Genomic DNA, 121,548 nt, shown 5'->3' with positions numbered 1-121,548 from the left:
TGAAGTTCTGCATAACTCTGCGAAGCATTTGTTGTGGAATGCGGGCAACTTCAACGCGAATTGCTTCCTTCAAGTCTTGTAGGGTTCTGGGTCGACGTTTAAACACTTCACTCTTGAGGTATCTCCATAAAAAGTAATCACACGGAGTTAAATCCGGCGAGCGCGCAGGCCATGGAATGTCACCATACCGGGAGATTAATCGCCCGGGGAACATTTCCCTCAAAACAGCCATCGAATGTCTAGCAGTATGGGCTGTGGCACCATCCTGCTGAAACCACACTACTCCAAAATTATTCTGTTGCAATTGTGGTGCAAGAAATTGTTGGAGCATGTTTACATACCGCTCGGAATTGATGGTAACACAACGATTGTCCTCCTCGAAGAAATAAGGCCCAATTATGCCTTCACTGCTGATTGCACACCAAACAGTCACTTTTTCACTGTGTAGAGGCCTCTCATGAACTACCCTAGGGTTTGCACCACTCCAATAACGCATATTCTGCTTATTAACAACTCCAGAAATGTGGAAGTGCGCTTCGTCACTAAACAAAACTCGTGCATCATGAGGCAAGTCAGCAATTAAAGTTTCACATGCCTGTACTCGTTGTTGCCAGTCCCGTTGTGTGAGTTCTTGAACGATGACCATCTTGTATGGATGGAAGTGGAGTTCTTCGTGGAGAATACGACGCACAGTGCGATTAGACAATGCAAGGGCGGATGCATGCTTGCGGGCAGAACGCTTAGGAGACTGCAAGATCGATCTTCTGACACGGTCAATGTTTTCTGGAGTTCGGACAGTTCTCCGAGCCCCAACTCTCTTTTTCACTACACTACCACATGCACGGAAGTTTTCCACCCACAACAAAATGGATTTGCGGTCAGGAACAGGGTTGCGAGGGGGAATCCGATAACGAGTTCGCAGCGCACGCTGCACTGCAACAATAGACTTATTCTGAGAAAAATACGTCTCGACAGCAAAAGCGCGTTGCTCATTCGACCAAGCCATGTCTACAACTGACAGCGCTACTATCGGAAAATTCCGTGGCCACCGCGTCATTCGAACCTACCCCCACTCCTCCAACATGTCCCCACTACTCACAATGCCACCTCGAAAGTAGGGATGTTTCCCTGCCCCACCCTGTATATAATTATAATGACAATTTAGGCTCAGATAAATATATATGTGTATGCCACAGTATATTAAATAGGCACATAAATACAGAAGAACTGTAGGGATAAACAATAATTAATCTGGTGGATATGTAACCACATCAGTTGAAAATGCTTTAAAAGATCAAATAGATCAAATTAAAACAACAGGCAATGAAATATTTAACGGAAATGTCAATGAATACCTAAAGAAGCAACGGGCAAAAATGCATAAATGAACTAATTCATGGTTAATACAAACTATTAGCAACATACTAAAAAAACACACAGCGTGCATATATGTTTTTGGAGTCCTATAAAGGAACCACACAAAAACATTTCTCACTCATCCATTTACTACTCATATAACAGTAGTTGTAGTTATTGAAGTGGATGACAGCTCCGTAGTAACTGGAATTCGTTTACCTTCATTCTGTGCAGAAAGTTATAAATTAGATTTATTCTTAGATCATGGTAAATCAATTATTCACTCAATGGTAATTAAGTTTCCCATGTTGTTTTTTTTTTTTTTTTACTGACTCTACACGCATATATGTGTTTGCCGGTTCCAATTGTAACAGACATGTTTACGATTACACCAGGTTCGGAAAAAACGTACGAAAAGCATTAAATTCAATAACTCATAACTAAGCAATTTGAACATACTCCAGTGATCCTAAACGACAATATTCGAATTGGAATCAACATGTAGCGAGGCTTCTCCGTAAATCGATGTTATGTGCAAATAGGGAAAGGGAAGGCCATCTCTGCTGTATCCTCTCTAGTCAAAGCAGGCAGTGACAGCACTCCCCTATGACCAGGCTAGCAATAGCTTTTAACACTAAGGGAGCTGCGTCAACCTCCGCAGTAGGCTAGACCTATTCTACCCTTCCACCCCAATATCTCGACGTTTGTGGTTAGAAATGTTGCACTCCTGGACATTCATATGGTTGCCTAGATATAAGTCACACAACACAGTTTTTGCTGTGCTCAGTGTAGGTTCAACTGGAAGGTATAAACAATCCAGAAGTCAAACCTCCTGGGTATTTCTACAGTCCATAGAATATTCACGGACATGGTGATCTTTTTCCGCAATGTATTACTCCTTAATGCTGCATCAATTCAAAGCTCACTACATGATCTACTGAAAAACTACATCAAGAGCAATGTACTAATCATATGGACTAAACAGCTGAGGAATTCCACCTAAACCTCATACAGAGACCGAACCCTGGATTGTTCAGTGGAAAGGATGGTGCAGCACGGCATACTTCTATGATAGTATCTGACACACTTGGACAGGTTTTCCTGTTGAATCAAAACATTAAGACAAAATAATAGCACTGTTTCTATGAAACATGGATTTCTAGATCTAATGTTGTGCTAAGGGACTATGATTGACCAAGAAAGACTGTTTGCCTCATCTGTCCCAACACCTTGGAAACGCAGTTTCTCAGAATGGCTTTCCAGCCAGTAGCCAATGCTATGTCGAACAGTTTAATATTAGAAATTAAGTTTCATCAGATGTCAGTCAACAGAACACTGGTCCGATGTGCTAAACCAATTTTCTGGGCATACGAGCAGCTTGGCAAGAGCGCCTAGATACAAAAAATGGATCTAGAGTGGACCGCCCCGACCCATAGTGCGACTGCGCCGCTGCATAGTGGTTTAGAATTACAATTTAGCTGATCAAACTAAATACTATTCACTGGAAATTCTACCACCACTAGATGTAAATAAATGGTAATTAATAAACAAAAACGGAACTCAATGAGCCACAAGATACTGTTTATTTGAACATAATCGTCAATTGAGGAGTCCAGTTTCAAAATGGGTCCTGTCCACAAAAAAACTTTTTTGAGTTATGCACAGATTTGGATTCTACAAGTAAAGGACTACATTTTAAGAAAATTGTTTGGTTTCAAAAAAAATCCTTGTCCTATTTAGATTTGCTATTAAAAACTACATGTTGTTCCAAAGTGGGTCTTGTCCTGAACTGTGTTGTTTCAAACAGAATCATGTCCACTGTGTCTAGTTTTGCAGCAATATGAACCTTGTCCTATTTAGCAAAGATGGCTAAATGGTTGTTTTGGATCAAAATTGAACTGGATTGAATTGAAGAGAATAGGTTTATATAGTTTAGAAATATTTTAGTTTAGAAGACTGTTTGGTTGGCAAACATAACTGTTTACTTCACAGGTGATATTGCTTGTTTGTCCATTACACACCATCATCAACCCAAGTGGACACTGGTGATTATTTATTTACAAATCAACTAAGTTAAAGTTTGTTTACTATCGAAGCAATGGATAATCAAACTAATACTGTGAAACCTGTTCAACCTGGATCGGGGAGAAAGAGGAAGAGAAGCCCTGAGAAATGGAAGCGATCTATTGAGAAAAGAAAAAGGTATGTTTGTGCTTGTATTTTAGGTTAGGCCTTAGTAGTTTGGGTAGAAACATATTACATGTTGAGTACTGTTTTGATATTCTGGTATTTTGAAAACTTCACCTGTCTTAACATAACATTAAATACTCTAAAGAACCTATTCCAATTAAACTTTACCTAACTATACCCTTCATATTCTAGTACGCTTTTGGTAGACATTCTACATCATGTGAATTCAATCTATTGTTTCAGATACTCTTCAAAAGGACTTCCAAAAAAACCTGTCTGTATCCACAGAGGGACACATAAATTCGAATGCAACCAACTGAACATGCAAGACGTTAGAAAGTTTCATGATAAGCATTATGAAATTGTCAAAAATGAAATCAAGGAAAAACAAGACTGTTATATTTTACGATACATAACAATCAAAACTCCAAAGAGGTCAAGACCTAGGACTCAGCATGGATCTAGGAAAAATTTGACAGCTAAGTACTATGTTCCACGATATCGCCAACAAGCAGGAACAGGCCTAGTTCAGATATGTCTACAAACATTTCGTTTTATATTAAATGTATCAAAACCACGAATCCAGAGACTGCCAAAATATCAAATGAATGACATGAGATCCACCCCTAAAGAAAAAAGAGGTGGTGACAGAAAAACTGTTTTGTTTTTTCCTAAAAGACAAAGTGTTAAGAGCTTTATTGAAAAACTTGCAGCATGCGAGTCACATTACACAAGGGCGAAGTCTAAGCGCCAGTACCTTCAAAGTGACTTGTCAGAACGCAAACATTGGAGAATGTATAATAATCATGATAACTTAGATGTAGCTCTGAAGGTAAAGTATGGCTATTTTAGAGATATTTTTGTATATGACTACAATGTCAGCTGTGGTACTCCATCTACTGATAAGTGCTCACGTTGTATTCAGTAAAAAAAATCCTAAAAGTGGCTGAAACTGCAGAGGAAAAAAATTAACTTATGATTTCCTTGAGAGTGCACAAACTGAGAGCAAAAGGTTTTTTTAATGCTCTTAAAACCGAGGTTAGCACCCATGTAACTTACTCGTTTGACTGCCAAAAAATATGGTGCTACCAAAAATACCAGACCAACAATGTTACTTTAGTAGACAGTTTTATGTCTACAATTTCACCATGTATGAGGGTTCTTCAAAATCCAAACAAAAGATAGAAAACACATTCACATATACTTGGCATGAGATCCAAAGTGGAAAGGGGTCTAATGAGATTGTATCTTGTGTCTATGATCGTCTTAAAAATACAAATTTTGAACCAGGACAGTCAGGTGTTAGACTGTTTGCGGATGGCTGTGGAGGCCAAAACAAGAACTCCATAGGGATGTTAAGCAAGTGGCTCCTTCAAGAAGCGCCAAGACAGGTCAAAAGTGTTTCCATATTTTTTCCAACACCAGCTTACTCTTACCTGCCCCAGATAGGGTGTTTGGCCGCATTGAAAAACGTGTTAACAAAATAGAAACTATTATTAAACCTGAAGAATATCATAAAGTATTTTCTGAATTTGCTACAGTCAAAAAACCAGAGGATGGTTTACAGTTTTTTGACTGGAAAACACTGACGCATAAGTTTTGAAAAAACCAGGAAAATGGCATTTTAAATTTGCTCCAACAAAACGATTTATTTTAAATCGAAGTAAAAGTGGAAACAATCTACTAAGAGAGGAATTATCTTACAACGTCGACACAGGCACGTCAAAAACTGTAACACAGCCAAATAAAAATTCTGGTTAAATTTGTCCAGAAAAATTGTTTTAGGTCTTCTCCCCAAGCCTGCAAAAGCTAATGATGTAAAGAAACTCCTGGAAAAACATTTTAGGCCAAATTGGAATGATAGGCAAGATTTGGAATTTTATAAACTTGCCCTAAACACCGAAGGATAAAGAGAGGAGACTGAAGAAGAAAAGGATGTACCCAATGATGACGTGGAAATGGTTGTATAAAAATGTTGTTTTTCATGTATATAATTATTTTAGTGTGTGTTAATAAATAAAATTAATTTAAAATAGAACAAGTACTTTAATGAAGCCCCTGTTTTTAGAACATTATCTACTATTTTTTTCTTCAAAATGGGTCTTGTCCCCCTACTGTTTGCAGCATAATGGGTCTTGTACCTGGCGTTGTTTCAAAATGGGTCTTGTCCTTTCGTTTTGTTTACTTTTTTCATACATTTGGCATGTTTTAATGATTTTTGTTTAGAAAAAGAATGTATATGACACTAAACTAAATACCTAGTACATAACCTATGCTATCACATCATTGTTACATGGCGAAACAGTTTTTGATCAATAACGCAAAATCAAGTTGACTGGACAAGACCCATTTTGAAAATGGACTCCAGAATTGTAAATTTGTTGTTTATTTGTTACAAAAGGTGTGTTTAAGCGTGCGTGATTTCAGAGCAATTGAAGTCTTCGTCCTCAAGTTTAGGGGTTGTATCCTCCTTCGACCTCAAGTACTCCTGCACCTAATAGAATGGGCGCTCCATCAGCCAGTTCATAAGTCCTCTTAGGAAGGTTTTGGTGTCCAGTTAGACGACATGTGCTAGCAGCATAGCTCCTTGCTCTTATTTTCAGCGTTATCTACTTTATTTGCTGTTCCTTTCTGAGTTATTTTATCTTTGAATTGTAATATTTTCTCAACCATTCGTTGTTTGTGCATTTCTTCGCCTGATGTAAGATATTTTTACTGTTCTGTTATGAAATTTCTTTTGAAGGCATTTACTTAATCGTCGCACTTGTACTTACTTATGCTTCTTCATTCCGCTATTGTTTCTTTTAATTGTGACATGCAGTGTTCATGTTTGTGGTGAGATTGTTAAGAAAGGTATTTTAGGATGTGTTTATATTGCTAACCAAGTATTTCTCATACCACCTTTGTTCCTTAAGTAGCCATTTATGTCTTCCAGTTTTCCGTTTGTAAAAAGTCTTTTGTACACTATAGTTGACTTTGGTTTTTCAAGAGCGGTGGTGGCAACTCATAGTTGGGCTTTGTGGTCGGATATTCCTGTACTTAGGATATTAACCTGGTTGTCTTTTTGGACAATATTTGTGCAAACACAGTCGATAGAGATTTCAGATGTTGAGGTTTTCTTGTGGTTCATATATTTAGTCTTCGTATGTTGTCCTTTGATAGGTATTCGTTTAGCTTAATTTTATTTAAGTTTAATGCTTTTTCAAATTTACCAACGTTGATGTCTCCAACAATAATTATCCCGCTGTTCCAGAGAGTAATCTCGTCTAGGCCTTGAAAGAATAATTTAAGAGAGTTTTCAAGGTTGTCTTTAGAGAGGGTCTGTAGACTCCCAAGATATAAACAGCTTTGTGTTTGGTCCTTATCTTGACCCTTGAGAGCTTACTTGTTCTGTGCTGAGTAAATGTGTACTTGTACTCTCATTATGGAGTTCAGCATCGTTTTGGGCATAGATTGTGACTCCACCAGGTGGTTTGGCTCCAGGTGGTTGTGTGACTCCAAGTGGTTTCTTATGAAGAAGTTGGTTACCAGTCTGTATCCATCTAATACTGTGATTTTCAGTTCATTTTCTTTCAGTCCATGCTCTGTTAAATCGACTCCATCTGGAATCTCTTCACTTAACAGATGGTTTACTTTATAAATTTTGTTAGCTAATTTATCCACATTTTGGTTCAGTATTTGTACACGGCTGGTCCTTTGAGTTTAGATAAATTAGCATCTTTTTAATTTCCTCTCCATTTTCTGGTGAAACTAAAAAATGTTCTCGAGTTTTAAGGTGTCCATGCTCAACAGGGCCTACTGTTTCTGACATTGCCTTTGGGTTTGAGGTTGTGTCGTCAATCTCTATAGCTTGCAGTGGAGCTGATTTCCCTTTTCTTTTCGTTGAGAACTCTATGCAGGAGCAACAGGGTATTCTCTAGTCACATTCAAGTTCTGATACACTCTGTATGCTATCTATAAGCATGATCTCTGTATTATTGCTTCTATTTGAATTTATTAGTTAAAAGTTGTTGCTAGATTTGTTTATATCAGTGGGTCTTATTTGTGCGTAATAAGCAGTTTTAGTCCTTTTAAGAGACGTGTTCATCACCTAAATAATTTATGGTTCAGTTTAAGAAATAATTATATTTATTAAAATTCAAGTAAAATGTAATTTTTAAGAAGTTGTTACTGTAAAGGAATGAGCAAGAATGCCATACTTTTGGTACAGCCATGTTTAACAATAGGAAAGGCCATACGCAGAGGTGAGGTGGTTTTATTTCGTTTTTAATAGATAATTAAAGTAAAATATCCTGGCCTATAAAAGAATAATCGAGTCCATATATGTGCCTTATTCTTGATTACTCTAAAATCATATTCCACAAACAATGGTTTTAATTATCCGCACTTCCAAAAAAAAGCAGGAAGAATAGCTCTTCATATCAGTTGACAAAATTTTAATTTTAATTGATTCACAAAAGTGGTAAGCAAAGATCAAAATATACTCCTCATACCATAACAGTCTTCAAGCCAAAAGTCAGGTTATCCCCCGGACATTAAAATGTATGCTGTTTCTGATGATATTAGATTCCAAAGGAGCGATAATTTCATAATACAATATTGGTTATGATTGGAAACAAAGAACTATTCTCCTTGTAATCTAAAAAGAGTGTAAATGAACTTTCAAGCAAATGTGATAATGTAGTATCCACAGTAGATATGACCAGAACCTAAAAAAAGCAGAGGAATATGTTAGAAAATAAAGGAAAAGATAATTTAATCATACCATTTATCATTTCTTAAAGACAGTTCACATTTTACAAGCACCTTAATAATTTAAAAAAAAAGAGGAGATTGAATAAACTTCACCAAATAAAATTTGAGTTGATGAGTTCAGTCTACTCCCTCGAAATCAAATCCTGCATCTCTCACTGAGAGGGGAGGTAAACACAAGCAAAAAGACTAATCGATTTTTTATTGCTGTTTTTGCCTTTATACATGATCGATTTTCACTGAACAAATCCGGTTTTCTTTAATCCTCCACAGACTGTTGATTTGTAATAAGGTAGGCTGCATACGGTCTCTTACTCAGCACTGTCGATATTTTTAATTTCACAGTATTTTAGCGTTGATATATACATAAGTACACAATAAACACTACATACTGTTATACAGATTATTTATTTTGTTAACTTGTAAATGATATTTTTTATATTCAAATTTTAAAATCGCTATATGTTCTATTAAAGCAGTAAATGTGATGTTTGAAAATAACAAGAACAATTTAAAAAGTAAAGTACCAAAGAACCAAATTTATTTTATAATAAAAACAACAGTATAATATACTTTAACGACATGCCACGCCTTTTTTGTTGAATCTAATCCCTTTAAGCTTTTTTGTGGTTGTGATCCACTTTTCCATTCACTTGTAATATGTAATATTCTAAAAAGTCTGTAAAACCTCCTCCAGTAAAATAGGAAATGATACAAAAAATACATTGATGGGGAAATGAAGGCCGTTTATTCAACCACTTAGAAAACATGAAATTAACTCAAACATTCCATGCAGTTAAAAAGTGTTTTGCAGACTTGTGTAACTAGAACAACACACTTATCCTAGCTGCTACACGACACTACTCGGGTATTGTGTTTTATACACAAGGGGAATAAAAAACTAACCCCAAATGTGCAACAACAAGCAAGGTTTATTATATTTCTGTGTTCGCTACAAGACACATTTTAAATACATTAGGAAATAACATAAATGAGTGCAAACATACGTGGCTTATTGTATCTAAATAATATTTCTACAAAAAGTTATAACTAAATACACTCCATTTATAGATTTCAATTGAGATCCAAATCTAAAATTCATTATCTGAGTATTTTACATATTTACACTATTTACAAATAATTACATGAGAAAGTCTATTACGAACGTGAACGTTTCCATCTTCACTGTACATTCAACACTAGACATTAAATATTAAAATTACACTTCTTATAAATCAATTCTTTATTCATACCACAATATATCAATCATGACATAAATTATTTCACCTTAAGTACGTAACGATACAAAATTTTACAAGAGTATTACTTCAAGTACAGGTTGAATGATTTGATCTGAATTTCTGTTAAATACACATTCAAACCGGTTTATCTGATTGGTTCTGTTCTACAAAGTAACAAAACTAACTGGAACTTGCAAAAGATAAATAACACAAAAGAAATAAAAGCGTAATTACTTTAATGAATCATAGTTGAAGAGTCTCCAAGTTTTGTAAAAGATAGTTTAGTTCAAGATGTTGTACAGTATAGTACAGTACGTGTTAGAAAGTAAATGATTGCATTTTTGTATAACTTTCTAAGGGCAGTTATATGGGTGATATTATCAACACTAACTATGCACTAACAGTATACAAAGGAAATTACAATTTCCATTATCTTACAAAATTTCTAATCATCAGTGAATAATCACAATAGATAATAAAAGGTTTATTCAAAGGCAGTGCTAATAAGTTTTCTTTCTTCTAAATTAAATATATATACCAAACAAAACATTTTGCTTTAAACGAGAAATTTACAAATGTATTTTGTTTCACAATAGAAACAAAACTTCTTTAAACTTATCATAACCTATCCGACGAGAGAAAGAAATCATGTAGTACTTATTTATCTTATTTTAATAATCCGTAAAAATTGCATAAAAAATGATTACAATTTTTGAATGAAGAACGGATATTTTTATAGTAGAATAGAAAGTTAGACAACTTCTGTTATGTGACAGAAAGTTACAAAAACACAAATAAATTAACTTTGCTACACTTCAATGTTAATAATAACTATTTAAAAGTTGTTTTTTGTTTCTGATAGAAGTTTAGAGAAACCTCCCAATTGTCTAAAAGCCTCTGTCTGCCAATGAGCCTCCAACTTCCAAGGAGACTTCAGATTAGCAAGAAACCTCCAAGTGCGGTAAACTCTAACTCTGTTGAACTGGAAGATAAATTAGTACGTTAATAAATTAACTTCTGTTTCTAATTATGAAAAGTAAGTTTTTAGTCAAGAACAGGTTTCTATTAATTTACTTCACATGAAAAAAAAAGTTTCAGATTTTTTCTTCTTAGGAAAAAAATCAAGGAATGCAACACTTATGATATAAATCTTTTTGCTGATTGCACAAACTGAGTCTAATCAATACAATATGAACAGTAGGTAAGGCATCTGGAGAGTTGAAGGCTTTTTGTCAAACTGATAACGCTTTTGTTGTTCATAGAAGATATAATATGTTCAAACCACTTGTGAGTATATATTTTACATTTGATTATATAAAATTGTGAGAAAGTTGATAAGGACACGTAATCACTAATTCTCACAATAAACCCCACTGTGTGATTTTTAACAGTGCCACCATTCATGTCTCACAAGTGACTAAATTTACAAGAACCCCCTTTCAGCGCCAGTGGCATTTCCTCAAGTGATATGGATAAATTGACAGACTATTTCTCACAGTTTTGCAAGGGTCTGGGGAAAAAATGTATGTAAAAAAACTAACCCCCAATTTTAATCAACTTTTATCTATTTGTGTGTAATGAAATCTGGATTGTAACGGTTTTGTTTTTTCTATTTCACGTAAAAAAAATGTCAAGTCTGAAGTACATTTTTTAACATACAGTATTTTTATACATATTTTTTTAGTCACATCATGTAAAAGAGCATGTTAAAGTAAATAAAAGATCATATATAATACATTATTTTATCTTATAATTTAACATGGTATCACAAAAAAAACTAATACAACAAAAAGTAAAATATGACTTAGTAGTAAAATACAGATCGTCTACTATGTAGTCTCTACAGCACTGAAAGAGTTAAATTGAGGACTTCACCTACTTTTTAGTGACAATAAAAAATATGAATTTAGAAATATAACAGCCACATCCAAAAATGGCGACCAACTTTAAAATTTCTTATAAAAACATTTTTAACCTTGGCAATTTTCTTTTAACTTCCTCGTTAAGAAGTTACAGCCCACTAAAGTTTTTTAAAAAGATACGTTTTGGCATGTTTAAGGATTGTGTGAAAATTTCAAATGTAATTAAAAAGCGAATCAATAATAAAGCCACTTATCTACTTACGGATTTAATACAATAGCCAAATTTGGCAGTACCAGAGTCAGTATTTTGTATTTTTTTTGTCAACCAAAGCAAATTTTAAACTGCTGATTACAAAGTCTATATGGAACCTCTAAACAACCCACAGATAGTAAAAGCAACTAGAAAAAAAATAACACTAGTTTGTCAGTGGTCTCCGTGATGTCCACACACAGTTTCTTCCAGCATAAAAAACAAATATATTGACATTATGATCTTTTAAACTAATATTGTTTAAATTCAATAAACTAAAAAATTTACTAAGAGCAGTAATAGAAGGTCTTAGCCGAAATATGGTTTACAAGACACTGTAGACACAAAAAAATCATTATATAATATAGCATGTTAGAGGTAGAATGGAATAAGTAAAATAAAGGAAACCTTAAAAGAAAATAAACAAATCACTTCTACAAGGGTTGTATATTTTCAACCTCTGATCTTACGCCATGACGGCCAGACAGGTCCATATTAATCGATAGTGCATCTTTCCCGCTACATTTGTCACTGTCAAGTTCAAGCAGCCAGTTCGCACTGAGCTCTAGTCGCATAAACATGGCCGCGTTTATCGATTCTCCTGCCAAATGTAAATTTAGGAGTGTTATTCGTTTCCTGCAAGCAGAAGGGAATAATGCAGCAGAAATCCATCGCAGAATGTGCCGTGTTTATGGAGAAAACATTATTAGTGATGGTGTTGTGCTTAAATCGTGTCAACAGTAAAGATGACCGAATGTCAAATCAACGTCAAGGATCAATTCGAGAAATGTCAAAAATTCGGCGATTTTTATGGGTGTCAGTCAACATCTTTGGTTTTCTAAACCAATCATGTAAACACCATCACTCGTAATGTTTTCTCCATAAACACGGCACATTCTGCGATGGATTTCTGCAGCACTATTCCCTTCAGCTTGCAGGAAACGAATAAAACCCCTGAATTCAAATTTGACATGAGAATCAATAGAGACGGCGGGTTTATGTGAGTGCAGGTCAGCCCAAACTAGCTACTTGAACTCAACAGTGACAGACGTTATAGCAGGGAATGTGCATGGTTGACTACTGCGCACACCGCGGACCTGCTACGTGTCTAGCCCGTCATGGTGTGAGATTGGTGGTTCAAAAATGAGCATTTTATTAAGAGCATTTTACTCATATTAGCTTTCCTAATCACAATTAAAATGTTACAGGAGCATTACCATAAAAAATAATTGCAAGAAAGAGTAACAAGATAAGGACATTTCTTCCAAACTTACAGAACTCAGGTGTCGTGTATAATGTTCTGATGAAAACACAGATAACACTAGTAATGTGATTATGGTTACATATTTATTTTTACAAAACTAACGAATACCGTACAATGGACAGAATAATAACACTTGTAGTTTTAAACGTTAAACAATCTTTAAATTTCTGTGGTATTTGAAATAATATGTACTAAATCAAAGGTGGGGCTTGTGTTTTCGAGTCCAAAACATTATTTTATTTGTGTAAATTGTTTCACTAAGCGTTTCTGTAAAGCAGATTTATTTCCATTCATCATGTACGTTGAAATAGAACATCAACTAATGACAGCCGTTGAAATAGAACATCAACTAATGACAGCCGTTGCACAGTCATTTGAAAACATGTGCCTTCTATATTTTGATTTAGGGTTCAATAGAAACTCTTAAATTTTGTGTTATACTGCAAGGCCTTAGCCACCAGGAATTTGTGTGGTGACTTGAGACAATATATTAATTATTCCATTTTTATGTTTCCACTCTTTTTAGATTTGAGAGTTCAATAGAATGTCTTTGTACATTTGATGGATTCTAGGAAGGCAATAGAAATGGTATATAACCTTTAATAATATTCAGAGATGAACGCGCTTTTATGTTTTGTTGAAAATGGTTGGCTAAGTAACGTTCTACTTGACAACTAGATTTCATAGGAGTATAATTGAGCGTGCGTAGAGTTAAAAATATAGAAAGAGAATACAGTGAACCATAACCCAGCACTGTGACAGTCCTGATTCTCTAGTAATCCAGTGTATTTTAGCAGATATGGAAGTAGATAAACGTACTGAAAACTACTGCGATAAGCAGATTACTTAACTTTTTAAGTGGCAACTACCAAGTATTTGGCAGAAAGCAATGTTAGGAAAATAGGATTTACACACACCTTTCAAAATTAAATAACTGCAAGCAGCTAACCGGCTTCTTGTCATACAACCATACATGTAACCATAACTGTACAAATAAGGGTAAAATTATTTATATTGTTTCGTGGATTATCCAAATAATATCATACAGTTATTTATAATAATGTGTCTCAATTATGTAGTGTCTTTAACTAGTACCTGTTAATTTGAATAGAAACCATATTTATCAACACAAACTCAAGAAATATATTTTGTATTGACATATTTAATTCCAAGCAGTATATTTTAAAAAATGATGGATTTAGCTTCTAGATAATATTTTAACTCTTTCCAAACTTTAAATAAAAGTATTGAATTTATTTTCAGTTTGAGTAAAAACTTTGCATGTAATGTTTCTTTATTTTTTATCACTTAAGAAAGTGTTGATTATTATCACTTACATATAAAAACCCATTTTTTTTAAGTTTCAAGATAATAAACAACTAGAAGACATATTAGTCAAATGGTCATCTTGTAAATAGTATTTGTGGAGAGTAGTGATGTAGCTATGGTGGGAAAGGTAGTTCCATGCAAATGTTAAATTCAGCTCCAGTTCACCTTCCTCTTAGTTCAGTTTCTGAAATCTGAAGCTGTGCAGACGTGACTCCTGGGATCTGGAGTCATTTTCGTCTGAAGGAATCCAAAAATAGTCGACGATGAAGAACGAAGAAGCGCAAAATTGAACAGTGCTGAGACAATGAGAATATGTCTTCATCTAGAGTGCACTGCAGTTTGTAGTCTAGGTGTCTCTGATGTTGAAACAATGCAGAGTTTGTCTTGAGCTTCATCATCGTCGACTATTTTTGGATTCCTTGAGATGAAAGTGACTCCAGATTTTAGGAGTCAAGTCTCTGACAGCATCAGATTTCAGATGCTACATGTAAGAGGAAGGTGAACTGGAGCTGAACTCAACATTCGCATTTGTGATGTGTCGAAGCCTAAATTCAAATCCACTGAATTAACAGAGAAATTTTGAATTTGAGAATCAATCTTGAATCTGTAGAGATTTGCCACATCACTAATTACTGGACAGAAGTCATGTTCCATCACTTCTGCCCCAGCAATATAGTGATTGGTGAAATCTTCCTTATGCCAAACTAGTGAACAATGAATCATGACTAGATTCAACAAAGACTGGAAAATAATCTTGCGTATTGAATTTTCTGTCAGTTGTGATAACCGATTAATTTTAGTAGTCACAAAAAAAGGTCTTTTAGATGAGGCGAGCTCTTAGTTGTATGAGTACTATTCTCGTCTGGTTAGTGGGGGATGGAAATATTGGAGCTAGTTAACCAAAGTAAGGAAATATCGTGATTTTTATGCACAATATTTTACTTGAAATTCATGTATTCTATGTTTATGTTCGTGCATTGAAGCACGCCTATTCCTGGATGACAGCAGATCATCCGTAAGCAAGTTAGCGATCAATGTCAACAATGTGTTTTTGACCTGCTTTGTGTTTGAAAAACCGTAGACAGAAAACCTAATTAATCAATTATTTATATATTTATAAATGAATATTTTGCTACAGTTAGTACTTTCATTATTTATATTAGAGCATCACCATGTATCAGCTATGTCTATTCGTGGTCTTGCTTATCGTTAAAACATGTTTTTGTTGTAATTTTTACAGCCACCTCACTGTTACTTAATTAGAACTACATATATATCTTAGATATAACTTTACGAACAATTTAAATTTGTGAGTTTTAATGGATATAACCATCTAACGTGTATTAGTTTCAAATTGAGTAGCGAATATTAGGCAAATCGAATTGAATTGCCACTTGTTGAAGAGATATTGCTTGCGGTTACATTAGTCCAATGCTCAGGAAGTGTTACAATGTAGATAAAAATACAATATGTATAAAACACGCTAGTACAAAATTGTAAAACAATTTCCAGAAAAAGGTCTAAGCAGTTTAACCAGTACATTAGTATTCTTTGACATTACTACAGACATGTACATTTCAGTGGAACATGACAATTTTACTACAAACTTAGAAATAACTAAAACTGAAAGCAAATAAAGAGTACATGACTACCATAGGGTTTAAGTACAAAACAATTAATTATTTGTTCACCCTATTCAAGTCAGATTTCATCCACACTCATGCCAATTTAAACTATCTAAGATTTTGAAATTACACTATTTTCAAGATAATTGTTCAGAATATGTTTTCAAATAAACATTTCTATTTATTCTTTTAATAAACAGTTATGAGTTATTACATTTTATCCAACTTATTTCACCATCCAACAAAATGTAGATAAATTTACTAGTAACTTTAGAAAAGTAATTTCTTTCACTTAATTTTTGGTGCTGCTCAGAGCATCAGAGAGACTAGTTTTCCTACATTTGTTGATCAATACCACAATAGAATAACCTCAATGTAGATACTGTAATTTCAATGTTTCACTCCAGTCAAATGTGTCAATAAATGGGTATTTCACCCGTGAAGTTCCCGCCCAATAGGGTAATATCTTCTTTTAGAACTATTAAAATTTATTACAAATATTAATTGAGCAATGAATACATTTTTACTTCCACAAATCTTCAAAAATGATATAAAATGTATATACAGCTATTTACAGACTACAAATACTTGCTTAGTAAAAAAAGAGAAGAAAAATGAAGTATGTTGTTTAGTTGGAAATAAGGGTGGAAAATGTTAGCAAAGGAGGTTTGGGTGCTGACATCTATTTGACAGCAAGTATTATTTCAAGGATGAAAGGCAAACCCACTAGAGCTAGTAAAGGTTGTTTCACGAAAGAAATGATTTTTAAGCACCGGTTTGGTTGTATTTTGGTCACCAATTCACTTTCGGTACTCGTATGTATCTACAGCAAAATGTGCAATTATGAAATCTTTCGTCTGTGTGAATTTTAAATTTCTCAAAAAATTGGAAATCCCACCAAACTGTTAAGTTTGTACCATGATATGTTTTATGAGTAGAAAGTACAGTGCAACCTCATTAAGTCGGACTAACCAAAACGTGGCAATCCGACATAACGAAAATCAGAATTAAACAGAGAATGTTGAAAGAGTAAAGACCATATACAAACATACAATATTTTTTATTATGGAAAAACACTCAAAATGCACATAACGATAAAGAATAATACAGATATACAGCTTAATTTTTATTAAAGAATTTTGTTTATTTGAGTTGCGTCAGCTTTGGATGTCGTTTCCATGCCATGTGATCAGGCATCCTTTTCAACATGAGAAGCTCGTTCGAAGTTGTCTCTTCTTGTTGCTCTAATAAACCATTAACTAGGTCAAATGAGATGATGCTTCTGCATGGCTTATAAATGTGATATTTTCAGTTTTTTCTTTGTCAGTATCCTTCCTGTTACCGGCATTTTTATTGTAACAACTTGCAATAATTTGGTCATCAGTACTAAGAGTACCATAACCTCCGCTGTTGTCAGCTTCAAACAAACTTTCAATAATGGATAAATAAACGTTTAATGTCAAGTCCGAGTATTCATCAACGTTTTTAAAAATCCCTAATAACTCCTGAGGTTGAACTTCGTTGTCAGTTTCTCTCCCCACGGCTTCAATATGGTTCTCTGGCAAGTCACACACATTACCCAGTAGGGATCACTTCTGGCTGGTTTATACCTACCAGTTGAACCTACCACTGGGCACAGCAAAAACCGATGTGTCACTTCAATCTGGGCAACTTTATGGATGTCCAGGAGTGGCACATCACTAACCGCAAATGTCGAGATTCTGGGGTTCAAGGGCAGTTCGATAGGTCTAGTCTACTGTGGGAGATGACTGTTGGAGTTGGTGAGAGATTTTAACAAAATTGTTTTGAGCAATTCAAAATGAGGTTCGTTCCCTAACCTCAGAGGTTCTTCAGACTATTCTTGAATTTATCAGCTGCTTCAGCATTGCCAGACAAGCTTTCGCCAGTTACATTAAGTTGAATCTATCGATCATCTGGCAAATGCTTCTTCAGACTAAGAGCCTGGCAATGATAAACCCCATTCCCTTTCTGCACAGAACCAAACCAACAATGTTTCATCCAGCGGTTTAATTTTAGCTTCTTTACTTTGCATCGATTTTCTAAACTGTCTTTAGACATCATTTAAATACAAACCTCTTCTATATTTTTCCTATTTTTCTTCCAGTCTGAAGACCGTAGAAGTTCCAACTCAATAATCAGTTGCAATTAATTGTAATGGCTAACTTTTATCAATTCATCCCGATGCTCGGGAAGAATCGGGAAACATATACCGTAGCAAGTGGTGGCCTGAACTGAGCAGGTAGGCTATTCCTCCCCTCCTCCCACGTTGTCAAGCGTCTGGCTGAATCATCGGGTTCTACGAACAGTCTACCAAGCTCGGCAGCTTGGGCGGACAACAAACAGCTAATTTAAAATTTTCCTCAACTGATCCGGGTGATCCGGAGATCCGACATAAGGGGTCCGACTAAACGAGATTGCACTGTAGATCAAAGCGATCAACATTTCTACAATGATAAGACCGCTTTTATATGGAAAAAACACTGGAGAAATGGTAAGAAGATGGGTTGGAGCATTTGAAGATGATTAAACGATCTAGGAAAATACTTTAAACTTGATTCATATCAGATGAGTTTAATCAAGTTTTAAAAAATGTTCTAATTGCAATTGTTGTAGAACATGAACTATTGGAAAATTTGATAAAACTCGCTAACAAAAATGCTAATCGAGTTGCATTTTCCCAATGTGTTTTAGGAAAGGCATTTATTTACTTCAGGTTATACTATTAACTCTCACACAATATTATGGGATTTAAAAAAAATTGTTTTGAGCAATTAAAAATTAATGGTGTTAAATACAACTCGCTTATTCTTTTGGTTTTTCGACAATGCCCATCGAGATGTGGTTTATCAAATCCAAGATTTAATTACATATTTAGGCTGGGACCAATTTCACGCTTCCACAAAGCCCTGATTTGAAGCCCAGCGATCAGTAACAATTACAAAAGCACTCAGGGAGTTGGCACACATCTATGACTTCAAAGTACCTACATACCTTCTGTTCTACTATATTAGACTGATGGCAGATTTCTATGATAGTAGAAATTACAAGGTATGATAAACACCTTAAAATTGGTGGAATTTACATTGAAAAGTAGATTCAGGCTTTGAATTAATTGTGATTTTTTATTTTAATCAACGCACAGGGCGTACCATAAATCAGATTTCAGATTTATAAATGTGATTTTTTGATAATGAGTTTCCATTCAATGATGTGGATGATTGGTTTACATGGAGATTCATATACACAATCCAAACTGGTTTGGAAATTTGAGTTAAATTAAAATGCGCACCAGTACAAATTGCTGAAATTCGCACTATATTACCTACCTTGGTTCGCTTTGATCTTTTTAGTCTTTTAATTTAATTTTGTTATTTAAGATCTGTTGTATACAAATTATTGCCACATAACTGTGTTTGTGTTTTGCAAGATGGCTTGAAGTTTATTAACAATTATCTACTACTAAAACTGTTAAAAAATTATTTTTTCAATATTTTACTGGAGTTTTCAACAAAAGTACATCTAAATGTGATATACTTGTTTCACTAAAATTCTTCCCATTAATGTGCTGTTTAGTGCACTTTTCATGTTGAGCTAATTGATAGATATTTTTTTGTTGACCTGAACCTTTTGAGGCTAAGCTAATTCGCTACAGTCACCTTTTGATTTGCTCTGCACACTCGGTTCAAATTTAAATAAGCTTAGTCGGTTTGAAAACCGAGTCTGACAGAGGTTAATGTTCAGATTTTGTCCATCTTTATTCGACCCATTACTAATTTTAACCACTAACTTAATTGTTTATACAGAGATTTGTGAATAAAAACATTATCTAATGACTCGCTTTATAGCAATAAACAGAACACATAGTTTATCATTGTTACTTATATCAATAAGTGGGAAACTTAAACTCTATAGTCTAGAGTATAACGAGTTTACAAAACAAATAAAAACTGCTCATCATTAAAATGCCACAGGTCCATGTTACATGTGAATGGTTATAATGTACCTAGCACTCAGAGGGAGTAATATAGTTCTACGATACATAACATAAAATATAATCAACCCTTTACCACAGCTCAATTTCTATCTATTTGAAATTTAGAAATGCGTTAAGTGACACATTGTTAGCTATTATTAATGACTTAAATCAGCTGTCTTTTAAATTTTCATAAAGACTTTTGGTTGTGGTTGCCTTGTTTTTATTAAGGAATATTTTTCAGTTAAATCTTGAAATTTAGAAATGCGTTAAGTGACACATTGTTAGCTATTATTAATGACTTAAATCAGCTTTCTTTTAAATTTTCATAAAGACTTTTGGTTGTGGTTGCCTTGTTTTTATTAAGGAATATTTTTCAGTTAAATCATACAAATCCTAATAATATGTATGAATTGAAGCCTGAAACACTCAGTGGAACGTGTTCTAGTTAATCTTTCCTACAGTGCGATCACAATAAAGGGTGACAATGATCTCTACTCTGCTCAGGGAAGGGTTTCATTCAATAACAAGTGAGTGGATGTCTTTAATTCAGTTTATATCAATTAATTAATTAATTTAAATTAAAGATTAGACTATAATGAAAAATATTACATTATTGTCCTGTAATACTGGTTTGTACAGTTCAAATCTATGAATGAATAACATTTACTTATCAACTAAACGAAACAAAAATGTACAAATAGGATATTGTCGTAAAACGATATAGTACTAAAAATAACAATGTGATCATTTAAATAAAAACAATGTAACTGATACAATAATAAATTATAGATACAATGTACAATACAAAAGTATATAAAAAGTAAAATACAAACAGAATGATTCAACCGGTATTATTTTGATATTTCACCAAATGCTCAGATATGTAAGTTTCATTAATGTTTTATCAATTGTATTATTATTAATCTGTAAGTAAATTGAGTTTGTTACATTGTGTTAAAAAAACAATTCACAGTATACAATTACTGAAAAATCAACAAAATATTTAAATTATAAAATAATAAATTAACTAACAATACCCTGAAATACAAAAATATAATTAGTTATTTAATAGAAGATTCCATAAAATATCAGTTTTGATCAATAAATAAAGAACGACAAAACAAAGACAAAGCATCATAATAACACAAATTTTAAAATAATTACTTTTATAAAAAATAACGTAATGTTTAAGTGTTGCTTTAAAAAGTACACCTGTACAATTAGAGGGTAATACAAGTGGTGCCTGCCAGAAAGTCAATGCAGAGTTTACCTTATTTAAAAAGTTATTTAAAAGATTTCACTAGGAAATTTTCTTTAAAATTAACAATTAAATTGAATGTGATAAATTAGACGAGTATGTGTAACTTTTAACCATAAAGTGCTGACTATACTCACTCGTAGTGCTACAAGTTTTTTTAGGAGTTTTGCAAACATATGTTGAAAGAAATAATAAGTACATAAAAATTAACAAGTTTAACATATTATATATAGTACTTTTTTCTTCAAAAGCTACTGAAAATAATAATTACAATTATTTACGTTCTACGTGAAAAAGTTAGTACTGTAACTGTTTTTGGAAAAAAATTTTCATTCAATCTTTCCACATTTAGCACAGCATAGCACTTTACTAAATACACTAAAATAACAATAAAAAATAGACAAAATAAATACAAATTTATTAGAAATACAAAAATACATACAAACTGTACATTTACTTTTTAGAAAAAAAAGCACATGAACAAAACATGTGTTGCTTGTCTGCTGAAAAGCCCAAAAAATTCGCTTAGCGCGATATTAGGATTTTTAGAGTTAAGCAATATCAAAATTATACAACTGTACATTTATTTGTTTAAAATTTAATATTGACAAGGGGTGATTTGAAAGGATAATAGGGCATTTACCGTCGTTATATGTTACAAAAGAAAATAGAACATTAAATTTAATGCTGAATTAAATTTAAGAGCAATGCAACACAAAATAACTAGAATATTACTATACCCGTGGCTTCCCCCGGAATTAATATGCAACATTCTGTGAATTTGTTTGAATAGCTCCCACGATTTTAGTATCACTTGAACTTATTTAACATTAAGGAAATATTCAAAGTTGTGAAGTTCATATTTTTCTTTTTTTTTGTTCTCTTAGGACAAGAAGCTTACAAATTGCACTTAGTCCTGTAAGAACCTATGCGCTGCTTCCGGAATGATAGGATATTCAGGATGGGTAAGGTTAGGAAGTAGGGGCCGCCTCCTATCGAGATCCATGAGGAAGACTTAGGGCACTACATCTCAAAGTCATCCCGGAAGAAGGGGAGGCCAGCTCTGAACCAGCCTCTCCAGTCAAAGTAGGCAGGGGGTGGCACACCCTTGTTGAGGTTAACAAGAACCTCTGAGCTAAGGGAACAAACCCCACCAACTCCAACAGTCATCTCCCGCAGTAGACTAGACCTATCGAATTGCCCATGAACCCCAGAATCTCGACATTTGCGGTTAGTGATGTGCTGCTACTGGACATCCATAAGGTTGCCCAGATTGAAGTGACACATCGGTTTTTGCTGTGCCCAGTGGTGGGTTCAACTGGTAGGTATAAACCAGCCAGAAGTGATCCCTGCTGCGTGTAATAGTTTTCTTAGTGAAAGCGCTTGTAATGTAATATGTTAGGGTCCAGTGATATTGTTAAAGTGGAATTAGTCGCCCAGAATAAATAAATTGGTTTGCCTTGTTGAAATTGAAAATATTGGTTAAAATAATTAAACGTATGGTCGTACTGTTATAATACAACAAGTATGTCTGATTGTAAAAGATTTGTAATCTTATCTTTGAATTTGTTTTTTGAACCTTCTATTACATCTGATATAAAAGAAGAGGGAAGCAGTGTTGCCAATTAACTTTATATACACTGTTATTACTTTATAACTCTTGTCAATATATTATATTAAATACAGTGTGAGTTAAAAGTATGGATATAATCTGTTTAGTTTTTGATGGATAAAGATGGAGGGATGGAACTCGGGACACATTTCTAGGAAATAGAAGTGAACTTTTTAGTCACTGTTACAACTTTGCCTATTTCCCCAAAATGGGATTTCGGGGGAGACTCAACATTTTTAAATTTAAAGACCCATTAAGTGACAGCTCATTTGAAAGGTATTGACAAAAGAAGAGGAACAGTGAAACCAGAGCTTTTCATCTCAACCCAGTACAAAATGGCGGCTCATTGAAATTATTTAAGTTAAGAGCACAGATGAGTCCTCAACCTTCAATAGACGAACATAGAAAAATGAAACTCACACGACATCCCTCTATGAAACAAAAGCGAACCATCCTCCCAAAATAGGCTTTTTGGAGGGCAGTTTAAAATTAGTTCTGGAGGATTTCTTGAGTTTGTTATCCATTGGTTTGCATGTTTAGGTCCTAAACACTACTAACTTAAACCTGAGATGAGTCCCTCCCTCCACTCCCTTTAGCATGATTACTTTTTTCAAAATCTTACAATGGATCATGGCTCCCATGAATCTGCCAAGGATACAGGTAAGTAGGTTGAGATAGATCATAGCATCCCCTTAGAGGATAAAGTCCACTGTACCTACAGAGTCTTCAAGAGAAAAAAGAAATAATTTATAAGATCCAATATGAATTCAGTGTTTATTGTACCTGTAGTATGTAAATTGTCAGTTCTCTATTTGGGTAGTCGTAAGTTATCTATCAGCTGTTTTGACCTTAGGATGTAATCACTTCTTGTTAAACAACATGAAATGTATTTCAAAGAAAAAATTGGCAATATTACCTTTTTAAAATAAATAAAAAATAAATCCAAATTTGAATTAGATTAAAATGTTTAACATCAAATTCCTGGAGGTCTTTGTGGACATTCAGTGTGTATAGTAAAAAGGCACAAGTTTATCAATGTCATTTTAATCTGATTCTCTACCAGACTTTGGAAAAGCAATAACAGTTGTATCAATTACGTTTGTTTAATTGAAAAAGTAAAAATAACTAATTAATTTGAGGACAATCATCTTAAAATAATTTAATCCTAAGTAATTTGCACTAACAATCAAGAAATCAATATATTATTAGTTTTTAATTCATGAGTCAAGACTTATGCTCAAACGTAGTTTTTAAGCCGTAATGGACAAAATTTATGCAAGTTTTGCAGCTTACCCTGAAGCTATGAGATAAACTCTGCATAAGCCACGGATTTCACCTTTCCTTGTGAAGGTGGTTTAAGCACTGTGGGTGGCATCATGTTCTAACTTTCTTTATTTTATAAATGACCCTCATAATTAATTACATGTTAAAGTATATGACTTCATATTGAATTTTAATACTTAACGTTACTTATACTTGTAAGGATGGTCAGTTCCTTATTTTCAGTAACGCTTGGTTCTGGCACCAGTACAAAAATCTGATCCTTTTTAAACATCAACCGTATCAGTGTATATTAGACTTCTGACTTACTTTCATTTTATAAATCCCTAACGGCTCACATGTTCCACACAATTCTACTTCAGTTCAGTGTGTAGTAAATTATCCTGATTTTAATTTCAAATAAACAAAATTAAATATAAAAATTAAAATTACAAACAATAAAAATTAAATTAATATTAAAAAATAAATAATAATAATAATAATAAATAATAATATAATAATTATAACATATGATAATATGATATAAGTACAAATAACAAACCATTTGGGATTCAATCAGAGCATTAAGCTTTTGAATTTGTATCATAACAAATTTCTTTCCAATTTCAGGCAGGTCTGTTAGAGTAACCTCTTATGGCACTCTTACACTACCCTGTATGTTTTATATTTGATTATGGTATGAATTTAACTTTTAAAATCAGTGACAATTGTCAAACTGCATATGATTCAGTTAAATATTAAGTTCTAAAACGAGCAGTTGCTTCAATTTCAGATCAATCACAAAGTTTCCTCTTGAACAGTTGTTTCCAGATTGAGTCTCCTTTAGTGCACGAAACTCCACAAACAATTCCGATTTTAACCCTTTGTTTGCCGACACTAGTCTTGATCGAAATTTAATGCTGAAACAATCTTTCGTCATTGATAACAATCGTACCATATCAGACAGCTGGTAAGCAATATAATATACATTTTAAAAAATCCTATACACGATACTGCATTGATATCTTGATCTCAGTTTGACTTAAGTCGTGATATGTCATACAGAAACTGAATTTTGTTGTAACGGATTTTAACTGCTTGGTACTACCAAGAACCTGGAGTATTAAGAATCGGAACTGATCCATCCCTATTATTTGCTAAGCTACTATGTAAAACATACAAAAAAGTTATTTAAAAATAAAAAATGAGTATAATTCTGTTCTGAGTATTAACTTAAATCTGTAACACGTGAATTGTATAATGAATTACTAACACTGACAAAAAGAATTCAGAAACTTGAATTCAAGCAATGATTCACTTATCCCTGACTGAATAATCTTGCATTTATTTAAAACTCTTCTGTTATTGAAAAACTCGATGCCAAGGTGATAGTAAAACAATGTGTTGTCTTAAATTAAACGTATAACAACTAACAATAATTAGCTATGTAAAAAAATCATAATAAATAAACACTACAAACGATAGTGATAACTTCATAACACTCTTATGAATACAGTGAAACTGTGATAGCGTATACAAACTGAAAGTTATAGACAGCTAAGGGCAGAGTTCCTGCCCCTACACTAAGACCCAAACAGCTCTAAGACACCAACATTTTACATTTCGCTATTAGAAAATAATCTCTTTTTTAACATCCGTGAATCCTGCATCGGTATCAGTGGTTTGTTGAGGGGTGCTCAAACCGTAATCTTCGGTTTCCTTAGAAGTCATCTCTTCGTCCTGAGCCTGCTGGGCATTACTCTGGTCCTGATCCTTTTCCACGTTGTCCTCCTCGGAAAGTTCTCTTTTTATGAAGACTACCGGTTTGATGGAGTGATGTGAACGTTTCCTGTCCTTGCGCCTGTGTTCCACGGTTCCCGGCAACGTTTTCTCCTTGTACAACTGTTGCGTGGTCAGTCCAGTCACCACCCTCGAGTGTTTCACTCCCTCGGACGATGAGTCATAGTATTGCTTCAGGCGGACGTGCCAAGCTAAAAAATAGAATCAATTATAGAATCAAAAATAGAATTTAGTCCTCGGTGGCAGCTTATCCTCTGAGTAATGTGTCCTCACTGTACTCTTTTCCACATTTCCTCAGTTATCGATATCAAACTATTGTGAATCACTATTGGTTAATGAATATTTTCTGATATTTTGCCACATGGTATGGAATATTATTAGTAAACAAAGCTGGTTTTAAAATTATTTTAGTTTAGTTCGTAGTATTGAGAAACAAGATAAACATAAAACAAGTTTGTAACATGTGTAGTACAAAAGTATTCTGGAACACTACACTAGATTTATATTTGAATAAAGATAGTTTCAAATTGGTGAAATCATTATCATTTCTCTTTTTTCTTTATCCAGTTATTAAAAACAAGTTAAATCACATTTGGTATGTATATGCTAAAGGTCATAGCATTTTAGATGCTTAAATTTGTTATACTTAACCTTTTACGAATGCCTGTTATTCCAAATAAAATCTGACTAACATAACCTTAAAAATCTCCAGTACTGTTACACATATCAAGTCGAACCTCCTGAAGGTTTCATAATCAAGAGTACGACATTCGTTTTCGTTCATTAGGGAGTCAGCCATGGTGCACCAGCGCTGCTGTCAAAGCAACAACAAAGCAAGTGCGTACATTGGACACTACTCTCGCATCGTGTGTGACCCTCTCGCGTCATTGACTGCAACCGTAATAAATTAAATATTGTTTTAATATATTTAACCATTTCCCATCATCTGTTCTCGTATGGTCTTTGAACCTCCAATAGCAGGTTTAACGATAAATAATTAATTTTCAAAATTGTAGTTTAGTAGTAAAGCGTTAAAAATCGGCACTTTTTTATTCTTATAGACACAAAAGTTGTTTATTGTTTGTAAATAATTTTATTTATATGTCTAGACGTACATATAAACAAGCAACATTTTAATGTAACTGCTGTAATTTTAGATCTGTTAGTCAGTTAGTGGTTAACGTTCAAACTCGGGTATCTATACTTTTTGATCTGAGAGTAGACAGGCATAGCAGTGCATCGTGGTATCTAATATTTTATCTTATAGAATCATTTAAAACATTAATTTTAGCGCTGTCAACTGATTTTCCAAATGCGATATACTGTTTAGTTATTCTTTCCCACTTTCGTCACAATCTAGCAAGAGCTTTTCTAAATAGCATCGCATTTTCTCAGGTCCTCTCGCAAAATGCGACAAATGCGATCACAGCTTAAACCCTGCTAGAAGAGAAACTGTTGAAGTTTATTGTGCAGAAATAGTGTCAAAAACGCTAAAGGAAGGGAGGTGCAAAGCGTCTTTCAAGACTAAGTGTGGAGAATCCGACTCTTTCCCTCTGTCAAAAGTGTCAATATGTTTGAAGAGGACAAAGCTGACCAATAATGCAGCTACTACAGTGTGGGTAGAACATACACAAGTGGTGGAAAATACATTTTCTTTTTTTTTTAAACAAGTAGTGGAAAGTAAATTTTCTTTTGTTTAAGAAAGTAAATTGGTTAATTTTGCGAAAACTTCCAAACCAGTTAGAAAGAAACAGAACATGGCTACACCCAGGCATCTTCCTTGTGGTATGGAATCACAAAACCCAAAATCGTAAACACTGAACTCAGAAGAATCTCTAAACCTGTGTATCAACAACGAAAAAGACAACTACAGGTTTGGCCATTAAAATGTCATGAAAGTGCTTAAAATTCAATATTTATTTGTGTAAAGTATATTATTTCATGGAAAACCATCAAGAAAAGGGAGCTGAAATTTTACATAAATCAAACCTCAAATCTTTTTACTGTAATGGTAGGTCTCATTTATTAAATGATTGAATGAATTGATTTTTATTTCCCAAAAATATATACAATATTATAATACAATCTGTACAGTTAATTTCTAGATTGTTACAATACCGAACAATTTTGAAATGTGATGAAAGAATAAGAAATAATCATCATAGAATAAACAACATAAAATAAACATCATAAAAATAGCATCATGTATAAAAACATTGTCCTCGGGAAATAGAGCCTGCATGGGCTATGATGCCTGTGCGCAAGTCTCGAGTTGTTCACGCCTGAAGAAATAACGGACTGGATTAATAAAAAAAAAATGAATATAAATATAGTACAAAATAATACACCATTACACACCACACACATACATACACACACACACATACATATATACACATATTACATATGCATGCACATACACATGCGAATATGCAATGAATATATTAAAAGGAAAAAACCGCGTAATTTTTGCTTTGTACCTGTTTTAAAGCATTAAATATTATTAATTTTAAAACATATACATATTAGCAACAATGGTAATTAAGCAGGGGTCACCGCAGATTATAATAGGTTATTGATAATGAATGATGATGGGATAGGAGTGGTGGCTGTTTTACATGTCAAAAACTGTCCGTCTGTAGTCCGAAGACAGCACTGCCTCGGCCTCCTCAATAGACAATAATAATAACCACTGGTTAACCTTCCTTTTAAAAATAATTGTAGAAATATCACTGAAAAAACTAAAATTTGGAAACTGTTTACTCATATTTATAAAAAGCACGTGAGCAAGATAGTATGAGTTGGTGTTAGAATAAGATTTAGTTAATTGCAATGGTAGAATTCCTGTTGATCTAGAATAACGTGTGGTTATGGGTGTGTTGAGTTCTTACAAATAAATCATCTAGATTTTTTATACATGTGTATTAAAAGAGATTTTATAAAAAGTTGTCTTATTGTAAACATTTTAGTTTCTTGAAATAAAATGGATGTTGAAAACCTATGACATTTTTTAAAAGCTACTTTCAAAATTGTTTCTGAAACCGTAAAAAGAGGATCAAGATTTGATTTATAAGCTGCCCCCCAAGAAATTATCCCAAATGCAAAAAGAGATTGCACGTATGCATAATATACCATTTTCATTTCTTGAACAGTAAGAATATCCCTAAGGTTCTTAAAGGCAAAAGATATACTTTCGGGTCTTTTGTTTGAGATATTCAATATGGTCTGACCATTTCAACGGAAATCTAAAATAACGCCAAGATATTTATACGAGTTTATTTTTTTCGATTGCTTCACAAATACAGGTACTGTTACTGTGATTTTCCACAATTATGTATGATCAGATTTCCCTAAGACATAATCCGACTGAGGATTCAAAGAAATTGGCATAAATTTTGTTTTAGTTATATTTTAAGGAAAGGACATTCTGATCAAACCACTTTTTTCAATAACATTAAATCACTTAATGCTTCTCGTCTCACATCCGCCCATGTATTTCCTTTCAGAAAAATAAGTGTGTCGTCGCAAATAATGTTAATTTTTTCCGTTTAAATTTAGCTTGGCCAATATTATTTATATATAATAAGAACAGAATTGGCCCAAGTGTACTCCCTTGAACTACACCGTAGTCTACATAATTGCATCGCTACTAACATTAACAAATTGAGACATATTGTTTTCTATTGGTAAAATAACTTTGAAACCAGGTAAGGGCATTGCCCCTAAACACCTAATTGTTCTAATTTATTCATTAACTTATTTCTATCAACAGAGTCAAAGGCTTTTTTGAGGTCTAAAAAGATTTAGCATTGATTTTTTTGTTTTCTGAGATTGCACTATTTAATTCTTTATTTAAATCAAACAATGCATCCGAAATACTCCTGTCGTCCCTAAACCCATACTGACACTGAGAAAGTACATTATTTACCTGGAGAAAATGTACGAGCTGTTCCTTAAACTACCTTCTCCAGTACCTTAGCAAAGACACTCAAGAGGGATATCGGACGGAAGTTGTTTTTGTCAGTAAAGCTGTTTTGACTTGTGCAAAGGGTACACTTTAGCCAACTTAAAATTGTCAGGGAATATTCCCTGGGTTATACTTAAATTGATCAAGTATAGCAGTGGTTTCATAAAAGTGCTTAAATTGTCCTTGAGGACCCGTGCAGAAACGCCATCATGACCCGGGGCAGAGCCTCCACGTAAATTGTGTCACGTGCCGTATTATGTCCAGTTCTGTCACCGTACGTAACGTAAATGTCGCATCCAGTCTATAGTCGCCATCGCTCAACACTGGGTCCCCTACCGGGTTAATTGTATCGGCTAACGTTTTCCCAACAGACGCAAAATAATTATTGAAATCATTTGCTACTTGAGTAATTTTATCGTTTAGTAATGTTTGAATTTGTCGGCAGAAACTTTCGTATTGGAAATGTATCCCTGGTTTGCACCCTACCCGCCAATTCGTTAACTATTCCCCAAAACATTTTAGGGTCTTTTCTGTTTTCAGTAATTTTAGAACGATAATATTTCTCTCTTAGCGTGTTTTAAATGATGTGCTTAGAGTTTGTATATAGTTGTGGTAATAATTGTTTTAATGACACATTAAAAGGTTGTTTTTTAATTATTTTACTTAACTTATCCCTCGCTCTTATTGAACAAATCAATCCCGCAGATATCCAGGGCTTAAGTTTCTTAGATCTAGTAGATATTTTTATTACTTAACTTTGTGGCATTCTCGATTGATTTCTGTACTATATCGTTAAAATAGTTGGAACAAGTATTGGCCCTCCAAGGACTCAAGTACGGGTTCCCAGTGGGGCGCGTGTCAGGTTGTCAGCAAGTAATCATTCGGTCTACGTACGTAGCTGTATCAGTCTGTGTCTTGTTAGTGGCCGTAGGTCCGGTTATTGTCAAAACAGTGCTGTAATGATCTGTGAGGCTTGTCTCGACCACAGCCGCTCTAACTCTACTCATATCTCTATATCGTACAAAAATGTGATCGAGACAAGACTGAGTGTTTTTCAGTTACTCTAGTAGGTTGTCTACACATTTCACAAGTCCCGTTCCAAGTAAAACAATTCATGTATTTATCCGTCAGCACTTCGTTCTTAAGCAAGTCTATGTTTATGTCTCCTATCAATACACACATTTTGTTTCTAAAACGTTCTCGAAATAATAATTTTCAATACCTGTTAATTTATAACTAAAACAGCATTGAGATATCTAATTCTAATGTAGACTATTAGCTGAATAAAATAATTGTTTTCAGGGATGCAAAGATGTGGACCAATGATGACTTTAATGTTTAGAAAAGATGTCTAATTATGGGACCAAAATGACTTAATTTATCTGTCTAATAAGAGAACATTTGAACAAGTTATTTTTACCAATCTATAAACATTCTAATTTGTTTGTCAAAATAAAATAAATGTCTATAATAAAACAAATGTGTATATATATATGCCTGTACTAAAGCCTGATTTATAAGCTTTACAACGATGTATAAAACATAATTTTAGATAAAACGATGCCTATAATATAAACACAGAAAATGTATATATATATATATTTTAGATTACGTTTAGATCACTTAATTTAGTTCAATCACAGACTTCAAGCAATTAGGATGTGTGACAGAATTTAAATTCCCGACTGGAGCACAGATGGATGGAGTGGCATCAGGTCAGTTCCATTCTGAATTCTAATTAACAGTCTAACCAATGTGTTCCGTAAAACAACCGATAAAAACCACAAATTGACTGGACTCCAAAATCTTTTGAACTCATCTAAAGTTGAATCACAATCTTACAAAAATACCCTAAATACAACTGTGCCATTCCTTCCGTAAGATGAAATTTGTACGGAGAGACTTAAGCATAGTTTTAATCATCACTTCTAACGTATCAAAACACAAATAAAGTGCACTAAACCAGTGTTCTGGACAAGCCTGGGGTACAACTCACCAATGCTGGTCACCGCAGACACAGTACGGAACTGATGGATGATGTTTCTGGGCAGAAAGTAGATGTCATTGTCACAAAGCTGAATACGAGCGTAACGAATGCCTTCCCTGCGCAACTGGTTCAGCTTGGCGTCTTCAATCCACTGCACACACTGCAAAAACCAGTAATATTTGTCAGAAACTTAATATAAATCTATTCATTTAACTCATTTTCTCTCATTTGTTTCATTTAAATCTCCTACTAAATACAAATAAATCAAATTTTATTTCATTCTGTACAAAACAAACTAGATCAAAATTAAAGCCAAATATTTATCTAGAAAATTCAAAACTGAATCAAGTAGAAAACTCAAATCAAAGGATATCTTGAGTGTTCAGCTATTCAGTATTTGAGTGTATCGGTTATTATAAAGAGTGTTAACAAGATCAGTTCAAGTTTAAATTTCGTATTGAACTGGATGTATCAACTGAAATGCATTATTTTTACAATGAATGCTTTCTTTCTTTTCATTGGCTTTCTTATAGGAACATTTTTATTTTTAATTTGTTATATATGAGTGTTAACTTGCTGAAATTCTTATTAAATTCAAATCACAAAATATTATATTTGTTTAAATTTGTATTATTGATTGTGTTATAATATATAAAACAAAGAAGTACAAATGCATTAAAAATTCACCGAATTATATTTTTGTAATGACCACAAAGATTTAGATATACTACCAAAACAGAGGGGGTCTAGTCTGGATCAGCTTAAGTCCTTTAGGCCAATATATCTGTCCTCCTTTCTCCTCAAAATCATGGATTTGTTTGGGAGGGATCTTTTTTGGAGCACCCTCTACATCCAAATCAGCATAATTACACTCCAGGAAGATCATGCGACTCAGCCCTGCATCAACTGGTATGCAGGATTTAGAAGATGCTAGCAGCAAAAGAAGTAACCATAGATGTCTTTCTGGACTTCAAAGGAGCTTTTGACAGTACAGGTATCAAGAATCAAGAATCAAGAATTTTATTGCCATTGACAATTTACATTGAATAGGCAAAGTCAACCTAGTTTGTAGTTATATAAATATTGCAAGAATAATAACGAGAAAGTACAGAATGAGAATCATTATAAATATAACTATTACGAAACAGTTAACCTAGACATCCCTTTGATAGTTTATAGATATATATAAAAAAGAGAGAAAAAAGAAAAAAAAATTATTATAATAGTAACAATAAAATATAAAATTCAATCTTAGGCACAGTAAATTAAGTTATTTAGTTAAAATTGAACATCTATGTTACAATTTAAAAATTCATTTATACTATAAAATGGGTTTTGAAGAAGCCAATTGTATATTTTATGTTTAAAAGGTCCAAAACTAACAGACTTTGCACCATCAGGCAGCCTATTGAAAAAATTAATACAATTTAGCTTGAAAGAGGTGCCAGTTTTAGCCAGTCTATGAGGAAGTATATTGAGTTTATTCCCCCCTCTAGTGTTATAATGATGAATATTATTCCTAATTGGAAAATTCTGTAGGTTTGATTTAGTGTATAATAGTACTTGAAAAATATACAAATTGACAACTGTGGGAATCTTAAGTTCAATGAAAAGTGGCTTACAGTGATCTAGTGAACCAACTCCTGCAATATTACGAACTACCTTTTTCTGTAATAAAAGAATATTATTTATATGGGGAGAATGGCCCCAAGCTAGTATACCATATAGTATATGTGATTGAAACAGACCGAAATATGACATTCTTAAATATTCTAAGCTTACAAAGTTTTTCAATTTCCATAGTAGATAATTAACTCTTGATATTTTTTTACAAACTGTTTCGATATGCAGGGACCATTGTAACTTAGAATCTATATAAAATCCCAGAAGCTTAACAGATTCCAGATTAATTTCTTGTTTAAGGCTTAAAGTTAGGTATTGTGTTTTTTCAGGATTAGAAGATAATTTATTAGAAGAAAACCAGGAAAGAGCCTGCTCTTCTGCTAGTTCAGTAATCTGTTTTAAGTAATTAAGATCGTTGTGACGGGCCACTAAAGTGGTGTCATCAGCATAAATAATGGAATGAACATTTAAATTTTGAGGTAGATCATTTATATATACTAGAAAAAAGAAAGGTCCGAGAACTGAGCCTTGAGGCACGCCTTTCTCGACAGGCTTTACAGTTGAACATTTATTTTTTATTGAAACAAATTGACTCCTACTGAATAGATAAGATTGAATTATTTTTAATGAGTTATCCTCGATGCCATAAAATTTGAGTTTATTTAGCAGAATATTAAATGGAACGCTATCAAACGCTTTAGTAAGGTCACATAAAACTATAGAAACTGACTCTTTTTTTTCAAAAGCGTCCAAAGATAAATCAATTAAATTAAGTACTGCAGAGGTGGTAGATTTACCCTGCCGAAAACCATGTTGATTTGTGGAAAGTAAATTATTTGATTAAAAAAAATAACTAAGTTGGTTGTACATTAGTGATTCAAATATTTTTGAAAATATAGGAATAATTGAAATAGGTCTGTAATTTTGGGGCAAGTTTTTATCTCCTTTTTTGTAAACTGGGGTTATTTTTGAAATTTTGAGCGAGGGTGCAAAATATCCCTCACACAGGCATTTGTTGAAAACAAAAGCAAGTGGTTCACTAATCAGATGAATTGTTTGTTTAATGATAGAATTAGAAAGCCAATAATAATCTGTTGATTTTGAATTTGAGAATTTTGAAACCACTTTTATTACATCAGATGAAGATATTTCTGACCAAGTGAACGACAGTTGATTTCCTGCCGTATTTCCCAATAGTTGTTCTGGATTGTTGGGGCTTTGATCTATTCTGTTAGATAACTGATTAATAGAGTCCAGAAAAAAAGTAGTTAATTCATCTGGATCAAGATTGACCTCACTACTATGGGTTGGAGAATATTCATTGCTGATCACCTTCCACGCTGCCTTGCAGGGGTTAGTGGAATTTCCAATATACTCCTCAACTGCTAATCTTTTTGCTTGCTCCAATTCTTTATGGTAAATTCTTTTTTGCTGTAAGTAAATGTTATAGGCAGTCTGATAGTGCTCAGACCCCCGCTTAAGTGAATTTTTGTAAATTGTATAGAGAGTTAACATTTTAGTTTTTGTTTCTCTCAAGGCAGGAGTATACCAATCTACCAGTTTAGACCCTTTAGAGCTAGTTTTGTTAGAAATTTTAATTAAAGGAGAGCAAAAGTGCCATAGATTTACATAGGTCTTAAAAAAATTGTCAAATAGAGTTTGTACATTAATTTTGTTCAGTTGAAAATCATTTATCATCTGCCAATTTTCTCTTTCTAAACTAGATTTAAACAAATCAACATGTTCTTTTTTTTGTAATCTAACATATTTGAATCCAGATTGGTTTTGAGTTCCTGAAGGGCTCACAACCAAATACATGTAAAATAAAAGTGGTACATGATCTGAAAAACAGTGGTCTCCAAGAGTGATGTCATATAAGTTCCTATTAAAATTAACAATAATATTATCGATACAAGAGTTTAAGCGAGTCGGTTGATTATTACAAGGGAAAAGGTTTAATGCTCTGAGAAGGTTTAAAAATCTTAAGGAAACAGCATTAATTTTACTTTTGTTACCCATTTCTATATTAAAATCACCAGCTACGATGAGTTTTTGATTATGCTTTTGTAACTTTTTTACAGAATTTTCAAAACTATTGAGAAAACTGTCGACATCACCACTCGGAGACCTATATATGCTAAATATAACGACATTTGCTTCCAATAATTTAATACAACAGCATTCAAAGTGTGTCTCAGAGTAAAATGTTGATACATCTACAATATTGTATTTAATAGAATTTAAAATGTAAATACCTACACCTCCATTTTTTCTTACTTTTCTGCACACAACATGAGCAGGTATAAAATTTTTTGGAACAAACAGATTTATTTGATTATCTTCCAACCAATGCTCTGATATGCACATTAAATTTAATTTCTTTTCTTGACATAAATCTTCTATTTCTAAAATTTTGTTCCTTATACAACAAACATTTATTTGCATAAGCCTATAAAACAGTCCTTTTGATTACTTTGTTGTTGTACATGGGAAGAGATAGTTGTGGTTGGTGGAGGAGTGTTTGAGGGAGTGATAGTTGTAGGAGCAGAGATTTGTGGAGTGTTGGCTGTTGTAGTGGAAATTTGAGGAGTGTTATCTGATACAGTAGTGGGTGGTGGAGTGGTGTTAAGTAAACAAATTGAACGTGAGTTGATATTTTTTGATTTCAACACTTTATCCACTGCTCTGCTTTAGCACTTTCACTGAACCTGACTTGACAGCTGCACTGTATGTTTGATGGCCAGGAGTAACCCTAGGGCTGACAGGGCTCTGCTGCAGATCTATTGCTGAGCTGGAATCCTCTTCTTTTGAATTTTGATAGATTAGGTCTTCTAGTTCTTTCACAAAATCTGGATGAGACATTCCATTTCTCAAAGTACGAAATGATTTCTGGTAATATGAGACAATGGTGACTGTGGCTTTTGTGACTTGCTGAAATTTACGGACATTTCTAATGAAGTGATCTGTATTATTAACTTTGTCTCTAACACAGCCTATGGGAGAGCATATCAAGTGCTTTAGATTTTTCTTCTTGAACTCTGTAGTTAGATCTGAAAAGGCTGCATCATAATCGTGTAGGATGGGTTTTCCAAAATAATTTTGATTTGTAATGAGACTAAATACTGTAACACCTTCATTACATTCTTGAACTGCCAGATGTTTACTACGACGATGCCAGGGTGTAGGTTTTCCAAAGATTTTCTTAAAGACCACAGCAACCCCAGCTGTCATGTGACGAGGATGGTGGAAATCCGCCGAGATGCTGTGAGCTATTCCTGTGCTTTTGTTGTTCTTAGCATGCCAGATGACTTTCGCCATGTGGGTCTCAGTAACCCTTATAGGCGATGTGGGCAAGTCTTCCCATTCGGATGTCGATTCCTCTTGAAAACTTGAAGGTGAAGAGTTAATTAGAGTTACTTTGTTGGTCACATTAGTGCTTGATTTTTGTAGACAATCTATTATCATATATGCTAATTTCTTTTTTCCTTTAAAGTTAAGGTGCAGACCATGAGTGGTGAAATTGTCTCTTTCAAATAAGCCTAGGTCAAGAAGAGTGACATTTTTCATTCTGGTTACAAGCTCTTTTATATAACTATTAACCTGAGCTATGTCATAGTGCAGCGAATCATCAGGATGCACATCAAAGCGAGGAGGTATTGTTGTAACGTATACAGGTCTGGATTCACTGAGAGATTTGAGCATATGTTCCATTTTTTTGTAAATGGGTTCTGGGCATTTACTTTTCATATCATTTGTTCCTGCCAGCAGAATCAAAGGTCGGTTGAGTGATATAGAAGCTTGATTGTAGATTTGTTCAAAATTGGCTCCAGATTTAACAAGTCCGTCCATATAGATCAGACCCTTACTGCACCTCCCTACAATCTCTGGCAACCCTTTACCCTGGCTATCAGCAAAGAGGTCAACTTTAATTTGCACCTTTTTACTACCATCAGGTAAGCTACAATCTCTTCTTTTTTTAGGATTGCGTTTAACACCTGGAAAGCAATCTTCGAATTGAGTGAATTTCTTTAATTGATGGTTCTCAAAACAACCCTTATGCATCATGTCAGCAACCATTTGCGAATCAGCCAACATATCTTTGGAGTTGTAAAGCATGTAGGCTAATTGGGCTCGTTTTGTTTTTATGTCACAGGGTTTTATGCCAGCAAGCTGTTGTGATAACTGTTCCGTGTTAATATCAAAAGAACTGATTTTTATTTTATTTATCAGAACATCTGTATATAATAATAAGTGGACTCCACAGTCATTTGGGGTTGTTTGCATCGGTACTTCCACAATTTCCACAGACAAAGGTTCCTTAGAATTAAGGTGATTCCTGATTTTAGCAGCAACCTTTTTTGCATGTGACAAGTTGTAAGTCTTACTCATACTAGAGTCAAAATAGAAAAATTTGTGGTAGCTGCTAACATAAAGCAGTAAGCTCCAATGTGACCCTAAATCAGCATTGGTGAGATTCATACAGTCATTTATGGGGATAAAAACATAATCAGTATTTTGCTCAGTAAGTGGTACTAGGAATTCTCCAAAATCTTCTGAACACTTAATAGCCTGTGCCACAGCAGGACTCATCAAATAGACACGTTTGTCTGTATCTGTATTTAAAACTGTAGACAGTAGTATGTTAAAATATTTGTGAATTATATCATCAGTCAACCAAGCATTATCCAACACCGCTAAGGCGAGGGAAAAATTGTCATTTGTATTTGTATTTGTAGTTGTGCTGTCAAAGGATTGGGGCGATGACTCAGGAGGACTTTTACCTTGTACATAATTTATTTGTTGGAATTCTGGAACTCCATGGCGATATTTATCTTGCATTAAGCTTAATTCAAGTTGAGTACACCTATCTGTAAGAGCATTTACTTGAAAATTGAGGTCTAAATCCAATGTTGTGTTTACTGCCACATCTTTGGTGGTGTTGTGATTATCCAGTTTCTTTTCATTACAAGGGGTGGAAGTAGACGGGTAGGCTGTATTATTTGTATTCTTTATAGGTGAAAAGGTTGAATTCTTGCTTAAATTCCGCGAGTTTTTGTTGAAGTTCTTATTTTTGCAAGCTTCTTCAATTTCTTTAATGGCTTTAAGAAGATGATCATTTTTATTTCTTTTATTTACTTGAAGGGTATTTTTGTTTTCTTCGTATAAAGTTAACTCACTAGGCCTACAAACACCTACTCAGGTGATTGTCAATATGGTCTTGAGACGTGGTACTGTTGGACAAATTTGTCACTCACGGATAGGGTGGTTACCACTACTCTCAAGAATCAAGAATCAAGAATCTTTATTGTCGGCCCACAATAGCTGCATTGACAATGTCATCAGATGGTTTATACATATACACAGTATAACACCAACATTAAAGAATAAAATAATACATACTACATACTTATGGTAAATAGTACAAGTCACAAAGCATAAAAACTAAAAGAATAAATTGTCTACATTACAAGAAAGCATTTCGTCTACTGTATAAAAAGCTTTTTGTCTTAACCATTTGAGCAAAGCATTTTTAAATTTTGTGCAAGGAACATCTTTGGCCGTTAAAGGTAGCTTATTAAATAATTTTACACCAACATAAAAGTATGTGTGCTGGGTCTTAGTTAGCCTAGCGTATTCTAAGTCAATAAGGTCTCGATATCTGGTGGAATAATCATGACTAGAGTTTCTAAGACTAAGTGTTTCAAGATTTTCTTTAACAAACATTAAACTTTGAAATATAAACATACAAGGTACAGTAAGAATATTATGTTCTTTAAAAAAAGGTTTACATGAGTCACTAAAGGCTATATTGAAAATTGTGCGTAAAGCTCTCTTTTGGCATAGAAAAACCTCCTTAGCACCAGTTGAATTACCCCAGAGGAGAGTTCCATATAGAAGATGTGAGTGGAAAAGTGCAAAGTACGCTTTTAATAGCAATGTGAAGCTAGTACAAGTTTTGAGTTTTTTTAACAGAAAAATTACTCTGGATAAACGGGTACAAAGAATATCTGTGTGATTTTTCCAGGTAAGCTTAGTGTCCAGGTTGATTCCAAGTAGCTTAACAGAGTTATGTATAGAGTTATTTCTTAAACTAAAATTAATATGTTCAGTCTTATCTTCGTTAATTTTTAAGCCATTAGCGGAAAACCAGAGGTCAGACCTTTCCTTCATGTAGCCAATCATAGCCGAGTTAATTTCAGAGAGCAAGTTAGAGCACATCAAGGTAGTGTCGTCAGCATAGAGTACACTTTTATTAGGCACAAATTTGGGAAGATCGTTGATGAAGACCGTGAATAAGAAGGGACCCAGAACAGAGCCCTGGGGGACCCCGCTTATAACCTGCTTAAGGTCCGACCTCTGATCACCCATTTTAACAAACTGGTACCTATTACTAATATATGACATAAATAGTGAAAGCTCATTGCCCTCAATTCCATAGTAATTTAGTTTTCTGATAAGCTCTTGGTGGGGCACAGTGTCAAAGGCCTTGGTTAGATCTAAGAGTAAGGCACTAACTTCTTCTTTTTTTTCAAAACTATGAATAATGTAAGACACCACACTTTCAACAGCCTTAATAGTGGATAAATTATGTCTAAAACCGAATTGTGCTGACAGAAGTAATTGATTTTGTTCAAAGTAATGTTCAATCTGACATTTAATAATACTTTCAAATAATTTAGATATAACTGGTACCAAGGCGATAGGTCGATAATTATTTACATTAGTTCTGTCTCCCTTTTTATATATAGGCACAGTTACTGTTACTTTTAAGCACTGCGGAAAGACTCCGGTGTAAAACATCCAGTTTATAAGATAAGTTAAAGGATAAAATATTTCCCTAATTATTTCTTTAAGTATAAAATTAGATAGTCCAAATACATCCTCAGCCCTGGAGTTACTTAGCCTAATAACAGTTTTTAAAATATCAACAGGATTTACAGTATGCCATTTAAAAGGCAGAGCCTTTGGATTGTTTACACCGGATGACTCCAGCATGTCACTTGCACTAGCTAAATTTAGACTAACATTATCATTAGGCCTATTGACATAATTACAAATATTGATAAAATAATTATTAAAATCACTGACAGATATGGGGGGTTCGGTCTGGCATTTCTTAGGGGTACGCCTTGTTTCATTATTAATCACAGTCCAAGCTGCTTTGCACATGTTTTTTGACCCTAATATAAATTCATCATTAGCATTCTTTTTTGCTATGTCTATTTGGGCACGATAAAACTTTTTAATCCTTTTGTGGACCTCCAATAAATCAGGATTAAGTTTACACTTATCATGACTTACATCTAGTAGTAACTTGATTTTAGTTAAAAAAGGTGTGTACCAATTTTTGGACTTCAAGATCTTATTGCTAGGATTCTTATTTTTAACTTTTTTCAAAGGACAGCACTCATTAAAATAGTGAGACACAATCTCCATAAAATTATTAAAGGCTACCTCAAAGTTTTCAGCAGCTACAATTACTTTATTCCAATCAATATTACTTAGCCTACATTTAAAATTCTCAACATTAAAATCGTTTAAAACTCTAACACTAATGTTTGACTGTACAGATTCACTGGCAGGTAGAGAAGAGTTACGCAAAGAAGTACAAGAAAGTTTAAGTCTCAAAAGCAAGCCTAAATGATCAGATATATGACATGTCCTTAACAGGCGCAGACTGCAGTATTTGAATTATCTACACGGCCTTAAGTCAAAATAACCAAGTTAACCCTTTACTGCTGTGTTCTTGGATTTGCGGTGACACAGAGTGCCAGGCTTAGTTACGTACTAAAACCTCCAGCACTGAGTATTTTTGCTCAAAACAAACCTTTACATCGTTTTAACATCAGAAACACTTTTATAAATAGGTGAAGTGGCAGTCTCATTGCCTCATCAGGTGCACAAACTTAACATTACTGGTTCTAGGTACTGTGAGTACTTCAAGAGTAAGGATAGTTACTTGTAAATAACAGTTCATCATTATGAAAAGGCAAAAAAAAGGTAACTTATAAGAAAAACTATGTTTTATAAAAGATTATCTTTGCTCCCGCGATGACCTTACTGAAGACCAGTTTAATAAAATATATTATAACAATTTTGCACATTTAAAATCGCAAATGAAGCAAAAAAAATGTAAGGAAGCAAAAACAATGAGGTTTTATAAAAATCTTTGGCTTGATGGTACATTTGGAATTCCCATTCGTCCAGGTTGACCTCGTAAATCGTTTTGTGAATCCTGCAACGGAGCCAAAGAACAGATGAGCACTGCTCTAGTGCAGAAGAGGGTGTCTTACTTCAAGCAGCAGGAGTTTAATTAAGTAAAATGCGAAAAATAGATGCTTCAAACATTCTCAAAGATATAAAGAGCTCTCTGATCCGCGCAATGAATCATAAATGGAATGCGATAAAAAAAACAAACTATCTATAATTGAGAATTAAAATTAAATTTTATAAACATGTCTTTTACAGGTTTTTCTCACAATCATAAATATATACAAATAATTTCCATCAGACACCTAATAGTCTAATTATTATACATGTTTAGATAGAGTTCACTAAATTAATTTAAAACAAAGCTTAAAATGGTCCGATTAATAAGATTTTTTCTGTTCTAATTTTTAGCAACATATCGTACTATTACTAACAAAATAATAAGATGTTATCTATGGAATAACTGTGGGGGAGGGTGAAGAGGTGTGACAGGAGCGTGGTGGGGAGACATTTCGGGGCCCACCAAAGCTAAGTACAGCTCTGAATGCCGACAGATCATTTCGGATGCAATGTTTAAAGTTACCACTTGATAATAGCACATGCAGAGTGTTGATAAAGCAGGAAGGTCTCTCTTGATTGGGAAAGAGTTAATAAGAAGAACTGCCGCTCTATAACGTTCTCATCCCCAATATTTGTAATTTTAGATGTATCTTACAGTAACCAGTGTTCAGTTATACATACCTGTGATATGGGAGGCTCGTGTAGGTCCAACTGTAATTTTTCCACGAGTTCATGAAAATCTCCAGCATAGAATGCAACCACGTCCTTGGTTATTCTGTTGTAATCATATTCTTCTCCACCATTGACTGCTTTTAAGATACCTAAGAGAAAAAATAATTTATAGCAACTGATATTATCTCTGTTATTTAGCAGTTACAATATAATATACCTGATGTAATAGTAGTGTAGGGGTGGGCTAGTTCCTCAATGGACAAGGAAAGTACCTATCTCGTGTCACTCAAGACTGATGGGGACTAGTTGGGTCAAACTTTGGCTTTCTAGACTAGTACCCTGATATGACAATTTGTGGTATGGTTAGTCCTGGGCTCATTCACAGAAGTGGTACTATAGTGTAAACGATTCATACTCAAGAGATGCATAGCGCAGGAGTTGTGCGTTGTGCGCTGAGTGTTGAGTGCCTTTCAAGCGCAAATAGCCGTATCTGGTCAGGTGGGGCTATCACCAAGTGGACCTGTTTTTCACCAGTACTTGTAGGGCTTAACCCATTGCGGATCACTGACGAGCTGGGCTCGTCACGCAGCGGCCGGGCCTAACGGCACGGTGACGAGCTCAGGTCGCAAAAGCGGTCTGCTTTTAAATTTCCCTCCAAATAGTTCTGTTAATGTCTGATAGATCGGGCGATCGTCTTCACTTGTCTACTAAGAGTGTTTAACAACGGTCTACGTTTAGAGTTTTCAAAAGTTTTATAAATATCCTACAGATTGCAGTTGTATGTCGAAGTTGAAAAATCATTCAAATGAGTTTACTCTCTGCTTTTTAGCGCTTCTGATTGGGTGTTTTCCTCAGTTGTTATTATAATACTTTTGAGGTTAGTGACACAACTAAACGTCGCAGACGTACATGTTGGTGGGTTTAGTCTAGACAATGGCCCGGATGTTGCAATCGATTCACCCGAGCCGCTTTATTTAGACTATGATTCAGACATCATCCCTGCCACGCCGTAACCTTGCTCGCGTGTTATCATTCCTACATCACGGATACCCCAGCAGGCCCATGTTCCATCTGAATGAATACCTTCGCAGCTGAATTTTCTAGTATACAACAGCGAACGATACGATGTGGCGCACCATTGCTGTTCGTGCGGCCGCTGCCCGTGAATTAATTTGCGCCCGCTAGTGCCCGCGCGCCAAAACAATACGATCCGCAATGCGTTAAATGGAGTATGAAAACCAAAACCAACACAATATATCTAAATCTGGAATTGTTACAGCAGGCAGTTGCAATCCGTTATCTGGCATTGGACCCTTCTGCCTGTTCACCGCAATCAACCACCACCGACGGAGGAATGGCAGTTGGTGGTGCTAATGTAAATGGCCAGTCTATGGACACAGTTTGAGGTATATGAACTGGACTACAACCTTAAACAGGCAGTAAGCACCCTGATGCTTTGATCATACCACGCTTCAAAAAGCTGGCTGCTTCAATACACCATGCTGGGAGGAGAAGATTCGAACTAGCCATTGGTTGTAATACCAACTCACACAGTGAGGTGTGGGCCGTGGAATACTACCAACACAAATTACAAGGACGTTACTTCTGAAATTTATTATCCCTCGTATTTTATTGGTTGTGAATGTGGGTAACACTCCAATATTCTGTACCAGGGCAAGAAGAAAGATAATTGACATAACCTTGATAATGGAGGGCAAGGATAGTAGGATAAATTGTCGGAATGTGCTGATGGCCATCCTTGTCTGATCACGCTCATATCTGATCGAATGTTGGATAACTGTAGTTAGAAATTGTTATGCTAAATTCTCTCAGAACAAGAAAATGAGGAATGTCTTTGCACTTAGTCCTGAAAGGATCTACTGGATAAAGGATTTGTACTGCTTCCTGAGTGACAGGATATTCAAGATGAGTAAGGTCGAGGGTAGAGCCTGCCATTGTTAAGATCCCATGAAAAGGGATAAAGGGACTATCTAGTATCATCACCATGAAAGAAGGGGATGAAAGCTCTGTTTCAGTCTGTTCCAGAGAAAGAGGGTTGGGAAAGTGGATTACCTCAAGTTTAGCCTGCAAAATCATGGGAGCCCCACCCACTCCAGAGTCATGCTCCGCAGTAAACCAGAGCTATCAACCAGCCCTTTTTACCCAAATACCTTAAAATTTGCATTTAGTGATGTGCACCACCTTGACAACATCGGGTTGATCAGATATTAAGTGTCACATCGGTTTTTGTTACACTTAGTATAGGTTCTACTGGCAGGTATAAACAAGTAAATCCACCTGAGGAACACAGATTAAGTGTGATATAAGCAGAACCTAAAGGTAAGACTCGAATCTGGTAATAACAGAGATAGGATTTACAGTACAGTCCATCTGGACACATCTGCCGGCAACTTTATTTCTGCTGTTCTCAGTTCTCTTAAGGATATCTGACCAGTCATTGATAAGAGGAGAATCAACTCAATTCAAAATGCTTCTCAGGGCATGACTAAACTACACAATAACACAAGTCTACTACTAAAACTACATTAAAACTAAACAGATGTATAAATCTGTCATGAACAAAATATCATCTGGACTAAATGCTCTCAAACAAATGTCAAAAATATGCAACCTAGACACTTTGAAACAAATTTACTTTGCATTAATACATTCCAATAGTTATGGAATTAGTGTCTATGGTGCAACTTCAAAAAAATCTTGACATGATCCTAAAAATTAAAAAAGCAATTAGGACAATACTAAATTTAAAGTGGAAAGAAACCGTAAAAAACCTGTTTTATGAGCTAAACATATTAACAGTTTTCAAGCAGTATATATACACAAAATATAACAAGGCCAATCCCGTAACTCATGAGTATAATACCAGGAATAGGTTAGTCCTTGAGAACCATAACTTGGAATTATATAAAAAGAAAACAACCAACATGGGCTAACAATTTTTGTATGGTGAATTGTACCCTATTCAATCTGCATTTTTCCATGCAGTGATGAATAAAGATATTTTAATTTGAATACTTAACATTTAGCACTTAAATATAATACAATTAGTTTACAGCACTATAAATATAACTTTGAACTGGCAATGTCAGATGTTTCTTTAAAGGTAATTTGAAAGCGTGAAAGACGAACGTTTTATGTCCCAGGGATTGTACAGTTTTGGACTAAAGTAAGAGAATCCTTTTCTTCTTAATTCCAGCCGCACTTTTGGAAGATGCCGTTACTTGTTCTGCCGAGTACTGCGACACACTGCGCAGTTCCCTAAGCGACATACTGCGCAGTTCCCTAAGCGACACACTGTACAGTTTCCTAAGCGACACACTGTGCAGTTCCCTAAGCGACACACTGTGCAGTTCCCTAAGCGACACACTGTACAGTTCCCTAAGCGACACACTGTGCAGTTCCCTAAGCGACACACTGTGCAGTTCCCTAAGCGACACACTGTACAGTTCCCTAAGCGACATACTGCGCAGTTCCCTAAGCGACACACTGTACAGTTCCCTAAGCGACACACTGTGCAGTTCCCTAAGCGACACACTGTGCAGTTCCCTAAGCGACACACTGTACAGTTCCCTAAGCGACACACTGTGCAGTTCCCTAAGCGACACACTGTGCAGTTCCCTAAGCGACACACTGCCCAGTTCCCAAAGTGACAACACTCAGTGGACGAGAACAAGCCTGCACCCTGTATATGGCAGCCACTGGCAAAAGTCTGGCAGCATCCCAAAATGCAGATATGCAATCCCATTGTCTACAAAGACCATAGACGAAACGCACTGCCGAATTTTTGGATTCGGCTCATTTATTCCTTAGTTATGGCATTGCAATATGCAGCTTTTATGACAGTAAGATAGATTGTTTCTGGCATCGTTGAGGAAGAGAGTAACTGCTCTCTATTAAAGGGAGCATACCTTGAGTACTTGGGTGAGCTCAAGACGCATATAACCGTAAGGTTCGCACGGTCACAAGACTGGCCGGGAAAAAATACTGCACTGATATTGACAGTGTGCGGGATTTTGCAACGCTGCAGAAATTACAACCAAAAGACTCTACCTCAAGTAATACCACGGACAACCACGGTACATACATTACAGAGCTAGAGAGAGTACTGAATATAATGGTAAGTACTCCTTTTCTGGACTGCAACATCGATGATGAGAATCAACCACTCGCTGTGGGTGGAGATCTATAGGGTGTGCCAATCACTCACTATGGATTCTGACACACTGTATGACCTTCAGAAGGATGAGTGGAAGGTCAATTCATTTAGAACCTAAAAGACTAAATACTAATAAGCAATTTAACAATAATGAAGAGATATTAATTAATTGAAACTGAATATCTTAAAACTATAGAACAAAAGTTAAAACTTAATGGTGATCCAAACACAACAATTTCTCCAGGAAGAATTGATTTCGGTTGTTTTCAGTGTTTTGTGGGACTGCTAAAATTGTAAACTGGTAAGCTTCACAGTACATTTCCGAGGTTTGCAATAGTCCCCTTGAGGTTTCAGTGCTTGGCAGTATGCCGTTCTACAATGGAGTATTTTAGGCAAACACCAGGCCAAAATGTTTTAATGCATAATTAAATGATTATTTGCTAAGAGTAGAAACTGTTGTAACTAATGAATTATGCAAGTTAAATTACAAAAATGTAGAATAGTTTTTAATAGTGCTGACCACGAATTACATGCCTGTTTAAAGATTCTGGGCGTTTTCAGTGATTTTCAAACATCGTAAAGCAATAAGTATTATACATATAAAAAAATGCTTACCTACCTGCATTCCTTCTCTTTTTAATTTGAAAATTATAAGTTCTGTTCAAAGTTAAATTACCCAAAAAAAAAAATGTTTAGCGCATGTTTTAAAGAAAAGAAATGTGTTTACAAGTATTATTACAAACAATCTAAACTAATCATACTTACAATCACTACACAAAGTCTTATTGGAACTGTGTCCATAGATGCACTATTTTGTACAAATGTGCAACACTTTGTAGTTTTGTTTTAGTCAAAACAAAACAAAACTACAAAGATACTGTTGCGATTTTTATGTCACTTTAAAACATACTTTTAAAAGTTGACTACTTTGATAACAAGTAAAACAAGTCAACAACTTATGTTTTGTTATTGAGCTGATTGACATTGCAAATGTTCTAGCAGCAAATTGTGTAACTTCATCCCGATAAATTTCATAGAGTAAGCAGAACCCATAAAAATTCCGATTACACAACATAATTCAGTTGAAAACATCAATCTAGTAGAACTACAGAAGGAAGGAAGCTCTCGAAAGTTTTAAATGTCAAAGTCAAAATCACTTTATTGTCATAAAATGAAGGATCATTGACAAAGTCATTTTAAAACTCACATTGACAGCTAGTCCTAGGTCAACTAAAATGTAAGTCAAAGTATGAGTAAATGTCATTATTGAAAAATACAGTGGATGAAATTACAAACAAAACTACAATATCAAAATGAAATATGCTCCATGTGGAAAAATCCCTACGCAACACTCTGCTTATGACGTCTCTGTTACACATTTTACAATTCTCAAATTCTCTTCAGTATTTTTATCTATGCAGTCTGAAGTGTAAATGCAGAACTTCAGATGATGCTTCTTCAAACAGTTAAAAATACACATTACACCATGAACAGCTGGTGACCCATGACTTGATACCTTGTGTACCGAGGATGTCATGGGATACCAAGCATAAAATTCATCATATAATTTATAGTTTCATCAGCATATTTATGAAAAAAGACACAGTCCTACATAATGTTCGTGTAGGTGTTTACCCACATCATGTTGAACTTTTGATTAGATTTATATCTATACCTGTTATTCTTTTTTGTTTTAGCATAATGACATCAAAAATTAATTGGGATATAAGATATAATCAAACTATATGTAAAATGACTTTAGCTAGAGGCAATGTTAGAAATATAAAATTCTCTCTTTAACTTAAGATAATATTATAGAATATTTAGAAGTGATTTAGGTGGAAATACAAACTGACGATATGTTAGTTACTCCTAAAATGGTTGAATAAGAATTTATTTTTAAACATTTTAGAATAAAGTATCTAAACACATGTTTTTTTAAACACTTCACTTATTTAGTGTTAAATATACAGAAATTTCTTTTACTCTGACATTCAAATAATAAATTCTGTCATAAAATAACTTAGTAGATAGTTTTGATTCTTTGTGTAGATCAAAATCTTTATTCATTTTCATCAAAAAAACAGAACAGGTGTCAGTGAATAAAATTACAATACGGTAATGATATAAAGTTTACATTATATACAATGAAATCAAAACTAAAATAGATTAAAATACATGTTGTTTTTTTTATTTAAAAGTTGGTTGTAGTTTTAAACTTTTCAATGGTGTAAAAAAGTAACAGGGCTAATAAATAACGATTAAATTCAATTTTCTTATTTGGTTCTTATCTGAAATGAATTCTTGAATCTTCTAGAGCAGTGGTTCTCAACCTTTTCAACGCTGCGACCCCCTTTTTAGGTTGAGAATTTTGGCGACCCCCTTCTTGTAACATCGTAAAGTAAGCCTTTGTATGCAAAAACACAGCAATAATTAGTTTTAAAAAAACATAAAAAACACTATTCAAAACTATATAAAAACGTTAGTGAGCACTAATTTCTTAATAATTAATAAACGATCCGGTAATAAATGTAACGAAAGTAATTTTAATCATTTTCAATTCTTCAATATCAAAGCAGGCAAAGACTGTGCGCAGTGTATTTACAGAACTGACGCGTGGTGTATTTAAAGCCGCGGAGACAGCCTGACATGGAGCTGCGTGCGCAGCTATCGCACGGCGCAATTCGTCCTCCGACAAGCCAGTCGACTGCCTGACGTCTTGAGAAATAGTGCGTACTTTGATCTTCAAATTGAACACTCAAGTTTTAGTATTAATAATGGATAAGTTTTTAAAAAGAGAAGCTTCATGTAGCAAAAGTAGTTCCGAAGTCTCAAAACCAAAATGCCGAAAGTATGATAATGCATATCTACAGTTTGGTTTTACTGAACTTGAAAACAAACCTCAGTGTGTTATTTGTAGTGATGTTTTATCAGTTGAAAGCATGAAACCTTCAAAAATGAAGCGTCATCTTGAAACTAAGCATTCTGCGCTGAAAAACAAACCAGTCGAGTTTTTCCAGAGAAAACTGCTGTCCCTTCGCAGTCAACAGGTAAATATTAAAAGTCGTACTGATGTTAGCAAAAATGCCCTTAAAAGCTTCGTACGAGGTAGCGTTAAAGTGGGGAAGCCACATACCATTGCTGAGGAATTAATTCTTCCTGCCGCAATCGATATGGTTTCAAATGATTAATCCTCAAAAAGCTGACAAGCTAAAAAAGATCCCACTATCAAATGACACTGTGTCACGATGAATATCAGACATGGTGAAAGATGTTCAGAACCAGCTAAAGATGCAAATAAAAGAAAGCACGTTTTTTCGATTCAATGCGACGAATCAACTGACATTGCTAACTGTGCTCAGTTTTTGTGTTTTATTAGGTATGATTGCGGTCACTCTATTAAGGAAAATGTATTATTTTGCAAATCTTTGCCAGACCATGCCACAGGTGAAAGTCTTTTTAAAGTTTTCATTGAGGCAACTGAACCATTTGAAATTGATTAGAACAAATGTGTTTCAATTTGTAGTGATGGTGCAAGAGCCCTTTCGGGTAAAAACAGCGGATTGATTGCCAGGTTGAAAACGTTAATGCCAAATGCAAACTGGGTGCATTGTTTTTTACATAGACAAGCTTTGGCAGCTAAAGGAATGCCGGATGACTTGCGTCAAGTTTTGGCTGAGGCTATCAAAGTTGTTAACTACGTCAAGAGTCGACCATTGCAGAGTAAATTACTTGAAAACTTGTGTGAAGAGGTAGGAGCCCTGCACAAACATTTGCTATTCCACACCGAAGTGAGATGGCTGTCCCGGGGTAACGTGTTGAGTAGGCTGTTTTCATTGAGATCAGAAATGTTGCTTTTTTAATGGACAGTAAACATGAACTTTCCCATTTTTTCAGCGATGAAAAATGGTTAATAAAGCTTGCTTACTTAGCTGATATTTTTTCTCATCTCAACATTTTGAACTTATCCCTACAAGGACCAGAAACAACTATTTTGTATGCTCAAGACCGAGTAAATGCATTTGTAAGAAAACTTACTCTTTGGAATACAAAAATAAAAGATGAAGACTTTGAACATTTCCAACTTACACAAGAATTCAAGGAGTATGTCTCAAGTATTGGTGACACATCCATTGACTCATCATCTCTCTCATTACTCATATCATCACACCTTGAAGCCTTGACAAAGCAGTTGAATGATTATATTCCTGTTAAAGATACAAGTGGATCTGTGTGGATAACAAAACCATTTTCCGAAAAAGCTGAATTGAATGCTGGCCTCCACGATGAACTGATAGATATATCAAGTGATCAGTCATTGAAACTAACTTTTGACAATGTTTGTCCCGACAAGTTTTGGCTAAGTATAAAGAAGGAACACCCAGAATTGACCAAAGTAGCATTGAAGATTTTGATACCTGTTTCTACTTCTTACAATTGTGAAAAAAGATTTTCCACAATGGTGAATTTAAAAACCAAATCAAGAAATCGTTTGGCACTGGAAAATGATATTATTTTGTGTTTGACAAAAATCAACCAAGACATTCTACAGTTAGTTAATTCAAAGCAAGCTCAAGTTTCTCATTAAGTCATTCTGCTGGACTTTTAAAAAAATGTATTTTTTGCAATGTATTTTGTGTAGTGTGCCTTTTTTAGAATAAACAAATTTTGTCTCACAACAAGGCCTACGTTACGATACAAGCGGCGCGGCAGGCACCATCATTTTTAGCAGCGATGTTGAGTCATTTAGAGCTCCATTTGTTCCTTTTTGTTAATTATAGTTGTATTTTAAAATAGTATTGATTAATTGTAAATTGATTAAATATACTTATTGTATTTAACAAGCGGACTCAACTCAGTTTCTAAATAAGTACATCGTCGCTTCATTTGATATTCGCCGCTCATATGGTATATATGGCCTGAGTTTTTTTAGTTTTTTTTTCATTTATCACCTATCTCGCGACCCCCCCAGACCCGTCCCGCGACCCCCCTGGGGGTCGCGACCCACCGGTTGAGAACCCCTGTTCTAGAGCAACAGGACATACTTTTGGTGTGAGGTTTTTTAAGGTCTAAATCCCCAATCCAATAACTCACCAACCACCACTGATCTAGGCTGAAACATTAGCAGCAATACACTCACCAACAGCAGCTGTGGTCATACGGTCAAGGCCATGGCCGACATGATCGGCGTGGGCCTTGGTGCGATCCTCGAACATGTACTCACGGGCCTCGGACAGACGTGGCAGGTACTGCAAGTTCCGCAACTCGTTGATACCAGTCCTACATCAATGACAACCCATGAGGAAAATCTCATAAAATAAATATCCAGGTATAGCAGGTCAATTTTAGTAAAGATAAAATAAACAAGTAATAGCGTAAGTATTACTAAATGTTAATAAAAACAGTACTTTTCCAAATGGTTTATTTTTGGATGAGGCCTTTCGAAACCAAAACTCCCAAATTGTAGGAAACCCTAAGGACAAAATTTCAAGTGATAATAAACCAGGAATTTATGAAATTGGATGTGACGACTGTGACAAAATTTATATAGGACAAAGAAAAAGAATGATAAAAACATGATTTAAAGAGCATTTATCACACACAAAATATGGAAGAGTTGACAAATTTACTACTACAAAACCAATCCAATCAAAAGTAGTAAGCCTGCAATACAGGGACTGCCATCGGCAAATACGACTGAGGACATGACACTATATTTTTTATTTTTAAACATCCAAGGGCTTAACAACAAAAATTTAGTCTTAGAATCTTTTTTAACAACTAACAATATAAACGTAATTGGTTTATCTGAGCACTGGCTTAAAGAAGAAGAAATTTTCTCAGTTCTGCCTGATGGTTATCTTTGTAAAAGGGCATACTGTAGAACTGACCATATTAGAGGCGGTTCTCTAATTTTTACACATGCAAATTTTAATGTAAGAAAATGTGACGTAAAGCAATTTTGTTCTGAGTTGGATTTGGAGGTGGCTGCTATCTTTATCGATAATCTGAAATTGATTGTTGTAAATGTTTATCACTCTCCATCAGCTAACCCACATATCTTTCTTGATTCTTTTGAGGAATTACTGCAATTCTTTATAAAATGGTCTAATTACACAACTGTGATTGGGGGTGATTTTAATTGTAATTTTGATGTAACTAAGGGTAGTAATTTTTCTAAGCAATTTCTTAATCTTTTGCGACAGTATAACTTTTATCACCTAAATAGTCAGCCTACCCGAGGAAATAACTGTTTAGACAATATTCTTGTAAATTCCCATAAAAATAATAATCTTAGTTGTAGTATTTTTAATTTTCCGTTTTCAGACCACTGTGGTCTTACACTTAAAATGAATATCAATCCTAATCAATCTAACGTATCGTGTAGTATGCCTCTTTTTAAAATTATCTTGCCAAAACAAAAAATATGCGAGTTAGCAGACAGATTGGGGTGCTATGATTGGAATAATATTATGAGCCCTAATGTTTTTGACGCTCAGAATGTCTGTTCCATAATTTTAAATATATTAACAAATAACATTAACTATCTCTCTAAACCAGTAAAAGTAAATACCAATAATTATAAAAAAAGTAATAACCTTTGGTTCAATAATGAGTTAGCTGTCATGAAAAATAGATTAATTTTCTTAGACAGTTTAGTAAAAAATAACATCAGGAATTCCCATGCAATCAAACAGACATACAATGACTTAAAGCACCATTACAGAAAAAGCATTAAAGAAGCCAAAATTAAATATAACACAAGTGTCATAGAAGGGAGTAGTAACAAGTGTAGAACAGCATGGAATATTATTAAAAGCAATAATAGTGATAGCAATGTAAGTCTTAAAAATTCATTAATATGCCCCGATACTTTTAATAATTGTTTCCTTAATTCGGTTGAGACCATTAAAAACAGCATAGGCTTTCCTCCTACTAGCTCTGAGCAGTTGCTTGCATCCACTGGTATACCTGTCCCGAATGTACAATTCACATGGAATACTATAACACCACTCGATGTAATTGAAGCAACTAAGCGTTTAAAAAAACTCTGATTGTAATGATGTATACCTAATGTCTAATAATTTGTTAAAGAAAATCATTTATAACCTATCTATACCGTTATCCTGCTGCTTTAACCTTTGTCTCTCAGAAGGAATATTTCCTAATGAATTAAAAATTTCAAGGATTAGTCCAGTGTTTAAAAAAGGATCAAAGGAAAAACCTGAGAGCTACAGGCCAATTTCAGTTATTCCTGTAATATCCAAAGTATTTGAACTTTTAGTTTTTTATCAGTTAAGTAGTTATTTTGAAAAAAAACAATCTTTTAAGTCTTTCTCAGTTTGGTTTTAGAAAAGGTAAGTCCACAGTAGATGCCATAGATAAGCTGGTGCATGAAGTGCTACTAGCGTTTGAAAGTAAGGGTTTTGCTCGGGCTACTCTTTGTGACTTGAGCAAAGCCTTTGACTGTGTGAATCACTCAGAATTATTGTTCAAATTGAAATACTATGGAGTTCTTAATTTGCAGATGGAATTTTTTAGATCATACCTTTTTGAGCGTAAGCAGAAGGTTTTAGTAAATGGCGATTGGTCAAAGGAGGTTTCAGTTAAATATGGTGTCCCTCAGGGATCAGTTTTAGGTCCTTTGCTCTTTTTAATTTCTATTAATGACCTACCAGCTTTTATAAATTGTAAAACAATCCTGTATGCAGACGATACAACATTTGTTAACATCAATTCAAATATCGATACTCTTAATGTCTTGGCACAAAGTGCTTTAGATAGGGCATCGGGTTGGTTTAAGGCAAACGGTTTTCTTTTGAATGAAGAAAAAACCCAAAACATAATTTTTACTTTAAGACCTTTTGATATTAATATTAATACCAATTTTGATCAATTTTCTAATCAAGTAAAGTTTTTGGGAGTACAAATTGATAAAAATCTATCTTGGGGACCTCACATTGATTATATTAGCTCAAAATTGTCTAGGGTTATCTTCTTAATGAAAAGGCTTACTAGCCGTATTGAACAAAATTATATTAGATCCGCGTATTTTTCTTACTTTCAGTCAATTCTTAGGTACGGTTTAATATTTTACGGAAACTGCAGCAGGATAAATGAAATATTAATTTTGCAAAAAAAAGTTATCAGAATCATTTGTGGTGCTAATTTTTTAGAACATTGTAGACCATTATTTATTAAGTCAAAAATTCAAACTATTATTAATTTGTTTGTGTATGACTTGGTTTTGTATACCTTTCGCAACCCTAGTACTATAAAGTATGCCAGTCACAATTATAATACGAGGAGTAAGGCAAGTAGGTTACTACAATTAATTTCTGTAGGCTAGATAAATCAGTTAATAGTCACCAGGTTTTATCATTGAAAATTTATAATAAGTTGTCTCAGTTAGTAAATAAATATTCAAGAAATGTTTTTTGTAATAGGCTCTATAGTTGGCTTCTAGCCAATCCTTTTTATTCAATTGAAGAATTTTTTGCTGTACCTTGTATTGGTTTTTAACCAAAAATACTTTATGTAATTTTTTATTTTGTAATAGTTTATGATAATAGTTTATGGTAAATTAGTTTATATACACTAACATTTTGATTAGTAAACTAAGTTTGACTTGGCTACTGGCTGTACTTTGACTTTGTCGATGAATGTAAAAATTTTGTATGGCAATAAAATATTATTATTATTATTAATGAACTTAAATGCTTAGGAAACACTACACATACACAGAAATAAAAAAAAACTCATAAACAATGAAAAGGGCCCTATTGAAAATTCCAGTCTTCTTTCTTCTCAATTTATTCAAAAACTACACTGTAGTTATATCTAATTTTTCATACTAGCTGAAATATTTCCAAAATGTTTGTATTTGCATATTTACACCATACGATATTTTAATATTAATTGTAATAAAAATAATGTAAATATTTATTGGTGGAGTACCCTGATGATGAAACCTTTGGTTTTGAAAGGCTTCATCCAAAAAATAAACCATTTGGAAAAGTATCGTTTTTATTAACATTTACTAATATTAAAATTTGTTTCCAATTGCTCCAAGAGTCTTCGATTAATAGCATAAGTGCAATTATGCAGGTGCATAATAATTGACATACTGGACTTGTCTAGTGAGTATGGTGATTGTTGCTAAGCTGAGTTATCTCTTAACCAAGTTAAGTAACAACGAGAATAGTTTTCTGCTCGGATGGGTGCTTGCCGAGTGATCGTGTCCATGGTGGTGGTTCGGACGTCACCTTTAAGCCGTTGGTTTCGAAGTTAAGAGTCAAAGAGTGCTTCTAGGCCCTTAATTCTGCCTGGTGAAATACAAACTTATTTAACTCTTCTTAAAAATATATTTTACCAGAAAAGAGTACATCTGTACAATACCTACTTACAACAAAGTGTGATTCTGCTTTAGATTTTGCTCCTTTCCTCAAAAAGCGAAGAAGAGGTAGAGTGCAACTTAATATGTTTACAAATGGCAGTGCTCATCATTTGAAAATGGAGTTATTTTAACCTTTTATAATGGCAATTTCCTTTTTGTGACTGACAAAATTAAAAACCTAATCAATGCTGTTTAAAAAGATCTTTTATTTAGTCCCTAGAGGCTATACAAGGTAGAAAGACGTCACACCATGTGTCGTAACAAGCTTTGTTGAGGTAGGATGAAAAATGTTACATGTATGGCTCATTTCACTCTCAATATGTCCTGCAGACAGGTAGATAACAATTAACCCTTTGACGCCAGCGCTATTTGACGTGCGCTGTACCTGAGTGGCGGTGCGCGCGAGACCTGCCCAGCGAGGGCAGGCAGGATTTCACTCAAATCTCACGTCCCATGCATCGTTCTAGTTATTTGCCTCTAACTTTCTTATTTTTTATTCAATTGGTTCCAAGTAAAGTTTTTATTTTGTAAAACTAAATTCCTTTTATTTTGAGTTAATTTTACCAATTTTCCGTTAGTTAATATATGTGTTTTACATTAATTTAGTTTGAAAAACTTGTGTTTCATTACATTTTAAGCGTGTTTTGTGGTAAAAAAACATAGAATGAAGCTGTTTTTAAATAGTTATCACTGAAATTAGTTTTAATGTCCGTATACAGCTTATGTTAGATTTTCATTAGAAAAGAAACATTTTCTTGGAGATAAGAGTACACCAATACGTTTTTATAGTTACAAATTGTATTGAGTAGAGTTCAGGAAATTAAAGTTATTTACACAGATTGAAATAGATTCGAGTATGATTTTCAAGTCCTTTTAATGATGTAGGATGGTGTGATACCTTTGAAAGCAAGGATCCAAACACAATCCTACGTCACAACCACTGCAGTAGATAGTGGATCTCTTCTCTCTTCCTGCTTTGCGGCACACTACACAGCGTCGTCGAGTGTTGGATTGTTTTGGCCAGTGATTACTATTTCTAGCAGAAAGCCTGGTGGTTTCTCGTATGGTAGGACTCTGAACAATTCGCTCAGTGGGGCCAAAACGAAGAAAAAGTCCTTGGAGAAGCTTTAGTCGAAAGTCACTAAGAGACTTCTTTGTTCCATTTTCAGGTTTATAGAGAATATAGCAGTTCAATACAGTGGTATCCAGAAAATGAAAGAATAGTTTCTTTGCAAGTAAATATTTCAAAACAAAGTCAACAATTTCGATTAGTTTTTTGTGAAAAATACAACCTTTTAAGAAAAAAAAAAAAATTTGGCATGAAAATGTTAGTTCGTTTAGGAGATACAAAATAAAGAACAAAACACTACAGCGCATGACAGCAGGTGTCCCGCTCGCTACTCAGCCAGCCAAGTATGCCGGGACACATACTGTCCCGTGCGCTACTCGGCCACTCATCACGAGTGGGACAGACGCTGTCCCGGCCGACCTCAAAGGGTTAAACTTAACATGTGTTAATATGTCACATGTTTGAATGTGTAATACCCATATAAGAGTATGGAGTTTGTTTTTAGATTTATTTATTCTGCTATTTTCTCATTGCCATCTTGGTTAAAAACAAGACCGATGTAAAAATATTTGCAAATGCTTAGCCAAATCCTATGGATTAACATGCATCATCATCGAACTCAGTGTTCCTCATATAGAAATGAGGCTACATGCACAATTAAAATTCTATGGGTTGTTCGTTTTCGAGGTACCGTGCAGACAGACAGACAGGTCGTCGCGTTTCACACATAATGTTATTGTGTTTTTTGAAAAACGCATATTTACTCAGATATAGGGTTGCAAAATACTATATCGCTCATACAACCTCAAATAACCTAAACTGTTTATAAATCAACAAAATGTAATGTTGCTATGTGTGAATAACTATAGCTAATAATTTAAGTAATCACATTTTATAATTAAAAGGTATATAAATTGGTTTTAGAGTAACTTGTAATTAATTTCTTTAGGTAAAATAGCTGAGGTGGGTAAAATTTTATAAATAATTGGATGTTAGTATTTTTTTAGATAAAACACATCATTTGAAACATTAATTGCTCTTAGGTGTTTTTAAGATAAATAAATATTACCTGAGGTATAGCGTGTTCGGATAACCTCAAACAATCTAAATTGTATTTAAATCAATATGTTATGTTATGTGTGTTAGTAACTACGGTTTCTGGTTTAAATAATCAAATATAATACTAAAAAAATATAAATTGGTTTTACAAAGATTAATAATGATTTGAACTATCAATTTTATATTAACCATTAACTGCATTAACTGACATCATGTCAGAAAGTTACACAACAAGCATCATACATCTGACGGAAACCATTATGTATTTTAGGTACAAAACAAAACAATGATCATTCATAAATTTTAACCATCTAAAATGGACACATAACTTTGAAACATTTAAAAAAACATGCACATTATGAGTAGTAGACTGAATTTGATTGACCAAAAAACTGTTTACGAGGTAAAAACCAATTTAGGTAAAACTGAGAAATATATGGTATCTAAAGCTACATGTATGGTAATAAATCACGTTATTGAACGTTATAAAGTAGATATTAACAAAAAGATAACCATTATACTGCAATAATCAGTAACCTATAAGGTTATAAGGTTTTTCAAGGCATGAATTCATTTATTTCTCTTTATTGGAACACTTTTTTCAGCACATTCCACGAAAAATGGCTGTTCCAGAATGCTGCCAAGTATATTTTATCCTTCTTTTTGCTGTGGGGGACAAACTGAACAAATATTTTGAGTTTCAAAGAACCCAGGTTAATCTATTGGCTGATCTTCATACAGAAGATATAGTCACGCTACAAAAATCATATGTCTCCGAGATGGAACTAGGCAAAAAATATTCACTGCAAAGGGCAACAAACATCCGGTTACAACACAATGTGAACCAAACAAAGTATTCCACTTGATTGAAAAGTAGAGGGATAAACAGTATCCAGGTACAAGGAGGTGAATTTGGGAGGGGTATTAGTTTTTGCATCTATCTCCAAGTATCTGTTTCTGCATCTGTTCCTATCTGCCATCTTGTTTTTTGTCTGCCTTGACGATTACCATTGACTAGTGCCCTCTGGTCAGTCGTAGGTGGATAGTAGACGAATGAAGACGTATTGTCACCTGTATTCCGTAGATCAGTTTTAATGATTAGTGTTGTGTATAGTTTTTTATTAAGTGCATGTTTTAGAGTTAGTGAAGTTGACACACAACATGGTGGTTGTGATTCCTGACTCAGGCGTGCCACAACGCTTTGGTAAGATTTGTTTATTTTAACTTAGTTTATAATTATGTGTTAGGTTAGTTCTTTACCTGAAGAAGAGATCAGATTGCAGATCTCGAAACGTAGTGTTACTGATTTATTGTTTCACTGAACGATGGTAAATGTCCGGAAAAATCCTGTTTCCTTCATATCTCCAAGACATATGATACCCATTAAAAGTTAATTTCTCTACGTTAAACTATTGAGGTCAATAAAACTCTGCATAAGGACACTGTATATCGGTGAACGCAATACAGAAAAATCAGTTGATATGAATACTGATAAAAACTTTACATCATCTATGGTGTAAGTAGTTTTTAGATAAACGGATATTTAATTCAAAGCAGTAAAAGTTGCTCAGCACTAACAAGACAACTACCAACGGTAGGCAGGTGTCCTATGGCGGTATTGCTGATCCTTGTGTTCAACTAGTGTACACATTTTTTACTAAATCACCTTAGTGCAAGAAGACGGCAGTTGTTACTCTGCTTCGAGAAACCAATCCTTTGTTACTTTGGTGACCTTTGTGTCCCATTGTCACATTATTAGTTCGTTAGTGTGATCTTAGTGATATCTGGAGAGCGTAGCGTGGATGTACACAATGTGTGTAAATAGATTTCAGTTTTAATATATACGTAAGTTCTAGTATGTACATCAAAACATGCTGAGTTTCAAATTAAACATTAAGCAGTACATGCGGGACATTAGTTTCCCAGTATTTGGCAGCACTGATGGATGCCCCACATCCTACAAATTATTGATGTACAGCTGGGTGACATGACAACTCTACACCAATTATTTGAACTGTATAAGGATATCCCACTAATATAAGTGAAGAAAAAGCATCACTTAAGGTGTTATTATTAATATTTAGCAGTGAAAGGTTAAAGAACACATAACGCTGCCAAAATAGAGTATTCAAGTCGCTAATGGGATATAAATAATAATAACAGACGTCACGAAGAGGCAAAAATGGTGTGAACTCAAAAACTTATAAACCCATACCTAAATTTCTTACCACATTGTTTATCACTATCACAAAAGGAATATAGGACAATTAATTTTGTAATTAAATTTACCTTTTACGTTTCATTGGCGATTTGCCAATCTCCGCAGTGGGAACAAGCTGTTCTCCGGGTCTGATCCACAATATAGGTCCGTCATTGGACTCTTGTGGGGTTTCCATCTGCACAACGGATAGAGGGCCCCAGGGCATTGTCTGTAAAATTTGTTTTGTTACACATTAACAAGTTTCTACATTAATTTATTTTTGCATTAACCTTTGAAAACCACAGTGACAATCTGCTGTCACCACATATTATTGGGATATATATAACATTTGGCATATGATCATATCCGTATGCCACACTTTAAGGGTTAAAAAATGACATGTTTTCTTTAAGGAAATGACACATTTATTCATATAGCAAAAAAATCTGTCATTCTCACCAGTCACTTTCATGTGGATACTGTAAAAAGTTCATATACTTATCTCAAACGTTTTTCTTTCAGCCTGGCTATAAGATGTCCTAAAAGACTCCTTTAAATTCCTCCCACTCATTGTGGAATAATCAAACTTACATTATTCCTCTCTTTAGAAATAGTATATTTAGGGGCTGTAGCCAAAATTTTCTTCAAAAATTAAAAACAAATTATTAAGACCAAAATTTAACTGTGCCGCCTTAGGAGTTTAGTGTGCATCCACAACAAATGTGATTGTGCAAAAGTTGGACAGGAATAACTTTTGTTGTTCACTTTCTACACCCTTACCCATTCTGAGGAAGCCAGTAGCAATGATGTTTACTCTAACACATAAGAGTTACTGTTATTTATTATGTATAACTTTAGCAAGGTTAGGAACAACAAAAGGAAGTCAATCTGGGATGATGAATGCACTTGACTCAAGAATACTTATATACAAGCCCTTGAAAAAGAACTATGCTATGGATGACCACAGGATAAAGCTGAAACTGCAGCATAGAAAAAAGATTATGACCAAGGAATCAAAGCTATGAGGAAAAAACAAATCTCAGACCTAATTGGTGACTCCGACAATAAGTCAAAGACATTATGGAATATTATAAACAACAAAAGGAAAGAAGACCCAAGGCTGAAATCCAATGGAAGCTCCATGTGGAACAGGAAACATTAGAAGGCACCCAAGAAATAGCCAACCACTTCAATAATTTTTTTGCTGCTGCAGCTGAAAAAATGCTAGAGGCCAATAATGTTAGAACCAATATGAACAACACCACATTTCACAGACCAGGAGCTGCACTTTCAAGAAACAACAGGAGCTGAAATACAGAAAGCTATAGATTCTTTAAAACCAAAAACGTCATCCGGAATTGATGAAATATCAGGAAAACTAGCAAAATTATGTAAAAACGAACTTACCCACCCACTGACAGACCTCGTAAACAAGTCACTCCAACAAGGTATTTTCCCATCACAGCTAAAAACAGCAAAAGTATACCCAAAATACAAGCAAAGTCCTACTACAGACACAGACAGCTACATACCAATTTCCCTAATACCCACATTTTCAAAAAGTTTTGAAAAATTGTCCTTCAAAGACTCATTTGTGATCTGGAACAAAATGAACTGATAACAAGCCAACAACATGGCTTTCTCAAAGGCAGATCTACTACAACAGCCCTAATCCAGCTAACTGAACACATTATCGACCAACTAGTAGAAGGCTGCCTAGTCACCAGTTTATTTCTTGACCAGCAAGGCATTTGACTGCCTTTAGTTTCTCCGAAAGCTACAAGCTCTAGGCATTAAGGAGAAAACAGCACAATGGTTCTGTAGCTACTTAAACAATAAACAACAGCTTGTAGAAATAATAGATAATCAAAATGGCACAAAATACAGAGTACAATCTAAGAAGAGGAGTGCAGCAAGGTTCAGTTCTTGGCCCAGTATTCTTCCTTCTGCTCACAAAAGACCTCCCAGACCAACTAGGAACTTTTGCAAGACTACCATGTACGCATACGATACAGTTATTACAATATCTGACAAATTAATAGACACACTAAAACTACATGCTGACACAGCCTTCACTAGAACCAAAATATACTGCAACAACAATGAGCTAACACTTAATAAAAAAAAACCGTGCAAATAAACTACACCACCAGGAACAAAAATGTAAACCTAAATCTGTCAGGCATACAAGATGAACCCAGCACCAAATACCTTGGCGTCACTGTAGATGGAAAGTTCTCATGGCAGCAACACATTAAAACCCTATGTAAGAAACTCTGCTCTGAAATTTATGTCATTAGAAGAATAATGCATGTAAGTGACCTGCATGTAGCAAAAACTGCTTACTACTCCATCTTTGAAAGCCACCTTATGTACGGTATAGTGGTATGGGGAGGAACCTCCAATGCTAACTTTGAGAAAGCCCTCATACATCAAAAAAGAGCAAACAGATGCCTGGCAGGGATCAGGGTGCAAGAAAGCTGTCGAGAAGCTTATAAACAGTTGAAAATTCTCACTGTGACATCACTCTACATACATGACGCAATCCTCCATGTGGTCTCCAACCCTCAAACAAGAAATGAAGATCTACATCAACATCACATAAGACACGCCTCCAATTTTGCCCTCCCGATACATCGGCTCACCCTGTATGAAAAGAAGCTATCCTACAAGGGTGCACTCTTTTTCAACAAACTCCCGGACAATATAAGAAACGCACCAGCCAGGAATCTGAAGAAAACCCCTGACTACTAGGCTACAGGACAGACCCTATTATACAGAAAAAGAATTTATGTCACAAGAATTTTAGTCACAACCTCTGTATTTCACATTGTACTATTCTCCACAAATATTTCAGTAAAGATTATTGTCTATTGTCAAGGCTCCATTTACGAAAATCTTGCTGGGTCCCTACCAATTCTCTTAATCTTTGCGGCCCTGAAATCTTCTTAAACCTGTCAATAAATACCAACAGTAGTAAAATTCCTAAGCTTACCTCTTTGAGGAAGGGATTGGCTTCCAGTCGGGCCAGTAAGTCTGGGAAGAATCCACCCACTTCCTCATGGACAGTCCCGACAAGACTGATCTGATGAAGTGGACCGTGACGCACAGTACCATTGGCATAGTGCCGGAACACCTAGTATCAAACATATGTTTTAAAAAATGTAAAAAAATTATACCTGTTTTAAATATTCTAGAAATACATTTTTCACTACTACTTGACTTTTTCATGCTGTATTTTTTTATATTTGCCCATGAAAGGTATGACATTTTTCATTTGGCAATGTTTTTTTTTCTGCCCGTTGTTCTGGTGGGCCACACTGTCCTGTACGATGATCTTATCAAACAGAATGAGGGGGAGAGTTGGTACAGTACAACGGTCACAGCGCTACTCTAACTCAGATCCATAGTCCAACGCCTTAGACCAAATGGCTACCGGTTCTCCCAAACAATTAAGTTATAATGCCAATTATTCATTCCCCTATATCTTCTAAGTTTATACTGCCACAAGAAACATAAACTTAGACTGAGTTATTTAAAAAATAAGTCTACTTAACGGAAAACAAGGCTCAACGAGAAAGGTAGTTTGTAACAATTAGAAGTATGCAACAACAGGCATCAGAGTGACTTGGCCATTGCCTTATACCACCTCGAAATTCACCACAATAAAATTATGTACAATCTTCTGCAGTAATTGACTTGTAAGGAAAAATCACAGGGTATCTAATCAGTTGAAGGTAACACTGAAATATTTCTGTTGGTCAATAAAGCTGTTTACAGTTTTATATAAGTATATATATGTATATATATATATATATTTTATAAGAAAGTTGAATCGGATTTTAGACGCAATGGGTACCCTCAATCAGTAATAAATAAGTACAAACGAACCAGAAGTGTAATCCATGAGTCAGTAAATCAGAATAGTGATAAATTTGTGTTTATGTGTCAATCCCTTATGTGCTGGGATTATCGGATAAAATTAGAAGAGTAGATAGAAAGTACAACATTAGAACCGCATTTAAAACACAATACTCTTATACATCGTATAAATTGGGATGAAGCCAACATAATACAATAAAACCTCATTTCTTTAAAAGGAAATTGAGGAATCATACATTAAATTCGCAGACCAACCAATCAGTCAATCATCAGTTGAGATTAGGCCGCTCTGGTTGCCAATTCTGAAAAATTAATTTAAAAGAAAACCAAAAGTATTAAACAGATTAGATATTATAATAAACCAGTGCGAAGTCACAGTATGGTTTTAAGAACTTCATCTTGTATGAACCAATAATAAAAAAGCCCACTCCTGTTCCCTCCTTTTTTTGCCACAATCTTGTTTCTGCCGTGATGATTGCCATTTACTGTTGACGCTGGTCAGTCGTAGGTGGTTGGTCGGCTGATGTAGACCTATTGTGACCTGTATTCTGTAGTTCAGTTTTAACAATTAGTGTTGTGTTTATTTTTTATCAAGTGCATGTTTTAGAGTTAGTGAAGTTGACACACAACACGGTGGTTGTGATTCCTGACTTGCACGTGTCACAACGCTCTGGTATCAATTGTTTATTTTAATCTAGTTTGTAATTGTGTGTTAGGTATATTCTCAAAACTGGAGAAGAGATCAGATTTCAGATCTCGGAACATAGTGTTACTGATTTTTTGTATCACTGAACCATGGCAAATGTCCGGAAAAATCCTGCTTCCTTCACAATACTTCCATCGTCAAAAACAACCTTCAAAGAGTTTACAGTTTACTTCAGGTTTAGCAAGCCAGTTGACAGTTTGTTTTAAATTGTTACGAAACTGACTCTCTTGACGAGTGCGTATGGCATTTACTGTTTAGTTACACAAATACTATCGGTGTACAATTCTAGTTCTGTTTTAAGGTAGTATCTAGCGGCAATGTGTAAACTATCTTACATGTAACTGTTTGATCTATACTCCCAGTGGACTGTTACTAGCCAAATATGCATTAGGGTGTGGCTGTTATATTCAGTTCAATTCATTTATTGCCGTTGAATAACATATGTTACAATAGGCTTTGTTACATAAGTCAATTAAATGGTAGCACATTTACATAAATAAAATAGTAGATGTTTAACTTCAGTATAAATTTGATGTTGTAAGACAATTTGTTGTTTATCAAATGTGTTTTAATTTAAATATAACAATGAACGAAATATAACAATTAACAAACACAATAATTCATAGAATTAACAAATGTATAAGAATAATGTATATATAAATATTACACCTAAAACATTATGTCATCTAATGAAACATTGTAGAATTTGTCTAAACTATAAAAAGCTTTTTCTAAAAACCATTTCTTAGAATCTAATTTAAAACTAATTACAGACAAAGACTTTACATTTAGAGGTAATTTGTTAAAAAGCTTTATGCCAATATGTATGTAACTTCTTTTCGTCTTACTTAGACGTACAAATTGTTCATCAATAAGGTTTTTATTCCCGGTGTTGTATACACGTTTACTACTTCTTAAATTAAATTCTACACAATGGTCTTTAACATACATAATTGACTGAAACATGAACACACAGGGTAACGTTAGAATACTTAGATCAATAAAATAAGGTCTACATGATTCAATGTCCCTAATTCCCACAATACATCTAATTGCCTTCTATTGCCAGATAAAAACCTGTTGAGCCCCAGAGGAGTTCCCCCAAAGAGTTGTATCGTATAATATGTGACAGTGAAAAAAAGAGTAGTAAGCATTTAATACATATACAAGGTGTTTGAAAAGTCTGGGTACGGCTTAATATTTTACAAACCATAGCAGATAACATCTATAAACTTTGCACAGTGTCATATGGCTATGTAAACTATTTTTCCTTGCTATTACTATGACATGTCATCCATGAGGGGACGACCCTTCAGAGGAAAACATGGAAATCTTAAATTAAAGCATGGGTCGAGTGATACCTCATTTGAAAGAGCTCACTTAGTAGAGTTGAATGCCGCAAACCGCATCTCAAAAGGTTTATCCAATCAGAAATGGCGGGTTGTTTTAGGTACACATTGGGAAGTACATTATGCGCTGCCAATTCTGACTGGATCGTCGTATTCTAATGCGGTAGACGGCGTTTCACTCTACTAACCAATGGTTTTCTGATTAGCATTTATAAAAAATAACAACAAAATTTAATTCAAAAATTAAGTGGTAAGTTAACTGTTTCACCAACAAAGAACAATGGTAGAACTTAGTTAATTCATAAACATAAAGACGACGAATTCATTTTAGTTTTATTTATTATGTTATAAGTTTATGACATAATTTGCTAATTAAAAAGATTCTGTGAAAAGACATCGGTTAGTAGAGTGAAACGCCGCCTACCGCATTAGAATACGACGATCCAGTCAGAATTGGCAGCGCATAATGTACTTCCCAATGTGTACCTAAAACAACCCGCCATTTCTGATTGGATAAACCTTTTGAGATGCGGTTTGCGGCATTCAACTCTACTAAGTGAGCTCTTTCAAATGAGGTATCACTCGACCCATGCTTTAATTTAAGATTTCCATGTTTTCCTCTGTGGGCCATCCCCCCATGGATGACATGTCATGGTAATAGCAAGGAAAAATAGTTTACATAGCCATATGACACTGTGCAAAGTTTATAGATGTTATCTGCTATGGTTTGTAAAATATTAAGCCGTACCCAGACTTTTCAAACACCTTGTATATAAAATATATGTATGAATTATGTGGCATATGCTATGTGCACTCGCAAAAAAGTTAATACGGTTTTTTATATGAGATACCATTAATATGACACATTTCGGTGCAAAAATTAGGACTAACGGAATAAAGATAATTTTTTGAATTTCACTTGACACACCTGATCTTTGTATTGAGCCATGGTGGTTGTCTCGATGTCCGAGCCACGGCCAAGCACTCCGTTCTTGACAGTTAGGTTGGGATAGTGCTCGGCCATGTAGTCCAGTAGATCTGGGAGATATCGCGCAGCATCATGCACTATACCCATCACATGGTGGGCATTCCCGTTATGGTCCTCTCCGAACACAATCTGGATGTACATATAAAATCAGGTCCATTATTTCATATAAACCAATTAAAACGAGAACTATCAAACCTATCAACCGCTGATTGGCAACCTACACAAACAGCTGATTGGCAACCTACACAAACAGCTGATTGCCAACCTACACAAACAGCTGATTGGCAACCTACACAAACAGCTGTTTTCATTTGATACATAGATTTTATTACAAATGTATGACCCAATACTACAATAACATAAAAATTACTTTATTCTACGGGCATCACTTTTATTTATGGGTTACTTGTACAATGTAAATGAAGCTATTATACAATCTGGCCGTCACCGAACAATGTTATTTAATAGGTTACAAAATTTTCAGATGTATTATCACAATTCTAAACCCATTATGCTCTTGAGTCCACTGAACATCTCGGTTGAAGGGCTCGAATTGAGCCTTCGTCACCAAGAGCGGTTTTGAGGGAAGCAGCAAAACCGTCCTTGTCCTTGGATTTTCCCAGTTAGAGGAGAACATACCCGTTCTGGGTTCGTTGGATGGACTTGATTGTGGTCTCCGTCTCTTCCAGTTTCGCCTGGGTTTTAATCTGTTGTAGGACATTGGTGAAAGATCGCCCCTTAAAGGTTTGATCAAAATCGCCTCATCCCTAATTTCCTACCTCTCCCTCAAAAAAAATTATGCTTTAGAGTATATTTCCCTACCCAAATTTCCCTTCCTTTCCATTCTAGCTGTTTTAAACTTTAACATTTTCCTAGTTTCAGTGTAAATGCTTTCTTTTCTTTTTAGAAGATATTTTTTAGAAGTGGGTGTGGAAGAGGGTGGTATGAAAAAAGGCAAGAATGATAACATATAATGAGAAATGTCCTGGCTAAACTCACATGTATAAGATAAAAAATTATTAAAAAATATCTTAATAAATAAAAGAACTGCCAAGTCAAAATTTCACATTTTAATTTCTTAGTTTCATTTCATTTTATGTATAACCTAAAAACCAATAATCTAATTGTGCTCAATGAATTATCTACTTCACTAAATGTCACTTAAATTGAGCAACAAAATGCGTACAAACTACATAAAAAATTTGGAGTCTTCTTATGATAATATATCCGAAAAAATGAAAGTTTATTTTAATTCATAAAACATAGTACTAAAACAAATCATATTTTGCAACGAAAATCATAAAATCACAGTCCCTTTTTGGGGAAGTTATAATAATTATCATGCTGGCGGTAGGCCCTTGCCTCTTTTATAATTTTGACTATTGCACTCTGGAACCTACTATTGCTCAGGTCCGAGCCGGTCCATAGTCTCTAAGTACGTTATCAGTCGTTATCAGTCAGCCGAGCTGGAAGGTCGTAGAGATAAGCGCTCCGTACAGCTAGAGTAGACCGTGTTTCTGCCTGCCTGCCCGCCCGTTCCGACCTGCGAGCGTCTGCCTTGATATCTGTACTTCCGAACATTTGGGTGTAATATATTTCTATTATTTATATTCTGAATTACTTGTTCTGCGATTTTAGGAGTGTGAGTGGATTTCATTCTATTTATAATGGTGTGTTCAAAGTGTAACGAGGCATTTTCGAAGCCTTCGGAAATGGCAAAGTGCGCAGAGTGCAAAGCCGAATTTCACCCCGGGTGTTGCCGAATTCGCACGGTTGCTAAACTTAAAGGATTGATCGCGAGTGGCGCTGTGTGGCAGTGTGAAGACTGTAGCAAAGACACGGCATCCGTGGGAAGTAAATCGGACTCTGAGGACACCTCTATGCTCAGTCTACTGAGGAGTATACAGAATCAGATCGCAGAAGACAATAAGATGTTTAAGGCGAGCTTCAGTGGTCTTGAGCGGAGCATGTCCGTGATCCAAGACTCTCTTGCCGCGGTGACCGCTAGAATGTCTGTGGTCGAAGAAGAGAATAAAATTCTTAAAGAACAGTGTATAGAGTTAAGGAGTGAAAACTCTAAACTTTCGAAGAGGGTGAGGGACGCCGAGTGGAGTATCATCGAGCAAGATCAATACTCTAGAATGGGGAATCTTGAAATCCGCGGTGTTCCACAGACGGGAGGAGAGGACGTCTACGCCATCCTGGAGGCAATATCTGGAGCGCTCGGAGTTCCCTTTGAGAGACAAGACATCTCTATTGCTCACCGTCTTCCGGGACCTAGAGATCGTCGCTTCCACCCATCAATCGTGGTCCAGTTTGCACGTCGAACTACAAGAGCTGACTGGTTGGCCTCGGCCAAGAAGAAGAGGATCCAGACGACAGACCTGTACACTTCGTTTACCCCGGGACCTGTGTTCATCAACGAACACTTGACTCAGCACAACAAGGCCCTGCTGCAGCACTGCAAGGCTGGAGTCAGAGCCAAATCCCTGGCCTACGCCTGGAGTAAGGACGGCAAGGTGTTCGTCCGGGTGACGCAGGACTCACGTGCCATCCGGATCTACCGCAGCATCCAGGAGCTGGATGGACTCGACCACCACCCGCAGGCTCAGCCTGCTCCGCACAGCGACACCAAGTAAAAATATATCTTTCCTGTAAGCTACATTTTTGTTCTCTTAAAAATTTAGATACATTTATGAATACCAGAGTTAAATAGTTTAACAATTTCCAAATAAAGGTGTTTATTAATGTCATTAAAAACAAGTTGGAAATAGTATAGGCTAAGTTTGTTTCATTTTAATATAAGTAATATTTCATTTTATCTATAATGAGATGAGTTAAAAACTTATTTTCTTGTTATACATTTTAAAGGATCATTATACCAAAATTAAATAGAAACAAAACTGTCCTGACATCATTTAGAATTACTTCTTGTTATTTATACATAATAAAATAATATATAAGCTAGTAAAATGTCAATGCAATAATTTATAAAACTAAAGCATCTTTGTCTATACCTATTTAACATGATAGGTTCATATCAATTAGAAGTTTATTTCAGTTTAAATAGAAGAAGTGTTTTTAAGTTAGTTTTTTTAACAATACTTATTATAATTTATTACAATCACAATCGTTATTTATTTTTAAATGTTGTTTGTAGTCAAGATTAGACCTTGTTTTAAGTTAAGTTAAGTTTAAAAGATTAATGAGATCTTCTGATTAAAATAATTGTAGAGTTTTATTCGTAATAAAAGTTAAAATTTTACTTTTCCTTATTATACCAGGTAAATTATGAGTTTATAATTATAATTATAATTTTTATAGAGTTTATAATTATATATGAGTATATAATTAAATTTGTTTTGAAAATATTAACAAACCATGTATACTTATAAGTGTGTCTATAGGTGTATGTATGGCTGTGTGTGTGTGTGTGTGTGTGTGTGTGTGTGTGTGTGTGTGCGTGCGTGCGTGCGTGCGTGCGTGTATGTATACAGCTATAGATTGTATGCTTGTCACTGTTACAAAGATACAACATTTATTTAAGTAATTTTTCTTCATTTTAGCTATGTATTCCGTTTAAATAAAATAACTTAAATTTTGCAGTTATAAAACCGTTATTTCACAATTTTATTTGTATAGATTACTTGCTGTAGTTAGAACATTTGAACTGTAAGTTAAAATATTAGTCTTCATTTTCATACTGTTTGAAGGAGTTGTTACAATATCTTAAAAACAAATCAATATTATTTTGACAATATGTACATGTATGTGCATATGTATGTACGTTTGTGTATGTGTGAGTGTGCTCGTGAGTGTAGATGTGTGTATATATTTGTTTTATTGTGTATATAGCAATAATTTGGATGATTATTACAGTTGTAAACCAACAGCGTTTATTTTAAATTTTCTTCAATGTCTTATCCTATATTATTTTATATGATATAATATAATATAATATGATAATATTGCTATCTTAAACTTATAATCATATTAGGGCGGGCAGGCAGCCTGTGATAATAATGATTGATGACAGTGGTGATAATGATTTACCAAAGGAATGTTTAGAGATTGATAGCCCACTTAAATTTAAAGATTTCTACAGTTTTATGGAGAGTAACAGGGTTATCAGTAGTAACATTAACCTTTTCCATTCTAATATTAGAAGTTTTTCTAAAAACTTTGATGAGTTAAAGGTATATTTGAGTTTGATAGTTAGCAATGTAGATGTAATTGTTCTAACGGAGTGTTGGCTGAAGGAGGGGGAGGAGGGAGTGAACATTGAGGGGTTTGACCTTGTACTGAGTGATAAATTACGGAACCAGAATGACGGCGTCGTTGTTTATGTAAATAAGCGACTTTCTGCAGTTACATCACAAGCTACTTTGGGTGACGTTTACGGCATTTCACTTAACTTCACTTACCTAAATACTCATTACAACATTTTGGCACTATACAGAACATTTGACAGTGACGTTGGTAGTTTTATAGATGGTCTCGACAGCTATTATAACAATGTAGAACGTAATAAAAAATGCATTTTACTAGGAGACATGAATATTAACCTTTTTGCACCTGACGATATTACTAACAGATATTTAAACTGCCTTATTGGTCATGGACTTGTACAATGTGTGGACAAAGCGACTCGGGTGACGGAGCACAGCACGACCTGCCTGGACCACGTGTTTGTGAGATACAACGACATGCAGAGTGTGCAGGCCGCCGTGCTGCACACCGCCGTCACTGACCACTACAGCACCGGCCTCAGGATCACGGTCCACGCGACTGCCACTGACACACCACTAGCACCGATTACGTATACTGACGAAAAACTGTTTACCGAGTGTCTTATCACCTCAAACTGGGATCCCGTCCTGAATTGTTATGATGTCAACGAATGTTCAGCCAATTTTTCGGGCGTGATTACTGAATCTTTATCTATCGCTAAAAAAGAAATAAAACATCCCACAACACGGAAGAAAAAACTTAAGCCATGGATTTCCAATGACTTAGTAAACTTGATTCGTAAAAGGGATAAAATTAGTAAAATCTTAAAAAAACAACCTTTTAATCGTGATCTTAGAACTTATTATAATATGTTAAGACGTGATTTAAGCAACTCAATAAAATCTACAAAGCGGGATTACTATAGAATGAAATTAAATGACTGTAGAAAAAATGCTAAATTGTTTTGGGGAATTATTAACGAATTAATTGGGAGGAATAAATGTAGGGATAACTTTCCTATTCAAAGATTTCTACCAGGTGCACCTATATTGAGCAAGGAGGTTTTAAAACAGGTTGCCAATGATTTCAATGATTTTTTTTCGGCTGTTGGCAAAACCCTAGCCGACGAGATTGATTCAGGGGGGGATCCGGTGGTACGTGACTCTGATTACTGGCTGAACACTGAATTCTCACTACAGACTGTGACTGAACATGACGTAATACGCCAGGTCAATGGCCTGAGGGGTGGTTCCGCACCGGGGATGGACGGGGTCTCGGCTAACCTCTTCAAGGCTAATATCCATGTTATTTCTCAACAGTTAACACATTTAATTAACTTAAGTATCTCAACTGGTGTATTTCCCGATAATTTTAAGCTAGCAAAAATCTTTCCTCTTTTCAAATCTAATGAATTTACAAACAAAAACAACTTCCGTCCCATCTCATTGTTTCTGAGTTTGGTTTAGAATGATGGATAACTCAGTGTAGTTGAAATCATCTACAAAGCGTTTTCTCTAAGGTTTTAGAACGAATAGTTAAGGATCAACTCGTCTCATTTTTACAAAACCATAACATTTTAAGTGAGTGTCAGTATGGATTTAGGCCGGACAAAAGTATCAATGACGCATTATTTGATATCAACAGAGATTTAAACAAAAGTATTTCAAAAAATAATAGGTGCATGCTTGTTTTTTTGGATTTAAAAAAAGCATTCGACTCTGTGGATCGCACTATTTTGTTAACAAAATTAGAAATGATAGGAGTCCGCGGCATTGCGCTAGCGTGGTTCCGCAGCTACCTGAGCGAGAGGCGACAGGTTGTGTCCATCTGCGGAGAGAAACAGTGATCCTCAAAATGTGGATTATGGTGTGATTCAAGGTAGTACATTGGGACCTATTTTGTTTTTAATATATATAAACAATATTTCTAAACTAAATCTGTATGGAAAACTCTTTTTGTTTGCGGATGACAGCTTAATTTTTATTTCTGGTAACAACTGGATGGAAGTACAGGAAAAGGCTACAAACGACTTAATGATTTTGAAAAAATGGTTAGATCAAAATTTTCTCTCACTAAATATATCTAAGACAAAATTTCTACCTATTTCTTTGAACAATAATTCAGATTACAATTTAAATAGTTTGAGAATTCATCAATGCGGCAATTCTGCAAATTTAACATGTGGATGTAAAAGTATTGAACGTGTTACAAGTTACAAATATCTAGGTGTAATTTTCGATCATCGCCTTAAATGGTCTGATCATATAGCCTATATTCAAGCAAAAGTAAGAAAATATATTTTCGCTTTCAGAAGATTAAGTGATGTTTTAAATGAAAAGGAAATTAAAATAACGTACTGCGCTTATGTCCAATCTCTTCTTACATTTGGTAACATTGCTTGGGGCGGTGCATTAAAATCAGTTTTGGAGCCCCTTTACATAACACAAAAATGTATCTTAAAAGCAGGATTAAGGAAAAATAAGCGTTATCCTACTGACACTCTTTTTCACGAATCTTCACTCCTTTCCTTGCGACAGTTGTACATAAAGCATCTTTTAATTCATATTTATAAATATTACAACATAATTTTCCCAGAAACATCACATTCTTATAATACCAGGCATGCAGTTAATGTCGGTATACCTGTTACAAGGTTAGTTAAATCATTTTCAATAACAAATTCCTTTTATATTTCCCATGTATTATTCAGAAACATTTGCAAAAACTTCAGTCACTTCAAATTATTCGAATCAACTTCAATTTCAATTTTTAAGAAAAACGTTAATTTTTTCCTTCTACAGATTGGCCTCGAGGGAGCCGAGGCCCTAATCTTATCAGAATATGGGCGGGCTTGACCTTGGTCCTTTCTCTCACCCCTCCCCCCTCCGATATCATCTGTCATTCATCTACATTTCAAAGTGATAACTATTTCAAATAAATTATATATAAATTTTTTGGTCGGTTTGTTTAATTTAATTTATTATTGTTATTGTTGCTCTTTCGTTTGCGTCTGAACCATACCCGGCAAAACAAACTAACATTAATTTCTGTAAAAGATAGCGTCTCTAGCCTACGCACAGGCTGCTTGCCCATGTAGGCTAATTTCCTACAAATATATATTAAGAAATTACAATATTTAAAATTTCATTGTTAAAAAAAAATTTGCAAACGCATTTGTAATCTCTGTACCTATAAGAAGATTGTGGAAATAAATTTATATTTCATTTCATTTGAGAATGAGAATGAGAATGAGAATGAGAATGAGAATGAGAATGAGAATATCTTTATTTACAATCTTTTGAGATTATAAACAGTGTCATTAAATAAATTAACATCAGGAAAAGGTTTTTGAAGATACTCTTCCAGCGTGTAGAATGGTCGGTCTAGAAGCCATTGATGTAGTGCTATCTTGAGTTCCTTTCCTCTTTTGGACAGCAGGTGAGGTGGTAGGAGATTGTGGAGCTTCATTCCCATATATGATGGTTTTCGCTCATAAAGCCTCAGACGATGTACAGGAAGGCTGTAGAGGTGTACATTTCTGGTGTTGTAGTGGTGTACATCATTGGTCCTTGGAAGATTCTCCCCATCAGCGTACATTATTACTTCTTGAATGTAAAGCGAAATAACAGTGAGAATCCTCAGAGACTTGAATGCCTCTCTTACAGCTCTCCAGAGGTTGTAGTCCTGCCAGTGTTCTAATACATTTCTTTTGTATGATAAGTATCCGTTGGAGATTTGAAGCAGTAGTTCCACCCCAGGCAGCAAGGACCATAGCGCAGGTGAGACTCAAAAAGGGAAAAGTAAGTTATTTTTGCTGTTTCAAGGCTACTGAGAGAAAGAATTTGCTTGATGACAAAGTGACCAGTGTTGAGTTTTTTACTAAGATAGTCGACGTGATTTAATCCAATTTAGTTCGGTATCCACTGTTACTCCAAGGAATTTTAAATGATCTTCAATAGTGACATCTGGAATGGTTGGGACTTCTGATGCTCTCCTTCCAAAAGCGATCTGGTTAGTCTTTGATGGATTTACTACAAGGTCATTTCCATAGCAATATTGGATGGCCATGTTGAGAGCTGTATAAGATGAGACCGCAAGGCCATCTGCTGAACGTTGGGTCAGAAATAAAGGTAGTGTCGTCCGCATACATTAGAGGTGTGCAGTAGTTTCCTAGGTGTTGGGGTAGATCATTGGTAAAGAGAATGAAAATCACTGGTCCTAATACGGAACCTTGTGGCACACCTCTCAGCACTGGAAGGACTTTTGATCTGACTGCCTTTGTGATACCATTTGATGAGTGGTAGAGCTCTACTAGTTGGGTACGACCCTTTAAGTAGCTCTCAAACCAATTATTTGCTGTCCCTTTGATTCCAAGCAATTCCAAATTTCTTCAGAATGATGTCGTGGCTGAGGCAATCAAACGCCTTACTTAAATCAAGAAACAAAGCTGTGGTCAATTTTCCCTCTTTCAATGCTGTCTGTCACTGATTCAATTTAGTTTGATCAATGCCGTTGTAGTTGACTTCCCTTTTGTAAATCCATGTTGGTTTTCATTTAAGAGATTGTGCTGAGCGCAATGGTCCAGGAGTCTTTGAAGAACAATTTCTTTCACATAATTTTGAAAATGTTGAAATCAGTGAAATTGGTCTGTAGTTGTTTGCATCATGTTTGCACCCACTTTTAAATTTAGGGAATACTTTCGAAATTTTAATTTTGAGGGGAATTGACCCTCTTTAAAAGATTTGTTGAATATGGCAACCAATGGGGGGCTAGTTCGTCAGCACAAAATTTTAATACTTTGGAAGAAATTTCATCAATACCGGCTGAATTTTTGAATTTGAGGTTTTTTTAATTGTATCTTTAACCTCTCCGATGCGTTTTTGGTCATTGTTTCCATTAATGCTGTTTCATGTGGTTCCACAGATTCCAATTCCTTCTTCTCATCCGCTGGGATTTTTTGTAGTGTTGTTTCTGCCATATTAACAAAAAATAAATTCAGATGATTGGCGACTTCTTGAGGGTTATGTGAAAGTTGTCCATTTATTTTCAGTTTTATGTCATCTGTAGAGCTCTCCTGTTTTGGTGACGGGGCATTATTAACTATTTTCCACATGGCTTTGGGCTTGTCCTCAGCTCTTTCTATGAAGTTGGCGGAGGGCCTCTTGTCTCAGTTGTTTTAAAGCGTTGGTCATAGGATTTCTTTGCATTTGCTGCGTCTTGTTTGATGTCGAGTTTTCCCCTGTTGTTTCAAAACTGATGTTGTAGTCTTAGAAAGTTTTTCTTTAAGCCTGCTGGCTTCTTCATCTGCAAAGAATTTAGGTTTTAATTTCTTTCTAGGTTTCTTTAATTTTTCTGGGGCAGGCAGCATCCAGGGCCATTGTCACTGTCCTTATGAAGCTGTTGTAGGCTTCTTCAACGGTGTCAAATTGTTCAATGTCATGCCAGTTTTCATGTTGAAGTAGACATTTTAGTTCAAGGAGGTTTTCTGTCTTGAAGGTTCGATATGTACTACTGAAATTCTCAATTACGTACTCTGTTTTAATAGTACAGACTTGAGCAGTGTGGTCTGATAGACCAGAATCGTACACGGTTGCAGTTAGTTCTTCACTTCTTAAGTTAGTACATATCCAGTCAATTGATGAAATGGTGTTGGAGGTTACTCTGGTAGGTGGTAGCTCCAGCCTCTGAATGCTGTGAGAAGCCAACATCTCCTGTAATTTACCTGATCTTCTGTCAGGTTTTAAAATGTCTACATTTATATCTCCCATGATTAGAAAGGTTTGAACTTTCCAGTTTACTGATTTTCAATAGTTTTTGAAAAGAATATTAAGTGATTCGTCTAAGTTGGATGATGGTGATCTGTAGGTACCCATTTATGTATAAGCAGGTTGGTATTGAGCATAACCTTTACCAAAGCCTCATTTCACATACAAGTTCTTCACAGTACTGACTGATTGGTACATTAAAGGTACTCCTTTCTAAGGTATCTTTCTACATATATTGCAACCCCACCCATTATATGCTTTTCCCTTCAGAAATGTGCTCTGAGGATATATCCAGGTATTGGAGCAACATTTTCAATTTCCTGCGATTTGAGGCTGTGTTCACTTAGTATTATTATATTAGGTGTTGGTTTCAGGTTTTCTATAAAGTGTATCAGTCTATTTGATCTGTTAGATAAGTCCTGTATATTCTGATGGAGAACTGTTAAGTTAAATATTTTGTTTCTTGAAGATTTGTTTTGCTCTAAGGAGATGGCATTACTTTTTATATTGGAGGTCTGACGTTGCTGCCTGGTTCTAAAAAAGGTGAGATGTTCATTTTTATAGGAGCAAGTTGATTTCTATGATAATTGGCTTTGACATGTTCTATATATTCTTTTCATAAAACTCAAGGAAGGTTTCTGAGGGCTCAAGTCTTGTAGCAGTTATGGGTGGCCTTCTCATCGATGAAGGGGGTGCAAGGGCAGGGGCTTCAAGAGTGGATGCTGTATTTATTTCAGTTGAGTGTGGTAGGTTGTTACTTTCTATACTAAGTCTATAGTTCCTCATTGGTGTAAGTTTTTGTCAAATCCACTGCATTAGACTTTTGATTGCATAAACTATTATCCTTTTTATTCTCTGCTTGGGGTTGTTCCTTTGGAAGAGGGTAGTTTTTATTCTGGAAAGCCTTAAACTTTGCAGACTGAAGAGAGACACTGATTTGGTCTCTATGTTTACCCCAATTGGACTTCACATCTTTAGGTCTTCGTATGTTGACATGTGTGTTTGTGGTAGACAGGTTAAACATCTTGTGGTGTTTTGTAGGGGGATATTTTCAGTCTGGGTGCTTTGCTCATATACAACTAGCTTTTGCTGACTTGATGAACAGTGGCACTGAGGCTTAACACTCAAGTCTTTAAGGGTAGTCTCCATGCTGTTTCTGCCTGGATTTAATTTGGGATATTTCTAGCAAGATAGCCGTCAAGTTTTGTGGCTTGTCTTGCGTAAAAAGTTCACATTTTTCAGTTTGAGTTTACAGTGTCAGTTTTGCTTGAGGTTTTCAGCTGTTGTTTGGCTACTCCTGCGTTCAAAACTAAAAAGTTGTTTCTCGAGATCCCTGTTTTTTGTAAACATATTTTTCAATTATCTGTTCCTGTTTCCTGTCATGGTCTTCAGATAAGTTTTTGAATTTCCGTTACATTTTTCTTTTTCTTTTTCAATCTGAGCTTCAGCTTCAGCTAACTTTTGGGATAAGGTTTCAATTTTCCCAAGAAATTTTTCCTCTTCTTCGGCCATTTCTTCTTCAATCTTTGCCTCATTACTGGCTAATTTTACATTGTAAACATGATAACTTGTTTTCTACAATAGTCAGTTGTTCTTTTAAAAACTTGTTTTCCTCCAGCAGTGCCGATCCTATTGTAGCAGCCATAGCAAGCTTATCATCTTCATTTTCTAATAATACTGCTCTCTAGAGTTTTTATGGAGTTGTTTAGAATGTCTTTTGGTTATGAGTATTTGATGTTAAGTCAGAGGAGGAAGGGTTGTCTATGGTATTTATAACTAGATCTTTGTCATAATCTGAGCCTCCTTGCCTTACATGTGAAACATGTCCATGTTTTTTATATCTTGAGAACTTAGTTTTTTTCAAAGTTTTTTCTTTTACATTTTGGCAGCCTGCATGATACCACATTTTGCAAGGACCAGTGCACTTTAGACCTGAGTATTTCACTCCTATTTCACATGAGCCACCACAGGATACTTAGTAGGCATTTTTTACCTTGAGTAACAATAGTTGTCAATATAAAAAGTGTGATGCAGTTTTTGAGTTAAAGTTTGGAAATGTAGGCTTTGGCTGGTTGCTCCTGTTAAAAAATGGTAAAAATAACAGTTTTTAGGTGAGCTTTGGCTGATTGCTCCTGTTAAATATATGGTAAAAAAATAAAACAGTTTTTTAGGTGAGCTTTGGCTGATTGCTCCTGTTAAATATGGTAAAAAAATTAAACAGTTTCTTTAGGTAAAGCTTTGGCTGATTGCTCCTGTTATTGTTTCTTAAGTTCTAGAGGTCAAGTTTAATAGTCAACCAATGTTGGAAATAAATGTGCTTGGTTAAATGGTAGCCAAGTGCCATGTCAACTGAGATATGCAGTACAGCAGCAGCTGTATTGCTGTAGGTCAGCGCTGACAGTGCTGACTAGGTGTCCGGTCAGTGCTCCAGTATCAGGTGGCCAAGTGCCGTGTGCCAGCACTGAGTGATGTGGAGGTTGAATGTCTGTTTGAAACAGGTGACGTGTATTAAGCCAGTTGTGTTGGCAGTTCTTATGACGTCACAGTAAGTATTTTATTTTCTTGAAAGAGAGTTAAGCTTGAATGAGTCTAACTTAAGTTATTAGTTTCATGCATACAAATTTTCTTCTTAATGAGATTTTTCTTAAAGCTCGTAGTTAATTATTGTCTTTAAAAAGTCTTGATGTTAAAATAGAGCTTGCTTAGTCATTTTCAGTTTTTGTCAAATAATTAAAAAATGGTTCGATTAGATATTGTATTTTGTAAGTGAATGGGACTTACTGTTAATCCAGGAAGGTTTATACACAAGTATAGTAAAATTTGTTGGTTATTTACCACCTTTAATGCACTTTTTCCTGGAGCCACTTTACTATAGAACTATAGGCAGTCGGCCATGTTTGTAGTCCCCATTTCATTTCACGTAATCCCCAGAGGTCTCAGGAACAGGTTTTGTGTTCCAGCCAGTTTTGATTATTTAAATTAAATTTCTAAACTAATGACGAATCAATTAATGAACTACGCTAATTATATATGTCAATGATTAATAAACAATGGTATTCAACTATCCCATCACCGCTTGCCTACATCAATTCTACCTAGCCGTCTGCTAATCTCCAAGACCCCAAATTCTCCTACATAAAATACAATTTAGTTCATTTCAACAATTGTTGGCTCTACGAGAAAATAGTGCATCTATAATTTTATATCTAAAATACTCAGTTATTTAGAATAGCACCGGGTTCGTCTCCAACCAATATATCCCACTTGACTGCCATACGTCCGAACTCAGTAGTCTGCAGGAAAACAGGCATATTTGCAGGACGGACTGCTGACTTATCACGCTCCTATGCAGAGAGCACTGGTTTGCGGTGGCAGGAATTTTCAGTCAGTCCTGACTGCCACAATTTTGAAATAAATTTCAACTGTACCTATCAGAACACTATGAGGAACAAAACTAATCACATTTCAAGCAACTGATTCAGCCCACCAAATAGAGCCATAGTGATATAGTGCAACATTCCATCAGCAGCCTAGACTATGTACAGCGCAGTGAATAAGAAAATGGCGTAGGAGCACAGCAGTTAAATTTATACCGTCTTAACAATTAATGCCCACCAATACGGCACCATCATCGATCCAGTACTGACTACTTACCACCTGGTATGTCACAGCATCTAATGTGTTAAAAAGTGCCAGCCAAATCAGAAAATAGCCATCATTATTTTTTAACTACCCTAAATCTACAAATGAGTACTGTTTGAATTGGGCACACATCTTCCAAGAATTGACCAGTTTACACTAAAGTGCACGAAACACTTGTAATCTACAATCCACCTAATCCATTGCCGATTATGAAAACAGGTGTAAAATCGACTATCACTCCTCCACAAATTTATCTAAAATAGCATCAATTTTACAGCATTAATAATGTATTTACATATTAGTGTTTTAATTCTCATTACATACCACATTTTAAATTAAAACCTAAACAAAAGCAAGTATGAAACATAAAAATACGTTTTCAAGCACTTTTTGTCATAAACTGATTTAAATGTTGATTGACTGATTGATAGTTACAGTATATTATGCTTGTTGGCACAACGGAAACTGCTATGTAATAAATACATGAATTCATGCACATAGATGGAAAAGCTTCCAGGTCTGGACAAATATTCCATGTCCTCATTCTGTGAATTTTTAAATAATTTTTTTTTTTTCTCTCTTAGGACAAGAAGCTTATAAATTGCACTTAGTCCTGTAAGAACCTTTGCGCTGCTTCCGGAGTGACAGGATATTCAGGATGGGTAAGGTTAGGGAGTAGGTGCCACCTCCTATCGAGATCCATGAGGAAGAATTAGGGCACTACATCTCAAAGTCATCCCGGAAGAAGGGGAGGCCAGCTCTGAACCAGCCTCTCCAGTCAAAGTAGGCAGGGGGTGGCACACCCTTGTTGAGGTTAACAAGAACCTCTGAGGTAAGGGAACAAACTCCACCAACTCCAACAGTCATCTTCCACAGTAGACTAAATTTATCGAATTGCCCATGAACCCCAGAATTTCAACATTTGCGGTTAGTGATGTGCCGCTACTGGACATCCATAAGGTTGCCCAGATTGATGTGGCACATCGGTTTTTTCTGTGCCCAGTGGTGGGTTCAACTGGTAGGTATAAACCAGCCAGAAGTGATCCCTGCTGGGTATTTTTAAATAATTATGACAGACACAAAATGGTTATCTAGAATAAAATCACTGTACGTCGCAAAAATCATTGTGCATTTACCTCTCATGTACAAGGGGAGAAAACTATAATCTCTCTTACAATAACATGCTATTCACAAGTATAATTTCAAACGCTTTCTCTATGTTGTACATGTAGAGATTTTGATCCCGCTGTCTTGAAATATTAAAACAAAAACGTTTTATACGTACCACTTTCCAATTCATACTGTGTCAGGTTAATTTATATTTTGTTATATTCATGTATGTATAATATTTACAACTAAAATTATTAAGATAGAATTCTTAGAAATAAAAACATAATTTAATCCACAGTGCTCAAGATCATTTTACTGTGGAAAATAAAAGTAAGTTTACTCTAAAATTCTAAAGTATTTAAAAAAGGAACAGAATAAATTATCGTAAAACATCTAAAACCATATAAGAAATATTCAATTTACTACATCAGTAGTCTGCGCTAAAGTGAAACAGTTAGACTCGTTTAATTGTATTGTAAAATCGGTTTTTAAGTATATTGTAACTCATAACATACATAACTTAAATGGAATTGCATCTAGTAAATAACATCTAGTTAGAAAATTTAATAAATAAGACATAATGGACAACCTTTATCAAAATAATGGAAATAATATCCAACAAAACTTATAAAAATAACAAAAAATCTCCCATGACAAAATAAGTTTTCATGTGTATAAAATATATCTCCCTCCCTCCTTTCTTTTGTTTGGGAGCTGAGACAACAGTCGTAAGAATTAACAAGTAAAATAAAATTACACAAAATAAATATTTTCGTAAACTTCTGATGTCCCACAATAACTGACAATTCATGTCAACGCTAAACATGCCTGTCATTGTGTTAATTTATATTATAAAAAGAATTTCTTTTTCTCTGAACATCGATATTATTTACCTAAAACTATTATTTTATATACATATATGGTATCAATCAAAAGCTCTTACACTCTAGACGTATCTTTAGTGAATTATAAATACATCCGACTATAGGGTTCTTTGCCCCACATGCTTACAAAGTTCCAATAAGTTAACCTCAGGAGAGTATTTTTGTTTAGTTAAAAACATCTGATTACTAAAACATATGTGATGCTCAAGCAATTATTCTCAATCCACTAATCAAAATTAAATCAGCTGATTGGCTATAACATAGCAAAATACACACAAAGCAATAGTTTTATCACTAATCCTCCAACTTTCAAATATCTCAGAAAGTTTAAATTTGGCAAACAAATGCCTCATAACTTTAATAGTAAAACAAATACATTTTCATGGACTAGACATCTATAGGGGTTGAAATGGGGTTGCACCACCTAGAGAAACTATATTTTTGTTTTTCAACTTATAAATGCCCTAGAAAGGGAATTTATAATTAAACTTGATGTAATTATTATTATTAATGTTGTAACTATTCCTTGTTGTTCAGCAATCAACTTATGTTGAAATGGAGTGCACCACCTAGAGAAACTATATTTTTGTTTTTCAACTTATAAATTCCATAGAAAGGAAATTTGAAACTTGATGTAATTATTATTATTAATGTTATAATTATTCACTTTTGTTCAGGAATCAACTTATGTTGAAATGGAGTACACCACCTAGAGAAACTATATTTTTGTTTTTCAACTTATAAATTCCATAGAAAGGAAATTTGAAACTTGATGTAATTATTATTATTAATGTTATAATTATTCATTGTTGTTCAGGAATCAACTTATGTATATTCAACATAAAATTTATAAAACATTACATAACGTCTCTATGTTTTTTCCTTTTTTACCTCCATTGCAATGTTCTTCGATTGTGGCTTATATCAAACAATTATCTATAACCCATTATATGAACTCTTAAAACAATACAATATTTTAACAAATAAATAATGCTTAGTATGATCAAATTGTACTAAATGATTTAAAAACAAAATACTTACTTTAAAGTATTCAGTGACAAGTTCATCCATTTCAGTTGAGGAAAGATTCTGTATTTCATCTTGGTACAAATGGACAACAGAAGCACCTCCATTCGGATAAGTTTCCACACGGATCAAATGTCCATATTTCAAAGATTCCTCAGAGAGAGGAACCGGCCTCGGCATCGGCATATTCTTGTCTGATTTCCCGTTTTTAGAAACAAACTTTTCAAACGTTTTATCTCTGCGGCACTGAACACCTATGCTCGCCCTTTTGATTTTACTACGCTTGTGACAACGGGAGCAGGAATGCTTGTAAGACCGGTCACGATGATGGTCTCTGTCCCGCTCACGGTCACGTTCACGCTCACGATGCCTCTCACGGTCACGGTGGCTCGATTCACTTTTGCTGCGGCTGCTGCTACTGCTGTGATGCTTAGAACTCTCGCTTCGTCTGGGTTCTGCTCTGACTGTCTCTGAAGCTTTTTCTTCCCTCACAGTGTTCGCCACAGGCCTCCCTGCCTCCTTCAATGCCCTAACGGAGGAGTACATCTGCATTAAATTCGACTCGAAAGCACTCGGTATCACAGGTTGAACAATTTCGGTTTTTGATTCTTTCTCTGTTGATACAGATTCATTCGAAGACTTCGACACCATTACGATGTTTGGCTTACTAGACGTCAACTTTATCACCGATGTTTTAGAAGTGGCAGAATCGACTTTAAGGTTAAACTGTTGTTTTTCTGATGTACTATGAGATTGCTTTTGTACCATTCTTATGACAATCTTATCCAATTTAGCACTGTCCCTTGGACTTTCGGAAGGAGCAATATCGCCAGAAATATTTTGGTTTCCAGTTTTAATGTTGACAGATAAACATTCTTTGGGTTTATCTTTTATCTGTTTTAACTTTTGTTCAGTTTGCTTATTTTTATTAGTACCATTTTCTTTATCTCTGGATTCACTACATTTTTCACTACTCAAATGTGCTCTACTTTCATTTGCTTTCTCATGATTTTCATCTGGTTTACTCTTCTTTTCATCTAGCTTACCTCTGCTATCATCTGACTTGCCTCTGCTATCATCTGGCTTGCTCCTGCTATCATCTGACTTGCCTCTGCTATCATCTGGCTTGCTCCTGCTCTCATCTGACTTGCTCCTGCTCTCATCTGGCTTGCCTCTGCTCTCATCTGGCTTGCCTCTGCTCTCATCTGGCTTGCTCCTGCTCTCATCTGGCTTACCCCTGCTCTCATCTGGCTTGCTCCTGCTTTCATCTAGCTTGCCTCTGATATCATCTGTCTTGCCTCTGCTATCATCTGGCTTGCTCCTGCTATCATCTGACTTGCCTCTGCTATCATCTGGCTTGCTCCTGCTCTCATCTGACTTGCTCCTGCTCTCATCTGGCTTGCCTCTGCTCTCATCTGGCTTACCCTTGCTCTCATCTGGCTTGCTCCTGCTTTCATCTAGCTTGCCTCTGATATCATCTGTCTTGCCCCTGTGGTCATCTGGTTTGCCTTTGATTTCATCTAAATCTCCCCTACTTTTATCTGATTTATTCTTTCTTCCATCTGATTTTTCTCTACTTTCTGATTTACTCTTGAATTCATCCTGCTTTCCTCTATGTTCAAACCGTTTATCCCTGTATTCGACTGTTTTAATCTTACTTTCAATTAACTTATCACTAATTTCACTTGGTTTTTCTCTCCCTTCAATGAACTTTTCATTTTCACTACATTTGACTTCATCTGGATTTTCTATACCTCCATTTGGTTTATCCTTGCTTTCTACATGTTTAACTTCAACTGACAGCGGCACATGTTCATTACTTTTTTCCTTTTGCTCAAACTTTTCTCTGTTATCGTTTAATTTAATCTTGGTATGGCTCGAAGCAGCGACGCTGTCGAGAGATCTTATGCACTCCCCACCGTCAGAGCTCACCCAAAATGGTCTTACAAGAGCACTTAAATTTGGTTTTGGTTTTTCATCTTCTGAGTTGAGAGATGTAACTGAACTCTCCTTCATCTGAAAAAAGCATTCTTTAATAAATAACATGAGAATTAATGTAGAATACATAAAATATATTGATCAGATACAGAATACGAGTAACTAAAGGTAAAAGATTAGGTAACATCTTCTGGTGAAAATTGATTATTCAATTACGAATTCTTCTTTCAAAGTTCATTCTTCATGAAGGAAGGACTGTGAAGGTAACCTGACTTTTTTTACATCTGTCATTGTTCAATGATACAAGAAATCAGTGATACTATGTTTAGACATCTACAATCAATCTCTTCCTCAGGTGAACAAATAACTTAATACGACTAGGTTTAATAACGTAGTACAGTACACTCTCACTAATCCGGAAGATATCAGACCATGGTATTGCCGGATTAGTGAAAACGCCGGATTATTGGAAGGACATCAATAAAAATGCTTAAAATGTACAAAATATGTGTTTTATTACACTGAACACTATTCACAATTACTATTACGGTACTCGTGTACTAAATTTAAATGAACAGCATTGAAACATTTTCTTTAAACGTTCTTTTCAGCATTTTTTCAGTATTGTTTTATCTAAAAATGAACATTTTTGTAAATAACACTTTTTAAAATTCAATTTACTGTGGAATCACTGTGACATCAATGTTAAAACAGTCAGACCTGCAGCACAACACTGGTGTTTAAGTATGCCACTGCATGCCTGGCAACTCGGTGTTGAAGACAGTTACAGTGATTTATTGCTAATGATCCCCGAGTTTAGACCGTGGTTCAGTGGGCTATGACCTGTGATAAGTGGATATTGATTTCCAAGTAACATGTACCGGTCCTCATGACGTTGAAGACAGTTACAGTGTTTTTATCACTAGTGATCTCTGAGATAGGCAGTGGTTCTATAGGCTTTATAATCTGTGATGTGGCTAAGTGGATATTGATTTCCTAGTAACATGTACCGGTCCTCTGGACGTTGAATAGTCCATATTTATAGGAAATCTAATAAAACTGCCATTTTACTATGCCATCAAACGTTTCTATGGTAAGAAGTATGTTTCAAAATCTCTAGTTCTGTAATAATGAGTAAAACATGTTTTATGTATTACCCGAACCTCAAGTCACTTACAATAAAACCAACTATAATACTTTGAGGGCTAATTTTTTTGAAAATGATTTGGACATAACCTGATTTTGTCAATAAGCTCATACATATTAATGAAGGCTTTTTCCAATTTTTATGCGTTATTATTGACTATACTGATGAAATTACAATTTCACTACAGCACCAAAACTGAATACAGTGACCATATAGTATTAACATTTGTCAAGTTGGCTTGGATGTGTGTAAACACATTCAGTAATCTGTCTTATCATATAGTAGTTTAATTTATTGTCATGTAAAATTTTAACATATAACCAGTATATTTTATTATCTATTTCAGTCTCTTTACTGTAAACTTGTTTTAGCATATATTTATTGACAATGCACTTGTTCTGTATTTTAATGTGCAATAAAGATGACTTGTTAAAACAAACTTGACACACACTAAGCCACAAAAACACTGTATCTTAAGGAAATAATCTTGACACCTCCATCACCTATGTACAAGTGCAAAGTGCCAGTGACGTGATTTAAGTGCTGTTTGTGTCATTCACATATATATCTATATTCAATTACCACAGTTATTTCCTATCTGCAGGTAAAAAAAGATAAAAACACAAGTTCAGCACTTAGAGAAAAGAAGTGACCAAAGCCAAAAGGATTATGTTTTCATCAACCTTAAAGAAATAAATCTTTAATAGAATACTATACAATATTTTAGAATTGATTGAAAGACTATTAGAATAAACATATCACACCAAACCCCACTTGGTGGGGTTTGTACTAGGTACATGTAATAAGTGCAATGAAAAATATACAAAGTTCCTTCCTTTAGTAAATTTGAGGAGTTGGTAGAAAATTGTAAAAAGCATAAGCATGATACATGCATTTGATTCAAAAGTGTTGATGAAGCAAAAGACAGTGATATGAAATGAGGTGTAGACAGTCTTAGACAAATTAGAAGCCATTTAAGTTTTTGCACTGATTATTATATACCACAGGAAATACCAACATTGATTTTTTATTAATTTCCCACTTTCACCTGTGCAGGTGCGACGTGTTTCTGCTCTAGACTTCTGTGCAGTGACAACGCCTGGGTTCATTCTCTCGGGTCTGGACTTCAAGCAGTTTTTGGGTATTGTTTGATAGAATAACAACTCTTCATAAGAGACATAATGCATTCTGAACTTGAAACAAAGTACAGAAGTAATATTTTACCACAAGGATTATTTTCTTTATGGTACCTTTATGTGGTGGAACATTAAAAACGAGCTTGTTTGTTTCAACATTCCAGCCAGCTGATAGTATTTATTTTCCGGTCATTACTTACGATAATGTATTTGTTAAATGTATATTTTATTGAGATTTGTTTATTGTCATTGTAACTTTATACAAATAAAAGATTATGAATGAGTAGAATCATGAACTGAACAAAGAGTTGCATTGCATAGTATTATGGTTTTAGAATAATCTTTATAGAGTGTAATTTTTACAACTTTAAAAGTAATTTATGCAACTGTAAAAATAATTTTTACTTTTTTAAAGAAGGTTACCTAATGTATTTCGTTGTCTAAGTTAATTAATTATAGGCTAGTGTTAATTAATATTTAACCAACCAATTATTGTGACACTAACATTTTTAGATATTTTCATAGCATATATTTGAGTGATGACTCCTAAAAAACAACATGAATGTCTCAGAGGAGGCTTCACTATCGGACCACTGCCCTATTAGTTTCGACATAAAGGAGATAAGGGAAATAACGTGACCCACAGGGTTCCTAAATCTACCAACTGGAAGGGATACCGAGTGTCCCTAGCCGAAGAGTTGGAAGAAATAGAACCCTTCCAGAAAATTGAATTTGACTTAGAAAGGTCTGCACAATTAGTAGAACAAGCTATAATATAGGCCTACGAGAAAAACTGCCCTCTCAGGCAAAACAGGCTGAAGAAAGACGTGCCGTGGTGGACTGGGAGGTTAGAGACACTAAGAAATAAAACTAGGAAACTACTAAAATGGGTAAAAAGGACAGATGATTGATTCCCTTATCTACACGCCCAAAACGAACATAAAAAAAGAACTTAAAATGAATAAAAGAAGAACCTCGGGAAATTTTTTCAAAAACATTAACAGCCTAACTGAGGCTACCAGGCTTCAAAAAACTCTCCAAACTGATTACACTAACCCTATGGGGACCTTAGTAAAGGCCAATGGTGACCTAACAGTGAACAGGAAGGAGACCTTAGAATTGCTTCTGGAGACCCACTTCCCGGGGGTCACTTGACTCGAAATGAGGATATTTATTCTCTAATCGAGGGGAGATCCAGCCGAGAGGTTACTAAAGCCAGACAGCGGTCTAACAGACTATTTACACATGAAAGAATTAAATGAGCAATAAGATTGTTCAAGCTATTTAAATCTCTTGGGGCAGATGGAGTTTTCCCAGCCCTTCTTCATACTATTAAATAATCTTCATTCTGTTTAGAAGCAGTTTCGCCTTAGGATACATACAAAAAAACTGGAGGACAGCACTGGTGGTGTGTGTACGGAAAAAAGACAGGGATCCAACTAAACCCAACTTGTACAGACCCATAAGCCTAACCTACTACATGGTGAAAACTATGGAAAAAATAATAAACAGACTCATAAGGGACGTAATATTACCAGATCACCCACTTAGTACCACACAACACACTTACATAGAAGGTAAATCAACTACCACCGCTCTCCACAGCTTAGTGGGAGAGGTGGAGAACACATTCGAAGAAAAGGAAGCCCTAGTCAGCATCTTTATGGACATTTGAAGGAGCTTTCGACCAAGTAGCATATCAATCCATGGAGACTGCTATTGAACGTTTTGGAGTTCCCCCAGATGTAGTCAAATGGATAGTAGCCCTCCTAAAAAGCAGACAAGTAAAAGCAAAGTACGAAGACGAATCTGCCGCAATCACGGCCCAGAAAGGCTGCCCCCAGGGGTGAGTTTTGTCTCCTCTCCTGTGGGCGATGGTGGTGGATGATCTACTTAGTAAAGCAGAGAAGAGGGGAACAAGGCTACTATGTTATGCGGACGACCTAGTGCTTATGGTTATAGGAAAAAACAAAGGCACGCTGGAAAGCCTAATTCAAAAAGAACTAAACCTCATAAGCAACTGGTTTCATGGGGAAGGTCTACGGATCAACCCATCTAAAACAAATATGATTACCTTTACCAGGAAGAGAAAATTCCAGCTTACACAACCTGTTCTGGAGGGAATCAGCATAAACCAAACAAAAGAAGTGAAATACCTGGGTTTAATCCTGGATGAGAAGCTCACTTGGAACTCCCATATTGAAAATAGAATATCCAAAGCGACAATGGCCCTTGGGGCCTGTAAGAAACTTTTTGGATTTAAATGGGGACTGAAACCCAGAATGATATATTGGATTTACAAAACCATAATAAAACCAATGGTCACATATGCTGCCTTAGTGTGGTGGCCGAAAGTAGAACAACAGCTGCCAAAAGGCTACAGAGTCTTCAAAGGCTAGCTTGCCTAAGCATCAGCGATGAGCTCCTGCCCAACGCTAGCAATTGAAGCGGTCCTGGGATACACTCCTCTGGGGCAGGAGGTGGTGAGAACAGCCGCTCTAAGTACAATGAAGCTTCTAGAAACAAAGGTAATAAATGCTACCTCCTTAGAAGGTCACATGAAGATATTGCAAGTATTTCCTGAGGCTGAAATGCTAACCAAAGTGTCAGACGCAATGGTTAAGAAATACTCCTTTGACAACCCATATATGGTCTCTATCGGAAGTAGGGAGAAATGGATTAAAAAGGAGGCCTACCCTACAAAAGGAGTCCTGAAGTTTTACACAGATGGTTCACGCCTTGACTCTTGGGCAGGATACGGAATACATAGACCAGGAACCAACATGGCTGTGCTCCTAGGAAGACATGCCACGGTTCTTCAGGTGGAGGTCATGGCAATAGACTCATGTTCCAGAAGACTCATACAAATGAGGACAAAAGGATTTAAATACTTAATACTTTCTGATAGTCAGGATGCACTGAAGGCACTTGATACCTGATACCTGTTCGTTTGATTCGAAAGCAGTCTAGGAATGTAAGAATGCTCTAGCAGAGCTGGCAATGAATAACAGAGTAATACTCGGTTGGGTACCGGGTCATGGAACTCCCGGTATTAGGCATTCATGGAAATGAAAAAGCAGACATCCTCGCCAAAAAGGGAGCGGAATTCACAATTGCGGGGCCTGACCCAGGTAGCGGGATAGCCTTCTCCAACATTAAAGCTTTGGTCAAAGATTGGGAAAAGAGGATAAGAAACATTAATTGAAGTAGAGCCTCAGGATTAAGACTATGCAAAGTTTTAATCTCTCCTTACGTAAGGGTGGACAGCTCTCTTAGATCAGAATAAGGAGGATATAAGACTAATATTAGGAATGTTGACAGGACATTACCCCCTGAGGAAACATCTTATGAAGGTAGGCCTTAGCCAGACTAACGAATGTAGACTCTGTGGAGAAGAGGAGGAATCAGCAGAGCATATTTGGTTAGATTGTCCTGCCATCTTAGAAACTCGGAAAAGATACCTGGGAGCATATCTCCTCAGCCCCAAGGATATCAGAGAATAGGAGCCCTCAAATCTGATTGCTGATTGGTTTTTGCAAAAGCCTCGAACTTTGAGGACACAAAATTAGAGTAAGGGAGGCGCAAAGGTCCTTTTAGGACTAAGCACAGGGACAAACTGTCCTTTTCCCTCAGGAAAGAAAAAAAACAAAAATTATTGTGACACATCCACGTTTTTAGATATTTTCATTGCATATATTTGAGTGATGACTCCTAAAAAACAAAATGCTTTGCAAGACGAATGTACTCAATTTATGGGTCAACATATCTGCAAAAAAACCTTTTAAAAAATGACTTATGTGAACCAGTATATGTATAAAGAAAACTTTCTGACGAACATATAAATCTATTTTATTGATAAAGGTATCGAAGTCAGAGCCAAGATGAACCTACATTACTGGTAAAAAACAAATCTGAGACCATACAAATGAAAGATGGCTTAATAGACAAGTTTTATCAACAACCGTAAAAAATCTTAAATGGAATATATAAATCAATATTTTTTTGTAAATAAACGTTTGATAGTTTTCATCACTTTTAAGGTAATGGACTGCTTTCCTTTTCCACTAAAATTTGTGAGTCATTATCTCGCTTGTTGCTAACTCAGCTGATTTTCCCTGTCTAAACTGATTACTTTCTTTTGCAAACAATTCCTTCCCTACTAAACATCTCTTTTCCTGTGTATATAATTCAAATTCCAGTGTGATTCCGTTATATGTTTTGACAGTCCTATGTTCAAACAGCTGATTTTAATACCAAAATGAATTGTAAAATAGTGTTATGTTTCCTTATGGAAGAATAATTACTAGAATATGAAATGTCAGATAATTAAAAAACAAAAAGTCATGTGCTTTTTTGCATCATGATAAAAATATTGTTCAATACTCGTCGAAAGTTATATTGCGGTACCTAATAGCATTTTCCAATCTGGCCCCACAATAGGTCACTTTTGATACTATTAGGCCTAATGAAATATACTATTTCTTAATAAACCTACTGCATTAGCTTAGTTACTATAGAACTTTCAATTCTTTGTAGTTGGAATACAATCTAACCAAAAAAAATACATTTGAAAGTACTTCTCCATTAGTCTGCCCTTTAAAATTCTTCATTTTGGCCCACAAATTAAAAAGTTTAGAGATCCGTGTAATAAAGCATCAATAATGAGGGGATCCAAAAATCCGGGCCACAAACAATCCCGATTTGATTTCAGTAAAAAAAAATGAATTAAGTAAATGCAGTAAAATAGTTACTGAGCACTATGGATGTGAGTTACATGAACTGTGTGTCCAATAATGTTGGGAGGGACACTACCGCGATGACAGAATCATCAAGGGCTCTCTGTACTCTGCCCTGTCAGCCATGTTCGGCCTAAAGCATTGGTCTCTATAAATGCGCAAAGTATTTTGTTGAAATGAAATGAAATTAAACATTTCTTTACATGAGGCGAAATTAGGGCCTCATGGCCCTTTCTTACATTAAACCTCATATAGAAACTAGAATGAAATATTCTTATTTTGAAATAATAATAAAACTAAATATTTTATTCTTAACATTTTCAATATTAACAACAAAAAGTACAACTTTATTGAGGAATATAAACTACAATTTTTTTATAATGATAAAAGGTATATAAACATATTTATAAACATGCACTCACACACAAATGTACTTGTATATCATGTATATTATAAACACACAACCGTCACACACTCTACTCATGCCAGTGCAACCGCAGCGAAGAAACCTATGCCGACCCGCCCAAACCATCCACCTCAGATAGTGCTCCGTCAGCGACGCCACGAACCGAGGACAACTCTCTAAGGATGTTATGCAACGAGGAAGGGAATTCCACTGACGACATGCCGTTACTACAAAAGACTTGTCATATACAGCAGTTCTGTGCAACGGCATGCGGAGCACAGAAGAACCAGAGCGAGTTCCATCCACACCACTTTTAGGGACAAATTGAAAATCGTTTAAGAAATCATTTAGAAAGCCAGAATTTAAAATTGAATGGATTAATGTTAAGATTTTTATTGATCTGAGGTCATTCAACTTAAAAATCTTTGAATTTTTATAATAGGGCATTTGTTATATGCTCATCTCTCCTGAGATCAAATGCATATCTCATACAATAATTTTGGGTTCTCTAGAGTTTTTAATCCAAAACCACAGTTATGTTGTTCATCACACTGTTACAGTAAGAAAAATGAGGCAATGTGAGTACTTTGACCAACAACAGTTTTATGTGAAACGGCAAAAACCTCTGAAATTTTTTCAGTGAATGTATTGGTGCAAATACTTTCTTACAAGTCTCTGTCACTGCATAATTTAGTGCAATACTGTGCCAAAGAATATTGTATTTCCACATTCAAACGTATTAATATTAGACTACAGTAATGATTTGCGTATTAATATTAGACTACAGTAATGATTTGATTCATATGCTCCAATGCCCATTAACCACTTTGGTGAATCACAGCTGTATTTCAGAAAGATTTTTATACTGAAGACGTCTACCAACCTTTTCATAAATCCAATTAATTAAAAAAGCAAGAGGGGTCTGCACCCGATTAACCCTGATTACTGATGCTCTATTATAATGATGTATATAAATTCTGCTTTAATATAAAGCAAAATCATGATTTGTTTATACTACAACGTAAAATACCCTATTAGTGATATGTAAGCATATGGCTGTATTGATCCAAGAAATGTTTTTAAGGACCATAAGAATGCTAACAAATCACACACAAAACACTAACTACTAGACACAGTAAATAAATAGTTCAAAATTCATATTCAAGTTAGTAACCAATGTTAGTAACCAATTGGTGGCTTGTCCAACCAAAGTTCACACGAAGAAACAGTAAAAAATTACCAGGCTTTAAACTCTATTCTTGGTATTTGCAAAACTTGAAGAAATTCAATTGTTTGCAATGGGTTCGTTTACTTTTGTGCTAACAATAAAATAAAGTAACAACCATTAACTTTACCTTTTTGTGAGGTGAATCTGAAGTAACTTCATCTTTATCTCTTTCCCTGTGACCTCTCTTTACTTTCGTTATCTTTATGATCTTGTGTTCTGTAAAAGAAAATACAGAAAGGTTAGCATTGAAAATGTAAAAAAATCGGTTTAAAAATAAAATGAAATAAATAAAAACTACAAGAAGAGTACAAAAAGCCAAGTTTTGCAACTTTAATTAGCAAACAGATCAGAACAAGAACATTCCTGTAGTGATCTAAATTTAATGTCATTCAGTTGTTGAAATTGAATGAAAATTAAATATTCCTGACTTTGTAGACTCTTTAATGCTAGATATTATATTATTTTCAAACAGTGCACGTTGTACTTGTCTTTTTGTACTCACTAAAAACAAGAAAACTTGAAGCATATTTCCTTAACGTAGGTACGAAGTGTGATAGAAAAATAATGAGACAGATTTTTAAATTTCAACAATCCTACTACAAATTGGTACATTCTACTGACATTTTATTTAGGAATATCAGTTACAAACTACGTTTTGTCAAGAAATCACATGACTAAAATATTTTGGTCATTTTCGATTTGTTTGATAACGTTAATGTAACACCCTGGTACAAATAATTTTCATCCTATGATATGATGAAAGATAAAAGGAAATAATTTTAACGAACATTGATCTTAACGAAAAAGGATAAGTGTGACATCAGAAGAGCTCTGAATAGTTCCATATAGCCACTAGTTTTAAATATCAAGGGCATCTCAAAGTGAGAATTGCTTTTTACTGTTTATCTACACTCCAAAGATTGTCTCATGTCACTAAAACATCAGAGCTCTTAAGGATAAGGAATATCCCCTAAAAAAAGCTTGTTTCATTTTAAAAAGTCACTGTTCACCACCAATTATACAAAATTTAAAGATACACAGTTGTTGAATATTTTGCTGCTCAATATTCGTGATACACGCATAACTTCACTTTCCATGCTATTAGGATTTGTAGATGCTAAACAATGTTTATATTCTCTACCAAGGACACAAAAACCTAGCCAGGAAAAAATGTTGGGGGGGTCCAGACAACTGATATTTTCACGTAGTGGACAGAGAGTAAGGCCCCATTTTGTTCCTTAAAAAGTTCTTGACCCGTTTCTTTGTTGAGAACGATCTTTCAGCAGTACATGTCAGTAACACATGAACACAACTTAAAACTAAAATTAAGATAGATGCATGGCATACTTTCTATATATCACATTTATTACACATCCTATTCTCTGTCCACAAAAAAACCAATGAAACAACACTTTGCTGGATTCAATTCATAAATTAAATACAGTTATGAGAATTGAAACTGTAACCACAGGTGGAGAGACCTAACACTTCCTTAGTTCATGATAAAAGAAGACAATTTACATGAGATCCAAACATTGATCAATCTTAATCAATTGTGATCTTACAGTACATTCACCTATTTATTTTACAGAAAAAAAGCACCTACTTATCTTTGGACAAAATATTTTACAATAAAATAAAAACTATAGTTTATAGAAATATATAGAAATTACATTTAAAGTTTTGTAATTATAAAAATACATTAGGCCAATTTTGTATATTAATAACGCTGTAAATAATTTTGTAAGATATACATTTTGTCAACTTGTTTTACGAAGTGATCATTACATACACACAATTAAGCCTAGGACTCATAGTCACTTTTTTCCAGAGCAACAGGACAACTTTGAGGCTTCTTACTGAGGCTTGTTGAACTTATCAATACACATAAGTAACAAATATACCCTATAGTTTTTTTTACGTATGGGAATGCGTTAATGAGTGTGTGATAACACAGGGAATACCCACTAAACACCCTATGGGCTGCGGGGATTCAGGCCGGGAACTTTTTTCAGGATTAGTTCATGCCTAGCCGCAGGTCTTGCGTCCTAACCCTCTTCTTGTTTCACGTGAATGACAACATGGACATACACAGAAATGGCCTTCCACGTGGTCTTGCTTCCCAGCATTATCCCCACCATAGTTTCTGCCGAGACATTACCGATAGTGGAGACAAGCGTTCTTCTGTGCTCAGTGAAACGCCTGCACTCGAAGAACGAGTGATGAGCGTCATCATCATTCTCCAGGCAGTACGCACAATGAGGTGGCCCCAAGTAAAGGTACTGATATACCCTATAGTACTAGACATAGTTGTGTCGTAATCGGATTTTCACATAATATGATTTTGGCACCAAAAATCCAGTTACTTAAAATAATAAACTAATAACTAACAATATTTATTCGAAACAGAATTGTACATTTCCATGTTATTAATTTCTACAGAACATACATCAGTAACAAATAGAAAAACATTTTTATAAAAATTCACATCATGAAAAGTTTTAGAATTTATTTACACTTACAAATTAATGTTTTGTTATTGGAATTTTTCAGTTTTTATACTATCAAGGTTGCATGAAACAAAACCTTTTAGTATTAAATTTTCTAAAAGAAATCGCACTTCTATTTCAGACATATAAAAAACCAAATGGAAAGTGAAATGTTAACAAAATGCTTCTTTATTTGCAGAAAACAAAACAGTGAGTTTTTAACTAGGTTTTTAGCTACTTAACTGACAAACATGTTAAAACAATTGTGGAGTTCATGATATAACACATTTCTTGCCAATTTCATTTAATTTCATAATAAAAGCTTCATAGAAACAAAGACAATTCAATTAGAAGTGTGTTGTGGCGAGGGTACGGGGATTATTAACCCCCTGACCAAATATCTAGTAGCATTCCAGAATTATTGTTGGTTTTTTAATTTACGTACTAAATTCTTAGAATTTTTATAATAAATATATGCTACATGATAAAAATAATTTGTTTGCAACAATTTTTGTTATAAGCTGTAAAAGACGTCTAGAGTAAAAAAAGCCACTTACTCAGGTCCAATATAGTTTTATTCTCAATAAAATGGAAAATTTAAATCCTTGAACACTTTTTTCAAGTTTCACTTGTTGCTTTTATACCACTTGAACTGTCAATACACTTCATACACACTGAAAATAAAGTGAATTATCTCACTCTTTCCCTAAAAGCAACTTTAAAACTGATCTTTGAGAGAGTTTTAAAACAAACAAAGAATTGTTCTGTAAGCATGAGGAAGCAGCTCCAAAGCAAGAGGATGCATTGCCCCACCCCAGGATATTAAAGGTCAGTAAAGACTCTTAAACAAAGATCCCCACAAACCAAGGGATACGAATGAGTAGAACACCAAACACGTAAGAATCTATATACTGCCAGTTCACAAAACAACCATGTTTGAAAGAAAACCACTGTAACTTATTTACTTATAGTCACAAAGCATGGTCTCATCCAGGAAAATCTAGAAAACATTAGGATAGTAAACTATTCCATAGTTAGGAGTTTCTGTAGACACCAACACGTAAAGGGAGAGGTAGTAGCTGTTACTAGAAAAAATTGTGGAGAATTATATCCGGTTAGTAAAATAAGCAGTTCAGACTCTGAACTTATATGTGAGTCTGCACTATATGAAATAAAAGGAGAAAAAGAAGCACTCCTTGTACTATGAGTCTACCGACCGATTAGCCCAAAACTTGATGCTGGAATGAACTATCTTGAAATATGCTCAATGATGAACTAAGTATGTAGAAACTGATAGTGATAATGGGGGATGTAAATATAGACATCCTACAAGAAAATAATGTAAACAAAAAAATTACACGATTTACTAGCATGCTATAAAAGCAACAAGAAATACTTCAACCATATCAACATTAATTAACTGGTGTTCTAATCTATAACCAAATAAAAATTAGCACAAAAGTAATCCAAAGAGGCCTTTCAGACCATACATCACATATAATCATAATACCCAAAACATCCCCGAACTAAAACCCAAAAAGAAAAAAGGAATTTTCAATGAGCGCTCAGTACAACTTAAACAACTTCTTAGGAGTGGAGACTGGGTAGAATCAGACAATTCAAGATTCAAGATGTTGACAACATATAACATATTCCACAATATTTTTAAATACTTTTTTAGATATTGCCTGCCCCTACACCACTTAAAAACAAAATGTAAAGCACCGCATACAACTGAGATGAGGGGAAAAAGAGCTACTAAGGAGGAAATTCATACAAGCTAATGAGAGCTATCTGTGCACTGGATTACTGGAATGCAAAGTAGAAGCAGGAAATGATAAAACGGATTATGACCTAAAACTTAAACGTTGTTTTATTTATCAGGCTGACAATAAATTAAAAGGATTAGAGCAGGTCATAAATCAAGAAAGGAAGGTAACACGTTAAAACTAAATGAAATAATACTTCAAGTGAATAGATGAACTTTAAAAGAACAAACAAATACAGCAGATAGCTTCAACAACTTCTTTGTCAGTGATGTGTGAATAGATGAACTTTAAAAGAACAAACAAATACAGCAGATAGCTTCAACAACTTCTTTGTCAGTGATGTGGAAAGCATTAAATTCTAATAAACAACTAAATAACACTAGCCAAAATATTTATGTCCAACAACCAGAGGAAATAGATTGACTCTCCCTGTATCCTGCTACTATTGAAGAATTCCTAAAAGCTATAGATTCTCTTGAACCTAAAACATCCTGGCATTAATGAAATTTCAGCAAAATTAGCAAAGAGCTACATAAAAGAAATAGCCATACCATTAATATTCATAATGAACAAATAATTTCAACAAGGTAGTTTCCATAAAAACTAAAGAATGCTCAAGTCTACCCTAAGTTTAATGGATCTACTACAGTAACAATGAACTACCACCCAATTTCTCTCTTATCTACATTTTCATAAATTATAAAAAGGATAGCTTTAAATAGATTGCTATTAAACCTGGATAAAACAATCTGTTAACTAAAAATCAACATGGCTTTTTGAAAACCAGGTAAACAGCGACAACTCTTATACAACTACCTGAAAATATAATATACAAGTTGAAAGAAAGCTACGTGGTGACAAGCTTATACCTAGATTTTAGTTAGGCTTTCGACTGCATAAATCATGACAGCCTACTTGGAACACTCTAGGAATCATTGGAACAGCACTAGCCTGGTTCAACAGCAGTTATGGAAGTTCAATGTCTCTCCCATAACTCTCTGAGGAAAGCACATTCAACTCTAACACCAGTATTGAGAGGTAAGCCCCATTTTCTCAATATTGAGTGCAAGTTTACAGGAATGGTGCATTTATTTTAATACAGTATGGTGAAACTATCTCCTGAACGGTAGCATAAAGTGATTGTCAGCAGTGTTAATACATATGACGCCACAAAAGTGTCACAGTACTTTTTATATAAGTAGACCTAAATAAATAGTATTCTCAAAACGTTTATTAAATTCAGTAAAAATATTTTTGGAAGCAGAGGTGTGATATTCCAATCTATCTATATTAAAGCTAGGCTTCGTTGTGTTAAAAAAGGTTATGAGCAAGGTAAAAATTCTTTTGATGCAGAACCTTTAAATATTACTGGGAAAGTTAAAATTAAGTATGATTTAGAAATTGCTGATTTCTCCCAAAGACAGTAGAATGTGTAAACCTAGCTTCGATTTTTCAACAGCTCTGCACTCAACACACATCGGTAGTTTTCTACGAGTAAATCTGAAAGATAATAGTTTGCTGAACTATGGTTACAAAATGATTGAAGCTTCAGAAATTGGATTCAATATAACCGGATGTAATAAAGCAGTGGGAACCAGTCAATATATATTCAAATTACCTGGCTTCTAATATGGTGTGGACAAATAATATATTAATAAGAGCAGCTGTCATATCTTTTCAGAGCACTGAGGTTAAAACTTTCGGTATTTATTTACATTAGCGTGACCATGGAAAATGGACTTTTTTTCATGGGTTGGGCTTTTAAAGCCAAGTATTATTATCACAGGTGCATATGAACTAGGGGGAAAGTATATTATTGTATTATATTGATGCCTTTCGGACATTATTGCGTTAAATTAAATTATATGAAAAAAAGCTATATAAATCACAAAATTCAAATTTTAATATAGTAACGCAAAACCGTTTTGAAGTTCTTTTTATCTCAAGAAGAGGATGAAAAAGAAGGTGAACTAAAAGAAAACACTTCTGATGATGAGAGACCTGGCAAAAATAAGATTCTCCTCTGCGCTGATAGTCATGGTCGAAATTTATAGCCTGGCATCTGAAACAACATACACTCCCTAACTGAATATGAAGCGGTGGGTTTTATAAACCCCGGGGGGAGATCAAAGCAAATTTTGAAGAAAAAGAATATTGAAGGGGAAAATTTAAACAAAAAAAAGACATTTTGGTACTCATGTGTGGGTCAAATGACATTGCTGGAAATGAGGCTGAAGAGGCTCTGTCAAACATATCTGACACATTGGACAACACAAAAAACACTAATGTCGTTCTGGTTGATCTGCCGATGCGATACGACTTGGTAAAACTGGTCTTGTGTGAATCGAGCTGTATCGAGGACTAATCTGCGCTTGAAGGAGTTAGGCCAGAAATACTCACACGCTACAGTGGTTGATGTGAGTAAAGCAGAGAGACACTTCCATACTCGTCACGGCCAACATCTCAACACCCGAGGGGAAACAGTGGTTAGCAAAGCTGATAGCTGAAAAAAATTCAACAAATCACAAAAAGTGAGGCAGAGACAGTTCCAGCAACTCAGCAGTCAGGACAGCAAGTAGAAGAAGATCTTTCCTCTTCAAGAAGTACTGCGTCGGAAAACTGCCAACCTTGCAGCTGGGCAAGCAACCCAGATCGGACTACAGCGACAATAAATCCTTAAATATTTTTCATTTAAACATTCGATCCATTAGAAATAAGTTAGATTTGTTAGATTTATTTTTAAGTAGTTTGAATTGTCATATTGTAACACTAAGTGAGCACTGGCTTTATACTGAGGAAGCCTCCATGTATGTTCCATATGGTTTTAAGGTAGGAAATATTAGTTGTAGGAAAATGTCACTAGGAGGAGGAAGTGTTATAATTTGTCAAGCAGGATGTTGATTTCAAGATTATTGATGTGGATAGTTTTTGTATCGAAAGAACCTTTGAAGCGACAGCAGTGATTCTGTCTAGGGAAAACCTTGCCATAGTTACAGCTTACAGACCACCAGATTCTAATATAGACATTTTTCTTAATTCTTTGGACACACTTTTAACTTTTCTGTACAAAAAATATAAAAATTCAAAAATTGTTTTTAACAGCAGATTTTAACATAAATATTGTAAAGGAATCATATGAAACAAATTCATTTTTAAATGTTTTAAGATCTCGTAACCTGTACTGTCTGAATCAAAGAAGCAACTAGAGTAAAGCATGTATAGACAATTATTGCCACAAATGTATCTAGAGAACATGTTGACTGTAATAGTTGTAGAACCTCACTTATCGGATCACGCAGGATTTTTGGCAAAGTTTGGTTGTTTTAACCCAAAATTAAATGGTAATAAGGAAGTAAAATATGTTAGAAACCTTTCATATAATGCCACTTTAAATCTTAGGGAAAATTTAAAAGCTGTAGACCTGGTCACATATTGGCAATTTTTCAGAGGTTGATCAAGCCTGTGATTACTTTATTGCTAATGTGACAAACTCTCTCAATGAGTTTTGTAAAGTGAAGCAGATTAAAACTAACGCTTTGAAAACCCCACACCATAAATGGTTTACATCAGAGTTAAGAAAATTTAGAGAGTTTGTGGTTGGCCTTTATGATAGGTTCAAAAGTAGCAAGGGTACACTTAATGAAAAATTACCATAAGAAGGAATATTTAGGAGCTTTAAAAGAGTACAGGTCCAAAATTAAGCAAGAAAAAATAAAGTCAAATGAAAACTATATACAAAATGCCACAAATAAATGTAAAGCAGCCTGGAATGTAATAAAAGCAGAAACTAACTCTGGCAATAACAATAAGTATGATCAGGCAGCAGGCATTCAATGTGATACATTTAATGACTATTTTGTTAATTTAGTAAGTAACCTAGACATAGAGTAGTGGTTTAAACACACTGGTGTATTGGAAAACAATGCAATAGAACTTACAAATAATTACGTCTTGAATTCTAATAGGGCAATAGAGATCTTTAGTTGGAAAAAAAATTGTAGATAGTGACATTTTAAAATTGGTATCAAACTTGAGCTCATCAAGGAGCGAGGACTATTACGGGATATCTAACAAAGTGGTAAAGGACATCATAGACATAATTTTAAGACCTCTCACCTTTATTTTTAATATGATTCTGGAACAAGGTAAAATATCCAAAAGCTTTTAAGATAAGTAAAGTTACACCCATTTATAAAAAAAGGAGATAAACTTAATCCATCAAGTTATCGCCCAATTTCCTTGATACCAATATTTAGTAAAATTTTAGAAGTGTGTATAAAAATGCAACTAAATCTTTTCTTTGTACAAAATAATTTGTTCTGCGATCAACAATTTGGATTCATCTCTGGACGTAGTACTGTAAAAGCTGTAGAAAGAGTAGTGGAAAAAATTCTTTTAAATTTTGAAAGTAAGTTTCTGACGTCTGCAACACTGATAGATTTATCAAAGGCCTTTGACTGTATTTCTCATGAATTAATAGTGAAAAAATTGTTTTGTTATGGTATTAAGAATAATGAACTAAATCTTTTTCAAATCATTCCTCAGTTATAGAGAGCAGATGGTTGTACAAGGGCAAGACAAATCTAATTTTTAGAGAAATAAAAGTGGGTGTCCCGCAAGGTTTCAGTGTTAGGACCTTTACTCTTCGTTATTGCCATCAATGACTTAGCTTTTAAAACACACCGTGTACAACAATATTGTACGCTGACGATACCACTCTCTTAAATTTTGATCAAAGTCTTGATGAACTTGTTAAGTTAGAAAACCAGGCAGTTAAAAGGGCATTAGATTGGTTTGAGGCTAATAAACTTATGGTAAACAACAGCAAAACTGAAAAAATCATTTTCTCTTTGAATCACACAATATATAAAGACATTAAGCCTGTTAAAGCTTTTGGGAATGTATCTAGATAGTAGGTTAAGCTGGGATTATCACATTGAAGAACTGTGTAAAAAACTGGCAAGGGTAACCTATCTTTTGAGAAGGTTTAAAAAACTGTATATCAAGAAATATGCAAATTATGGCCTACTATGCATTTTTTTCAATCTCATTTGTGTTATGGCATAACCCTATGGGGTAACTCTTGTAATTCCGAAAAAGTTTTTGTATGGCAAAAAAAAAGCCCTTAGGATAATAAAAAAATGTACAACCTAGGGCGTCGTGTGTAGAAATTTTTAAAGAACTAGAAGTAATGACCCTTTATAATTTATATATATATTGCTGTTTAATTAGTGTTAAAGAGAGTCTTGAGTTGTTTAAAGTACGGCAGGAAGTACATAGATATCCAACTAGATCAAATTATTTTTTAGAATTGCCTCAAATAAAATTAGAGAAAACCAATAGAAGTCACATTAAAATGAAACTTAAATTTTTTAACAAATTACCTGAAAAGGCATGGACTGTACCCCTGCAAAGTTTTAAAAAAATAACAGAAAGGTGGTTTAAACAAAATGTTTTTTTATTCAGTGAATGATTTTTTTGAACTGTGATATTAGTAGCCTAAGATTTTAAATTATTTATTCATTTATTTATGATATTTTTAACTGTGTGTAGATTCAACTTTTAAACCTTACATTAAACTTTAGTAAATATTTATGTACTTAGTTTAGATTATTTTATTGACTGTCATATTTATTTCAATTGACTTACATGAAAAATATGTGCCTAATATGTATTTTTTTAAGATTTATATGCTATGATCATTGTAGATAATTAGCTATGACTTTGTCAATTGCATTTCTATGGATTGCCTAACGACAATAAAAACCTTGAATCTTGAATCTTGAATCTTAAGGAGCAGGGGCATCACGTGATCTGGGATTCAACTTTTGCAAGCTCGAGTTAATTTTTTTTTTCTAAAAGAGCAAGCAGTGCGCAGCGGGCAGGCATCGCTGACAGGATTAACGTATTAGTCAGCATCATTTCTGATTTTATGCGCCGGTAAGATACACGATGGGTAGTTATTATCGTACCATGAAAGATTTTTGACAAATTTATACAAGTAACAAACCAAAAGTTAATTATAACATAATTTATTATACGAACATAATATACTTTTCCATTAAATGTGTTTGGTACGATTATTTTATATGAAAGTACGATAATTTCTCGTTTTTGGTATGATAATCGGTTTTTAAAATCTGGCTATACTGAGTTTGAGCAGACGCGGAGTTATACGAAACTGTCATAAACGGAGTTTTCAGAGGATTTTAAAAAATCGTAGCTCCTTTAATTCTCGTTGCCGACGAATTTTTTCTTCAATATTGTTTTCAGGAAAAATTGCAGTTTTCAGGAAAAAAAAATGAACATACCTTTCCATGGTCACGTTAATGTAAATTGATACCAAACTTTCAGCTCATGTATACAGACAAATGCATATTTTTAGCACTTTTGGTTAACATCTGTTGAAAGAAGATAGCTCTCCGCAGCTATTTCAAGAATTTATGGGTAAGCAATATTTTGATGTGATGAGAATTGGAAAACTTAGATGTTAGCCATGACATTGCCTGTATAAACCTAAGAACAATTAGTAACATATTTATGATAATCTATTTATATCGCGTACGTTAATAACAAGAAGTCGATAGGGACAGAGTGGCGTCCTTTTGGGAGGCAGAAAACAAGAACCGAGTCATGACATGTAACTTTCACAATAAGTCAAATAAGGTCTGCTCATTCTAATAATGTATTTCTTTTATCACCCTAGTAAAAAAACTGCTTCAAAGATAGTGTTCTTTGGATAATACCAAAGTACCTAAGAAATGTTACATTTTTGGGAAGCCTTTTCGTTGCTCATAGATCCTGACGAGCATATATTCCAACAATTTTTAAATATCCAGATAATTGTATTTCTTAGTTCTTAGGTTTATACAGGCAATGTCATGGCTAACATCTAAGTTTTCCAATTCTCATCACATCAAAATATTGCTTACCCATAAATTCTTGAAATAGCTGCGGAGAGCTATCTTCTTTCAACAGATGTTAACCAAAAGTGCTAAAAATGTGCATTTGTCTGTATACATGAGCTGAAAGTTTGGTATCAATTTACATTAACGTGACCATGGAAAGGTATGTTCATTTTTTTTCCTGAAAACTGCAATTTTTCCTGAAAACAATATTGAAGAAAAAATTCATCGGCAACAAGAATTAAAGGAGCTACGATTTTTTTAAATCCTCTGAAAACTCCGTTTATGACAGTTTCGTATAACTCCGCGTCTGCTCAAACTCAGTATAGCCAGATTTTAAAAACCGATTATCATACCAAAAACGAGAAATTATCGTACTTTCATATAAAATAATCGTACCAAACACATTTAATGAAAAAGTATATTATGTTCGTATAATAAATTATGTTATAATTAACTTTTGGTTTGTTACTTACTCTTACTCCCATGACCATGGATACCCTAGGTGGTATTTGGCCTCGCCAACCAGCTGCCTCCATCTCTCCCTGTCTTCACAATCCCCCTGACCCGCTCTCAATTTCCGCAAGTCCTTCTCCACCTGGTCCTTCCAGCGATTTTTGGGTCTACCTCGAGGTCTTCTTCCAACTGGATTGTGTTTCCAAACCTCTTTAATCAATTTATCATCCTCCCTCCTCATCACATGGCCTGCCCACTGAAGTCTCCTGCTCTTTGCTTCTCCTACAACGTCTGGAGATTGAAACATCTCTCTGATTTCTTGGTTGTGCCTGATTCTCCATCCATCTCCATCTCTAATAGGTCCGAAAATTTTCCTCAAAATTTTATTCTCGAATGTAACCAATTTCTTTTCTGCCTGTTTATCTATAATCCATGTCTCTGCTCCATAGAGAAGAACTGGTCTTATAACAGTCTTATATATTCTTAATTTTGTTTTGTAAGACAGTAATTTTGATTTTAAAATATTATTTAATACGTACATGCTTCTATTTGCCAAACTTATTCTATTTTGGATTTCTATTAGTTAATTACTCTTTGAATTAACTATTGCTCCGAGGTATTTGAATCTTTCAACCTGTTCGAATTTATGGTTCAGTATTTCCAAATCTTCTCTACCATTATTTCCTCGCCTAAAATAAATCAACTTTGTCTTAGCGTCGTTAATTTCTAGTCCTATTGACCGGGTTTTGTCTATTAATATTCCTGTCATCTCCATCAGTTCATCTCTGTCATTGGAAACTAATACCACGTCATCCGCAAATGCCAGTGCTCCTATCTTAGTTCCAATGCTTATACCTAGTTTCCTATTTCTTATTTCTTTCAACGCTTCTTCCAGGGCTAAATTGAACAGTAATGGAGAGAGGCTGTCTCCCTGTCTCACCCCTGTTTTTACTTCAAACTCGGGTGAATATTCATTTTCCACTTTAACTTTGCATTTGGAATTTTCTAAGCTAAGTTTTGCCATATTCGTTAGTTTTGTAGGTATTCCATACTGCTCCATTTTTTCCCATAGTTTATTTCGATTGATACTGTCATAAGCTTTCTGAAAGTCTATGAATAATCCATACAATGCTCTATCAAATTCCCAGTGCTTGGCTATTGATTCTTTTAGAACAAATACTTGATCGATGGTCGACCTTCCTTTTTGAAATCCTGCCTGGTGATCTTCAATTATTTCTTCTGTGTACACTTCTAATCTTTTCTGTATTATTTTTGACAGTATCTTGTATGAAGTATTCAACAATGAAATTCCCCTGTAATTATTTGGCTCTTGTTTGTCCCCCTTTTTGTGTAAAGGCACAATTATGGCTTCCTCCCAGTCCGAAGGCATCTCTTCTTTTTCCCATATGTCTTCTATAAGCTTGTGCAGTTGAGACGCAAGTTCGATACCTCCAGCCTTTAACATTTCGGAAGTTATTCCATCGCTTCCTGGTGCCTTGTGGTTCTTAAGTCCTCTAATTACTTCCCGGATCTCTTCTAATGTGGGTTTTTTATTTCAGGTTGTACATTCTGATACACTGGTACGTCCATATTAATATTATTCTTAACTTCCCCATTAAGTAAAGCTTCAAAATAATCCTTCCACACATTGAGAACTTCATTTCTTTCTGTCGTGATCCTTCCATTTATTTTGACGCCATATGAGCTTGGTGTGTATCCCTTCTTGAAAGTTTTAATTGATTTGTAAAAGTCTCTTGGGTTGGTGACATAATTTGTCTCAACTCTTTCTAATAAATTGTTAATATAGTTCCTCTTCTTTTTTCTTAATATTTTGGTGGTTTCTTTCCTTATCTTATCAAACAACCTTCTATTTTCCTCGGTTTGTCTTTCCAACCATATCCTTTTACTGGTGCATCTTTCTTCAACTTTAACGCTACATTCTTCATCAAACCAAGGTTTTTTCCTTACTTTCTTTTTCTTTCCACACACTTCTTTAGCTGTTTCCTGTACTGCCTGTTTTAGAGTCTCCCATCTTTGATTTAAATTGGTTTCTAATTCGTTACCCTGTGTACTTTCCTCCAACACTTTGAATCTGTTTGTAAGTTTCAATTTGAATTCTTCCGCTCCTTTTTTAGTTTTCAATATTTCCACCGCTTGTCTTTCACAAGCTCTTTCCACTTTACTTTTTACCACCGCTATTCGTTGTCTAACTTTTACTAAAACTAAATAGTGATCTGTGCCGCACTCTGCTGCTCTTAGACTATGAACATGTAAAATACTACTCTTCTGTCTTTGGTCTATCATTACATGATCTATTTGGTTTTTGACTATTCCATTTGGAGAAACCCAGGTTTGTTTATGAATATTTTTATGTGGAAAAGCTGTGCTCATTACTTTAGAATTTGTAGCTTCACAGAAACTAAGGAGTCTTACTCCATTATCATTGGTTTTCTCATGTAAGCTATGCTTACTAGCCACTTCCTTCCATGTATCTTCTTTTCCTATTTTTGAGTTTGCATCTCCTAAAATTATTTTTAAATCATAATTTGGTAACTTTGTATTAGCTTTTCCGGAGTATCATAAAATATATCTTTAACTTCTTCTTCTGCTTCTTCTGTTGGTGCGTATATACTACATAATGACATGTTCCTAAATCTACCCTTAATCCTAATATTGCACATCCTTTCGTCAAATGAACTAAACTCCATTATTGCTGGACTCCACTTCTTCTTAACATCAAAACCAACTCCACCATAGTATCTTCCTTCATTATTGCCGCTATAATATATGACATATCATTTGTGTTTATTTTACCAGCTAAGGGCCATCATGTTTCTTGAAGGGCTACTATGTCCATTTGATTTTTCTCTAGCTCATCTGACAAAATGTCTACTGCTCCTGGCACTGCCAGGCTTCTAACATTTCATGTACCTATTCTCAAATCCTTCTGACAAATCCGGGTCGAAATCCTTTTGTTCCTGTCCTGGTCCGAGGCTGCTTGTTGGCGATACGTGACACGATGTTTTTGCGGAGCAGGTTGTCAGCCTAACGTCCAACCCCCAACCTGGAGGACCAGGGTATCCCTTCTCGTCTGGCTCCTACCTCACGAAGACCTGTCCGGCAAGGGAGACCCTACCAGTAGCTAAGCTACCGCCGGCATAGCTCTCGAGGTTGTCAGAGCACACAAGCCCCACCGCCACATCAAGGCAAGGATACCTTCGGGGGGTTACGCAAGGATACCTTGCCTTTGGTTTGTTACTTGTATAAATTTGTCAAAAATCTTTCATGGTACGATAATAACTACCCATCGTGTATCTTACCGGCGCATAAAATCAGAATTTATGCTGACTAATACGTTAATCCTGTCAGCGATGCCTGGCCGCTGCACACTGCTTGCTCTTTTAGAAAAAAAAAATTAACTCGAGCTTGCAAAAGTCGAATCCCAGATCACGTGATGCCCCTGCTCCTTAACGCAATAATGTCCGAAAGGCATCAATATAATACAATAATATACAGTACTTTCCCCCCAGTTCATATGCACCTGTGATAATAATACTTGGCTTTAAAAGCCCAACCCATGAAAAAAAAGTCCATTTTCCATGGTCACGCTAATACCAAAAAAATACGCTGAGTTAAATACCGAAAGTTTTAACCTCAGTGCTCTGAAAAGATATAACAGCTGCTCTTATTCGAATGCTTTATAAATAAGGAACCTGAGAAGACCTAAACTTCTGTAAAATATCCATTTCTATACGCTTCAAAAAGTTCATATAATTAATTGCCAACCCTATATTTTTGTATAAAACATGCACCTAATTACTTCTTCATGTATTATTTTTCATCCTGTATTGCAAGACTTGAATTTTACACAACTTGTTAATAATTATTATATTCATAATTTTATATCATTCCGATACAAACATAATGTAGAAATACATAAATTGTATTACTGATTATGTCTTAAAAATATATATTTGTACATACTATTAAAAATTAAATTATTATTTATTCTTCCTACTGTTTATGACTTAAATTCTTTTTACTTATTTAAATAAAAAATAAAAAAGGTGTAAATTTGACATAACATTTCTTAGGATCTAGGATATTTTTTAAGCTTACAGCTATTGGGAGTTTTTGTTATATTGGTTTCAGTACAAAATATGGCATTTGGAGTACAAAATATGTGAGCACGTAAATATGTTTACTATTTAGCAAACACAATAAAAAATGAATGTTGAAATAAATTATAAACTGTTAAGGTATGAGCTTGGTTGTTTTTACTACCCTTTACCTCTGTTTATAATAGAACTACAAACCATATATATTTAAACAGCCTGTGTTCCTATTTTTAATTTTGTGAAATCTTTACTTGAGACAAAAAAGTCTTTTCATCATTTGTCATGTAGAGTTGAATAAATGATTTCTTAAATAGGTTGAGTGGGCTTTTCAGTACAAAACTATTATGATGAGATGAACGTTACGTCATTCAAAGAATCATTCACATAGACTTTCTAAATTTGCTTGAAGAAGGATAAATAATGTTTAACAAAAATGTATTGATGTTAATTTATTTGTTAAGTTATTGCCATTGCTTGATTTATGATAATTGTTATATTTATAGTTTTCTTTTTGATGGCTTTGTTGTTTTTATATTGCGTTTACTCATGCCTGATGTATGATTATAATTATTACTTGTCTCAATTGAACTTTTTCCTTAAAGTTTATAAGATTTCTTTATGTATTGCCATCTTGTACATTATTAGCTTTGTTTATTTTAACCTAGTTTGTGTTATGTATTAGGTTAGTTATATACCTGAAGAAGAGATCAGATTGCAGATCTCGAAACGTAGTGTTACTGATTCTTTGTTTCACTGAGCAATGGCAAATGTCCGGAAAAATCCTGTTTCCTTCACAATCCTTCCATCGTCAAAATTAAACTTCAAACAAAGAATTATTAGCTGTTGTAAAATGGTGTTTACGTGAATAAATAAAATTAAAATAATTGTTATCGATAGCCTGTCGTACTATTCCGTCCGAGTCAAGTATATTGATTTCAGACACAGAATGGTGGGAAGTGGACATAACGAGTGGGTTAGAAGAAACAATTAACTCTTTCTTAGCTTGGAACAGCACTGAAATTTTAATTAAGACAAAGATAAAATATTTACGAACCAAAATTAATGCAGGCTTAATGGGCTATACAATTAATGGACTATAATCGACATACTACCATATCTAACATTAATATGAGCCAAAGTGGTGAGGGCAAGAGGGTACAGTTAGGAACAAAGTTTTCAAGTTGGTCTATGTAGAACAGCTGGCATGGGGCATTCAATTATGTGGTCACTCAAGAGGATTTGGTAGTACCAATACAGTACGAAGAAGCGTACAAATATTCTACAATGGTAACCTTAAATAAAAATAATACATTTGTAATTATGTATTAAATAAGCTACAGTTTATCTTAAGCGTATCACATGGATTGTTTGTAATTCAAATAAAATAACTTATGAAGTAGACTAATATTTAATATACTATTAATTATTTTCTTCATCAAATGTAATAAATAATTTAAGGATATTCTGTGTTTATATATTTACTAGAATGCCTATCTAAGAATGTGATAACAAGTTTGATTCAACTAAATTTACCATCAAATTTCAATAAGTACTTTTTATAAATACGGTCATACCAATTCGTTACTAATGACTGTTAAAACATTTTTTCAAAATAAATATCGTGAAGTCATCATTGCTGATCGATGGAGGGTTAAGAGCTTAGACATTATCACAGGCATATAAGACAGCCAAATTGGTCAATGCATGTTATGGCGAGTAAATAACACATAAAAGTCTAGATGGATAAAAGTGTAACTTTATTTCATTAATCAATATACAAGAAAAAAGTTGAGCACTAAAACGTCCTGACTTTGAATTTAGGTAGGCCTATTATCCTAAGTCATCTTTATTTTTTGCCTTGTACGGGTTCATGCCTGTGGTGCTAATGAAGATGGCAAGGGCATTTGTGATTGATACTCATTCCAAATCAATCAATGTGATTTGATAATGGAAAAGTACTAGACCGCAATCGCAGCAGAAAAAAAAAACCATCCATCAAAGTAGTATCTAAAAATTAAGTGCAGATCCTGTGAGCGCCTAAACTCCTCATAAGTTAGGCCAAGATTAGAAACGATAAGGCACTTAAACAATGATCATCTCACTGACAGTGGCTTCCTGACCCTTAATTTTCATGTTTCTTATTTTCTTATTACTGCTTGATTGTCATAATTAATAAAGAAATAAATTGAAGTTGATCCAATAAATGCGCCGAATAATCGTAGCTTAATTTGCAATTTTTGGTAATGATGCATACACCTTCTGTTGTTGATTTCGTCATGTTACCATTGCTTATATTCATAGGCCTACTACGTTCTTATGTTTTCTCCACACCTGAGTTTTGTTTCTCCTTATATAAAAATGTTTGCATTATATTACAGTATTAGTTATAGTTACAGTTAGGCCTATGATTGTTATTAATTATTAAATTGTACCTTCCATTGTTATTAACATTGTTCAACATACCAAAATTATGACTATTGGTTATTCATTGATTGATATATTAAATCTTTTATATGTGTTTAGGCGAGCCTAGTTAAATTAATTTAACCAAGGTTACTAGGTCTTTATTTGTTATTACTAATGTTATGGCTCAAACAATTTTTTTATACTACTACATCATTAAGTTATTTTTGTCATTATTTTGCTAACCATGCATGTCCTTTAGCTATTTAAGCCATATTTTACCAATCTAAAATTTAGTTTCTTATTGTAATAGTGGTGTAATCCGTTGAAAGCAAGAAAATATATCAATGGTTTAAATTAAAATGGTCTGTTAATATTGTTATATAAACCAGGCCTCCTCATTGAAATAGCCTACTCCATCGTGACAAAATTCTAAACAGCAAGCAGTAGTGCTTCAATGAAAAACATCATCAACATAGATGTACAATTTAATAATTCCAAACTTCAAGAATAGGCTAAAGTTTGGCCTAAGGCTCGTTTAAACTTATACTAAGTTACTCGGGCCTAGGTTTACTGAACCTAGCCTAGATCTAATGTTTCAGCCTCACTCAAAGGGTCTACAAACTTAAACATACAGGTCAGCAAACTGGCCTGTATTGATAATATAGGCTAGTTTAAGTGTTGTGCATCATTTGATTTTGATGCTTTACTTACCTTGAGAATCACATTTGTTTTCCTGATCAGAAGTTTTGTAATCAATTACTGAGAATGTCTTGGATGGCCTGTGAGTTACAGAACCATCTGATTGTTTTGATGAAGAATGTGTATACCACTTCTTATCTTCAACATAACCAGATTTTGATAGTTTCTTATAATCATGATGCATCCTCTTGCGTTTGGAGGGATCTACACAACTCTGATCACCTTTAGAGGTATCAGGATGTTGTACACTAGCACTTTTATTTGGAAAATTAACACTGATTGCAGATTCTGGGTTGTTGGTTTTTGAATTAGATGTTTGAGATTGGATAACCACTCCACTTGATGATAGATCAGAATAACCAATAATGTCGTCCTCGTACACTGTGATTGTTGAATGAAGCGAGAGAGGATTATCATTCTTGCATGTATTTTTACACTGAACTGACATTTCGTTCACATTAAGAACACTATCACTATGATCCACGGATACTGACACGGTTTTGGTGTTCACTTCAGTTTCCATGTTACTTCATAGGAGATAAGAAAACTAAACTAAACAAGAACACGAGCATTGCAGTTTTAAAGACATCTCAAAGCAAATCTACTATTGGCTCGCGAAAGACCGGGATGTACATTTATTGGTTGGAAAGAAGGAACTTAGAAATAAAACCACCAATCAAAACCACAATGAAATAGAAGCTGTCAAATGCTTTGGTATTTTCTATCTGACGTTACCCACACAAAATGTGCTATTTTCCACTTTTTGACCTTAATGTTGGCAGGCAGACACCCAAAAAAACCATGAAATCTTGTAATTGACTAAACAACGAGTTTTCCCTTCATATGTAAATTCAACTTAAGGTATTTTTAATGTATCTTTTCTACAAATATCTATATTTTAAAGGAATATAAAAGTTAGTAGATCATACAATTAATAAGAATAAAAATTAAAATGTCTGTAATGTAATCATTACGCACAGTTGCTAAGTTATACTATTAAAAAAGGGCTGTGTAAAATTTCGAACTAAAGCTATGTATATGACTTCCTTCGACAGTGGGAGGATCAAGATCTTTGAGTTGGCAGGTTCAACAGCGTTCATCAGTTCTTTGGGGCCAGTCATTTTAAACAGTGCAATCTATTGATCACCTAGTACATAAACAATTAATTACAAGTTTTTAATGCGTCGATCGTAATAGGAAGTTCTGAAAGACACAGTTTTTTTATTGTAAATTGTAGCCTGGTAAGTTTTTATATTTATTATTTGTATGTTTAAGTTATTTAGATTAAGATGTTGAAATTGTATAATGGATTTGCCGTTGGAAGTGAAAAATAAAAATAAAACACCAGTAGCATACAAAGAAAGTGAAGAAAAAGGCAAAACAAGTGCTAATATGTTAGCTCAAGAAACGAAACCTTAACTAAATCACGCTCAAACATTACCAAAAAAGTTTAAATCTTGAAATATTTCGGCCTCAATGTCAAGAGAGAACATATGTAACTACGAAAGGAATCAATTATTGAGGACTCAGAAAGAGTATAGGAGTGGTCTATTAATGACACGCAAAGCGTACCGGTATAGCTGTACCTGCTACGAGTGGGTGCGGGTGCAGTATACTTGTGGAACGAGTACAATCCTAGAAAGGTGGTGGATTGGTGTGAATAAAGAGAAGTAAATAATTGTATGAATCTATTTTTGTAAAAACCACGAAACTGTAATTCTATACAAACGTATAGTACTTTACCTTGTCAAACAGCTCCAAAATTCACTTTTGTAGAATCTCACTACATGTTTCAATACGAACGTCCCATCATCAGGTGTTCAGAAATCATAAATAATAAAAATAATAAACCGTTAAAAACACATAATAAAATATACAATTCAATAAATAAAACATACACACTATGTGTAATTTAAGAAATATATAAATGGTTGGCCTTATATGCCAACCACAAGAAGCCAACCAGTCGGCAGCGCAGACACTTAGGTGGCTGAAGGTATTGTAAATCATTTTGCCCTACCTCCTAGTCCGTTCTTTGAAATGAAATGAAATGAAAGAAAGTTTATTTCCTGTATAATTACAATACTATTACAATTAGTATTAATATATACATTGATAATAAATATATGTACAATAAATAACTAAAAGTATTAAACATAGTGTTTGGAAATTAGCCTACATGGGCAAGCAGCCTGTGCGCAGGCTAGAGTCGTATTATTTATACCTAATATGTATTTACAAACTTATCTCCCAGGAATGTAGCACTGATATATCTCTACCCAAAGGTATCTCCATTAATACAACGTTCATCGCCATCAGTGCATTCCAGTAACTGTCAACAGGTTATTTTTCAAGTCCACAGCCGAAGATGGGAATGAGGGGGGGGGGACAATGTAGTATTCAGTAATGTCTACTGTAGCAGTTAGTCGTAGGTAAACCATAATCATGAGCAAACAGTTGGTACGAGAATGGTCATGAATGGTCATGACCGCTCACACCCGGACAGTAACAAGGTCTCGGCCTCCTCAAGTCCAATATGCAGTAGAAAACTTGTAACTTTATGTTTGAATATTTCAATAGACAAGGTTTCGAATAAAGAAAAATTACTAAATTTGTTACATATATTTCTAAATAAGGTCTGAGATATATAAAATGAGTTAGTATTTGAATATGACTTAATTAATGGTATAACAGAGATCCCCACTCTATTAGAGTGCCTGGTCTTATAAGAATGTGACGTTAAAGAGAAAATTGTAGAAAAATGTTTATATATGTTTATTAGTATACTTTTTATATACAACTGGCGTAAGGAAAGAATTGATGTTTCATGAAAAAGATTGTAAGTTGGATATCTCTTACTTTTCCTAAACCCTGCTTTTAAAATACTTTTTTGAATAACAAAAAGAGGTTCAAGGACCGATTTTCGAGCTCCTCCCCATGCAATGTTTCCAAATGATAATACAGACTGTACGTAAGCAAAATACGCAGTTTTAATTTCATTGTCACTTAAAATATCACTTAATCTTCTGAATGCATAGATGTATTTTCTGACTTTTTTTGTAAATAAGCTACATGTTCCGTCCACTTTAAACGATGATCGAAAACCACACCTAAATACTTATAGGACACTACACTCTCTATACTCTTACAATCACATACTACATTTGTGTAAGTTCCACAATTATGAATTTTCAATTCATTGAATGGGCATTCTGAGTTAATGCTTAAAGAAATAGGCATAAATTTTGTTTTTAAGATGTTTAATGACAGAATATTTTGATCCAACCACTGTTTTATACTCATCAAATCGCTCAATGCCATGGCCTGTGCTGCTAGCCAACTTCTTCCTGAAATAAATATTAAACTGTCATCTGCGAACAGAAAAAGTTTGCCTTGTAACTGAATTTTTGCAATATTGTTGATATATATTAGAAACAAAATTGGACCTAATGTGCTGCCTTGTATTACCCCGTAGTCTACACTTTGTGGATCGCTAGTTGCGCCGCATATAGACACAACCTGCTTCCTGTCATTCAAGTAGCTAGTGAACCATGCTAGAGCAGTACCGCGGATTCCTATCATTTCCATTTTTTGTAGCAAGATTGTGCGATCAACTGAGTCAAACGCTTTTTTCAAATCTAAAAATATGAGTAAACACCTATTATTTTTTGAGATATTGTCGTTCAATTCCTTATTTACGTCAAACAATACATCATTAAGTCTGATCTAAATCCATATTGGCACACACTCAATATATTGTTGTTTTGTAAATATGAGACTAGCTGATTCTTCACTATACGTTCTAAAACTTTGGAAAACACGCTTAACAATGAAATAGGGCGGTAGTTGCTTTTGTCGGTAAAACAATTTGATTTATAAAGGGGGTAAATTTTAGCCAATTTGAATTTTTGGGGAAATACGCCAGTTGATATGCTTAAATTAATTATGTGTGTTAAAGGCTGCAAAATAATATGCATATTAGACTTTATCAGGTCCGCCGAAACCCCATCCCATCCAGGTGCGGATCCTCCTCTCAGTCCAGTGATTTGCCGTGCAACCTCTTGTTCAGTCACAGTGTGTATTGTGAAGTCCGTGTTCAATCTAAAGTCAGAGTCTCTCACCACTGGGTTCCCACTTACAATGATATCGTCTGCTAACTTTTTACCAACAGATGAAAAAAACGTATTGAAATCATTACTAACTTGTTTTAATATTTCTTTGTTATTTGTGGTCGTTCCAGGAAGAAAATTTTTTATTGGAAACGCGTCTCTAATTTTAATCCTCCCAGCCAATTCATTCACTATTTCCCAAAACAATTTTGCATCTCTTTTTGATTCATTCAGTTTATTCCTGTAATACTGCCGCTTTTCGTGTTTCAAAGTGTTGCTCAAATGCTGCCTAAGGTTTTTAAATTGGTTTCGTAATTCACAATTAAAAGGTTGCTTTTTAAGAATTTTGCTTATTTTATCTCTTTCCCGTATAGTGCTTATTAGGTCGGTTGAAATCCATGGCTTGAGTTTTTTCTTACGTGTAACAGGATTTTTAATTTGTTTTTTTGAACTTGATAACGCACCTGAAACAATATGAGCAAAACTATTTGCACACTCATCTGTATCACAGCAGTTCAGTACAGGTTCCCAGTGAGTATTAGCAAGATTGTCGGTGAACAGTGCTCGGTATGTGTACGTGATGGGCGGTGAGGGGGTGTCTTGGGCAGCACTGCCGAGTGTAATACTAAGTGCGGTGCTGTAGTGGTCTGTGACAGTGGTCTGTAGCACTGCTGCCCGCACACTCCGCCAGTCGTCGTATCTCACAAAGATATGGTCCAAGCAGGTCGTGCTGTGATCTGTCACCCGAGTAGCTCTGTCCACACATTGTAAAAGTCCGTGGCCAGTGAGGCAGTTCAAGTATTTATCTAAAATGTCGTTATTTGTAAAAAGGTCTATGTTAATGTCTCCCAGCATAATGCATTTTTTATTGTGTTCTAAGTTCATATAATAGTTGTCGAGAGCTTCAATAAAACTGTTTACATCACTATCAAAAGTTCTATATATTGCTAAAAAGTTAAAGCGCTTATTATAGTAAGTAAAGTCAAGTGAAATTCCGTATACGTCTCCTAAGGTTATTTGTGATGCTGTCACTGATAAGCGTTTGTTTACATATACAATTACACCGTCGTTCTGTTTCCGTCTTTTGTCCGTCAGTACAAGGTCAAACCCATCTATATTCACCCCCTCCTCTCCTTCCCCCAGCCAACATTCTGTAAAAACTATAATATCTAACCTGTCTACTAATAAACTTAAATACACTGATAAATCGCAAAAATTTTTTGAAAAGCTTCTAATATTTGAATGGAACACATTTAAATGAGTAAGTGTACTATCCCTGGGGAAAGAATAAAAATCTTTATATTCATCTATACAATCTATTTCAGTGCATATAACTGGAAGAATACCATCATCATTATCGTCAATCATGCCTTTTCTATTGTTTATTGACAGGCTGCCTGCCCGCCTAACCACTTTTTATTAAGAATAAATTTTTAACACTGATAAATTATAACAGTTAATTATATCTATAATATTAATAAATAGTAAATAAGTAAATATTGGTCATACAGTGCTTTTAAATCAAGCGAGCATTTGTATAATTAAAGTCGACTACGATTGAAAACAATTTTACTGTTTCTAACATTATGTAACTGATAAACGGTCTTAAAATAAGTGAATTTAAGTTGATATATTTGATGCATTAAAGATAATTTTTTTAATAATTAACATTTAACAAACTAATAACGATAACGTATTATTCTTTATAATATTTTGTCTACTGGCTTGATCAATTTATACAGTAATAATAAAAAAAACAACCATTTCAAATGATGTTATCATGTTATAACTAATGAAGAGAAACAATTTAACATAAATTCCACTACTCACCTTAAAAGTATTAAAATCTAAACCTCAACATAAACACTACCAATTCAATGTAATATTAATATTCCGGCAATAGTAAAAAATTCCTACTTAACCACGAAATATATTCTTTGGCTAATCAAGATATTACAAAAACAGTGTACTTAAGATTTTTATTATAACTATTAAAATAAAAGTAACAGCTGCTGTATTTAAAAATAAATTCTTGTTTACTCAATAATCAAAACAAAATCAAGAACATATTTTATTAAGATTAATTGTGCTGAGTAAAATAATGTACACACACACACCCATACATATATACATACACATACACACATACACATACACACACACACACACACACACACACACACACACACACACACACACACACACACACATACACACACACACATATATATATATATATATATATATATATATATATATATATATATATATATATATATATATATCCATACATATACATACCCATACATACATACACACACATTCATACATACATACATACTCATGTACACATACATACTTATTTTAAGCGAGAGAGAGAGAAAGATGATTTTACTCTCGGTTGCAGCAAATATAATTGAATGCTATTATTATTTATTGATTAAATTATATTTTAATACACATTTTTCTTATATACTTGTATTTTAGCATATTTATGCAATTATAACAAGATATGAAATTAAATATAATGTGACTTAACGTCGATTCCTTATTTGGAAATTGTTTATAAACTTGATTTACAGTATATTTATGAATTAAAACAAGAACTGAATGTGATATAATATAAACTTAACGATTCCTTCTTTTGAAATTATTTTAAACTTTGATAAGTAAATGTATGCATGAAACTATCACGTTTAATTTGAACAAAAAATAACTAAAAAATAACTTTATCTGGTATAGCTTATCCTGCTTACAACTTAAAATTTTACAATGAACTGAAATTACTTACTAAATAAAAGGGTCTCACTTTCACTGTTTCGGTGGCGTATTTTCCCGTGACTGGGGCTGACGGTCTTGTAGATGGTCCAGTTCTCGGAGGCTGTGGAAGATCCGGATGGCCCGCGAGGTATGTGTTTTTCGGACAAACACCTTACCATCCTTGCACCAAGCGTAGGTCAGCGTACCAGCTCTTACCTCGGCTTTCCCGCGGTGCAGCAGGGCCCTGTTGTGCTGAGTCAGATGTTCATTAATATAAACTGGTCCCGGATTGAACGAGGCGTGCAGGTCCGTCGTCTGAATATTCCTCTTCTTTTTCGCCGCATCCAACCATTCAGCTCTCACAGATCTCAGGGCGAACCGGACTACGATGGATGGGTGGAAACGTCGATCTCGGGGCACTGGAAGGCGGTGGGCAGTAGATATGTCCCGCTTGTCATATGGCACTCCAATGACTCTCGCCACTGACTCCAGGACCGCGTAAACGTTTTCTCCTCTTGAGTGCGGAACGCCACGAACCTCGATGTTGTCCATCCTCGAGTATTGCTCGAGATCAGGGACGCTCCACTCAGCATTCTGCAGCCTGATGTGCATGGCAGCATTCTCTTTTCTTAAGCCGTCACACTCCTCTCTCAGCTCGACGTTCTCATCTTCCACCGCAGCCAGTCTCGTAATTACTAATGCGAGAGAGTCCTGAACCTTTGTCATACTTTGTTCAAGACTATTGAAGCTCGTCTTGAACAGCTTGTTGTCTTCTGCTATCTGTCTCTGAATGGTCTTTAGTATGTTCATCACGGACGCATCCTCTGGGTCAGACTTACTTCCCACAGAAGACGAGTCCTTTTTACACTCCTCACACTGCCACGACCCACCACTAGAAATTAAAGCTTTAAGCTTAGCGACAGTTCGAATTCGGCAGCATCCAGGATGATACTCAGCACTACAATCAGCACACCTAACCACCTCAGACGGATTGGATAGTTCTTCTTTGCACTTAGAGCACACCATTTTTATAAGGAAAATTTAAAAGAAAAGCCAATATTAATAGAATAGTTTATATGAATATTATAGAACGAGTAGGCTCGCGACAGTACAGGTCGGAACGGGCAGGCAGGCAAACACGCAAACTAGGCTATCCGCTCGGAGCGCTTATCTTTGTGACCTTCCAGCTCGGCTGACTGATAACGACTGAGTCTTATCAGAAGTTCATTAAGTATTTTTGAGACCTAGGATCGTTTTAAAAATATAAGGGAAACTGAATTGGTGCTTTTCGTTTAATATTTCACAATTAGGGTCTTCTTTTTTACAATGTTTCAAGATTTCATAATCTTCCAGGGTGTTAAGTGACCTACCCTTATTGCATAGTGCAAAACCTCCAGACTATTGATGTCATTCATGTCGTGGTTATTTTCAAAAAGGTGTTGGGCA

At 34.7% G+C, this 121,548-nt stretch overlaps 1 protein-coding gene across 1 annotated transcript; it reads right to left on the bottom strand.

The window, feature by feature from the left end:
- Nucleotides 1-23,071: 23,071 nt before the first annotated feature.
- On the bottom strand, nucleotides 23,072-113,850 carry LOC124370017 (general transcriptional corepressor trfA-like). Its single transcript, XM_046828294.1, has 10 exons — nucleotides 113,246-113,850; nucleotides 94,519-94,607; nucleotides 83,816-85,816; nucleotides 67,084-67,272; nucleotides 63,214-63,354; nucleotides 60,308-60,447; nucleotides 51,634-51,773; nucleotides 42,326-42,465; nucleotides 31,760-31,910; nucleotides 23,072-25,987 (listed from the first exon to the last, which is right to left on the bottom strand). Exons 1-10 carry the CDS (start codon nucleotides 113,754-113,756, stop codon nucleotides 25,626-25,628), a joined length of 3,864 nt encoding a protein of 1,287 aa, XP_046684250.1. The 5' UTR covers nucleotides 113,757-113,850; the 3' UTR covers nucleotides 23,072-25,625.
- Between the last annotated feature and the right edge of the window lie 7,698 nt (nucleotides 113,851-121,548).

The sequence above is a fragment of the Homalodisca vitripennis genome, chromosome X (assembly GCF_021130785.1).
Source record: "Homalodisca vitripennis isolate AUS2020 chromosome X, UT_GWSS_2.1, whole genome shotgun sequence".
Taxonomy (NCBI): Eukaryota; Metazoa; Arthropoda; class Insecta; order Hemiptera; family Cicadellidae; genus Homalodisca; species Homalodisca vitripennis.
The sequence above is the reverse complement of the archived record's forward strand: the minus strand, read 5'-3'. Positions and strand labels throughout refer to the sequence as shown.

Excerpts from the sequence above, each read along its gene's own strand:
- LOC124370017 (XM_046828294.1), bottom strand. The coding sequence starts at position 113,756 with ATGGAAACTGAAGTGAACACCAAAACCGTGTCAGTATCCGTGGATCAT. Across the intron at positions 60,448-63,213 it reads CCAATCCCTTCCTCAAAGAG|ACAATGCCCTGGGGCCCTCT; the intron begins GTAAGCTTAGGA and ends CAAATTTTACAG. Across the intron at positions 25,988-31,759 it reads GTCTGCGGTGACCAGCATTG|CTTGGCACGTCCGCCTGAAG; the intron begins GTGAGTTGTACC and ends TCTATTTTTTAG.